The following is a 122,576-nucleotide window of genomic DNA, read 5'->3' on the forward strand; positions in this document are numbered from 1 at the left end:
GTCAAATAAGAAGAATGAATATATACATTGAATGTGGGAAAGACAGGCCAAACAAAGTGGTTGGAGATACAGAGTGAAAGGAGAAGGGAAAGCTAAGTCAAAGAAGGAAAATGAAGATATACATTGAAAGGAAGTGTGAAAGACAGGTCAAAAAAGGAAAGTGTGGATACAAAGTGAAATGAGTTAGGAATAATTATGAAGATGCAGAGTGAAAGGAGGTGGGAAAGATAGGTCAAACGTATAGGGTGGTGATACAGAATGAAAGGAGATGAGAAAGATATGCCAAAAAAGGAAGGTGGGGATACAAAGTGAAATGAGTTAGGAATGATTTGCTAATCAAGGAGGATTTAGATATTGAGTGAATGGAGGTAGGAAAGGTTGGTCAAATGAGGAGGGTTGAGATGTAGAGGGGGGAAAGATAGGTCAAACGAGGAGGGTGGTGATACAGAGTGAAATGAGTTAGGGGTTATATGTCAATCAAGGAGGATTTAGATATGAGTGAAAGGAGGTATGAAAGATGAGGGTAGTGATACAGAGTGAAAGGAGTTGAGAAAGGCAGGTCAAATGAGGAGGGTGGTTTGCCAGAGTGAAAGGACGTGGGACAGATAGTAAAAACAAGGAAGTTGCCGGTATAGAGAGAAATGAAATAGGACAGATAGGTGAAATGAGGTTAGAGGTACTGTTTAAAAGGAGGTAGGGAACATAGGTCGAGTCAAGGAGGATCCAATGTCGTTAGTGGTTTCACGTGTTTATATGAATGGTAAATGTCATATAATGGAGCTAATTGGTATCAAGGTAGATAAACCTGTATATATACACGTGTCCATTTTTTAATATACTTTGAAAATAGTATTTTATTAACATAACGGTTTTAGATTACAGCAAAATAAAATCAGTGAGTGAGATGCTTTTAGTATGTAGTTAACATACCTTAATGTTACTAATACTCCATTGTATACTAGTAAACCATAACTTTAGGAAAACAGTAAGGCGTTATATAAGTGCATACCTGTCTAACAGATATGTGGTGTAGTGTTATGATATGTGCATAAAACAAAAAGTAATCATTTTTAAGAAACAAAGAAATTGAGACATTCATTCTTTGTCAATACCGTATACGATTAAAACCATTTCAGTGGCTTAAACGTGAATTCTGATAGTGTTAACTCTTTCAAAACCTAACGTTAACGCGCACTTTTCTGGAAAGGCCTTTATTGGTGTATACAACGTACCCGTACTGATACAGATACATATAGCAGGATATAGATCAGGATACGGACAATTACGTCAAATAGGCCACATCCATTCTCGTTCACCAGAATGCAGATGCTATGTGTATCACAAATTTACCAATATCAAACCTCTGATGAATAAGAATGGGCCACATCAGGAAATATCTAAAAACAGATGCTACATAATCGTTAGTTAATTCTCTCATCACGTCACGACTAAATTATTGCAATGCGCTCTTGCATGATGCTTCAAAAATCAAGTTGAATATACTTCAAAGTCTTCAGAACACTTCAGTTCGCATCATAACGAGAACATCGCGTTATGATCATATTACACCGGTCTTAAAAGAATTGCATTTGATACCTTGTTCTCTAATACATAGCATTACATGGCGAATCAGCGATTTATGTCAAAATTAGCTAGAGCTCTATCCGCCAGTAAGACAATCGAGATTCAAGAACTTGAACTCAAACAGTTTTTCATCAGTTGCACCGGTGTGCTCAGGTTATGGAATGCCCTGCCGGTTACCATAAGAGACGCTAAAAGTTAGGATGAGTTAAAAAAAACAACGCACTTTTTGATTAAATCTATGGAAACTAACTTTGCAGTTGAAAGCAAGCTGTTGTAAGACCATGGACCTATAAAATTTAGTATGTTAATATTGGTGGTCATAATTATTCCTAAATGACCATTGTTCCACTTTGATGGGTTTAAATGCTTGTTTATGTTTTAAAATAATTAACCCTGGGGAAGGGACAACAGTCGTCATCGTCAGTTTTATCAAATAGTAGTATGTAACCTTTTTGTACAGTACGGTAGAATACATCATGGCCGACGGAGAAAAACAAGCCCAGGTAACAAACACAAACAAACGAAGAGAAGAACAATGTGAGATAACAGAAGGCTAAAAGTTACCATTAATAGAAGTGTTACGTTTTTCTTCGACATATATTTCCAAAATGATAATCATTCTTCGCCATGTTGTTGTTGTTTTCGAAAATATTTATATTTTGTCATCTTAGTCACAGAAGAATTATGTTCATTACAAAATGTTGTATGAAAAATACACAACATTTAATTGAAGTGTGTTGCTTCTTTGTTTTTCAAATATGCTTATTGCCATAAGGAAAATAGTTCATTTAATGGAGGCCCACACCTAAGTTGATACTTGTGATTTTCTGTGAAACTGAGGTCTGTCCTCTTTAAAAAGTTCGCTAAAAAAGATATGATCTTGTACTTTTTTCAGAAACAACTCCCCAGCGGTCCATCTCTAGATTACGGTGACGAAGTGAGTGAAGGGACTCGTCTTATGTACGAAAAAAACGCCAACACAATGGATGAAAGTGAGTAGAAACAACAACAGCTTTGTGTTCTCTTATAATTCTATAGTACAAGTGTTATATCTCCATAGTTATATAGTTTGAATTTGAAGTTTTTAGCTTTTTACCATTCAAGATATTTATAAGCATGAAATGTGGGATATATGTTAATAAAATCTCCTTACAATGATATTAGGAACATCACTAGCAAGTCTAACTACTTTCTTACATTTCTTGAGCTGTTTTCCATGACCAGCTGAGGGAAATGGAAAATTAGGAATCCGCATTTGCTTTTCGATTCTGTATAAATTTCAATATTGTTTGACACCATTGCCATTGTATTTTTATTGCATAAATCTTCATTATTATTTCGAGCCAGTTTTAATTTCTGATTATCAAATACTAACATGTATCACATACCTATTCAGAGGACTTGGTTTGTCTTCGCTAAACTTTAAGGCCAACATAAACTAGTGTTTTAGCATACATGTGATAATTTCTTGGGTCGATTTCGGGACACTCGTCGTAATGTCAACACACACTAGGGGGGTTTGGGGGCGGATTTTTTTAAATGGGGAACGTCTGTGGTGCATTCTAGAACATATATGGGGCTATTTTAGTTGTTTTTAACGTCGGGAAATGTACTATTTTGACTGCCAAGACTTATTTTTTACTTGACATGGTTTGTTTTTTTCTGCATTTTCTTGAAAAATAAAACCACCAGATATTTTCCCAGGCTTTAAATGAAGTGCCTACAGGAGGATATGCAGTCTACTTTCGGTTTCATCAAAACAGGAAATAAACAACTATACGGGCACCTGTTTTCCTGCACTTTTGAGAACATGCGTTACGAAATATTTATTTTTTTATCACATTTAAAACGTTTGCAATTTATGACACACAATATTTTCCAGACGATCAAGAAGATTTTCCAGTCGATGAGCTTTTTTCTGTTTGGAGATGCATATAATTTTGATAGAGACCTGTCAACAATCGGCTGTATAAAGCGATCACGTGACTTACCATGGTCACGTGATTAAAGCACTCTATATAAACACCTGTAAACCCCATATCGTCGATTTTTCGGCGTAAAAATACACAACGATAGTTCGAGATAAAGTTCAAAACACTAAAATTCCTTATGGACGAGTAAGTTGTTAAAAGTTGTTTAAAGTATAACGACGTATCGACTTTGAAATTTGAATGGAATATGGGATGTTTTCCATGTTTTAATTTTGTTTTTTTACTCATTTTGTCACTTTCTTTGAACTTACCTTCATGTTCTTTTGTCGGTAAAATATCAATTCATCAATTAAAAGCTATCATTCATAAGACCAAACAAATCCATATGAAAACAATGAATTTGTATACAAGAACCCTCCCCGACTCGTTAAGCACAACAATAGGCCAATAGATCGATTATCGGGTGATTGATGATGACCTCGACCACACACGTACCAAGTAACGGATAAGTGTCAACATGTCCTGTGTTTTACGACCAGTGTCCCGGACAGGCAAAATAGCTGACTTACATTGGTAAAATTAAGATAATCGATTCCGAGATTATTTTTTTTCAATTTTTTTATGACTTTAGGACAAACATGCACCCTCCATGACTCCGTGACAGAGATACGATTTCCGGGACAATCCCGGACGTCTGGGACGTTATCACGTGTATGGTTTAAGCCAGGAATTAAAAAGGGCAGAGTGGGCCAAAAAAGGGGCATGGTGCTTTCTTAAATGGGAAAACAATGCGCACAATATTAGCTAAATGTATTGTTGTAAAAACGACCATGTATCAAAGTACATGCATGTTCATGCACACATTGTAGTAATATCCCTACAGAATACTATTAATTTTTCTTTCTTCTTTACCCTCTCGGGTTGTTGTCACCATGGCTCTCACAAGGTATTTTTTGGGGGAGAAGTCACTTCTCCCACCAGTCAAATTAGGGAGAAGTGGGGAGACTTTAAGGAGAAGAGATACTTATTGTAAATCCTGAGTGCCATGCCATAAAACTTTATATTCACATTTACTTTGATTGCTTTTACTAGAGGGAATGTTAAAAAAAAGTGTGTGTTTATTGCCTATCAAATGTGTACTTGTTTAGAGTCTCCTTTTTGCAATGTATAGTTTACTCCAAAAAGCGTCTAAAATAAAAACAAAGACATTTAAAAAAAATACCATTTGAAACAATCAGAATGACCTTATATATCATTAAATTCCCAGACTTCGTCCATTTGTATCATCAAAGCGACATTGACTTCGCCGAAAATTTTAGCACATGTATTGTTAATCTATCAATCAGCGAGTATTTGGCCACTGTCCCATTAGTCAAAACATCGCAATTAGCCAATCATAAAATTTGGTTATCTCCTAATCCGATAATTGGGCCGTGTCATCCAATTACCAAAACATCGTCGGTATGCGGAGCTATTGAACGTTAACCAATCAGAATGTACATTGAGAAGACCCTGATCAAATGATATACGTTCGTTAAAATGAGATATAAAAGGCGACATAATTATGAAAAAATCGTGTCAAGCATTAATGAAGTTAAAAAGTAATTGATATATGTATTGAACAAACAATGCGAGACGTTTTAAACATTGTTGCTTTTGAAGCAGACGGTCATATTCATCTCGGGCCATCGGCAAGGTGGCGCTAAGAAAATCAATAACATGACGTATCACCAAATATTTGATTGGTTTTAGTGAAATGTTCATGATAAAAAAATTGATTTGTAAACACCAAAAAATATTATTTTCTTTGCTTTATGTAGAGTTTTAATACTTACAGTATTTTTCTCCTGTTTACGATGTCAAAAAAATCCTGTTAACGATGTCAAAAAAATCGGCGAGATCACCATTTTGTCAGAACAATTTTCCGAGTTAATTTATTAACCTCCCATTATGTATTGGTAAAGTTTTCATCAGTTAGGACTGTGATTTAAATGTCATTTGGTTCTTAAATTTCAGCATATTTTAAATTATTTAGCCAGAGACGGTAAATAACAGCATAGCTGAATGTGACATTCGTATCCTATCCCGAACGTACCAAAATAACTTAATTAATCAAGTTAGATAACTCTAGTTTGCATTTAATGCAAAATAATTGCCCTTTATTTTTCGACTTAGTTTAATTCTGGTTAAGGTTTTGCATGTAACAGCATTTAAGTCAATATCTCAGCAAATATATCATGTATTGCATTGAAACTTTACATATGTATTCCCAACTATATAACCTACTAAATTAATGAAGTTAGGTAACACTTTTTTTGAATATAATGCAAATTATGGGCCTTTATTATTTGACTTAGAAATTCTGGTTAAGGTTTGTAAGCACACACAGGTTAATATCTCAGCAACTACTGGATGTATTGCATTGAGACTTTATAAAATGGTACTCAACCATCCAATCTACTTAAATAACCAAGTAAGATAACTCTTGTTTGCATTACATTCAAATAATGGCCCCTTTTTTATTCGACATAGAAATTCTGGTTAAGGTTTTGCATGTAACCACTTTTAAGTCAATCCTTACACTGAAAAGCGGCAGAATAGTCGAGCACGCTGTCTCTGTGGCAGCTCTTGTTAAACTGTTTAATGCTTGACAACATTTTTCATCATTTCTTCGCTTTTTCTATCGCAATTTAACAATTTTTTTATCATTTGACCAGTGTCTTCTCTGATTGGTTAACATGGGACGTTACGATAATTGGATGAGAGTCGTCTCTTGAAACTATGTGATTAGGATATTACCAATTATAAATGGGTAAATTAATTTAATTTGTAACAACATCGGCATCAAAGATCGACATTTAGAGGTACAACTTCGATGTCTCAGACAAGGAATAATGTGTCAAAATGAACATCAGTTAGCACCCTGATTATAAGCGTGAATTACCGTTAATCAGACCCGCGGTGATGACGGTCGTGTGCCTAAGCATGCACTGATCTGTGACAGATTAGGAAATGGTGACATTGACCAATGAAATACTTTTAGGGCGTAACTTTGTGATAAACAACGATCTGAATGGTCAGAAGGGCGCAAGGGGTGGGGAAAATATGACAGGGCATGTAAAAAGGGGCAACGGAGCGGGGTCAAAAAAGGGCAGGGCGGGCCGCCCTTCCATTCCGCTTTAGCTAAAACACTATAAACTGTGTCTTGTATCTTTCTTACTTGACTATTTTTAACTTTTCGTTAACTTTCATCAACAGTGGAATTATTTATTTATACAAAGATTTATTGTTGTTTGATTAAGGATTATTTAGTATTTGTTGTTTTTTTATTTATCTGTAGTATGGCCTTGATATGTGCTCTTGGCTTTCAAATACTGACAGCATCTGTTGAAGTATAAGTTATGATCAATGCTAAAACTAACTTAGTACTAATTTCTAAGTTGAATCTATACCTGGTGATAGCCTTTTAGCTTGATTATGATGAAAACTGAGAATAGCTTATAGATTAGAATCACTCTTGAATCCATTTTCTGGGTAGAAACCTGTACTGGTGTCCTTTTTTCGAGACCATGAGAAAGTACTTTGGCTGATCGTACCCACAACCACTTGGATGAGGGTTGGACTCTTAAACTCAAAAATAATTAGCTAAATTGCTAATATACCAAAATAAATCACATACAGACTATGAGGTCGTTGAAGGATAAAGATTATATTGAAAACAGGCACTTGATTGTAAATTATGACTGTAATGTTGTGCCATTATTTTGTAAATTTTTAAAAATGGCTGTTAACATTGTATCATTTTCTACCAAAATGCTAGCCAATCATGACATAGAGCATGATAAAAAGGAAAAGAAGAGAAAAGGTATTATGTGTATTGTCATAGTACAAAAACATCTGTGTATCTTTTTTAGAGAAAAAATATTGTCAATGAATTGTTAATCTGTTTTTCTGTGAATTTTTTCATTATCTATGATTTTTTTATAACCTGGTCTGTTTTCGGACAGAAAAAGTTGAGGTATTGTCATACTACAGCCTTGCAAAAACTTTCTCTTTGGCCATAACACAAAATATGATATTCAATGAAACTTGGTACACATGTTGCCTAAGACAATATGCACTTGTAATGCAAGTTTCATAGCTCTGGCTTTAATCACAATTACACCTCAATGTTCTACCGAAAAAAACCCAGAAGGTTTGCTGTTAGCTCCGCATTGCTCTTGTTTTAAATTTGAGTAATATTTAGATTATCTGCCAATAGGCAATCATTGACTTGCTTTTAGGATTGGTTTAAAAGTAATATACACAATAAATAGTATAGAATTGTTTATGAATAAAATAAACCACACAAACACGTAAAGTTTATTATCTTAAACGTTTCGGGTTTTTTATAGAATTGTTTCAAATTTGTTTGAAGTAAACCTTTCAGCTTTTAAACGTGAAAGAATATTGTTAGCACAATGAGCTACATGTATATCCATGATCTGGTATGAAATCAGAATATTTATTTTGCCCCAGTTCCACATCATATCACCCTCTCTAAATGATTTGCTTGGTTTTTCCAGTGGAATTTGATGGTAAGTGTAAATATGTTCATTATGGTGTTACATTTACTAACATGTGTGTGAATTGTTGTGCGTTAATAACTCCTGTTTGATAATGTTAAAGATGGTTGAAGAAATATGTCCAAGTTGTCTATTGATTGATTGCTTGTTTCAAAGTTATAACTTGTGTATACACTGAAAGGCAAGATTTTTTTGTTACTCAGACCCACGGACAATTTTGTTTGCTATTTTTGTGAAAACAAGTCAACCTTGAAAATGAATTGCCATCCCTTCATGTTTAATAACACTGCAAACCAATGATGATTTTTCATTCGAACATCTGTTTTCGATCAGCAGGTCTTGATCTCTTTCCAATAAGATTTTTAAAAATATACTGGTATTTTTTTTTAATTTGACAAAACTAAATTATAGAATGATGACTGCTTTCCCTTTGATAATAAAATATTTAAAAAATCACTTTAATTTTGATTGATAAAAAGGAAACTGACAAAATTTTGTTTTCTTATTGATTTTTCCCCTTTATCCTGCTGATAATATTTGAAAAGTCAGAGTAAAAGAAATCAGGAAAAAAACTTGCCTAATCTTTATTCTCACTAGCACTGATGGTAAAATAACCTTTTTGACCACCATCAAGGTCCAATGACCTTAATCACTAAAAGTTGTCTGCTTGCTGTGACCTTGTACAGGAAGTATTACCCAGGGTTCTTGAGTTTATTGTAGAGCTAAGGACAAATGACCAAGAAATTTGCTAAGAGATGTCAATGACACTGCTTATAAAGCAGGCAACTGCTTCATCAAGGATCTAGGATGCAACTTGTACCTAGGATGGATTCTATACAGTGCAAAACTACCGTTGAAAATCTCTCCAAAAATATGAAACCAAGCGTTGAAGCTTGCTGGCTCTTAGGTTTTTCTGTCATTTATAGTAAAAGAAGTCATGTTCTTTAAAAAGTTGAAAATAAAAAAATAAAAAATAAGTGACTGTTATTGACAAATTTTGCAGCTTTTCTATGGGAAATTGTCCTTTGCTCTATAAATCCCCCTTACATGTCTACACAAGACAGCAAAATATTTTTACCTATAAATCTTTTGACTATGCTCAAACTTTGTATACATATTTCTCGGAATTGAGAATTTTATTGAAATAAATATTAAACAAACTTGGTATTTTCCCTAAAAATAGCACAAAGTAAAAAAGAAAAAGAAAACATTTGGCATATTTATAAAAAAAACAACAACTCTTTTACACCAAGAATATGTATTTGATAATTGGCTAATATTGAATTTATGATCGACATAATGATCATGTTCATCTTTAGCTTAACGATGGCCTGCAGGTAGAGAAAAGTGACAGAAATAAAAATTTGGACAGTTTTAGCGCATACAAGGACACCAATTCAAACTTTCAATGATGATTACCTCAGAATTTTCATGCTATATTTCACATGAAATATATTATTAAGATGTCTATATTTTTCTTCATTTCCTATGGGGTGTATATGAAAAATGTCCCATGTAAACAATGGTTACTCTGAGGATTGTTCTGATCTTAAAAGTTTACAAAGAGGTTTGTTTTAATGTAAATTATATAATTTCACCATTTATTATCATATGTAAGACTTTCATCTTAAGACTGAGCTTACAGAATGCCATTGTTTTCAGTGTTGTAAATCTGAATAAATTATTTTGATCAAACATGATACATATAATTATCTTATATATAAATATACCGAAATATATCCATTACTTTATGCATTAAATTTCACTAAATAAATTCTGTATTATGCATCATAGTGACACAGTACTAAATTTAAACATGAACAAATACAAGAATATAGCTTTTTAAGTAGATCAAGCGGTTGATGAAAATAAAATTGGATAAAGAAATTTGATGTATATATTAAGCACTGAAAGCACTCTTGAAGTTGAATTTTGAAAATGATTTGGTTTATCTTAAGTCTTTTTATTGCCAAATAAATTGATGTACAAGATTTTAACTTTAGTTGCAATAAAGAAATTACTTGTACATGTAATTTAGAAATTCAAAGCTGCATTCTTACAGATTGACATTTTTGTTATTTTTTGTCTCAATGCCTTCAATCATGTCTTATACTTGATAACTCACAAAACAATAGATTGAAAAACATTTTTTTCTAAAACTGTTAGAAATGCTTTTAGCCATCATTCATCAATTATTGAATGTAAATATGAAAACCTGCGATCAGATATTTTGACAGTATTCTTACAACACTGGTTTCCGCACTTTTACACAAAAAATGGCTCATTCCAAGACAAAAAATAAAAATGTTGTCAATATTGTAGATCTGTGAGAGTGCAGCTTTAAAAATGTAACAAAACTTAAGATGTTTTGTTAATTTTATTTTTCCACAATTCAGCCACAATGGACGTGTGCATATTCATGCGGAATCGCACAGGGATCCACGTGCAGTTGGAGGAAGGTCAGAACGCGGAGGCAGAAGATTTATTTGACATCGTTCTCCAAGACCAGAGTCTTCCGTCTGAGTGCGAGGATGTGTTCGCACTGTGGCTCGTGTCGCCACTATTGGGTGAGGCGTAGTTTTTGTTTGTTTGTTTTTTTATACCCTCAATGAACTTGTTCACACTGTGGCTATTGTCACCATTGTTGAGTGAGGCGTAATTAAAGCTTATTCTCATGGCCGTGAAGAACATGTTTGCACTGTGGCTCATGTCACCACAGTTTATTTTTCACAGAATTATTTTTGCAGTGTGAAACATGTAACACAACAAGACATTGCTGTTGGATTTTCAATTTGTCTTTGATTAATTCAAGTTTTAAGTTCTAAACATAATTGATACAAAATTTAGTTAACTTTATAATGAGTTTATCATTCATAAACATGGCTCCCAAATTGAGTCTTGTTTGTTATTTTTTAGCTCGTCTTGTTTGTTTTTATGAAGAGTCAAGTTGTTGTCATGGCGATTCATAAAAATCATTTGAGATATTTACATAAAACCTAGTACATGATACCAGCTTTGGCGTCCGCATGCAGAGCTTCTTATTAATGGAAGTTATCATATGTTTCCAGAGTTACGACTAAAGAAGAAACACAAGCCGTTCTTCATGGTTAAACAGTGGGACGAGCTCTGCTCTCTCTACACAGACGCCAAAGCCACGGAGATCCAGGAAGGTTGGAAGAACTTACATTTGTATAATAAACAGTTTACCATTTATTTAAATGATACATTGAATGTACCTTTGGCATATTAAGTAGACATTTCATTCATTGAACATAAACATTTTTCATGGAAGAACAAATCAATTCTTGCTTTAAATTTCAATATAAGACATAAATTATTGCATACATTTCATTATATTATACCTTACATAAATGTGTCCCTTCTTTGTATATATAAAGTTGATCGGTCCGTATATCACTTTATTTTGTTATATATTCCAAAATGTAATATGGAACGCTGACGTCATACAACTGGTAAGTGTGGCTTGCTTTTTTCACAGCGGCAAAAATTGTCGCTAATAAACATTATAAACATATATACAACATAATATACACCTTCTGGGGCTTACTGGCGGGTCCTTATAATGTCATATGACCCTCAGTGGTGTGTAATATTTCTTAAATAACACACAGCATTTTGCATTATATTTCAATACCACATATTTATTATTGCATATAGTTTATGTTACAAATTTATGGTTGTCTTAGTTTAGGTGTCTGCCTCTAATCAAACAGGTTGTGGGTTAAGGCCCAATCAGAGGTACTTTCTTAAGGGCCCTCAAGATCAAATACAGGAATGGTTTCTAGCTAGAAAATGGACTTGAGCAAGATTCATCCGTGCGGAATTTAATTTCTAATGTCAAATTGGCAAATTTGGTGAAGCTATAAGACCGGGGATATTTAACTTCATTTTATGTTTTTTATTTTCAGATGAACCAGTGCTTATGTTCCAAAGAAATGTATTCTTTCCCAAAGAACAAGAGTATAATGTAAGTTTTTTTGCATCAACTGATAAGCATGGCCGACTAAAGGGATAACTTTGTCCAGCGGCAGCCATAACGTCAAAGTCACACCTTTATTTCTGATCAATATTTTCTTTTAATGATTTGGTGCTGAGTTTTCAAACTTGGTATGCACATTGTTCATTGTCAGTAGATGACACCTTAAAAATTTGGTGTCAATCTGTCACAGATCATGGTCATTGTGATCTTGACTGGTAAAATGATGGACAATAGGAAGCACATCTGATTTGTGGATTTCATGTTAAATCTATAGAATAAAATGGCCATTTCGTTCAATCAGCTTATTCATCTATATTTCAAATAGGTAAGGGATTTAGCGAGAGGGTTATGGGAGGTTGCTGCACCCTGTCTTTTTTTTGGAAGCACCCTTCTGCCTTCATGGAGACCAGACTGTGCACCCTACTGCATTCAAGAATTAAATACTTAAGATAAAATTTCAAATCGGTTTTCAATTTGTCAGAACTACACACACATGTTTACACATCATTCTTTGTTTTCAGATAACCCATGAGCAGATCCTGTGTTATCTATACCATGAAGCGAAGTTTAACGTATTGGAAGGTCGGTACATTCTAGCGCGAGACGAATACCACACACTGGCGGGAATACAGGCGCTTCTATCCATCGGGAAATACAACCAGCGTGACCACATCCTAGAAACTTACAGGTATGATATTTAATAGTATCTTCAACCACCACCTAAGTATAATTGAAATTATACACAAGCATTGTGCATGATTTCCATCACAATGGTAGTGGGTTATATAACTTTTTTTCTCCTTCTTCTTACCATTCCGATATGGGAGTTTATGTATAGACGAAAACCAAGAAAACATTTTCTAATATGAAACAAGTGCAGGTTAGTTTATACTAATTTATTTTTGTACGATTGTGACAAAAGCTGATAGCTTATAGAATAATTATCGAGTCTGTTTCCTGGGCAGAAACGAGTATGGGTGTCCATTTTGAGAATCCGTGACCCAAGTAATCCTGTTGGGGATCAAAGCTACAACCTTTGGGTGAGAGGGGGACACCTTTACCACTTGACCACTAGGGCAGGTTAAATTATTGATAAAACCTTGGCCGATATCAATGATTCATAAATGTTACCAGGTTTTCCTTAATGCTATATAATGGTAGGATGATGGATAGTGGGTTCTTAAATCATGTTTTGTGAAAGAGTAAGTGTGACAACGCTTAACAACAAGACTGCAACATGTTTTGAATATATTGATCATATCCAGCATGTCCAATGATAGCCTTTTTGATTGATAAAAAGAGTTCACAAGGTCTATGGGACTGAGCAGACAACAATCTCCCCAAACACTTTCACTCTGGTGCTGTGTGAACTGCTATAATACTATGTGTTTCTAATATTCTATATCCTTCAAACAATTTAATACAAAAGTAGAATCTACATGTCAATTTCACACAAATAAACCTGTTCTTCTGCAGTCAAAAGGAGCTTACATAATTTGATCATGTGACAGCCAAAACATTACATTTAAAGTATTAGTTATTTATGAATATGATATAGGGGAGGCAACTACTAAAACAACTTATTATACAGTTAAGACTCAAAGAGAATTATGATCTCCCTTGTACTATATAATTTATAGGATAAAATCTGCTGGGATTGCATAAATATATATATATATATATATATATAGATGTATCATTCAACTTTAAGACAATATTCATAAGTTATTGAATAATATGTAGCACTTTGGTGTGAAATTGGCCGTCACTTGATACATTTCCTAATTACATATCAAAAAAATGGAAAATGCCACCATTATTTTAGCTATATTTAGAATCAGTCTTGCCAGAAATGTCACCATATGTTTTTCCTATATTCAGAACCAGTCTGACCCAGAAATGTCACCATTTGTTTTTGCTATATTTCAGAACCAGTCTCACCACGAAATGTCATCATTTGTTTTTGCTATATTTCAGAACCAGTCTCACCAAGGAATGCCATCATTTGTTTTTGCTATATTTCAGAACCAGTCTCACCACGAAATGTCATCATTTGTTTTTGCTATATTTCAGAACCAGTCTCACCCAGAAATGTAATCATTTGTTTTTGCTATATTTCAGAACCAGTCTCACCAAGGAATGCCATCATTTGTTTTTGCTATATTTCAGAACCAGTCTCACCCCAGAAATGTCACCATTTGTTTTTGCTATATTTCAGAAAAAGACTCACCTAGGAATGCCATCATTTGTTTTTGCTATTTTCAGAACCAGTCTTACCCAGAAATGTCACCATTTGTTTTTGCTATATTTCAGAACCAGTCTCACCAAGAAATGTCATCATTTGTTTTTGCTACATTTCAGAACCAGTCTCACCAAGAAATGTCATCATTTGTTTTTGCTATATTTCAGAACCAGTCTCACCCAGAAATGTCATCATTTGTTCTTGCTACATTTCAGAACCAGTCTCACCAAGAAATTCATCATTTGTTTTTGCTACATTTCAGAACCAGTCTCACCAAGAAATGTCATCATTTGTTCTTGCTATATTTCAGAACCAGTCTCACCAAGTAATGTCATCATTTGTTTTTGATATATTTAGAACCAGTCTGACCATGAAAAGTCACCTTTATTGCTATATTTAGAACCAGTGTGACCCAGTTCTATCCCGAGCACATCTACCGCAAACCACAGACGGGATTCTTCAAGAAAAGGACTAACGAGCAACGAGATAACATTGATGCTTTCTGGCTGGATGCTCATCGCCAGATCTCGCAGGAGTTCGAACACGAAGATATAGACCGAGTGAAGGGAGATCTATATCGACGATATCTCGACATATGTCGACCATACCCCTTCTATGGGTGAGTCAACTATGATTGAAATACATGTAATACTAAATTTAGAATTAAATGCAAAGATGGTTTTCCCCATATGGTTTATAGCCTCTTCTTAACTGTCTGTCCCCATTGTCTTGATCAATTTGAAGTTCCTTATTACAAAATCAAGCTAAGCATCCTATTTTTGTTGGGTATAATTTATGTTGTATTCTCTTGTTAAAGAGATTTGAGATGTTGAAGAGATTTGAGACTTTCAAAGAAAATTATTGTTCAAGACATTTCCGTCTAAAATCAGTAATTTGTGATATTGGGAACTGTTCATCCTTTAAGCCATCATATTAATCATTTTCGGCCATCATATTAATCAATTTAAGCCATCATGTTAATCAGTTTAGGCCATCATAGTTATCAACTTGGACCATCATGTTAATCAATTTTGGCCATCATGTTAAATAATTTGGCCCAAACATGGGGGCTACAATGTTAATCATTTGAGCCCTCATGTTTATCAATTTGGGCCATGTTATTCATTGAATTCATTATTAGAAATGTCTACGAGTTTAAAACCATCTTATTACAAAGTCATAAATGTATCTGGATGTTAACATCTTGGTTTTTCATTCTGTCATGCTTTTCTTTCACAGGGCTGCGTTCTTCGACAGTTTCATTAACAAACCGTTAGGAAAATTGGGTTTCTTGAAGCGGAACCATAACATTGAAACATGGACAGCAATAAACACCAACGGAGTTACCGTTATCGACAGGGAAAAAGATGTAAGAAGGGTTTAGATCTTGAAAGGAATATTTTATATCTTAATTTTCACAAATAAGTAGTGGAGATATTGTCAATTTGGCACTGCCAATATCTGCCAAGTATCAGCATTAATTATGAATTAGGGCCTTCCCCATGCCCTTTTAGCACTCTTGTACCGGCGTGTCTGTTTTTAAAATCTGTATCACGGGAGCGCTTGATAATCATGTTCCTATCATTTTGGTATTGAAAAAAAGTTGCAGGGGGAGGGGGGGGGGGCATGGCCATAGGGTGGATCCTGTCAACGTTACTGCCGCCAGTAATTCGGATGGGGAATATTCATTCATTGCATGTGCCATTTTGCAGTGGAAATGTAAAGAAAATTGACGTGTGGAAGGGGGTTACCCCTCTCCAGCACCAACCCCCTCCAAAAGTTGTGCCTAAATTATTTTCTTGGAAACACCCTATTTATACACCTGTGGACTGCGTGAGAGTGGCTAGTGGTTAACGTGTCTGCCTCTCAGTCAAGAGGTCATGGTTTTGTAGTCATAATGAAACCCTTAACGTCATCAAAAAACCATAATACATAACTCATACTTCGGTATAAAACTTGCTACAATGGTGATGCACATACAAAGGGAAGGAAGTCTGGCATCTCTGGCTTATACTGGTATTTATTTAGAGTTACCCCCCCTTGATCAATGTTAAATAAACGGATGAGCACTGACTATTTTATTTATTCGTAAGATTATTTATGCAATGCCAGCCTATGCTAGTTGCATATGGGTGGTTTTCAAAATAATGAGGCAAAAGTGTGACATAGGGGTTGAAAATTCAAACCCAGTTTTCATGATTGTCACCTATTTTACATGAAAGAAAATACTTCAAATTACACAGAAACAACTTTGGGAAAGTATCAGGAAATACAAATAAAAAAATTTGACCTTAAATCCAAATATTGCGAACATTTTTTACAATATGGTTGATTTATAAAAGTGTCTTATGACAAGAACCTTGCATAAATCATGCTTTTTCTGAATTATATAATCAGTAATTGGTACCTGTGTGTAGTCATGTGCATAATATTTCAGTTGTTTAAGAAAAATAAAAAAAATCAACACATTTTGTCTAAATTTGAAACCAAAAATAAATTGTTACCTCACAAAGTTTTTGCTGTTATTAAAACAAGAATCAAATAAGGGAAAAATCTACATTAACCTCACCTTATGCATCTTTATAGACCATATACCAAATTTCAAGAATGTATTGTAACTTACAATTGCCAAATTTTTCATTTCAAAATTGAACTATTTTTCGGTGCACAGGGGACGCATATTAAAGGCCAATATAATATGCATTATTATTCACTTTCATGTTAATAAAATAATGATTTGTGATCGACTTAAGACATTTCTGTGTATATGATAGAGTGTATTCCTTAAAATTTCTTCAGTATCACATTTTTCACAACAATTTCCTCAAAATTCAACAGCATGTAATGATGCAAATGGAAAATAGTGGCTAAGAGAACAACTTACAGCAAACAATCACATATATAACATTTATTACTTCATATTGAGTCTAAAAATAAGAAAATATCATCAATGGTAATATAAAGTACTAGAATTCATACATGTTTAATACTTTGTTTAATAATGGAAAGGGTGCACAGAGGACAAACCATAATGCAAGTAATATTTTTTAATTATGTTATTATTTTTGTAACTTAACTTTTCCTGGTAAACATTTTTACAATAATTTCAGTAAAGCTTGAAACAATACTTGTGAATGTTTGAAAGATGACATTAGAGCCTACAAAACTAAATATCTAAACAATGGAATAAAATATGTCCACAGAATGGAATAAAGATTTTGGTCTCAATGCACCATTAAACACTTATGTGAACATGTCTAAATTTAATTCACATGTCTAAATTTAAAAGATGTCTCTTTACCTTTGGCATCCTACTCAATAGAATAGTATCTATTTTATTAGGCATTATTCAAGAATTAAATTCAAGAAAAATCTCAACTTTTGGTTTCCACAAGGATTTAAATTCACCTGGCTTTGACATGGTTTTACTTTGGTCCATTTTTAGGCACTCAAATTGTGAAAGACTTTTCCTGCAACTCCACATATTCTTAGCATTGCTTGTGTATACTAGCTGCCTTTTTATTTTTTCCTGATTTAGTTGGTTTGCCTACTTTTCTTATGACTATGACTGACAGACATCACCAATTGTGTAATTTTCTACAACATGACTTATTTTAAGACCTTCACTTTGGTGTGGCATTCTTTACCAGGCGGTTAATTGTGGAGGCCCATGCCATGGAATCCCTCAAAGGGGTTGTTTTACATGTTGTGCTTTTTCTAAGCTGATGCTGCTTCAACTGTGTGTATTCATACCTTCTCATTTTAACCTTTCTCCTTTTATTCTGTCTGTCATTTTCTGGACTTTTGTTGTTCCTCATTTCGCTTCATTTTATTTCTTCTCTGCCTCTACTTCTTTAGTTTCTCCTTTTTTAGCTCACCTGTCACATAGTGACAAGGTGAGCTTTTGTGATCACAATTTGTCCGGCGTCCGTCCATCGTCCGTCCGTCCGTCCGTCCGTCCGTAAACTTTTACTTTAAACGACATCTCCTCATAAACCGCTTAGCCAATTTCATCCAAACTTCACAGGAATGTTCCTTGGGTGGTCCCCTTTGAAAATTGTTCAAAGAATTGAAATCCATGCAGAACTCTGGTTGCCATGGCAATGGAAAGGAAAAACTTTAAAAATCTTCTTCTCCCAAACCACAAGGCTTAGGCCGTTGATATATGGTAGGTAGGATCACCAAATGGTCCTCTACCAAGATTGTTCAAATTATGGCCCTTGGGTCAAAATTGGCCCCGCCCCGGGGGGTCATGGGTTTTCTCTAAAAAAACTTAAAAAATCTTCTCCTCTGAACTTACTTGGCCTAGAGCTTAGATATTTGTCATGATTCATCGTCTAGTGGACCTCTACAAAGTTTGTTCAAATTATGGCCCTGGGGTCAAAATTGGCCCCGCCCCGGGGGGTCATGGGTATGCTCTATATGCTTATAGTTAAAACTTCAAAAATCTTCTCCTCTGAACTTACTTGGACTAGAGCTTAGATATTTGGCATGATTCATTGTCTAGTGGACCTCTACAAAGATTGTTCAAATTATGGCCCTGGGGTCAAAATTGGCCCCGCCCCTGGGTGGTCATGGGTTTTCTCTATATGATTATATTAAAAAAAATCAAAAATCTCCTCTGAACTTACGTTGCTTAGAGCTTAGATATTTGGCTTGATTCATCGTCTAGTGGACCTCTACAAAGATTGTTCAAATTATGGCCTTGGGGTCAAAATTGGCCCCGCCCCGGGGGGTTAGGGTATTCTCTATATGTTTATAGTTAAAACTTCAAAAATCTTTTCCTCTGAACTTACTTGGACTAGAGCTTAGATATTTGTCATGATTCATCGTCTAGTGGACCTCTACAAAGATTGTTCAAATTATGGCCTTGGGGTCAAAATTGGCCCCGCCCCCTTGGGGGGTCATGGGTTTTCTCTATATGTTTATAGTTAAAACTTCAAAAATCATCTCCTCTGAACTTACGCGGCTTAGAGCTTAGATATTTGGCATGATTCATAGTCTAGTGGACCTCTACAAAGTTTGTTCAAATTATGGCCCTGGGGTCAAAATTGGCCACACCCCGGGGCCTTAGATATTTGGCATGATTCATCGTCTAGTGGACCTCTACAAAGTTTGTTCAAATTATGGCCCTGGGGTCAAAATTGGCCACACCCCGGGGCTGATGGGTTTTCTCTATATGTGTTATAGTGAAAACTTAAAAAATCTTCTCCGAACTCACAAAGACAAGTAACGTCTTAATTTAAACTGGATAACATATTTAGTACACATACCAATTTTCAATATGGGCCACATACAACAATTAATAACAAATATACATATATAGATACACACGTAAAATCAAGTAGTGACAAGAGCTTAGATATTTGGCATGATATATCTTCTAGTTGACTTGTACCAATATTGTTCAATCTTTGGCCCTGGGGTCAAAAAATGGCCCCACCCGGGTGGTCATGGGTTTCCTTACATATGTATATGATGAAAACTTATAAAATCTTCTTCTCCGAAACCAAAAGGCGAAGGCCTTAGATATTTGGTATGAAGCATTGTTTATCGGACCACTATTAAGATTGTTCAAACTTTAGCCCTGGGGTCAAAATTGGCCACGCCCCGTCTTAATAGGCTTAGGTTTTCAATATTTTTATATAGTCTTATATAATAAAACTTTAAAAATCCTCTTCTCCAAAATATAAGACCTAGAGCTTTCATATTTGGTATATAGTGTTACCTAGTGGACCTACACCAAAGGTATTCAAATTATTGTCCTGGGGTCAAATTGGCCTTGCTCAGGGGTCATTTGTTTTTACATTGTCTTGTCACTTAAACGTCTTTTCCTCTGAAAGTAAAGGTCAGAATGACTCCATACTTGATATGTAGCATCCTTACATGGTCCTCTCTCAACTTTGTTCAAATGGTTTTGTTTGGCCCATTTTAGGGGTCATTAGAGCAAAAAATAGAAAAACCTTTAAACAACTTGATCTTATTAACTGCTTGATGGATCTTCAAGTCTGAAGCATCCTAGCATGGGCCTCTGTCAGGTCTTTTCAAATAATTTTGTTTGGCCCCTTTTAAGGGCCACCAGAGCTAAAATAAGTAAAAAAAACTTAACATTTTCTTCGCATGAACCCCTTGATAGATCTTCAGCAAATTTGGTTTGAAGTGTCCTTGCATGGACCTCTCTTAAATTTGTTCACATAATTTTGTTTGGCCCGGTTGCCATGGCAACCTAAAGGAAAATGTCAACAATTGGTTATAATCATCTTCTTCTCCTAAACTGCTTTGACAATTTTGATGAAACTTCATAGGAATGATCCTTGGTTGGTGCTTTTTCAAAATTGTTCAAAGAAATTAATTCCATGTAGAACTCTGGTTGACATGGCAACCTAAAGGAAAAGTGTCAACAATTGGTTACAATCATCTTCTTCTCCCACACCGCTTGGACAATTTTGATGAAACTTCATAGGAATGATCCTTGGTTGGTGCTTTTTCAAAATTGTTCAAAAAAATTAATTCCATGCAGAACTCTGGTTGCCATGGCAACCTGAAGGAAAATATAGGCTGTCGTGTCCGCGCTGCGACTTTCTCTTATATGGACAGATTTTAAAATGACTTGCCATATGTTTTCGACATACCAAGACAACGTGTCGTGTGCAAGACCCAAGTCCCTACCTCTAAGGTGAAAGATACACTAAGTGTTTATTCACAATGGAATGCTGAATATGAGGACATAAAGAGTGTTGGCTGTCATTTAGTATGATTGGGTTTTTTCCTATGCTCAGAGGCAATTTAATATAACTTGCAATATGTATTTGACACATAAAGGCAAGATCAACTTTTTATGTACTTGTTCATAGATCAATGTCACATTGGGGGGCATTTGTCACATACTTTGACAGCTCTTGTTCAATATTCTTTGAGAAACAAGCTATATTAATAACAAAGGTTAAACTCTTTTACTCAGGTGAGCGATTTAGGGCCATCATGGCCCTCTTGTTTTATTTGTAAATCATATATAGGATCTATTTGTCCTCTTTCTTAGCGTTTGAGCAATACCTGACAAATTCTGCTCTTTTTCTCAGTATCTTGATCTCCGTCATACATTTTCTGCAACTTTTGATCTTTCCTAAGTCATTCTCTGCGCTTCCTAGACTTCAGTTTGTTAATGTTTTCAACAGTCTTTTCTTCATTTGTTTTCATATTTTCTATGTGATCTCTTTGGAAAAGGAAGCTTAACTACAAGCTTTTCAACTAGGGTACTTGTTTCCTGTACAAAATTATAATCTGGTATATTTGCTTTCCATATGAAAAAAAATGTCCCCTGTGCACCGAATTGAATCATATAATACCTTGCACATATAAAAGCATTACATGAATAATTTCAATTTCATTTGATGTCTTTTAATTGTCATGATAAAATCAAAATAGAATATTTAAACAAAATATGTTATCTTATGTGCCTCAATACTGAAACTGTATTTAAATTAATTTGATAAACCTTAAAAAGTAAAACATTTAATGGCTTTATAATCAAATAATAAAAAAAGTATTTATAACACACCATCAAGTTGCTAAACTATCAAGTGATGCCTAAATATAACATACACATTTCTCAGAATGTGGAAATAGCACCATATTTGTTAGTTTATGACATTTTATTGAAATCTGCTAAAACGGGATGCACAGGGGACATTGCTTTAAACCATGCAGATGCTTCAAATCTCTGTATGTGAGAGGCTGAAAACTGTTTTTGCATCTGTTGTAACTTTCTTTTCTGGGAAATACAGCAGAATATCATTTTATTGAAGAAATTATAGAAATCTGACAACTAACAACCGAAAAGGTGCACAGGGGACATTTTGGGGTAATAAGTCATGCATCTGAGTTATGGACAAAATAATGTATGAAATAATAAAACTATGTTATTTATATAAAGCTGGCAGGTTAAAGTTATTAAAATAACATAGTAATTTAATATAAATAGTGCTTAAATGGAATGGTAGTGTTCTCAAAGTGAATCGAATATTCTATCTTCTTTTTAAATGACAGGGGGTTCGTCATATGACATTAAAATTTGGTTAAGATAATACATATTTTTTTATTTGAAGTATGTTTTTTAAATGAGAAAGGGTTAAGTTACATAAAAAACAATAAAAACATACTATATCATTCAGTTTCAAAAAATAAAACACATTTGAATAAAGGTCTTCATGTAAAATGTCACACTTTTTTGGGTGCACAGGGGACAAATGTAGCAACATATTCTTACATAACTTTTTTGCTGATTGAGCCATCCATTTGAAACTCAACAATTTTCTTAACAAGATTGTTTGGCCCATAATGTGTCTGCAAACACTTTCCAAAAGTGAAAGGAATAAAAGTTAGGAGAGATAAAAGAAAAAGCCTCATTATTTTGAAAACCACCCATGTGGCTTACGGTAGATTAAAATACAGGGTAGGGTTTTAGCTAGATGGTTATAGGAGGGAGGTGCACCCTGTCCTTTTTGGAAAGCACCCTCCTGCCTTCAAAGAATTTAATGCTTAACATAATCAAACATGTCCTTTGTTTTGATTAATACTTATATGATAATGATTTCAAACACACTACGTATATGTAGTTGAAACCTAATGTAACTTCAAATAAGCACAATTTTTTACATTTTCTATGAAATTCATAATGCTTTAATTTTACTGTCTGATGCTATGTGCCCTTTTGTCCCGCAGCACCCTGTCCCTTTTTCTGTAACACTTGGTCGTTTTTTAAAACCTGGCTAAAACCCCAATACATGGATACATGTACATGTACAATTATAATGAACTTTAATTTTAAGATACATGAGAACTGAGAACCATACCATGTTGACATGTATTTCACTTCTGCTGACCAATAAACCATATCTTCCATAGGAGGTGTTGCTCGCTGTACCGTTCACAGAGTTGTGTTGGGAGTATGTGGAGCCACAGTTTGACGTTGATGATGACTCTTTCCCCGCACTGCTTCTGCAGTTCCTTGTCAACGAGAAAACTCCAGAGGGACAGACGCGCCAGGTCACAAAAGTGCTGCAAGTGTTCTCACGACAGGTTCGAGTTTTAATTGCATTACCGTAATTCTGATTGTTCATTTTTACATTAAAATTTATTGTATCAGCCTAGTTGCATGTGTTAAGTTCTACCATTTTAGGGTTTGTACATACAGACTGGCATAATGTTCAAAGAGTTATCAAGGAGATTTCAAGGACCTTTATTTCATTTTCAACTTGTGCCATGAGAGTCTTAAACCCGAACCATAACTGTACTATTACATGCATGCCAGCAGATTTGCAAAATATCAAAGAGTTCCTAGCTAACCATTCCGCCAAACTTTTTTGTAATAATCCACCTCTCATTTTTCAAAATTTAGTTCTGATCATCTTAATACCAGAAGGTAGTTCAAGGTATCAAGTGATATTAAAATATAGAAGGTTTTGATACTTTTCAGCATTAACTTCATGATATTATAAGTGCCGCGGAGCAAATGCCAAAGCTTATGTGGTGTTGTTGTTTTCTGTCAAGCAAGGGATATATCATGTGTACTGTCTCTGGTTAAAGAACAGTTTCGAGTTATAGCTAAGGTTAATGTGTTCCCAACTTTAGGATGTAGAAAAAGTATAACTTACCCAACATTTTGCTGTCACCCAAGGGTAGAGAGAACATTTTTAACTAAGTTTGTTAGTATAATATTTGAAGTTATAGTGTTAAATATGGACTTTTGAAAACGTTTTCAATTCCTGCTTTTAGGCACGTATGATGATTGCCCTGATTGAATCGGGTGTGGATAGAAAGAAGAAACAAGGTCGCCCGACAGACGCTGTAGATGGAAATACACCATCAGACTCAGGTACAAAATATCACATGGTCTTAGTATACGCCATGATATCAGAGAATTCAGGTTTTTGTAAAGGGAATGTTATCAAAGGAAACAGGTTTTAGTATATATAGGCCGTGTAACCAGTGAAAACATTAAGGCCAATTCCATTTCAACATATTAGCCTAGTTGGGTAGGCACTTCGAAATTATGCCAGCCCCATACAGAAGCAAATTCACCCTTTTAGGGTCCAAATTAACAAAAAATGTGAAAATTATTGCCTTCCCCAATGGGCAGCTGCCAATGGGGTATGTGTTTAACTGGAATAACCCTTAGTTATTTAACTAAAGCCTGTGTTCAAGTGAATATGTTTCTTGATTTGGTTGGTGGAAATTGTTTCAAGTTTTTACTTTAACAGTATTTATGACACTACCGGTATTTATCACTTTGAAATCATAAAATATTTCCCTCAGCACAGTAAGAAATTGCATCCAGTTGTTGAAATTTGTGTCCAGAAGTGATAAATCGAGGGTTCAGGAATAGTCAACCATAACTCCTTGTAAATATAGAAGTTGTTATGGCTGTCTAATGCTGCGCCTTCAAAATAGATTAACTAGAATACAACTTATTAATATAATCAATGAGTATGAAAATCACTATTATTTATACACAACTGTCTTCATGTTTTCAGATTTCCATGAACGATGCTCAAACAAACTGCAAAGATTGTGCCTGTCAACATTTTCCAAATCGGGTACTGATTAACAACTTACTCTGTTAATTTTGGTGTCAACTCAGTGAAATATATAACATTGAAACAAATTATCCTCTATATCCAGTTATACTGAACACCTAACATTAGCTTCTATTGTAGTATTTGTATTCAATGTATATAATTATAATGCTGATATAGTTGATATGACTTAAATCTGCTCACTACTAAATAATCATAATTGATAATTAATAGGCTATTAAAATTTTCGAGGCAAGCAAAATCCTTCACAAACTTTTTGTGTAATGTGCAATAGGTTATTGTCTAAACCCTGTGAAAAGTCATTACTGCAGACGTTTTAAATTATAGAATTTTAGTGTACCTTTGACCCGCATTAAATTTAAAAATAGATATAATCATTTTAACAACATTACGGTATTCAATATCTTGTTATTTATCATATAATCTGAATTTGTGCTTTTTTTACGCTTGTCTGTTGTTGCTTTTTGAAGAATAATGCTGAATAATTATAGATGTGCTGTCATGCAAAAACTAACTTTGGCAGGAATCTAATGATATTTATTAAAGATATTCACATAAAACTTAAAACTTACTACGAATGCCCGTATGCATATGTGAAGCAAGACCATTAAATTTGGCTTAAAAAAAAGTCTCATTATGCCTCCAGCCCAGCTGAGGAAAACAGACAAGCTTTTGTGTCCACTTGTTATGTTATTGGTTTCTGCTTTTCAAAGGGACTCTCACATTTCATATAGTCACACATAGAAACAAGTTATTTCATTTGAAACATGAATAAAATGCTTGTTACAAGCTGTTGAAGCTCTGTTTAATATAATTATTTAAAAATGTTTCTGAAAATGCTTCATTTTGCCCAAAGCCGTTAATAAGGCTAATGAAAATTTAATTATGTTACGGTTTGATTTACGAAATTCTAATCAAATTTGTCTCAGTTTGTTCATTCAAGAAAGTAGAATCATTTGAACAAAGTTTTACATATCAATAATCGTTGACAACATAACAATCTGTGAGCGAATCCCTTTCAGCATAACAACATGTGTATATGAATGAATTTCTCTTGCAGGTGAATGTCTTGATTAGCGGCATGCTGAATCCATAGACTACTGCAACATTTAGCCGCATAAACATGTTCTCCTTGTATCTGCATGACATCATCATGACATTCCAGATATTCAATCTCTGTGGCATTAAATCTTGTGTCACATTATATATTGAATGAACGTTCTTTCAGTATAGAATAATCTTACTACTTATAAGGCATGGAAGGGTAGAATTTTTACGACCCAGGAACATGATGGTCAATTTTCCGGTGTAACTGGGTACCGGGTACTTGAATACATATTTAACACCCCAGAATAACCATATCGCCTGGAACAAAAACAAGTACTATTTGTGAAGTGTCATATGAAAATGAAATGCAGTCTCAGTTCATTTGAGCTCAGTCAGAAATGTGGAGTCACTCTTATGAAAAAGGACATCGAAAAGGAACACCTTATTCATTCACCTCAACAAAGCAGCAGGCGACAAATGCCCGAAAAGCATAAAACATTAATTGGTATCGTTGTATTAGTCTAATATTGGGTACTTAAAATGTAACTTGGTACCCTCCAAACTGTACCCAGCTCGCGGGTACCCATCCATGTCCTTTCTACTTACATGTGTAGTGAAATGGTTCATAGTGATATTAGATAAAGAGGCAGATATAACATTCATCCATTCATGTAAACTGAACACATTTTAATTCTCTATTGCTCATATCTGTAATTAAGGTATCTGATGAACACATAATCTGGATTTTTTATTGAGCCATTGGTGATCATGATAGAATTTCTAAGCCTGGCTACCCTATACTTAAGGTATTATTAAAAAGGGTATTGCACCATACTGATGACATAGATGTATAATAAGTCTTCTAAAAAATATAAATAAAGTTACTTATAAGTTAGTATAAATTTTTTGTTCCTTGTAAGCAACAAATACCAGTTTTTCATTGAAAACCTGGTTTTGTCACATGGCGGCAATTCTTGTTTACTTTTTAATTCGACTTTTTTATTGCTTTTGACAGGCACATTGTATATCATCATTGTATTTATTTCTAAGACAAAGTGGCGTAGTACACTGCGCTGTCCTACAAAAGCTCTTGTTACATAATCGTTTTCTACTCATAGAACTTTTTCAATTTCAAATGATACCAAAATAAAATGAGGCCAAAAGGCATCCAAAAATCACATACCTTCAGCAAGAATTTTCTGGCAATATAGCTGCATAGCGTTGATCATGTTTGTAATTGCAAGATCTTACTGGCAATATAGCTGCATAGCGTTGATCATGTTTGTAATTGCAAGAACTTTCTGGCAATATAGCTGCATAGCGTTGATCATGTTTGTAATTGCAAGAACTTTCTGGCTATATAGCTGCATAGCACTGATCATGTTTGTAATTGCAATAACTTTCTGGCTATATAGCTGCATAGCGCTGATCATGTTTGTAATTGCAGGAACTTACTGGCAATATAGCAGTCTTCAATGCTATCTATTTATCTTTTAAATGCAATTCAACCCTTACTTTTTCTTGAATATTTATGAAATTTATTTCCAGACTAGATTTTTCTTAACCTACACGCATAGTGATGTTCCACATGTCATGATGTTAATTGTTGGGTAATAGATCTGAGTGTAATATCAGGCATCTTAAGAATGTGAATACAGTAGCTTAATTCATAATTATGCTATGATTTGCTCACCGCTTCATTCTTAATCATGAAGATTTTCATTATATGCATTTTATTTTAAATTTGTTGTTAATCATGAGAAGTTCAAAAATTCATTAACTCAATGAAAACAATCTCTGGGCCTATGATTAAAAACAGTCTCAAGTCCGAGTCTAGACTCACACTCAGAAAAACACCTCTATTAAATTACAAAGAATCATCTTTATCTATGTCTTTGGCCTTTACCATGTGCCATTAAACAGGGTTTATGTTTAAACTTTTGGCTACTGAGCTTGTTTCTGTAGTCTTTCACTCAAGTATTTATTCCATACATTTTACAAAAATAAATTTCAGTTGTAAATAGTAATAGTATTCAGCAAATTTCTTCAGTGATAGTCAACTAGAATGAAAATCTGAATGGAATGAATCTGAAATCAACTTTGAGACTGTTCAAAATCAAGACCAAGGGAATATTTAATATAAAAAAGAAATGTTTTATAAGGTAAGAATCATGTTGTAACTTGCCTGTTATTTATTTTTAGAAATGTTATTTTAGTTCAGGGTAACTAAGGTCCGTAACTCTGCAAGATTTCATATCCAGAACAATGAATTTAGGTGCATTTAGCTTCCTTGTTTTATCGTTTGTTGTTTAGTTATTTATTAGAATTTTATTTGAAGTAGAATTATTGTTTGTTCTCTGTCTGTATTGTTGGAATTTAATTTGTTGTTATTATTGATATATATATATATATATATATATATATATATATATATATATACATATGCTTGTATGCTGGCGGATAAAAGAAACTGTGCATTATGTCTGAAATTCTTTTGAAGTATTTGACATGTTGTTCCATCAATCATTTAACATGCCAATTTATTATATACTTGCTGGTGATTTATAGACATTTATCAGCGAAATAAAAATGATATAATGATTATTTCGAAAAGCCCGTTTTCACATTCAGATCAAAATCCTACCATGCACGGGTAGGGACACAAATACGATGTCATTTCGGAAATGACTACTTTTGCAGATATATTTGGTGCTGTCTTCTGAAAAACTACTTAAAAGTCAAATGTGACATAATTATTAGGCATGTAATAAAAATTAATTAAAATTCGTATTTTAGTGTAAGGTCGCAATACACCAGCTCATGAACATCACATGAAATACAGCTATTGGTGCTCTTTCAGTGAACTAGAGTGTGCTCTTACATTGAAACAAACAAGTATCCTCTATAACTCTGGCCCCAATTTCTCAAAACTTCATAAGCTTAACAGGCTTAAGTTGCTTATTTCAAATTGTCAAAATACATACTTAAATTGAATTTTGATAAACAAAAAATGATAATGGTAATTGTGATTATCATGAAGATAATTCCTATCTAAAGTATGAAAAATCATCAAAATATAATATTATGCAAACTATTGAAAACAATGATGAGCTAAGCCTAATCCTGTTATAAGAGACTTAAGAAGTTTCGAGAAATTGTGGCCTTATGCAGTGTTTTTTTTCTGGCAAGTTGTGACCTTTTCTCGGAGTTACATCATATATAAGGTGCTGTTTCTGGAGTAATCTAAGAACTGTTAATTTTTTTGCATGCACAGTTACTTTATTCTGCTAGTGTATTTTAAGAAAATAGAAACCATTTAACATAGAAACTATTAACAGTGTTCATTGATGCATAATAAAAATTGTACCAATATTGATACAAATAATCAACATTACTTATGTAAAATTCATTCTTATTATATTTTATTTTATTGCTGAACCCCTTAGGCCTGAGGAATTCATCATTTTGAGGACTTCGTGTAAAAAAGAAGCAACTCCATATAAAAATAGGAGCATCATCAATTGATATGCTGAGCCCTCGATTTGATGCAAACAATATGTTCATAAGCATCAAGATATTGTGGCCATCGTTACGAAGAGCGTACAATGAATCATCGAATGATCAAGAATTTAAATTGAATCTAAAAGGACCTAGGACACTATCTTTATTGATTTTATACTGATTATTAATTCAAATGCAAAACATATATATATTGCAAAATGCAGTCATTCAGTATGCCCTTGGACCTATAAACCACAGTATTATAGGTCCATGGAATAGCACTCCAGTGAAATACGGCCATAATCCACTCTTCTGATGTCACATCATAACAAGCTTTATTGCAGGATGTTAAAATGAAGTTATTCACAATAATGATGGGTATAATTATATAGATATTGTCCGAGGTCCTTTAAAGCATTTTTTTTTTGGTCACAAACTAACGGTAAATTGAAACATTTCATGAACTGACCAATATAGCTATAAGTTTTTAATTACTTGAGACATTCAAACTACTCAGATATATCATTTCAAATGTATGACTGTATTGATAAAATGGCCTAATTTTCTTTACCATTGTACCAGACATATATCTCAACATTTAAATAAAATCACTAACACTCAAATTTAGAATGGGTGTGGTTCATTTGTAGTTTCATTTTTAACTTACTTCTTTTATGTTATTAATTGAAATCAAAAGTTGTTTGCTTAGCTTTGGTTAGACTCTGTATTTACTCGTATTAAACTTCGTTCATTTCTTAATTTTCATTTTTTTATGACATGATGCCGAACCCTTCTGATAAAAATATAATTTTTATAATTGTTTAACCAATGGAGAGATTTAATCCCATGATAACCCCGTACAAACAAATTCTATAACTTGGATTAAATATATTCTTTTGTTATACAAAGTATTTAATAATCCAGAGAAGTCTTAATCAGATTTATCATCATGTTTGTTGTGTTTCCTGTGACCTGAGCAACCAACCAAAAACGTTGCCTTCCTTATAAGTAAAAACAATATTTTTTACGTTAAGGCTGTTCTCCCGTATATCAAGTCAGGCTGCTGTAAACAATTTTTTTTAGGATGATGTATTTTGATTTCGAATTGATTCTAGGACTCAAATTTTGATAAAATTATTGTACTAGTACTAGTTATTGTACTAGTATTATTTGTACAATTTGTTTGTCACTCATTTATTAGTTAATTTGTTACCCACTCCCACTGTGATCCGTTACTTTGTTTAATTTTGTATGTAAATATGATCTTTGTATGCTTGTTTTATAATAAATATACAACTTTAATTAAATATGTTGTCTTGTTTATTCTGCTATTTCCAAGTAATTATCTGCGATGTTCGCACCAAATTGATTCATACGTAGATATTGACTTCCTCTCCACGAAACACCAGGGCAGATTGAATATTGACCACTTTGCAACTAGATACCTGCAGTATAAACCTTCCTTTTCCCACATCCCCTGCGTAGATGGCGTCTGTACACCGGGGTATATATTGACCACCTCTCCACTGTACACCGGGGCATATATTGACCACCTCTCCACTGTACACCGGGGTATATATTGACCACCTCTCCACTGTACACCGGGGTATATATTGACCACCTCTCCACTGTACACCGGGGTATATATTGACCACCTCTCCACTGTACACCGGGGTATATATTGACCACCTCTCCACTGTACACCGGGGTATATATTGACCACCTCTCCACTGTACACCGGGGTATATATTGACCACCTCTCCACTGTACACCGGGGTATATATTGACCACCTCTCCACTGTACACCGGGGTATATATTGACCACCTCTCCACTATACACCGGAGTATATATTGACCACCTCTCACCGGGGTATATATTGACAACCTCTCCACTATACACCGGGGTATATATTGACCACCTCTCACCGGGGTATATATTGACTACCTCTCCACCAAACATCGAAGCAGATTAAATATTGACCATTTCCCCACTATACACCGGGGCAGATAAATATTGACCACCTCGCCACTATACACCAGAGCGGATTAAATATTGACCACCTCGCTACTATACACCGGGGCAGATTGAATAGTGACCACCTCGCCACTATACATCGGACTGATTAAATATTGACCACCTCGCCACTATACACCAGAGCGGAATAGTTATTGACCACTTCGCCACTATACACCAGAGCATATTAAATATTGACCATCTCGCTACTATACGCCGGGGCAGATTGAATAGTGACCACCTCGCCACTATACATCGAGACTGATTAAATATTGACCACCTCGCCACTATACAACAGAGCGGAATAGTTATTGACCACCTCGCCACTATACACTTGGACAGATTAAATATTGACCACCTCACCACTATACACTGGGGCAGATTGAGTATTGACCACCTCACCCCTACACACCAAGGCAGATTGAACATTGACCACCTCAACCCTTCACACCAGGGCAGATCAAATATTGACCACCTCGTCCTTACACCACGGCAGATTAAATATTGACCACCTCGCCACTATACACCGGGGCAGATAAAATATTGACCACCTCTCCACTATACACCGGGGCAGATAAAATATTGACCACCTTGCCACTATACACCGGGGCAGATCAAATATTGACCACCTCTCCACTATACACCGGGGCAGATAAAATATTGACCACCTCGCCACTATACACCCGAGCAGATAAAATATTGACCACCTCGCCACTATACACCCGAGCAGATTAAATATTTAACACCTCGCCACTACACCCGAGCAGATTAAATATTTACCAGCTCACCACTACACACCAGGGCAGATTAATTATTGACCAGCTCACCACTACACACCAGGGCAGATTAAATATTGACCACCAGGCCACTACATAACCAGAACAGATCAAATATTTACCTACTCGCCACTACACACCAGGGCAGATTGAATATTGACCACCTCGCCACTACACACCGGGGCAGATTAAATATTTACCATCTCCCCACCATACACTGGGGCAGATAAAATATTGACCAACTCGCCACTATACACTGGGGCAGATTAAATATTGACCACCTGGCCACTATACACTGGGGCAGATTAAATATTGACCACCTGGCCACTATACACCAGTGCAGATTAAATATTGACCACTTCACCACTATACACTGGGGCAAATTGAATATTGACCTCCTCGCCACCATACACCCGAACAGATTAAATATTGACCACCTCGCCACTATACACAGAGGCAGATTAATTATTGACCACCTCACCGCTATACACCAGAACAGATTAAATATGACCTCCTCGCTACTATACACGGAGGCAGATTAATTATTGACCACCTCACCACTATACACCAGAACAGATTAAATATTGACCACCTCACCACTATACACCAGAACAGATTAAATATTGACCTCCTCGCCACTATACACCGGGACAGATTGAATATTGACCTCCTCGCCACTATACAGCAGAACAGATTAAATATTAACCTCCTCACCACTATACACCAGAACAGATTAAATATTGACCTCCTCGCCACTATACACCGGGACAGATTAAATATTGACCTCCTCGCCACTTTACACCGGGACAGATTGAATATTGACCTCCTCGCCACTTTACACCAGGGCAGATTAAATATTGACCTCCTCGCCACTTTACACCAGGGCAGATTAAATATCGACCACCTCGCCACTTTACACCAGGGCAGATTAAATATTGACCTCCTCGCCACTTTACACCAGGGCAGATTAAATATCGACCACCTCGCCACTATACACCAGGGCAGATTAAATATTGATCTCCTCGCCACTTTACACTGGGACAGATTATTGACCTCCTTGCCACTTGACACCGGGACAGATTATTGACCATCTCGCCACTTTACACCGTGACAGATTAATTATTGACCACCTCACCACTATACACCAGGACAGATTATTGACCTCGCCACTTTACACCGGGGCATATTAAATATTGACCACCTCGCCACTTTACACCAGGACAGATTATTGACTTCCTCGTCACTTTACACCAGGACAGATAATTGACTTCCTCGCCACTTTACACCAGGACAGATTATTGACCACCTCGCCACTTTACACCAGGACAGATTATTGACCTCCTCGCCACTTTACAACAGGACAGATTATTGACCTTCTCGCCACTTTACACCGGGACAGATTAAATATTGACCTCCTTGCCACTATACACCGGGACTGATTGGATATTGACCTCCTTGCCACTATACACCAGGACAGATTGAATATTGACCTCCTCGCCACTATACACCAGGACAGATTATTGACCTCCTCGCCACTTTACACCAGGACAGATTATTGACCTCCTCGCCACTTTACACCGGGACAGATTAAATATTGACCTCGCCACTTTACACCGGGACAGATTAAATATTGACCTCGCCACTTTACACCAGGACAGATTAAATATTGACCTCGCCACTATACACCAGGACAGATTAAATATTGACCACCTCGCCACTATACACTTGGACAGATTAAATATTGACCACTTCGCCACTTTACACCAGGACAGATTGAATATTGACCACCTCACCTCTTTACTGGGACAGATTAAATATTGACCTTCTCGCCACTTTACACCAGGACAGATTATTGACCTCCTCGCCACTTTACACCGGACAGATTGCATATTGACCACCTCGCCACTTTACACCAGGACAGATTAAATATTGACCTCCTCGCCACTATACACCGGGACAGATTAAATATTGACCTCGCCACTATACACCGGGGCAGATTAAATATTGACCACCTCGCCACTATACACCGGGACAGATTGAATATTGACCACCTCCCCACTATACACCAGGGCAGATTAAATATTGACCTCCTAGCCACTGTACACCAGGACAGATTAAATATTGACCTCCTCGCCACTATACACCAGGACAGATTAAATATTGACCTCGCCACTATACACGGGACAGATTAAATATTGACCTCCTCGCCACTTTACACCAGGGCAAATTAAATATTGACCTCGCCACTTTACACCGGGACAGATTAAATATTGACCTCCTCGCCACTTTACACCGAGACAGATTAAATATTGACCTCCTCGCCACTTTACACCAGGACAGATTAAATATTGACCTCCTCACCACTATACACCAGGACAGATTAAATATTGACCTCGCCACTATACACCGGGGCAGATTAAATATTGACCTCTTCGCCACTATACACCAGGGCAGATTAAATATTGACCACCTCGCCACTATACACCAGATTGAATATTGACCTCCTTGCCACTATACACTGGGACAGATTAAATATTGACCTCGCCACTATACACCGGGACAGATTAAATATTGACCACCTCCCCACTATACACTGGGACAGATTAAATATTGACCACCTCGCCACTTTACACCAGGACAGATTAAATATTGACCTCCTCGCCACTATACACCAGGACAGATTAAATATTGACCTCCTCGCCACTTTACACCGGGACAGATTATTGACCTCCTTGCCACTTTACACCGGGACAGATTATTGACCACCTCGCCACTTTACACCGGGACAGATTAATTATTGACCACCTCACCACTATACACCAGGACAGATTATTGACCTCGCCACTTTACACCGGGGCATATTAAATATTGACCACCTCTCCACTTTACACCGGGACAGATTATTGACTTCCTCGTCACTTTACACCAGGACAGATTATTGACTTCCTCGTCACTTTACACCAGGACAGATAATTGACTTCCTCGCCACTTTACACCAGGACAGATTATTGACCACCTCGCCACTTTACACCAGGACAGATTATTGACCTCCTCGCCACTTTACAACAGGACAGATTATTGACCTCCTTGCCACTTTACACCGGGACAGATTAAATATTGACCTCCTTGCCACTATACACCGGGACTGATTGAATATTGACCTCCTTGCCACTATACACCAGGACAGATTGAATATTGACCTCCTCGCCACTATACACCAGGACAGATTATTGACCTCCTCGCCACTTTACACCAGGACAGATTATTGACCTCCTCGCCACTTTACACCGGGACAGATTAAATATTGACCTCGCCACTTTACACCGGGACAGATTGAATATTGACCTCCTCGCCACTTTACACCGGACAGATTGAATATTGACCACCTCGCCACTTTACACCAGGACAGATTAAATATTGACCTCCTCGCCACTATACACCGGGACAGATTAAATATTGACCTCGCCACTATACACCGGGGCAGATTAAATATTGACCACCTCGCCACTATACACCGGGACAGATTGAATATTGACCACCTCCCCACTATACACCAGGGCAGATTAAATATTGACCTCCTCGCCACTATACACCAGGACAGATTAAATATTGACCTCCTCGCCACTATACACCAGGACAGATTGAATATTGACCTCGCCACTAAACACGGGACAGATTAAATATTGACCTCCTCGCCACTTTACACCAGGGCAAATTAAATATTGACCTCGCCACTTTACACCGGGACAGATTAAATATTGACCTCCTCGCCACTTTACACCGGGACAGATTAAATATTGACCTCGCCACTTTACACCAGGACAGATTAAATATTGACCTCCTCGCCACTATACACCAGGACAGATTAAATATTGACCTCGCCACTATACACCGGGGCAGATTAAATATTGACCTCCTCGCCACTATACACCAGGGCAGATTAAATATTGACCACCTCACCACTATACACCAGATTGAATATTGACCTCCTCGCCACTTTACACCGGGACAGATTGAATATTGACCTCCTCGCCACTTTACACCAGGGCAGATTAAATATTGACCACCTTGCCACTATACACCGGGACAGATTGAATATTGACCACCTCCCCACTATACACCAGGGCAGATTAAATATTGACCTCCTTGCCACTATACACCAGAAAAGATTAAATATTGACCTCCTCGCCACTATACACCAGGACAGATTAAATATGGACCTCGCCACTATACACCAGGACAGATTAAATATTGACCACCTGGCCACTATACACTGGGGCAGATTAAATATTGACCACCTGGCCACTATACACCAGTGCAGATTAAATATTGACCACTTCACCACTATACACTGGGGCAAATTGAATATTGACCTCCTCGCCACCATACACCCGAACAGATTAAATATTGACCACCTTGCCACTATACACAGAGGCAGATTAATTATTGACCACCTCACCGCTATACACCAGAACAGATTAAATATGACCTCCTCGCTACTATACACGGAGGCAGATTAATTATTGACCACCTCACCACTATACACCAGAACAGATTAAATATTGACCACCTCACCACTATACACCAGAACAGATTAAATATTGACCTCCTCGCCACTATACACCGGGACAGATTGAATATTGACCTCCTCGCCACTATACATCAGAACAGATTAAATATTAACCTCCTCACCACTATACACCAGAACAGATTAAATATTGACCTCCTCGCCACTATACACCGGGACAGATTAAATATTGACCTCCTCGCCACTTTACACCGGGACAGATTGAATATTGACCTCCTCGCCACTTTACACCAGGGCAGATTAAATATTGACCTCCTCGCCACTATACACCAGGGCAGATTAAATATTGACCACCTCGCCACTATACACCAGGGCAGATTAAATATTGACCTCCTCGCCACTTTACACCGGGACAGATTATTGACCTCCTTGCCACTTGACACCGGGACAGATTATTGACCATCTCGCCACTTTACACCGTGACAGATTAATTATTGACCACCTCACCACTATACACCAGGACAGATTATTGACCTCGCCACTTTACACCGGGGCATATTAAATATTGACCACCTCGCCACTTTACACCTGGACAGATTATTGACTTCCTCGTCACTTTACACCAGGACAGATAATTGACTTCCTCGCCACTTTACACCAGGACAGATTATTGACCACCTCGCCACTTTACACCAGGACAGATTATTGACCTCCTCGCCACTTTACAACAGGACAGATTATTGACCTTCTCGCCACTTTACACCGGGACAGATTAAATATTGACCTCCTCGCCACTATACACCGGGACTGATTGAATATTGACCTCCTTGCCACTATACACCAGGACAGATTGAATATTGACCTCCTCGCCACTATACACCAGGACAGATTATTGACCTCCTCGCCACTTTACACCAGGACAGATTATTGACCTCCTCGCCACTTTACACCGGGACAGATTAAATATTGACCTCGCCACTTTACACCGGGACAGATTAAATATTGACCTCGCCACTTTACACCAGGACAGATTAAATATTGACCTCGCCACTATACACCAGGACAGATTAAATATTGACCACCTCCCCACTATACACTGGGACAGATTAAATATTGACCACTTCGCCACTTTACACCAGGACAGATTGAATATTGACCACCTCACCTCTTTACTGGGACAGATTAAATATTGACCTTCTCGCCACTTTACACCAGGACAGATTATTGACCTCCTCGCCACTTTACACCGGACAGATTGCATATTGACCACCTCGCCACTTTACACCAGGACAGATTAAATATTGACCTCCTCGCCACTATACACCGGGACAGATTAAATATTGACCTCGCCACTATACACCGGGGCAGATTAAATATTGACCACCTCGCCACTATACACCGGGACAGATTGAATATTGACCACCTCCCCACTATACACCAGGGCAGATTAAATATTGACCTCCTCGCCACTATACACCAGGACAGATTAAATATTGACCTCCTCGCCACTATACACCAGGACAGATTGAATATTGACCTCGCCACTATACACGGGACAGATTAAATATTGACCTCCTCGCCACTTTACACCAGGGCAAATTAAATATTGACCTCGCCACTTTACACCGGGACAGATTAAATATTGACCTCCTCGCCACTTTACACCGGGACAGATTAAATATTGACCTCCTCGCCACTATACACCGGGACTGATTGAATATTGACCTCCTTGCCACTATACACCAGGACAGATTGAATATTGATCTCCTCGCCACTATACACCAGGACAGATTATTGACCTCCTCGCCACTTTACACCAGGACAGATTATTGACCTCCTCGCCACTTTACCCCGGGACAGATTAAATATTGACCTCGCCACTTTACACCGGGACAGATTGAATATTGACCTCCTCGCCACTTTACACCGGACAGATTGAATATTGACCACCTCGCCACTTTACACCAGGACAGATTTAGTATTGACCTCCTCGCCACTATACACCGGGACAGATTAAATATTGACCTCGCCACTATACACCGGGGCAGATTAAATATTGACCACCTCGCCACTATACACCGGGACAGATTGAATATTGACCACCTCCCCACTATACACCAGGGCAGATTAAATATTGACCTCCTCGCCACTATACACCAGGACAGATTAAATATTGACCTCCTCGCCACTATACACCAGGACAGATTGAATATTGACCTCGCCACTAAACACGGGACAGATTAAATATTGACCTCCTCGCCACTTTACACCAGGGCAAATTAAATATTGACCTCGCCACTTTACACCGGGACAGATTAAATATTGACCTCCTCGCCACTTTACACCGGGACAGATTAAATATTGACCTCGCCACTTTACACCAGGACAGATTAAATATTGACCTCCTCGCCACTATACACCAGGACAGATTAAATATTGACCTCGCCACTATACACCGGGGCAGATTAAATATTGACCTCCTCGCCACTATACACCAGGGCAGATTAAATATTGACCACCTCACCACTATACACCAGATTGAATATTGACCTCCTCGCCACTTTACACCGGGACAGATTGAATATTGACCTCCTCGCCACTTTACACCAGGGCAGATTAAATATTGACCACCTTGCCACTATACACCGGGACAGATTGAATATTGACCACCTCCCCACTATACACCAGGGCAGATTAAATATTGACCTCCTTGCCACTATACACCAGAAAAGATTAAATATTGACCTCCTCGCCACTATACACCAGGACAGATTAAATATGGACCTCGCCACTATACACCAGGACAGATTAAATATTGACCTCCTCGCCACTTTACACCAGGGCAAATTAAATATTGACCTCGCCACTTTACACCGGGACAGATTAAATATTGACCTCGCCACTTTACATCAGGACAGACTAAATATTGACTTCCTCGCCACTATACACCAGGACAGATTAAATATTGACCTCGCCACTTGACACCGGGGCCGATTAAATATTGACCTCCTCGCCACTATACACCAGGACAGATTAAATATTGACCACCTCGACACTATACACCGGGGCAGATTGAATATTGACCTCCTCGCCACTATACACCAGGGCAGATTAAATATTGACCTCCTCACCACTTTACACCGGGACAGATTGAATATTGACCTCCTCGCCACTTTACACCAGGGCAGATTAAATATTGACCTCCTCGCCACTATACACCGGGACAGATTGAATATTGACCTCCTCGCCACTTTACACCAGGGCAGATTAAATATTGACCTCCTCGCCACTATACACCAGGGCAGATTAAATATTGACCTCCTCGCCACTTTACACCAGGGCAGATTAAATATTGACCACCTCGCCACTATACACCAGGGCAGATTAAATATTGACCTCCTCACCACTTTACACCGGGACAGATTATTGACCTCCTTGCCACCTTACACCTGGACAGATTATTGACCACCTCGCCACTTTACACCGGGGCAGATTAAATATTGACCACCTCGCCACTATACACCAGGACAGATTATTGACCTCCTCGCCACTTTACACCGTGACAGATTAAATATTGACCACCTCGCCACTTTACACTGTGAAAGATTAATTATTGACCACCTCACAACTATACACCAGGACAGATTATTGACCTCCTCGCCACTTTACACCGGGACATATTAAATATTGACCACCTCGCCACCTGACACCAGGACAGATTAATTATTGACCACCTCACCACTATACACCAGGACAGATTATTGACCACCTCGCCACTATACACCGAGGCAGATTACACATTAACAACCTGGTCACTATACACCAGGACAGACCAAATATTGATCATTGGTTCTCCACTAAACCGAGGCAGATAACATATTGACCTCCTCGTCACAATACACCGGGACTGATCAGATATTGAACACCTCTCCCCAAAACACCGAGGCAGATTGCATAATGACCCCCTTGCAACTATGCTATTGGACAGATTAAATATCGACCACTTCGCTATATACACCTGCACAGATTTAATATTGATCACTTCATCACTTTACACCTGGATGGACTAATAATTGACCACTGGCCATGGCACTGGCGCAAGTCTAATATTGACCATTTTACCACACCAATGGCGGTGAAATTGCAACTATTCTATATTCAACAATGGTACCCTAAACTTGAAACTACAGTAACAGGCTATCATGTAAAAGGATATCTTATCTTATAAAAGCTTAGAACTCCGCGAGTTGGATGTGTAGCCTGACGAATTATTTACTGTCGACATTATAGCTGTTAGATTGGCATTTTATTCATTTATAGACAATGATGTTGCCATTTAACTTTCAAGTATAGGTGGCCACATTTGAACCCTCAATCAGATATACCTATGGAATAAGTTTCAGGTTGAAACCTCCTATAGTTTACGAGATATGCCACAGACAAAACCTAAGCAAGAAAATTAACAAAGGGCAATAACTCTAAAAATATGGCAGCAAGAGTAACGGTTCTTGTGCACTGCACTTGCCCTCAATGAGATCTATCTAGCTATAAAGTTTCAAGTTGATACCTCTTATATTCTTCAAGATATGCCCCGGACAAAACTTTAAGCATGAAAATTAACAAAGGGCAATAACTTTAAAACTAAGAAAGCAAGAGTTACTGTTATTGTGCACTGCACTTGCCCTCAATGAGATATATCTAGCTATGAAGTTTCAAGTTGATACCTCTTGTATTCTTCAAGATATGCCCCGGACAAAACTAAGCATGAAAATTAACAAAGGGCAATAACCAACTAAGAAAGCAAGAGTTACTGTTATTGTGCACTGCACTTGCCCTCAATGAGATCTATCTAGCTATGAAGTTTCAAGTGGATACCTCTTATATTCTTCAAGGTATGCCCCGGACAAAACTTTAAGCATGAAAATTAACAAAGGGCAATAATTTTAAAACTAAGAAAGTAAGAGTTACTGTTATTGTGCACTGCACATGCCCTCCATGAGATCTATCTACATATGAAGTTTCAAGTTGATAACTCTTATATTCTACAAGATATGCCCCGGACAAAACTTTAAGCATGAAAAATAACAAAGGGCAATAACTATAAAAATATGGAAGCAAGAGTAACAGTTCTTGTGCACTGCACTTGCCCTCAATTAGATCTATCTACATATGAAGTTTCAAGTTGATACCACTATTAGTTTAGGATATATACCCCGGACAAGCGAAAATGGGACGCGGACGCCGCCGCCGCCGACAAAAGTAACCCCTATATGTCGTCTTTTCAGGCGACACAAAAACCAGTTCCATTCCAGTTGAAAAAAATACGAAAATTCACAAATTAAACAATTTATTCCATGAGATAATATACAAGATGATAAATAATGTTTGATTTCTAGCGACACATTAATGTGCATATTAGAAACATACAATATAACTGAAGTGAAATGTAAAAATATTCAATGTTAAAATCTAAATCTGGACCCTATCCTACCAGTAGATGGCAGTCTACGAACAATGAAAACATTTCAAAACAGAAATACACATTTTATATGTAGAACAAAACGTAAACTGTACAATTTTGTAAGAAGTCTAGCTTCAAAATCGTAAATTATATATTTCACATAGCTGGAGATATTTCTGTTATGAAGTATGAAGCCATTAGAGAATGCATGAATTATTTACATTAATTTTGAACACAGCAGGAAAGAATATGATACACACTCGTACTTCCCAACAATCCAAGGATAGTCTTATGGTTTAAAAATACAATGGCTTTTATAGCAAAGATGAACATTTTAAAATGTAATTAACACTACAACTGTCAACAGTGAATTCAATATCAAATCGGACAAAAAGAACACTTCAACACAATAAACCTGCAGTATAATGCTAGAGAGTGTTACTTGTCGGATACAACGTGTTGCAACATATGTTACAACAATGATTTCTTCAAGACACACAACACCTCTGCAAACAAAACCCTGAACCAATCTTGTAGTGTGACATCTATTCCGGCTTATTTTCTTCAGATTCAACCATCGCTTCCTCCTTCTCCGGTGATTTTGACTTTTCTCTTTCCTTTTCTGGACTCTTTGAGCGTGACTTGCTGCGCGATTTACTGCGCGATTTACTTCTTGATTTGCTGCGACTCTTAGACTTGCTCTTTGACAGACTTTTTGACCTGCTCCTGCTGCGCGACCTTGATCGTGAGTGTGACCTTGACCTCCTGGAGCGTGACCTTGACTTGGATTTGGAGCGCGATCTGGACTTAGATTTGGTGCGAGACCTTCGCCTGCGTGACCTGGAGCGGGATCGTGACCTATGTCGGCGGGAGCGTGAACGACTGCGACTTCGGGAACGGGATCTAGATCGTGTCGACCTGAAATGTTGAAATCTTACTTAAATCCTGTATTATACAGTATAAACAAACCAAAACAACACAGTTCTCAGTTCATCAACTTTTTGACATTATTTCTTTTTTTTTTACCTAGAAGTGGAAATGAAAAGCTTCATATTAAATTTTTGACCAAAGAATCATTCTCCCAAACCAAGAAGAGAAAGTATGAATTCACAGTGATACTATTGTTAGCTCAGAGAATCGGTTCTCATCAAGATCAGTCCCGTCTTGAAACAAGCATCATAGCTAACTTCAAAATCACTGTAGATCAACACAAAGAAAGTAAATGCTGTCAAAATAATTCAATGAAACTAAAATAAACACATGCTAACGAGGACATAATATTGTTTGGGCTGATTATATATACTGTTAGTGTCTATTATCCAAAATACAACATATTGATATTTAACCATTACACTTGACACCAGCCCGCGTCTCAGTATTGGTCTAAAACAGTATGCAAGGCAAGGAAATGGCAAGCTCAGTCAAGATATGTCTCATCAATATCAGTCCCGTCTTGAAACACATCATAGCTTACTACTGTACACGCCATATTAATGTGGCAAACTTAACAAGAAGTTGCAATGTATAAACATTGGTCAGTATTAATGACAACTCAATATCTGTACTGAACGGATGATACATGGAGGCTAATCCACTGTACAGGCCAAATAAATCAGGCAAATATGTCAAATAAATGAGAACTTCATTTCAGAAGACTGTACAGTCCAAACACAGAGACTGTACACAAATGTTGAACATAAAAGATTTAGGAGGGTTTCTGAGAGCTTTCTTATGTTCAGTGAGTTTTGTCAACAAGGACATTCTGACCCGAAAGATGGACATCATAACACAAGAAAGCCAGAACTAAACAATGCCTCTATTCCAAATACACAAGGTAAAGTATGAATTCACAGTGTTACTATTGTTAGCTCAGTGAATATCGGTTCTCATCAAGATCAGTCCCGTCTTGAAACAAGCATCATTGCTAACTTCAAAAGAATAAGAATTCAGGCTTGTTCATCCTAATATCTAATTTCGATGACTGATAACAAAGCATGGAAATCTATAGCAAGCTCAGTCAAGATATGTCTCATCAATATCAGTCCCGTCTTGAAACACATCATAGCTTATAACTGTACAAGTAAAATAAATAAGGCAGCCAAATCAAGATGTGCCCATGCAGACTAACAGTCAAAACATTTTAAGATTTAGGAGGATTTTGGAGAGCTTCCATATGTTCAGAGAGTTTTGTCAGCAAGGACATTCTGACCCGAAAGATGGGCATCATTACATGAGAAAGCTAGAACTAAACAATGCAACTATTCCAACTTCTACAAAGTTAGAACTAAACAATGCAACTATTCCAACTTCTACAAAGTTAGAACTAAACAATGCAACTATTCCAACTTCTACAAAGTTAGAACTAAACAATGCAACTATTCCAACTTCTACAAGGTGAAGTATAAGATCAGTCCCATCTTGAAACAAGCATCATTGCTAACTTCAAAAACAAGTTGTGTTCTGTAAAAAAACTGTGCCATGTAAAAGACTAAGTTCAATGAAATACTTTTTTTAAACAGCGCAGACAAAAACATGTCAGATATTGCCTGATGATTTTAATACTGTCCCACAGAATTGTCCCCCTTATTATGGTCCTGATAAAATATTAACAATTATATAATAGTGGTCGAAATTAACACAAGCCCTGCACTGATTAAATGTCTTCCAGGCTTGCTTAAATTCTGAATTTTATATAGCAGGAATTGTTAAAAAATTTGATGCCAAGCATAAGTGAAAGAATTCAGGCTTGTTCATCCAAAAGTCTAATTTTGATGACCGATTAGAAGGCATGAAATCTATAGCAAGCTCAGTCAAGATTTGTCTCATCAATATCAGTCCCGTCTTGAAACACATCATAGCTTACAACTGTCTGCCTCATAAATAAGGCAACCATATCATTATGTGCCCATGCAAACATTGGTTCAACTCAATATCTGTAGAATTAACAGTCAAAACACAGACTTCACAACAACCTTAAACATTGAAGATTTAGGAGGGTTTCTGAGAGCTTCCTTATGTTCAGTGAGTTTTGTCAACAAGGACATTCTGACCCGAAAGATGGACATCATTAAATAAGAAAGCCAAAACCATTATGATGACATTTCAAAATTTGGATGACTGTTATTTGATATCCATAGTGAATCAACATTCCAACTCTCAGTGTTTCAAGTCTGCAAGTAGGAAGGTTCATTCATTATTGATATTAAATACTAGTCATCAAAGTTTTACTTCTCAATGATCAAGCCCCAGATCTTCAAGCTGAACTCACATATTGACCATTTTGACAAAAGAAAAATAGTCTTGGAATGAGCCAATTTACATTTAATGTCTGGAAACTAGTGATATAAGACTGCAGACAAAAGATCACATTGCATATATATATATTCATTTTTACATTCCAGAATTGATGTTTTTTTTACTAAAAGTGTTACTAACGCTTGAAGAAAAATAAGATTTTCCAAACAAATGAGATCTGTTCTTTAGTGCGTTTTCTTATATGACTGAATTGTAGGCATAGATCGCAAACTCAGCTAAGACAAAAACTAGATAAAAATCTCAAAACTCTTGATCTGAGAAAGCTTTCCAACTTCTTGCTAAAGATAGCTACCTTCTTCGTCTGCGTGGCTTATCCTCAATCAGCTTAATACGTCGGCTATTTATTTCTGTCCCATCGAGCTTGTCAATCGCCCTCCTTAGATCATTGTAGGACATGAACTCCACAATCCTGGAAACAAATTCACAACTATAACTACTGCACAAGATAGGTCGGCGAAATATTTTCTATCAATTTAGCAAACAACCCAAGTTTCACTCTAAATGTAAATTTTAAGTCTGAATGTATCAAGAGTCTGCATATATTCAGAGATAGTTGATGGAAAATAAATCTTACTTGATAGTATATTTACGATAAGGATGGTTGATAAATTGATTTTCAGAGTTCACACAAATCATAGAAAATTAGATTACCGGACTTCCGTGACCAAATCCCAATTTCCCCTGACCAAACTATTGGTGTTTATAGGAGCTTAACTTGTCATCTATGAGCACAATTAAAAATATTGGCCTCCATCCTCCTCAATCAGCCAACTTGTACAGATCAGAAAAAAATGCAACAATTTTAATTTTTAAGTGTTGTGGCCAAAAAAGAGGAAATCAGCTAAAAGGGGAAAGTTGGCATCCCTGCTGACCTTGAAAAAAAAAACTTGTTTTTTTTTTTAAACTGTTTCCCTCAGATCTCAGAAACTAGTAAGAGTACTGATAAAAATTCTGGTTGTTCAGACAACTAGGCTACTGGAAGCCCTTTCAACACAAAACCTAGCAGCAGTGTTTTACCTAGAAGAGATTTAATACAGAGCAGTACAACTGTTGCAATATCTCTCCTAGTTACAAACTACTCCTCAATTCTCAATTAATGTCACCCTATTTCTTGAGCCAAAGGGGATTAGATATATATATAAATATATATAAGTAATGTAGACTCACTAAACTGGATTGTTTAAATGACGCTCAGTGAGATTTGTCAACACATTTTGTCTGACCCGAAAGATGGACATCATAGCATCACACAAGTTGTTTTCTGATAAAAAATGACTATGTTTTCTCACTTATATCAGCAGGATGCAGTATCCTTAATCAATTGAACATTGCAGATTTCCACCAGATTTTCAAACTTCTATATTAAGATGCTCAGTGAGATTTGTCAACACATTTAGTCTGACCCGAAAGATGGACATCATAGCATCAGAAAAAGAACCAAGTAAACAGGATGGTATTGCAAAAAGATACTCATTTTGAATCATCACTCTCTTAGTTCACAACACTTTCACTGTGTGATAATTAATAGAATAGAACATGGACAATGGGTTTAGGTTGATTATTGCCCCAGTGGAAAGAATAAAGACCCAAAATAATTTTTGCGGGAACAAATCTATAGCAAAATGTTACTACAGTACATATAGTGCCATGAGTATTATCAAGTGATAATTTTATTAAGTGACGTTCTGATGATCGATTATAATAAAAAATTGATTGGTTGGGCCTGAAATCGGCGATAATCAATTTTATTATGACAAAATCGATCATCATTAAGTCAACAAACTTATACATGTGTATTCCGTCTCTTTAAACAGGTGTAGCGTTTTGAATATCTTGATTGGTTTTGAAGGTTAAAGCTTGCATGATGTTGCTGCACTTATATTTTAGTGATAACCAAATTTCCTTAATCAACACATTATAGTCTGACCCGAAAGATGGACATCATGGCATCACTCTAATTCCCGTCATCTTTGAAATCCTTTATTTCAGAATGCTCAGTGAGTTCTGTCGACACATTAAAGTCTGACCCGAAAGATGGGCATCATGGCATCACACTAGTTCCCGATACTTTGATATTCTGTATAAAAAATTCAGAATGCTCAGTGAGTTTTGTCAACACATTAAAGTCTGACCCGAAAGATGGACATCATGGCATCACACAAGTTCCCGATACTTTGATATTCTGTATAAAAATTTCAGAATGCTCAGTGAGTTTTGTCAACACATTAAAGTCTGACCCGAAAGATGGGCATCATGGCATCACACAAGTTCCCGATACTTTGATTTTCTGTATTTCAGAATGCTCAGTGAGTTGTGTCAACACATTAAAGTCTGACCCGAAAGATGGACATCATGGCATCACACAAGTTCCCGATACTTTGATATTCTGTATAAAAATTTCAGAATGCTCAGTGAGTTCTGTCAACACATTAAAGTCTGACCCGAAAGATGGGCATCATGGCATCACACAAGTTCCCGATACTTTGATTTTCTGTATTTCAGAATGCTCAGTGAGTTTTGTCAACACATTAAAGTCTGACCCGAAAGATGGACATCATGGCATCACACAAGTTCCCGATACTTTTGATTTTCTGTATTTCAGAATGCTCAGTGAGTTTTGTCAACACATTAAAGTCTGACCCGAAAGATGGGCATCATAGCATCCTTTGAAATTTATAAGTTATTAATTTAATTAAAGTAATCAATTATTACAATTAACAGATAAGTGATAGTTTTCAGCATTTCACATATTGTGAAAATAGCAACAACATCTCTGAAATTGTGTATTTACCTTAGTATATTTTAAAGAAAAAAAGTTCCCTTTAAGATAAGGGATCTGCAGAATTTTAAGAGAATATGACTGCATTTAAACATATCTGTATTAGTATTACTTGTATTGATTTTTTTTTTAGTTAAGCTTAGTGAATTTAGAGTCTTAATATGATTAAAAAGTATACCTTAAAGCTTTTTCTAGTGGAGCCAAATTTTGACCACTTTTCAAATGGGATTACAGCATTGCACATAAGTGACCACTCTTATAACACAAGTCATTCTTTTAATTTGTAATGGTTGCAATTTGTACATGAAAAATGAAAATTGTACATGTATGACATGCAAATAAATTGATGCTCAGTGAGATTTGTCAACAGAAAAGTCTGACCCGAAAGATGGACATCATTGCATCACTCTTAAATACCATTCAACATATACAAGGGTTTTCCCTAAGAGCTTTCAGCTTTAGGTCCTACTAATCCAATGTTCATAGGTTTGTAATTTCATCAGGCCATTGGCGGTAATGATAAACTTTGTTTTGTTGCAGTTCACTCATTAATTCAACTGACATTATGTCAATTTGCAATTTATGCATTTTTTTCCTAGACCAAAAAAGCTTTTTGAATAGAATAAATGTAACGATCTTTTAAATTCAGACAGAGTTGCTCTCTCCTTCTCATAGGACCCTTTCAATTGATACTAAGTAATATGGGGTCACCAGAAATCCCTTCAATACATTATTGTTCATCAGATGGCTTAAATTGTTAAATAAATTATACTGTTTAAAACGCACCCCTCGTTTTTGCGATCCCGGTGAGCGTCAGCATATGTCACTTCCCCGGCTTGTCTCATGTAATCCTTCAGATCCTGAATTACACAAAACATGTCATCTTCACAAACATTCAACACATGTAAAAGATAAAAATCTTCGTCAATGTACCTAGCATCTACATACATGTACATGTCTTTCCAGCATCTAGATCTTTTAAGATTTTCATCCAAGAACTATTATTGATATACATGCTGTTCATGTTTCAAAATATGAAATGAGATCCATTCATATCATAAGCATCTTCAAGAGCTAGATATTCATGCAAACATTTCAGAAAAATAATTTCTTCAATAATCGTGAGAAGGCCAAAATATAAATAATAATTCAAAAGACAGTTTCTAAAAGTTTGCAGTGTAAATACTGAGATGCTGGAAAGACAAATCAAAGAACATCATTATATCAGGGACCCTGCACCAGTATTGCCATGCACTCCTGAACTTACCATTCAACTCGACCATCTCACTCAGATCTAAAACCTACACATCTTTGAAGATATAATAATTGATTTGTTTCGAACTTGGTTCCACATATTAACCCTTATAATTTGTGTCCAATCATTTGTCAAGGGTTACTGGAAAGATAGCTGCCATTTGTCCATGCTGCACAAGTTTGTAAAATTTTGCAGACCTAATTTAAAGAGGCATCATAATAAGTTACAATATTGGCCCCCTCCAGACATCAATCCTTTCACCTTTGTCACAAAACTCCACAAGCCCATAAGCTTTAGTTTTAGTTCATATTATGCAATAAAAAGTACATTGGCAAATGGCAGCTTAATATAAACCAGGCATGTTTTTTAACAGATTCAATAACACAAGAGCTTAATGTTCTGTATAAAAATTATGTTCTGTATGAAAAAATAATCTAGAAAATCAATATTTCAGCAGTATTTGAACACTCCCCCCCGCACGCATGAATTAATTACCTCACAAGCTACATGTTCATGTGTGTGTTCTTTAATAGCCAGGTTGTGGGTGATGGGGGTGCGTGTGGTTGAGGGTATGGTCCGCAGCATGTGACCTTGACCCTGGTCCCTGGGAAGCCGCCTAGTGAACCATGGAACACCAAAGCTTCAGGTGAGGGAAGGCCGGTCAAAGGTCATGTCACGTAACTACACATTTCTCAACGTCATGTCATGAAACTGTCAGATTCCCAGTCTCAGGTCGAACATTAACCACTGTACAGTGCATACGCAGTCACCAAAAAACCTAAAATTATGTTATGTCAAAAGTTTTGCCACTATATGTTAGTTTCTCATTTTTAGTCCAATGCATCTGTACAGGGCACCTTGCGTCCAAGCGTCAGTCAGAACATGTCGGTTTCAAATCTTTTTCATATTCCCATATCAATTCCCTTTCAGATGCAATCAAACAAATGAAAGGGTAGATGCAGCTTTCCGAAGCCCGTAGAGCTAGGCTGAGCCCAAAAGCACTCAACCACACTCTATAACAGGGCAGTGTCATTTAATCAAGAAGACTTTTTCTTTTCCCTTCGTGCGCATCTCATCTTAGTAATGTGGCTGAGCCTTGGTGGACTTCAAGGCATGGTAGCAATTGCCGAGTGGCTGCCTCAGTCTTGACCAGGCAGCTTGATATTTCAAAGCCTTGATTCAACACAGTGCAGTGGAGTGGCCCCTCTTATTGATGGCCCCTCTTATTGTTTGATTGACCCACTGTCTGGCCTCTCATTGAGCATGCCCTTATGGGGTAAAGAGCAAGGCTTTATATTAACAATTTACATATACCACCATAAATAAAACTGATGTCCACAGCTTTGACAACTCGACATTTCGTAAAACATTTTTTTCTTTTAAATCAAAAAGTTATTTCTATGCCATGACATCTAATATAAATTGATCTTCACCTAAAACTGTCAAGCCAATTTATTTATAGCAATTATGCCTAACCAAAGGAATAGTTTATTGCCTAACAATCTAAATTATAGATGCCACCAGATGCATAGCTCATTCCAAGCTCTCAAGTTTAGAAATTAGGAAATTCTCTGTTAATTATTTACCTATACAAGCCAACATACCTGCCAACTAACTCGGGATGACAGGTTCTCCACTATCAGCCTGTTGTCTGTACGAGTAGGTGGGCCGTATCTGTAGACAGAAAATGCTATCAATTCTAAGAGGCAATCTTGCGTTTCGAGGGAATTTAAGTCTATACAGAATGTACCCACAATAAAATAACATGCCTGTTTTTAATTTTCAATATTTAATCGTTTATGAAATACATGTTTATGTAAATTTTGTTTTTAATCTACAGCCAATATATATTTTAATATATGTAAACAACTGAACAGGACATTGAATAGCATAAAAAAATGCCATTATTGTTAAACTGTAGGTATCATACCTGTCTCTGCCACCACCACCACCCCGTCTTGGTGGAGGGAAGTCATTGTATCGGTCTGATCCCCGTGGAGTACCTCTAGCGTGCTCAATACTGATCCTGGGGAAAATAAAGATCAAGCACTTTGTTAATAGCCAATCATACTTATTCTCTGTTCTCTGCATGTCAGCATGTTTGCAACTAAACCCAGGGTTCTAACAGCTGATAATTGTTTAAAAGAGCAAGAGTGTGTATTCATGCCCAAAGACGGGACAAGGGGTTTTAAATAGTTTCCAAAAATTCTTTTCATTCATTTCAAGATATTCCTACTGTTTTCGATGCAAATGTCTACGCAAAAAAAAAAAAATTTACGACTGTAAATTTCGATGACTTTTTGAGAGAATAGGACAGCCTTTATAAGGCAGTATTAAAAGACTTAAATAATAGCAGTGTCCACAAACTGACCTTTCTCCACATAGTTCTTTTCCATTCAGCTCATACACAGCATCATCAGCATCTCTGTTGTCTTCAAATTCCTGTACAAACAAGGTACAATTAGGATAATTTATAGGTATGCAATCCATATTAAATAGTACCGATACAATATTTGACATCTTTCTTGACTTGAGCCCCTACAATTTCAAGACTGCCCATTCGAAATAGATCTCAATATAGGTTCTATGATAAGTTTCACTTATTACTTCTCCTAAGTCTCCACTTCTCCCTAATTTGACACAGTGTCCGAAAATTTCAGCCTAGTAAGAGCCCTGCCTACTATTCCACATTTCAAAATGTCAAATTTATAACAGATGATGACAAATGATGAGTTCTGATAACAATTTTTTTATCAATACTTACAACAAATCCATAGCCATTTTTCAGCATAACATCGCGTAGTTTGCCATACCCTTGAAAGAACCGTTCCACATCACGTTCTCTAACGTGATATGGTAAATGCCCAAGGTATACTCTTGTCCCCATTGTTCTAAAAATATATAAATAGAATATGAAAAGAATGACGAGTCTAAAACCAAAATTTACACAATGGAAGTGCTCTATGCTAATTGTACAAGTCGGCGATTTATTTTTTCTTAACAACCCAATAAATTCTTCCCATGAGTCTGCTTAATTTTTCATATCTTCTTTTATTTCTTAGCTTCTTTAGTTATTTGTTACATTAATTAAGTATTCAACTCCATGACAGAGTTTCCACTTATTATAGAAGGCCTACTTCTAGGTATGTCTGTGCCATTAGAAGTGCAAATTTATACAACCTTTAGATCAACACAAGTCATATTTACGATGACCAAATCTATTTAAAGGTGCACTCTTACTCCCAAAAAGAATTAACACATTTAATACAATTGTTTTAATATACCAAAAAGGATGAATAAAAGTTGAAACAACGATGCTTATGAAGGAAACCGAGTTAAATTTAAAAGAAATGTGCAGAAAACATGATATTACTACCTTATGTGACCATAGTAGATCGCAGTAAATATTTTAGCATTCACCAATCATTTGATATTTTTGCGTTTTCAGCTGTTAAATATATGGTTATAAAAATGTTCATAGTAATTGATATTTTCCTTAAATGCATTACTTAGCTAGTAGTTGAGGGTGTATCCCTCAAAATGTATGTTTATTTTACATGTGTATGTATTGGTTTTGAATAAGTGTGTCACTTTAAGGTGAATTTGTTCTTTATGGATCATTCAATTATCAAATCAATGGTATCAATGTTTAAAAATCAACTGATGTCATTTAATCTGTAAACGTAGTTGGAAGATGGACTTGTGCCATCACTTTGAAATTTCATAATTTGATTCCAACTAAACAGCTTAAAAATTAATTTATTAAAACAAACCACTTGAAATGCTGTCAGACTTGTTAAAAAATGTTTGCGTCTAATAGTCCAAACGAGTCCGTCATATCATGATCATGCGGTTCTGGGTAAATTCAGCTGTATGGGTTTACATGCAGTAGGATTAAGCAATAATCTTAACTAACGTCAGCCCTATGTTAGTAATTATCATTGCTGAAACACTTATTTTTGCAAAATTGCTGCTTTCAAGGAAATTGCCTTGCAGACTTTCATAAATTATCTTACGATAAGATAAGATTTATTGAATGTTTTCAAGGCAATTTCTTAAATGACCGCCTACATTCATAGACCAACTTTCCTCGCTTGCTCAGAGGGATAAGTCAATGGGTAAACTGTCACACTCACTTAAAGGAATGCCAGGATCGTAATTCTTTGATAAGACTTATTTGGTAACAAAAGCAGACTGCACTGCCTGCATCGTTCATGTTGTTAGCTCGGATGAGAGTTGGCATTATACAGACAAAGAAACATAGAGACAGATGACAAACTCATTTGTGTTGGGCGCTGAAGTAATAAAATCAAGGGAGGGAATTCGGAAACAAAACGTTGCTTGAACTTAATGAGTGTACTGCAATGAACAAGACAATTTTTTAAGAATGTGATGATTTCAATTATTTTATAAAGCTGTCTGCAAAACATAAAACATGAACCTCGTAAACCCCAAATTAGAAAAATTAGCATTGCCATGATTTGCTGCTGTGTTTTCTAGAACATCGTATTATTGATGAATAATTAAACTTCAGGAAATATTAGAACACAAGTGAACTAATTTATGGACAAAGTAGTCTTACAAAATGTAGACATGATTAACTAAATGCAGAAGCCCATATCATAAGACGAAAACTTCACACAAAGTATGAAATCTTTTTTAAGACATACTCTTTTAAATCACAGGAAAGTAAAATAGATCTCTACGCTTACCTTCTTTACGCGAACGAACGAACACCACAGCGAGGCGAACATAAATCTTTGAATTTAGACGCTTGCTGATAACGTTACTGTATTCAAGGAAGCGCCTAGCTAAGAAAAGGGGGTGAAAAATAACATTGCACGGCGTTTATTATTTTTTAAATGTTTGATATTTTTAAGTTTGAAAGTAAATGGAACAATTTAAAATAGCAAGCTTGTTAGTGAAAACTAAGTTATGTTGTCTAAATATTCCGAAAATAAAAAATATTTTTAAAAAGTATGACGTCATTAGAGGATTTTCTGTTCTATTAATAGAAAAAAATGAACTTTTAAATCTCTAAACCAAAGTAACATAATACATAATTTATTTTAATAACGGTACTTGACATAAAGTATTATGAAATACATCTTTTCTTTATGATAATTAAGTAAAATCAAATATAAATTATTCTGGAAGACTTGAACTGTGGTGTAAATATGAGAACTGTGTTTAGCTTAGAGATAATTATTTTCTAATGGCGGGGGTTACCCTGTGTAGTGAGAGGAAAGTCATGACTGAGGTTATATTTTCCGCGAGCGACTGCCATTACCAGCGACCGCATTACTTTATCCGCCATTTTGACAGTTGCTATGAGGAGACTTGTATGCTTGAAAATTATCAATGTTACGTACCAGAACACTTTTTAGAGGTAACAAATAGTTGATTTGTAGTTATAATGCTTTTATTATGGCTGTCCTATTTCGTGATTGGGGATTTTATTTTGGCACACGCCGCCAATAATGTTTAAACAGTTTTTTGCCTCGTCGCGTTCATTCAAGAACCGAATATCATTGAATATATGTTGTGTCATAGGGATGAAAACACGTTGTTAGTGTATTTCTTCTTCGCATTTCCACAAGTACAACACCTGTCTACTTTCGCTTTCACTTTCAAGAATGAAGTGTCGACTTCAAAAGTCAAATAAAAATTCTAAAGAACCCCATCTTAAGGATTGTTGCAACTGTCCACAAAAGAGCGTGATAGTAAAATGTACTATTGCAATGTACAATATGAAGCCAGAACTTGTATGACAGAAAAATAAATCTGTAAAAAGAAGTCTAGATGTGTAGGAGGTCCAGTCTTCAGAAAGTCATTGGTTGTTGGGCATTGCTTTGGTGGTACATGTGTGGCTTCAACAAAATCTAAAGGCTTTTTGACCAAAATCAATATGGCTTTGAGCAGCCTGATAATCTTTATTATTGCTAGTTGTAGTAAATATTGCAATATTTGTTTCGAATTTGTATACTGTCATTTTTATCATATCTATTTATCATAATGTTATTTTCCCTCAGACCCAACTATAATATAATTTCAGGGAAATAAGCTTGCTTCATTAGAATGGCGGCAGATTTTCTATTTGATCATGACTACGGTCAACAGTTAGCCAATCCACCACACATTCAGAAAGTGGAAAATGCCCTGAGACTTGACCCGCTCCTTAACTACATTGAAGGTAACGATTGATTGATTGATTAATTAATATTTATCCGGATTAGAAGACACTCAATATACACTTAGTAATACATAATACAGTAGATTTATTTGTAGTTTAAATATTTATCTATTTATGACGCCTATCCATTTCTTAGACTAATATATAATCAGTCCGCAAACTAGGCATCGAAAAATAAATGGTTGCTTTCCACTATATTCTAGTGCACTTCCCCCTATAATTCTTACGATACATATAATCCAAAGAGAAACATAAGCTCTGCAGTCATTTTAATCTGTTTCAATATATCATGTATATAGTATGACATACAAGGTTGCATTGTTTGATACATATGTTTAAGTAAATACTAACACATTTGGCTAATTGGGTCAGTATGTTTCTTTATTACATTTTAGCTGCTTTATCAGTTGTCAATCAACTTTGTCTAAATATATTAATTACATTACCAGTGACCATCCACTTTTCTGGGTGTTTTCACACCTGGAATTATGACATTTTATCTTTTAATTTAGAAACGAAAACATTCCAGCAGGAACTTGTCGAAATTACAAATTCTGCATGATTTTTAAAGGATTTTGCCATTAGGAATTGGTCATAAAATATTTCCTTTGGAAGCCGAGAAAAAGGCCCTTATCTTGAAAATACTTAAGTAATTGCTCAATATCTTACTTAACTCATTTTACTTCTTTACAGCCTAGCATGGTTCAAAAATATAAAAAAAAGTTTTTATTCAGTTAAAATCATATTACCCCCAAGACTATATTGATTTAGGTTTTTGTAAAAAAAAAATGTTGTTTTAGAACAAAAAATATAGTTATTACTCAAAAATATTTATTGCAGTATTATTTGCACATTAATAAGTTAATGCACAAAATATGGTTAAATAATAAGAAATAAAAACAAGAAACAAAATAAGAAGAACAAGAATTTGATTCCTTTCTATTTAAAGTATACAATGGATTTTAATTGACTTAGTGTTCTCTGTTGAGTGAGGAATGGAGAATATTTGAGAACCTGCGGCCTTAACACATATTATTCTACATCATATTTTATAAAGAATAAATTATATCAAAAATAAAATGTTTAAAATCACACATTAATGGGTTAATCAACATTTTGCTTAAGCAACCTGGGTTCAATATCCAGCCTCACCGTGGGCATGTAAGTTTGGTTTGTGGTAACCAAGCCTGACAAGTGAGTTTCCTCTGGGTACTCCAGTTTCCCCCCACAATACAAGACCACACTCTCGCGTGACATCGTACCAAGATGAGTGATTGATATAATGTTGTAATATCTTGTTTCACAATTAATCACTAAAATAAATCAGTTTAAATTAAATTAATACTATATTAATAATATTTATCTGTATTGAAAGGATTGGTTCATGAGAATGCTGGGTTAGATCGGGAGGTAGAGGAGGAGATATTGCGACCGTGCAAGAAAGATGCTGAGGGAAATAAGATTCTCAATGGCATCACCATCACTAAAGCGGGTAAGATTTATTGCAACACGTTGTTATAGCAGTTGGAATTAGTACTAGCCCAAAGGTAAAACCTTGTTAAACTGATGACAGGTCTGTAGAATTTATCGGAATTAATTTAAGATAAAGTTAATATTTACTTATCATTTACTTTAGAATATTACAATTAAGATAGCACATAAAAGCTGGTAAGATCTAATGTAATGCAATTTTTTAGTGAATGAAATAAACAATAGCCTGAAGGTAAATATCTTGTAAAATTGATTTTGAGCTAAGAATTATCTTTGTAAAACTGAACATTTTTCTTGTTTTTTTAGAAAAGCGTTGTTTACTTTGCTTGGGAGATACAAAAACAGAATTAACGACAAAGCATTAAAACAAACAGAAAATTATTTCAAGGTTGTACGGCTTAGGGCGTTAAACAGAAAAATGTCTTTCAGTGTACGCAATTCAGATTGGAATCCACTAGCCCATTCGGGCTACCAGATAGGAAATTTTACTAGCCCGAACCCAATTTCACTAGCCCAAACTTAAAACACTATAAAGTATTAAACGTTCGAAATAATTTTTGAAGGTTTGAATACAATTCCGCAATGGTTCTGATCATCTAATTAAGCACGCTCATACAGTTTCAATAAACGTTCCCCAATCTGAACAATGCGTCAATAATAAATTATAGTCATAACGTATAATAGTAGTCATCAAAAGGTTAGTAACTAAAGTTTTCAAAAAGGTAATCAAAATAGAGAAATATTTTCTGAACATATCATTTATTTAAAGGAAAGAATTATGCATGTACTATAAGTTGTGTTATTCAATGCATCCTTGTCAAGTCCGATATCCACCAGCGATTGTGCAATGACATGTTTCCCTTTTCAACTTTCAGTTTCACTTTCAAGTTTCGGAAGTTACAACAAAATGTTCCCATGTTTATTTGGCCAATATTCCTACAATTGTTCTTTAAAATAAATGATAAAGCAACTCAAGTTGTAAAATAGAACCTTACTGCACTGTACACTGACAACGAGTTAACTTTGTCCAACAGTTCTCCGTTCACTTTGATAAATAAAATATCAATGCTCATATTGCTCCTTAGCATTGTTGATTTTCATAGCCAACATAGTTGTCGAAAAATAATAAGGCTTTGCGTATAAAAACACGATGCGTTACGCGTTGTGTAATTGACATGTTCACATATGGAAAAAACGGTAGCCCGGTCGGGCTAGTTTCTATGGAAAATCGGTAGCCCCAGCTGAAATTTGGTAGCCTTGGGCTATCGGGCTACCGCGAATTTCGAACACTGGTCTTTGTATTATAAATTGGAATTCAATTTCAAGAGAACTGAGATTAACTAAATGAATGCAGTGAAATCAATGATTATTGATAATAGGAAGAAAATAATGTTTTCTGCAGAAAATATGCTACAAATGTCCTTCGTAACTTGGTGTGACATAAATAAACATTTTTGTTTTTTTTTAATAATTGTGTTTTCTGTTTTATGGTATATAATGTTAATGGTATTAGCAAATTAAATCTGGCCACATACCTCAGATTGTTTTTGTCTCTTTTGTTATAGAAAGGAAGGCAGACAAGAACCGACTGTACAATTTCAGTAAGGTCAAGAAAGGAAGAAAATGGCTCAAGGTTGGTACATGTACACATATAAGGAACACTTCTGGTTTGTTATAGATGATGAAACGGTTGTGAAAATCATCTTTAATAATCTCACTGTTTGGCTTACTTTAAAGCTGCACTCTCTCGGACTGAACGTTTTGACAACCTATTTATTTTTTGTCTTGGAACGAGCCAATTTATACCAAAATTAGATCGCAGATTTTTATATGTTCAAAAATTTGTGTTCTATGCATTTTTCTTAAGTAACACTTTTAATCATAAAACAATTATTTTTTTAAAACAATCTGCAATCTGATTTTTTCGTCAGCAGTCTTTCATGAATGTTTACGCAAAAATTTGCTCATTCCAAGACAAAAAATAAAAATGTTGTATAAACAGTAAATCTGTGAGAGTGCAGCTTTAAGCTTGTTAGTTTTTTGTGATTGGATGTACAAAACAATAGGTGAGCGTGAGTGCTCTCTCTGTGGCGCTCTTGTTTTATTTTGGAGAAAAATATAGTTGACCATTAGTTATGGTCTTGTCAGCAGATATGATGTTATGTGAAAACTGGTGTGCTGACCTTTAAGGCTTATATCAAGCTTAGAAAACATGATATAAACTTCAACAGGAATCTAGTTTTGTAGTCGTCAAATTAGATCTTTGTACTAATAAGCCTGCTGAACCTTACATTATTGCTAGAGTTATGATATATGCTCGACTGTATAGAATATAAAATTCGAGCATGCCTTGCAAACACTTTACCAGTTCAGGGCTTTCAGGATTGTGTTAAATTAGGTGAATGGCTTTGATGAGAGTTCCAGAGGTCGAAATTAACACAAGCCCATAATATATATGCAAAAAGCTACAGAAACATGCTCAGTAGCAAAAAGTTTAAACATAAACCCGGTTTAGTGGCAATGGGCAAACGCCAAAGACACAAAATCACAAACAAGAAACATAGAACAGCACACAACTCTACAAACAGCACAGTGCATAAATACTACTGTGAAATCATTTATATTCGTTGGAATGAAATTTCGTGGTTTGCCGAAAAATTACAATTTCGTGGGTACTTAAATTCGTGGTTTTTCGTTTTTGAAATAAAAAATAATCAAAATTGCGATCGTCCTAGATCGACTGCATTCCACGCGCTGGCCCGTGATTTCCGTTGTGTACGTCACTCGGTTTATGACACTCGCTAAAGTGGTACGACATGCCAATTAGTGCATATATCCATGTCAATTATCGATTTAATTGGAAATTAAGGTCATAAAAGAAGATGTACCCTGTTCCTAATACAGATAGACGAAGCCATTGAATGCCAATTAAGAATTTTGCAAACCCTGAAAACACCGAGAAGGTCCGTATATTTGAGTAAACAATCCCTAAAGATAGCTGATGTTTACAAATTCAATTACTTTTGAATATCATCTCATTTCAATATTTATTCACACGTTTTTGTTTAATAAGTATATTGAACGCTTTGTTTTGTACATTGTCACATTGGGTGCTCAGTAACCTCTAATGTAGTCGATTAATTATTTCATTAAAGAAATAAAATCGAGAACCGACACTCATCACTCACAGTTTGTACACCTGGAGATTTTAATGAACAGCACATTTTAAGGCACGTGCTTCTGTCATTTGTTTCATATAAACACATTAAAATGATTTGGTTTATTATTTGTTAAAGGCTGATATAATATATTACAGACAACGCGAAAACTTTTCTTTCTTCACAGGACATTGCGACAGGTAAACACTGAAAGTTTACCTGTCGCACCAAATTTTTACCTGTCGCAATGTTACAAACAGTATTCAGTAACATCAGCCTAAACCTTGATTTAATAAGCCTCTTTTTATGCCCCCTTTTGAAAAAAGTGGGGTATATTGTTTTGCACATGTCGGTCGGTCGGTCGGTCGGTCTGTCTGTCTGTCGGTCGGTCGGTCGGAATACCAAATGGTTTCCGATCAATAACTTGAGAACGCTTTGACCGAGGGACCTCATACTTGGTATGTGTATTGGTCATCACCAGCAGATGAACCCTATTGATTTTGAGGTCAGTGGGTCAAAGGTCAAGGTCAGTGTGACCTTTACATGAAAAACGGTTTCCGATCAATAACTTGAGAACGCTTTGACCCAGGAACCTCATACTTGGTAGGTGTATTGGTCATGACCAGCAGATGAACCCTATTGATTTTGAGGTCAGTGGGTCAAAGGTCAAGGTCAGTGTGACCTTAACATGAAAAACGGTTTCCGATCAATAACTTGAGAACGCTTTGACCCAGGGACCTCATACTAGGTAGGCTTATTGGTCATGACCAGCAGATGAACCCTATTGATTTTGAGGTCAGTGGGTCAAAGGTCAAGGTCAGTGTGACCTTTACATGAAAAACGGTTTCCGATCAATAACTTGAGAACGCTTTGACCCAGGAACCTCATACTTGGTAGGTGTATTGGTCATGACCAGCAGATGAACCCTATTGATTTTGAGGTCAAAGGTCAAGGTCAGTGTGACCTTAACATGAAAAACGGTTTCCGATCAATAACTTGAGAACGCTTTGACCCAGGGACCTCATACTAGGTAGGCTTATTGGTCATGACCAGCAGATGAACCCTATTGATTTTGAGGTCAGTGGGTCAAAGGTCAAGGTCAGTGTGACTGTAAGCTGAAAAAAGGTTTTCTGATTGTCCATATTTTATTTTCTTATATAGTAGACAGTAGAAATTTATATGTCACTAAATGCATGAGTTGAAGTATCAGTTTTCAGTGAACATCTAGTTTAATTATGCCCCCCTTCGAAGCAGAGGGGTTATATAATTGCTTTGCACATGTCGGTCGGTCTGTTGGAAGACCAAAGCTTGTCCGAGTGATAACTCAACAATTCCCGGACCTATGGTCATCAAACTTGACATGAAGATTAGGTATGACCAGTAGATGACCTGCCTCATATGCATCCAATGACAAATCAGCTGTCATTTCAGTCCATGCATATTTCATTCAATTGTCCAAATATTTCTGGCAACTTGGCGCTCAGGGGGCATAATGTTTGACAAACATCTCTTGTTTAAATAAGTTTTGTAATTCCCCATTATAACAGGTTTAGATCTTTTTGGTTAGATTTGTCCTACAGTACTATAATAAATTACAAAAAAAAGCCAAACATAATGTAAAAAAAATCTTATAAATGTCATAATTTTTTTCTTCCCTTGCCTCCCCCAAAAAAACTCATATCTGGTTCGTCTACCCATGAAACAGCTAGATCTTACTCTTTTAATTCATCTTTAAATTAAAGATACAATAGGGTTATAAAATGTTACGAATTGTACTACAAGTCAAACTCAGGCACAACATTCATGCAAAAACGAAAGTAGAGTTCTTGTTATTGGCAATGTTAAACAGAGCGGAAAGAAAGTCAGCTCGGTATATTAATCATCATATTTAAATTAACACGATTGCCGGGAACCACTACATAACGGAATTTTGTAATTTCCGAACATTTCCGTAAAATAAAAGTATTAGAGTACCAGCTGAAATCGGAACCTTACGCGTTTTATCGGCTTTTACGGAAACATGTCGAAACGGGGTTTACAAATAGTGAAACACGGATTAACACGCTGAATAATCATGATATAAAAATAACTCTGAACATTTATTTAGAAACTGAAAGTAAATTTTCCGAAAATTAAACGGTGCTGACTTTAATTTTTCACCGGACATTGTGACCGACCAACACAAAAGTTTCGTCGGTCAAAATTGAAATATACCGGACATGTCCGACTGTCCGACGGACATTCGCATTGTCTGATATTAACATAACAATGATAGTAATATATACAGTTAGACGGATATTTACGATGTGTACTGTGGCCTCCGTAACGATTCAACTAGAGTATGTACATAACATGGCAATTGAAAAAGGGAATAAAGGGTCAATATTTCGTGGGATCTTGAATTCGTGGATCACTCAATCCACGAAAACCACGAACATTAATGCCCCACGAACATTAATGATTTCACAGTATATATATATATATAAATAATTGGTATGTTTATCAAGAATTGTTAGGTACCGCCTTGGAACGGTCAGTAAAATGTAAATTTACTGGGGGTTACTGTGCACAAACCTCACTCTTATCCCAACAATTCTAAATAGAGATAAAACACAAAAGGTAAATCTTATCAAAGTATGCATTAACGTGAGGAAACTTATCAATAAAACAAATAATAATAAAAAACGAAGAGGTAAACCCCAAGTACTTCAATGATTAGAGATCCCAACTCTATCTGCAGTCGGAAGGAAAACAATTCAGAGCACCTAATGCAAATACTTTTCAAAGATACATGCACTGGTAAAATGTCTTCGAGGCTTGCTCAAATTTTGAATCATATATAATATAGCAGGGTTTGTTTAAGAATTTGATACCATGCAAATGTATTAAGTATTCAGGCTTTGTCATCCAAAAGTCTTATTTCAATGACTGGAGTACTGTCATAACCTTTGTGTCATTGATAAAAAAAACCCAACTTAGTCTTGGCTGCAGAGCTTTCAAAATATTAAACTGAAACTTGGACAGACACAATATGCACATGTACAGTAAGGCCCATAACTGTCTCGAGCTTTAGTATTTGTCTTGTTATGCCCCTTGTTCGAATGAAACACAAATAGAAGAGCATTGGCTATCCCTGACGTTGCTCTTGTTAATAGCATGTATTTAAAATGTTGCGATATGTTCTTTTCAGGCCATTTTGTTGAGTGACAGTTCATCAGAGGAGGAGGAGGATGAGGAGGAGGCGGAGATTTCTGAGGCGGAGCTTCAGAACATGCTCCGCCTACACAAATACCAACGCAAACATCAGATGACCTACTATCAAGACCCAGAGGTACCTATTGTAGTGTCTTGTTGTTGTTTTTTAACCAATTGCTAAAACATTTGTTCTCAAAGGTGAAAATAAAATTACTCATTTCTGTTTTAAAAAATAAAGTAATTTTAAACTTTTTCATTAAATTTGTTGAACTCCAAACATGTGATAATATTTTATTTTACCAATTGTTTTTTATTCCGATGATTGATAATAATAAAAAATCAATGAAAAGAATAGATAAAAAAGGCCAGAATCAGCCACTATCGATGGTGATTTTGTCATTATGGATTAGTGAAGAAATCATTTTGGACTGTATTTCCATGACTTGAGACCAATTTGGCAGCGAAGAATGGAACCTGGCAGTATCTTGTCTGTACATCTTAGTATATTACCAATATTTTTAAGTTTGCCTAGTTATTAAAAAAAATACATAGTTAGGAGTGTGCTCCAACATGTGTTATGTGGTAATGGTTTTGCTTTTTGTTTGTTAAGAATATTTTCAGAACTTGTTTATTCAAAGCATCATAAACATTCATTCTCGAAAGAGTTTTGTGCACTCTATCAACTAGTAGAGTTATGTTTAAATATCTTAATATGCTTCAAAAACCATGAGGTTTAAAAGCAAAATTTCAGCTCCAAAAAAACTTTGCCACGTGACCTCCACCGTGATGTTGCCCTGGACCCGCCAATGGGCCCAACTTGTCTCCCTGGACCCCAGTCTTTGTTCAGACGCTCTCAATCCTCTCTGATGTTTTGTTTTAGATGCGACAGTATCAATATTACTCAGTCGGACTGTTATCAAACGTCGACCACTTCCCCGAACATCAGAAAAATGTTCTTGGACCCAGGAAGAAAACTAACAAAGACCAACGAAAAATGGAGAAAAAAATCAAAGGTTCAAGTCATATTCATGATTGTAAACCTTTATACTTTTGTGTATTTAGTTGTTTTAGTTCAGTCATTGAATAAGACTTATGGATGAATACGCGATATTTCTTATTCTTTTGCTTGGCTGTTAAATATTTTAATAAACCCTGCTATATAAAACCTGAAGATTGAGCCCGAAAAGTATTTTACCAGTGAAGGGCTTGTAGGCATGTACTCATTTCAACCACTGTGGGTTTCACACATTTTCTCTAAAACATCTTTGGAAAATAAAAAAAAGCTGGTAAAAAGATTTGTTTTTTACATTTTCAAATAAGAACTCAACAGTAACTAGTAATACTAAATAAAAAATTTGACAGAAAATGTTTCATTTTGCTGCAAGCATTTTTGTGATGCTTTTTGAAACTAAATGATTTTTCGGCTTGGATTTGCACAATTATATTCAAATGGTTATCTACCAGTTATTGTTTGGTGTTAGTTTATTAAAGTAAGTAAAAAAAAAAACAAAAAAACTCAATTTGAACAAAGTTAAAAATGTCGAAAACGACATGAAATCATGTCTGCTCTAAAGCTAGGGACTATAAGCTAAAGCTATATTTTGATAACTTCCATAAACATATTGGTAACATTTGAATCATGATTTTGAATTCTCTCTTGCAGCCAAACTGAAGAAGTTGAAAAAGGACAAGGTGCTAGAAAATGGCGATGATCTCGATGTATGTTTTTTATATGATATAATAGGAATAAACATGTATTGACTTTTTAATGCACGATGTTCTGTATTAGAGCTGGACTTGAAAGATCTTGTTTATTTTTCAAGAAATACATTGGTTTTTATATTGAATTAGTAAACTGTTGGAATTTTTGGTAAAAATGGACTTTTTCGTAAGAAGAAACAACCTTAAGAAGGCAGTAAAATGCACAGAATTTTTACTGGCCTCATACACAAAAGGTTATGTATGTGTTCCAGTTCCACCAGGGGTAAGATCTCTTTACTTCACAAAAAAGTTTTTCAAAACACAGATATTTCATCTTTCTTACATTTGAACAATTTGTTACGGTATAGAATAAAGTACTCTTTGACTGACTGTCTGATTTATTTCAGGTTTCTGAAGACATGGACCCAGTGCTATTACAGGCCATATTATCACATCGTCAGAGTCAGCGTGATAAGGCGGCAGGAAAGAAACTCACTCCGGAACAGGCAGAGGTGAAACGAAGACGGCTGTGGGTGGCCATTGCTAAGAAAGAGATTCCAAAGGTGAGTTGGATGTTCCATTTTAGTTGGATGTAGTTTGTTATATGTGAGGAATAATGTGCCTTAACTTTGTTCCTGCATTAAGGTGTCTGGATATTGCTTGGGTTAAATAGTCATAATTTTCAATTTCTAGTTGAGGCATCTGGTCTTTGGCTTTAATATAGAGCTGCTGCAAGTTTCGAAACTTAAACATGTAATATTATTGAAGGATAATACTTAATGTTAAAGTAAAAATATGAATTGATATCATCTTTAAAACTGCTATAATATTACAAACTATTAATACCATTTTATGTTGACAGAACTAAGTAGTTATCATTTGTATACATATACATGTATAATAGAATAATCCATATTATCACCTTTGTAATTGCTGTTTTGTACATGTATTTATGTTTTGCTCTCCAATTAGGTGGATTATAAAATATCTTTCTATATGTGCAAGTAATAATAGGTTAATATCTGTTACTATCAAACATTCATATTTTATTTATGTTCATTTTTGATTTTTTTGTCAGGCTCAGAAACAGAAGGCGTCTGCAAGAAAAGAAGTTATGCAGCAGTTGAAGAAGGTACGGACTACAACTAGGTTATATTTTGAGCTGTCACAGAAACTCAAACTTTGCCTTTCTTCCATTTATATTAAAAAGGGTCTAACACAAAAAAAACCTTTGGCAAAATTAAGAATAATAATAAAGACATGTAAACTATTCATTTCACTGGGAGTATCTATATATGCCAACTGAAAAAACAAATCTGAATATATATAAATATGAAAGCAAGCTTTGAGCAAACTAAAATGTATCTGATTAAAGATGATTCAGGGCTCTTTCAGCATAAATTGAGGAAGAGGCCTAGCCTTTCTTTGTAGGAAAATTATGAATAACAAGATTGGGAAAACAAGTGAGAAAAATAGTGATTTTAAATGAATAATTTCCAAAGAAGAAAAAAGGTTTCTTTTTGTCAAACTCTCATAATAAAACATATAATTTAGACCTCTTAGGAATAAAAATTCCTCATTTTGGAAATTTGGTCATTTTTGAGCATGGGAAGTAGCTTTACTTTGTACAATGCTAAATTCGGTGAAAAAGACCTGCGATTGTAATGCTATAAATAGCTAAAAGCTTTAGTAATAAATCTGTTCATCAACGCTATATATAGATCTCAATGGGTGCCATGCGAGAGGTGCGAAGAGCAGCCATCCAATCACAGAAGCAGATGAAGGACACGCCCTCGAAGGCTCGTAGACTCACAAGGGAGATGATGGTTTACTGGAAACGCTTCGAGAAAGTGGAAAAGGATCACAGGAAACGTGTGGAGAAAGAAGCCCTCGAGAAACGGAAGACGGACCTGGAAATGGCTGAGGTGAGTAAGAGAGGAGGTATCAGTGCTGTTTTATGATTGATTGTGAGGCGCTGTTTGTCTAGATTCCCAGGAGTGAATTTATACCTAGTAAGGTAAATGGTAGAACTTGCCTTGTTCACTAACGTCTAAAGGCGAATTTTGTGACTCAGACTCAAAAAGAACAAAACCTTTATTTTGTTGTTAATATCCTATTATAGAAGCAATAATGCTTAAAATATATTTACCTCTTTACAAATAATCTGTTCTGCAATATAAAGAAAACCCAATCATCTTCATCTCATAAAGACTTGTTATATTATAGATATTTTGAAACAATTAAGAATTCAGTTTTCTAAGCCTGAGTCTCATATAGACTCAAGATGATTGTAAATACAGACCCAATACTGGTACAAAAATGCTCCTGGGGTTCATGATGAAACGGCCCCCTGATCTTTTGAAAAAAGATGGTGAGTTATTAAAGGTATTGCAAAGCACTACTCGTGCAGGTACGTGTACATGTGGGCTACTTTTTGTGCACTGCTTCGTGCAGGTACGTGTACATGTGGGCTACTTTTTGTGCACTGCTTCGTGCAGGTACGTGTACATGTGGGCTACTTTTTGTGCACTGCTTCGTGCAGGTACGTGTACATGTGGGCTACTTTTTGTGCACTGCTTCGTGCAGGTACGTGTACATGTGGGCTACTTCTTGTGCACTGCTTCGTCCAGGTATGTGTAAATTGTAGAAGTGTTGAATGATATGTATGATAGCATAGTCTTGCATCTATTTCTCAAAATATCCCAAGAGTAACAGGGTGTCATGTTTTATTTAACCTACAAGAGAACACAATTTATACCAAAAAAAAAGCATTATTGAGCTAAGCTTGATTCTGTAATAAGAGACTTAACTTTATTTGAGAAATTTGGGTCTGGCAAACATTTTACTCAACTTGTCAAAAAGTTTATAAAATTGAAGAAAGCAGTTGCTGATATACTTGATTCCATCATTAGGCAAGAAGACAGCAGCGTAAGTTCAACTTCCTGATCACGCAGACAGAGTTGTACGCCCATTTCATGGCTCGTAAGATCACTGGGGAAGGAGAGGGTACACGCGACAAGATCCTGCAGAAACTGGAAGAGCCCAAACAGGAACGCCCCTCACAGACAGGATTTCTTGTTGATACTGCTATTGATGACTATGGTACAAATACCTTTTTTTTCATATAAAGCAAAAAGAACAAAGCATTGTTAAATTTAGAAAAAAAAGGATGCTTTCATTTACACCTAGAATTATGTTAGATCATAGATAAATATAATAAAACTGAGTTTGGAGAAAGTGTAGGTGTCTGAATTTTGGCATGTTGTTTCCGGGGCAGGGCTGTCTCTGTGCTGATTTTAGGGAAGAAATCTGCCCAACTTCCCACCTTTAAAGAATATATAAGAAATTGCATTTATATGAAATTCCCTTTCATCAACAAAATTCTCATGTGGAAGGCCCCATTCACAAAATAGCAGAAAGACACCATGGCACTTTCTGATTGAATCTAAAGGAGGCCCAACAGAGGGATTGTTTTTGGTCAGTCTATTTTATCAAACATAATTTATAATCCAATGGACTACTTCGATCACCTCTGACAAACATGGTATAGTGGTCACCAAGCTGGACAAGTCGGTTTTCTCCATGTACTCCAGATCCCCCTACAACACAAAGACACACTCTCAATATCATGCCAATGAGAGTGACTTAGTACAAGTAATCATAAATTTCTTCATAATCTTTGTAAAATGTATAATGTTTAAAAATGTAAAACAAGAAGTCCTAACTTTTTATTCTCCTTTTTTGCAGACTCAAATGTAGCGAAGGAGAAAGCCATGAAAACTGCCAACTCGGCATTCCAGGCCCACAGAGCAAAGGTATAGGCATATTAAACGTGCAGGGTCATTGTTAGTGACGTTTCCGATGATCGATTATATTCGAAAATATTGATTGGCTGGGCTTGAAATCAGCGACAATTGATTTAATTTGGTCATAATCGATCAGCGATTTCTCCAGCGAGTGGGTTTTCTTCTTCCTTTCGATATTTGTGTTCGGTTAATTTCCACCAATTTTCTCCTTTTTCAAAAAAAACAATTGAACTATCGATAATCGGTTACTTAAGTGGAACCGATTACCGATAGTCAAACTGGAGCCGATTCCAAACACTAGTCATTGTAGGAATTTCAGCTTGGAGTTCTGGGTCAATAAAGATTGTAAGGCTCAAAATCGCAAATTACCTTGTTGACGATGTAAACTGCATTTCAGTATTTACCATTTTTACAACTTTTTTATTTTTTGTCTTGGAGCAAGCCAATTTTTGTGTAAATATCTGCAAACCAATGATTTAAGACTGCTGACAAAAGATCAGATCGCATATTTTCATATTTCCGTTGGAAAATTCATGTTTTATGGCTTAAATTGTACTAACAGTTTAAGAAAAATGCATCTGCGATCTAATCTTTTGTCAGTAGACTTATATAACTGGTTTTCATGGATTTTCGCAAAAATTGGCTCGCTCCAGGACAAAAAAAAATAAAAAGTTGTCTAAACATTCAATCTGTGAGAGTGCAGCTTTAATATCATAAAGACATTTATCACATAGATTTTGTCCGTAACTTTACAAGTGTACCTGAGCACTCTTAAGCGTATGGTTAACAACTGAAATATTTTATTAAAATAGGGCCAAACTTTAACATGGCTCTAATCGCCCTTATCCTGTTTAGGGACTGAATCCCTTATACTTTAACAAAATGTTTCAGAATATGGATTTTTGGTCTGGAATCTTCCCTGATAATTAAAATATCCTCATTTTCCTACATATGTTCCACTTCGTATTGCTAAATACAGTCTGTTAGAACTGTTATTATAGTATTATCAAATCATGAATGCATTTTTGTGTTCAAGCCAAATCAAGTCTGTTAAAATTTTGCTATGAATGAAGTTTATACATTATTGTATTGTGATGGTTTATCTTTCTTGTAATTTCTCATTGACAAATGTTTTCATTTCAGACAAAGCAGTTTGACTCTAGTTCAAGTAAGTGGAAGTAGCAATTAGCATTTAAAGATAGTGAACATTTCAAGATGATATTTTATTTCAAAAACTTCAAGACAGTGAGTCTTTCAAGAGCATCTTTTCTGCCAAAGGTTTAATATGTGACATTTTCAGCGAAAATAAGTCCTGTTCAGGGAGGTTATCGAAAAAAAAAAAATCGGTATGCAATTACGATGCTTACAATTCAAATAAAAAAAATCCAAATGTTGAGGAACACAATATTTAAATATAAGCATGAACTTCCGTTATATTTCTATTGGTAGTTTTCTTCAAAAATATGAAAGTTTATGCTTCGGGCACTTTGAGAATTTTCCACAATTGTCCAACTAGATACTTTAAATGTTAAATTATTTGTAACTTATAACTTGCAAATTTCCCAAAATTGTATTTAAAGAATTCATTTCACTTCAAGGCTTGATGAAAATGAGACCATAAAGTAATGTTGACACCAAGTTTTGATATTCTGAACTTCCAAGCCTGCACTGTTGAAGGTTTTCTCCAAAATAGTGTATGTTTTTGTACCTCCAAGAACTTGATTTTGGAAGTTTTGGCTCGTTTTTAGGGAGTAATATACTTCCAAACTTCCTGTAACGGAAGCCTTGAGCACAAGTCATTTTATGACGTTAAACTACTTAATCAAATCAATATTGTACATGGTGATCTTAACACTGTATTTTCTCTTGCACAGATGTAAATTCGCTGGCCAATGCAACATTTGTGGGAGAAGAGAGACCACAGCCGTCCATGTTTGAGGGGAAACTGAAGGGTTATCAGCTTAAGGTAGGAATGTGTATTTAACGGGTATATCACGTTGGTGGTTTGCTGGGTGAGCTTACGTACGCATTGTGTTTGCACTGTAACTTGGCCATATGTGGATTTTGAAATAACTTCTTTATAGTGTGAAGTGAACATTTTATTAAGTATATTCTTAAGTCTGCTAGATTTATGGGGAAATAAACAAAGTAAAAAAAAAGGTGGAAAATTACATGCCTTTGTCATTACCAAATTATCATTGTCATCGTGTCATTTTATATTTTGTGTTCTTGCACTTTTGGGATGACTTTGTCAGGAACATCGACTGCATTGTCCTTACACACATTTCTGATCAGTTACCTTTGAACAAATTGTTGCAGTATCCTTCAAACTTGGTATGCACCTTGGTCATGGTTTGTATAATTATGACCACAATTGATTTTTGGGGTCAGTAGACAGAAGATTAACATCATGCTGACCTGTACTAGAAAAATGATGGCCACTCTGGATAGGTGACATACTTTGGGGGAATTTTTGTTGAAAAAATGAATCACATCTAACCCTTTCAAACATAAATATATCTTTTCTCACACAAGCACGTATATCAGAGGTTTCTCTAGTCCAACTCCTTGTACTTTTATATAGGCTCACATATTGTGCAGAATTGTCCTTACTTTTTCAAGTGAAATCAAATCTGATTCCAACTGGACACTGGAGTGTGGGGGGGGGGGGGGATGGGATCAGTTTTTTACACGTCAAGGCTTTGGGAATTTTACCCAGTCAGAAAAAAAAAATCCATTCGGTCCTAGGAATTTTACAAGGTCATACTCATATTATGTTGTATATACTTCTCCTCAGGGAATGAACTGGTTGGCAAGTCTGTACGACCAGGGCATTAACGGGATTCTGGCTGACGAGATGGGTCTGGGTAAGACTGTACAAAGTCTCTCCTGTCTTGCCCACGTCGCGGAACAGAATGGAATCTGGGGGCCATTCCTGATAGTAGCACCAGCATCCACACTTCATAACTGGCAGCAGGAGTGCTCTCGATTTGTACCCAAGTTTAAGGTAATTGATAGAAGTTGCCTTTCGTACATGAAACTTAATATTGTGTTGGATGTATGGACATGTTGTTTTTAAAAGGAGAAATATCTTTTGTTTAGATTTTATACAACCAGTTTATTAAAAGCTGTATGCCATATATATGTCTTTGCAATGTTTACTTTGTTAATAGCCAGATGCATTTAATGCCAAATTTGCCATTGAACGTTGAAACATGAAAATAACTTTATGGGTGAGTGTATGTATTTGTAAATAATATGGGGTCTTTGTAATGAAGGATCCTGAAGAAGATCTTTACCAAGGAGAGATTTAATCTAAATAAGCCTAGAGTTGTATTTCCAGCTAAACTTTCTGTTTAAAAAATTATCACATTACAACCATTAATAAAATATTGGAAAATGAGATCATACGATATGATCGTTGATAAGATGGCCCAGTTGTCCATCTAATTTTATATATATGAATTCAATAAGCCCTATGCATTAACTCAATAGTCCCTATACTATAACCCCTATGCAATAACCCCAATGTAATAACCTCTATACAATAATCATTTATCCTTATGCAATAACACCTATGCAATAACACCTGTGCAATAACCCCTATACAATAACACCTGTGCAATAACCCATATGCAATAACCCCAATGTAATAACCTCTATACAATAATCATTTATCCTTATGCAATAACACCTATGCAATAACACCTATGCAATAACCCCTATACAATAACCCCTATGCAATAACCCCTATACAATAACCCCTATGCAATAACACCTATGCAATAACACCTATGCAATAACCCCTATACAATAACCCCTATGCAATAACACCTATGCAATAACACCTATGCAATAACCCCTATACTATAACCCCTATGCAATAACCCCAATGTAATAACCTCTATACAATAATCATTTATCCTTATGCAATAACACCTATGCAATAACACCTATGCAATAACCCCTATGCAATAACCCCTATGCAATAACCCCAATGTAATAACCTCTATACAATAATCATTTATCCTTATGCAATAACACCTATGCAATAACCCCTATGCAATAACCCCTATACAATAACACCTGTGCAATAACCCCTATGCAATAACACCTATATAATAACACCTATGCAATAACCCCTATACAATAACACCTACGCAATAACACAGGTGCAATAATACCTATACAATAACACCTATATAATAACCCCTATGCAATAACACCTATGCAATAACCCCTATACAATAACACCTATACAATAACCCCTGTGCAATAACACCTATACAATAACCCCTATACAATAACCCCTGTGCAATAACACCTATGCAATAACCCCTGTGCAATAACCCCTGTACAATAACACCTACGCAATAACACCTATACCAGTGTACGAAATTCGGATTTGAATCTACTAGCCCATTCGGGCTACCAGATAGGAAATTTTACTAGCCCGAAACCAATTTCACTAGCCCAAACTTAAACACTATAAAGTATCACTCGATCGGAATAATTTTTGGAAGTTTGAATATGATTCCACAATGATTCTGATCATTTAATCAAGCACGTTCATACAGTTTCAATAAATGTTCCCCAATCTGAACAATGCGTCAATAATAAATTATAGTCATACATATAATAGTGTAGTCATCAAAAGTTCAGTAATGCTACGTTTACACTATGTTCCCGGTGGCCACGGCAGCCCCGTTTCAGACAACCGTGGAGAAAACGGGATAAACATGAGACAGCGCGGGGGAACGGGATATGCAAACGTGACAGACCGTTATTGCCGTGCATGCCGGGCCAGAATTTTAAACTGTCAAAAAAATGGCCACGGCAGTAAGGTGTGGATGAGAAACGTAGTAGGTCGTAGTAAAACGGGGTAAACGCAATGACACGTGACAGTACGTAATAGACCGTTACACAACTTATAAATCGTCCGTAGGGGGGGCGGGAATCATATGTAATCCCCGGCATCTGAAGTTCCTTTCTAGTTTTGTTACGTCGTGCTTCGTTTTGTCACGGTTTTCACGGCAAGCTAAGGTGGACGATAGCTGTTTCGTTACGTTTCATTTGCGGTGAAAACACAAAATCGTCTTCATCTTGGGAATTCATGATGACTTGTCGAAGTATTCTGATACAGTAATTGCTGTTGCCTGGGGGATTTTCTTTATACCCTGGACACAAACGTAATCCAAAGCTCTGCGGTGTTCGCGTTCGATGCATAGGAGGCCTTGACAAAACGTGGAAAAAGCATCAGACCTTGATCAAGACGTGAACAATGTGAGGGATCCTATCAGAACGTATCAGACCGGGACGCAACGTACATGCATCCCTGGTAGACCGCGCCCGGACCTAAGTGCGCCTTGGACGAACCACTTTTTCGCCCCTACAGCTTGTCACGGTTACCACGATAAAACGTGAGGAAACTTAGCACAACCTAACAAAACTTGTTTATGGAGACAAAAATGGCCAAAATCCCACGGCGCAATACGTTTCGGGCAAACGGGGCTGCCGTGGCCACCGGAAACATAGTGTCAACGTAGCATAACTAATGCACCAGTCAATTGTAACCACGGCCCCCCAAGGTACGGGATTATACCGGGGATAGCCGGGGAAATGGGCCGTGTTTTTAACTTCCCGGTGGCCCCGCAGTGCCGGGTGAATGCGATGGTTTCGTGTTCGCGCCAAATATAGCGGGGAATGTGCCTTACTTAGGGTCTCTGGGGTGCGGGGGCATTTGGCGGGGATTTTACTTATCAGTTCGGGGGGTTTACCTGGGCTTGGCTGGACCGAAAGTCAAAGTCCCTGCTATTCCCCGGACCTGGAGGGGCCGTGGTTACAATTGACTGATGCATAATAAAGTTTTCAAAAAGGTAATAAAAAGAGAAACATGTTTTCTCATTTATTTAATGGAAAGAATTATGCATGTACTTTAAGTTCTGTTATCCAATGCATCCTTGTCAAATCCGATATGCCCCAGCGATTGTGCAATGACATTTTTCTCTTTTCAACTTTCAGTTTCACTTTCAAGTTTCGGAAGAAACAACAAAAATATATCGATGTTTATATTGCCAATATTACTATAATTGTTCTTTAAAATAAATGGCAAAGCAATTCAAAGGTATAAAATAGAACCTTACTGTACTGTACACTGACAACGATTTAACTATTTCCGACAGTTCTCCTTTCACTTTGATTAAATTTGTCAGGAAGTAAACGGGCACCTGTTTCCTGCGCATTTACTTAAGACGATGCTTGTAGAATGATTATTTTCTGTTCGCATTACAAACTTTTAAAATATTTTTCTTTTTATTTTAGCTAATAAATAAAATATATTTAAATGAAATAAATAAAATATCAATGTTGCTATTTCTATTTTGGCATTGTTGATTTTCATAGCCATCGCAGTTGTCGAAAACTGCCGATGTCATCCGTTAATTTACATAATGGGCGGAGTTATTGACGTCATAGAGTTTGACTGCTGCTAACAGACACAGTTACTGGTTAAAAACTGATCGATAATCACTTGTCACTTCGGGCATTATTAATTTTTACATGTGTTTATATTCATTGATTAAATAAACAAACATTCAGCACATGGCTTGAGCCCTGAATCGCAGAGCATTTAGCTTTTTGATCATCATAAATTCCGGCGAATCCGACTTCGCCGTTGTCAAGGCGACTTAGTCGCTCCAGTCGCCTTAAAGGACGCATTCTTAGATAATAAGGCATGGCGAAAAAAAAACAATGTGTTACGCATTTAATTGGCATGGTCTTTTTTAACTCACGTAAGGAAAAAACGATAGCCCGGTCGGGCTAGTTTCTGTGGAAAATCGGTAGCCCCAGCTGAAATTTGGTAGCCTCGGACTATCGCGAATTTCGAACACTGCTATACATTAACACCTATACAATAACACCTATACATTAACACCTATCCAATAACACCTATGCAATAACACCTATTTTATTACACCTATGCAATAACACCTATGCAATAACACCTATGCAATAACACCTATACAATAACACCTTTACAATAACAACTATGCAATAACACCTATGCAATAACACCTACGCAATAACACCTATTCAATAACACCTATAAAATAACCCCTATGCATATTGTTGTCCCCTAGGTTGTGCCATACTGGGGAAACACCCAGGACCGTCGTGTGTTACGAAAGTTCTGGGACTCCAAATGTATTAACACAGAGGAGGCCTCGTTTCACGTGGTGATAACGTCATACCAGCTTGTGATTCAGGATGTGCGCTACTTCCAGCGAATTAAGTGGCAATACATGATCTTAGATGAGGCTCAAGCCCTCAAAAGCAGTGCTAGGTAAGGTATTTCTTAGTTCCTGAGTTTTATTGAAAAATTAATGGTGGAATATATCCTGAAAATTCACCTTTTGAAACAGTGATTTTATTAATGTATAATTTCACTGTTTCTCTCATTTAAGCCTGTTTCTTTGAAAGAAAATGACTATAACTGCACACATTGCTGGGAAAAAAAGAACATTGATGTGACTTTTAAAAGAAGAATTGTTTGTTTCAGTGAAATACTTTCTTACACTGAATAAAACAACTATCTAAGCAAGATACACATTAAATTTATGAGAACTCGTTTTTTCAGTGCTCGTTGGAAGATACTGCTGACGTTTAACTGCAGAAACCGCCTTCTACTGACTGGAACTCCGATACAGAACAGCATGGCCGAGGTACGTGTTTAGATTTCTACTAAGTTTGAGCTTATATGTCTGGTATTCTGCAAAAATACTATTTCATAGTGAAAATGAAAGATAATTTAAGGTTTTTTCCAATACTAGGCATTAGCCTAGAATCACATAATTGCCACTAGACTAATGCCTAGTATAGAAAAAAAATATCTTTCATTTTCACTTTGAAATAGTATTTTTTATTATTTTTTTTTCAATACTAGGCATTAGTCTAGAATCACATAATTGCTAGTCTGCCCGGTTAGCTCCATCAGTAGAGCGTTGGACTGTGATTCGGACAACCCTAGTTTGATTACCGGGCGGAGCAGTTCATGTCTGTTGTGATTGGTTATGAAATCCTTTATACGACCATTGCACTGTACCACTGCCCCTGGCATGTACAGAAGTTGTCAGTTCCTTGGAGAGGTGAAGGCACCTAGAACCCCCTAGAATGTTTATAGCGGTTCTAACAAATCACCCAAATATCCTTTATAACCCAGGGGCTGTTATAAGAATTTTATTTCATGAAATTTAACACCTTTTTTAAAAACTCGTTTCCATGATTAATTACAGAATGTCATCTAATATCTGTGGAATAAAAAGCCCAATTTTAACTTCTAAGATGGTTCTGTTATGCTTCCCCTGGTAATAAAAGATTTCTGCTATGTACTGGTCAGTGGCATTTTGAATTGTTTTGTCTTTTGAATGATGACCATTATCTCCACTATTTTGCGAACATGAAAATGATGAGTTCACGTATGTATGTGTTCTTTTCAGCTGTGGGCGTTGTTGCATTTCATCATGCCCACTCTATTCGACTCTCATGATGAATTTAACGAGTGGTTCTCCAAAGATATAGAAAATCATGCTGAGAAGCAGTCTGGAATTGATGAAAGTAAGCAGTTGTGTTCTTACAGTGTGTGTAAACCTAGTGATGAATTGTGTCATAAATGCTATGTCAGAAGGCAATATTTTACTTTGAATGAAGACTTTAAACAAAGATAACTTGTACCGAAGTCTATACCGCTTACAGAGCCCCACCTTCTGTCTTTTACCAGAGTTTGATAAAGAGTTTAGTTTCCTCAAACACTTTGACAAACTTCACAAAACCGCCGCCTGTTGGAGCACTATCAAAATATTAGTTTGGAAACAGGTCAAAGTGTTCATTTTAAGCAAAATGTTGCCTTCCGATGTAGCTTATTTGATGTAATTTATCACGTGGTATACACACACTGGTTAAAAGCTAAGCTTGTTTTGTATTCAAAGAAAAACATTGAGTTTATTGTCAAAACCTTGATGATGTTACCAATGTTGTTTTCAGGCAAAAACCTAACCATGACTTTAACTGGTAAACTTTACTGGGTGAGTACCTAAATCAGAACAGTACCTAAATATGGAACACCCATTGTAAAAGTGTTTTTCCGATCGAAATCAGTTTATTTACGATTTTAATCAATAAAGACATTTGTCTTAGATACAAATTCCAAAGTACATGATTCTCAGGTAAGTATTTCAAATACTGCTAACATATGAAGTTTTTGATGTTCAAATGTCAATTCATGGCACGCGGGGAAAGACTTCATGCTTGCCACAATCACAGCATACTGGTACAGCCTGTATTTTACTGAAATCATATAATTTTACTGACAAAAATTACATAAAAAAAACACAAGCTGGTAATAACATGAATTATAAATTTACTTAAACAAATCATGGAGCAATAATTTTAAAAGAATACATAAAAATAAATAACGAATTAAAACTGTCCCATATTTAGGTACTCCGAGGACGAAAATGGCAGTCCTTAATTGTGCGGTTAATAAGTACATTTCATGCAGATTGGTAGTATCTTAAAAAATGCCATTTATATCAACCAATTGGTCTTGAATCCTAGTATGCTGATGGAAAATTTTGTAGTTGTGGTGCAAGTCTAACTAAAAATATTTCAAAAATAGTGCCGAAAGTGTTTCGATTTAGGTACTCACCCAGTACAACACATTCAGAAAACTTGGTACACATGTTGCAAGAGACAATACATGTATACTAAGGCACATAACTCTGGCTTAAATTTTTGTTGAGTTTTGCCCCTTGTTTAAATTTGGGAAAAGCAAACAAGCGCTTGCATTAGCTTTACACTACTCTTGTTAAGACATGTAACCATCTTCTTTGGAAGCAATAGTTGTATAGTACAGTGGCATTCAAAATCAGTCTGAATAGCTGAATGATAATGTGCACTCTAAAGAACAACGTTGTTGGAATCATGTTTTTCATCTATTTCCACAGACCAGTTGTCACGGTTACACATGATTCTGAAGCCGTTCATGTTGCGGAGGGTGAAGAAAGACGTCGAAAATGAACTCGGTGATAAGGTAAGTCCTGGTTACTGTTGTTCTGTGCATTAGATTTGTGGTAACTTTTAAACAATATTAGGGCCTATTTAGACTTGAAATCACCTTCAATTCTCCTGAAAAGATTATGGCAGATTTTGGCGCTGAGTATTGAAAATCCATTGACGTCATGTTACCATATTTCCCCGACTATAAGGCGATCCGCTTATAAGACGACCCCCTAACTTTGCCAATGAAATCTGGTGTTTTTGTCTCGACTTGTTTATAAGACGGGGTCGATTTTTAAAGCAAATCCAGCACTTGAAATTCTCCAAGTCTGTGAAAATGTTCAAGCTAAACAGTCAATTATCAACTAAATTTGTTAATAATTTGTTTGCCTAGGATTATTGATTTTTATTTTCCGATCGTATGGTATGTTTGAACCAGACTAGATGCAGTTTTGGGAGTTAAGTGGGTTCATACGGTATTTGATTGGCCTATTTAAATACAAACCATTGCAGTGCATCTTTGATCTTAACACAGCTTGTTCTGTGACGTCACAAATTGTACTGTTTGATCTGCAGCTGACAAACAGGACACATTCCATTACATGTGTTAATAAGTTAAATTTTCGCAGGTGTTTGGATTGCAGTTGATGGGACTTAAATTTGAGAAATATTGATGATTGCGGATAAATTAATGTATCAATTAATGAAATGTGTATTGAAATCTGCCAGTTACATGTATGTGCATGAAAAAGGAAAAAGCAAGTTTTATTTACAAAATAGAAAAAATAACAAATCATTTTTTAAAATATTTTTTGTTCAAAATATTTTTATTTTAAAGGTAGGAAAATATGTCTCCTGTGAAAAACAAAGTGTTTGGACCGATAACAAGTGTTATATCGAGTGTTCATCGTAGCGAAACAAAGCAGATGGTCTTCTTAATCCAATGGGTGTGGTCGTGTCACTTTTATTGGGGTGTCATCAACAGACAATAAATCAATCAGTCGAATACCTTATGTTGAATATTCCTGATTCTGACTCTATTCTTTATGAATTTCTTATAGACTCGCCTATAAGACGGCCCCCCTACTTTAAGGTTAAAAATCGGGACCAAATTTCCCCGTGTTATAGTCGAGGAAATACGGTAGTCCTGTGTGTTTTTCCACTTTTAAGGTAATGGTGACGGGGCCTTTGATAGTGGATAAATATCTTCGTTTTGGCAAAAAGGGGAAAAATACTAACATGTTTCATATTAAGTTAAATTTGTTCTCAAACCTTTATATATTTTACTAAAAAGTCATCAGATCACAGAAATATGACTGTTTCTCTCCTCACAGATTGAAATATTGGTATACTGCCCGCTGACATCACGTCAGAGGCTGCTATACCAGGGCATAAAGAATAAGATATCGATCGAGGACCTGCTGAACACGGCCATGTCCAACTCATCCCAGGCACAATCAACTGCTAACTCCCTCATGAATCTTGTCATGCAGTTTCGCAAGGTTGGTAGATATATTAGAAATATTTGTTCAGTCGTAGGTTGACTCAGGAATTTCCATGGCACAATCCATCACTTAATCAAGCATGTAACTCGTCAAGCAGTTTCATAAGGTATGAAGAGTTGTAAGAAATCTTTGTTAAATTGTAGCTTACATCATGTAGGTTTTTCTTTTCTCAATCCTCCACAAACTTGTTCACAAACTTTGTCATTCAGTTTTGCCAGGTATGCAGATATATAAAAAATTCTTTGCAAAACTGTAGCTAAGCTTGGGATTTCCATGGCCCACCAGTTTACTAACAACTGTCCTATGAGCCTTATTAAAAGTATTTGTTAAGTCAAATCTTACAACAACTTTTCTCTGTGGTTAAATGACTGGTCATGCAGTTATGGAATGTGAATAATTTGTTATAATTAGTTCTGTCCTGGTTTATGTTATGTATGCTCCCAAGATCAATCCAGTACAAACTCTGACATTGACTTGGTCATGCAGTTCAGCATTGGTGTTTTATAGGAAGTTTAATATGAAGCTTCACCTTAATCCAAACATGTTCCAGCCTCCCTTACAAGAGACCTGGCTTACTTATATAACCTAAATCATGCAGTTTTTAAACACAATTATGAAATACCATGCCCTGTTCTGGAAATCCCTTAAACTTTTCATTAAAAGAAACATTCATTTATAACTCTAAAATCTTATGAATTGTGTATGTACTGGACATTGGCAACAGTGACTAAAACTTTTATGAAACTGGATAAGGAATTTGCAAGCCACTTTTGGGCAGATTGTTCAGAAATTTGTTAACGTTAACAACGTGATAAATGACATCATTGTTAACTTTAAACAAGAAATATTTGATGATATGCTCACATATTTTGATATAAACAAGTACAGCTTAAACAGTTGTCTTAAATACAGCAGATAACAGCTGCATGTGTATCCATTATACATCGAGAGCAGTAACGATTTGAAAGTTAACAAGGATGAGGTTAACAACATTGTTAACTTTTACGAAGTTTTGAGCAAACAGCCCAATAAGAAGCAAAGCAGCTCCGCCATTTAATGATTTAGTATGAATGTTTGCATATTGCTGTATCTCCACACAGGTCTGCAACCACCCTGAACTGTTTGAAAGGCAGGAGATCCGGTCGGGGTTTTTCCTTGCTCAGCCGGCATATCGCGTGCCAAAGCTGGTGTACAGAGACGGTATACTAGATCTAAGTTTACCGAGCCGAGGGCGTCTGCTGAACAACACGTTCTGTATATACAACACACATCATATCCATAATTCACTCTTCCATGAAGGTGTGTATTGTTTAACATAGTTTTTTGGCTTCACACTTTTGATAACATGAGCCTTAAATGTTATAATTGACATATTTTTGGAGTATGTATTAGAATTGTTGATTGGATTGTTCTTACAATACTACTAATTTTTCTCTTTTTGGAGAAAATCATTCCCATCAGTTCAATCCTCATGAAAAATAACCTTTTGATAAATTGTTAGTTTGTAAGGTATTTGAGTAAAACAAGTAAATAAATAGTCTTTTGCCATCTGCCATAACTCAAAAACCGTTGTCAAGTATTCAAATGATGTTTATACACATTATTACACAATTCCCAGATATTTGGCAAGGCCCATAACTCTTGTGTGATTAATTGTCCAGTTATTCCCCTTGTTTGAATGGAGAAACAATAACAGTCATCTCCTGGTCCTCATACCACTGTGCTCCTATATATAATATGATGCTGATATATTATATTGCAGGTTCCAGTGTAGATAGTTGTTTCTCATTCCTGCGATTCATCGACATGTCGCCAGCCGAGCTTAACGCTCACATGCTTCGCGGGCTGCTAGTCAGGTTTGCTACTTTCCTTCTACCTTCCATTACCATAAGTTTGTTTTCCTTATCCTTGAACAGGGCTGTGTAATAGTGGTAGGGGAATGGGGCAAGGGCCTTCCTAAAAGCTATTCTAAAATAAACATGAATAATAATAATATGTATATTCTAAAAGATATCTCAAGTGAAGATGTATTGTTGCACAATTTAAGATTCAGCTCAATTTTTTGTTTTCTGTCTATTTCTTAAAACATTCTTGTTTATTTTGTTGAAAAAAAAATGGAATTCCAAATTTTATTCAAAATTACATGACCTACATGTATTCTCAAAATGGTGAGAGAGAAAATGTTGAAAAACTCTGAAGTAAAATTTATACAGCTAATATTTGGCTTCATGTTCACCTTTTGAGCCTGGCTGTTTCTGGAAGAAAAAAGATTGAAGTATTGTGATAGGCGTGGCATTGGACAGAGCCATGTTGTCGGTGTGCAAAATTTCATCCTTGGCTATAACTTGAAAAGCATTCAAGATATTCAATGAAACTTTGTATATAACAAAGATAGCACTTAAATGCTAAGTACTTGCTTAGACCTGCATGGGAAATTGGGAAGAGATCATTCTTAATTTGTTTGCCATAATCTGTGTGTTCTCACTTCCAGGTGGCTGGCAATATTCATATGGTACAAGTCAGCATTTTCAATACATCATCGAAACTTCTGGCAGCAAACATCCAACAAAAAGTGAGTCTTGTAATCATTTATATTGTGAAAGTTTTTTGTGCCCCCAACGGGTGAAATATAGTAATCGGATCATCCCCATGGCTTCAAATCAATAGCTTGTGAACTCTTAAGCCCAGGAATCTCAAACTTGGTAGGCAGGGATCCAATAAAAATTGAGTCCTTTTGTCTTGGTTTACATTACATGTATTTTTTACCTGTTTTAGATAGCTGCATTTTCCAATTATTCGGTTTACTTCAAAACTATTAAAAAATGTGAGGTGAACATCATAGCTCATATGGCCTCATATCTTGAGTCCAAGTTTGATCTTTAATTTTTCTTGTTTTTGACAATGAAGTTTTGTGTATTTATTTTTTATACAGGTTTGTTGACAAATATATAGCCATTTAGACATGTGATTGTTCGTGTAATAAGAGCAATGTTATGATGAAATTTGGAAGATTGACATTACAGTGAAAAGGGGCCCTTAGCATTTTAAGAAATATGAAAATTGTAGGTATTTTGACATCTGTTTAGATGATGATGTTGATAATATTGTCCTGAAAAGTATTTTATCTTAAGTTTTTGGTAGTTTTATAAAAAAAGATTTTCAAATTACACAATATTTTTTTTATTATTTATATATATCCCTTTTTTCAGGACACCTGTTCATCTGGACAACAAGGCCTTCCTGTTGGAACCGATACAGACCACATATTTTACCAATGTCCAGTCCAGCCCGGTATTATCCCCCCTTGTGTTCACAAATTTTAACGCAACCGTGTATACACATCAAGATCACACAGTGCGTTACATTCACGAGACTGAGTGGCATCGCCAGGTGCGTCAGAGACACAGAGATTTGGCGTATATTACGAAAAAAATGAAAACAAAAAGCCCACCGTCTTCTCCATCGAAATCTCCCAAGATGCCCGGGCTTCTGGATTTAACACCGTTACCTGGTCATGTTCACCAGGAAAGACAACCGAAGGTGTTTCACTGCCAGCCCACAGAGTTCCCTCCCTTCTTATACTATACAATTCCTAAGGTAAGCTTGTCAAGATATAGGGCCATTTTGATATTTTAGTTTTACAGACCAGATTAAATTTATTGACATATCTGAGTCCTTGCTCTACTTTGGGGAAATGGTACGGCTCAATTTAATTGACAGGGGAATTTTGTGCAAGCTATTTTCTTTAAAATCATGAATGTATCATTATATTGAGTTACAGGTCACAGAGAAAGGGTTTTTATCATGAAGGGAATTATCTTCCTCTCATGGGGAATGAAATATAGTTTTTCATTTGTGGAATGGGGCTGAATTTTGGCCTCAAAAAGGGGAGATAAAGGGCCATCTATATTAATGAATGTTCTGTGAAAAGGGACACTTCAATGATAGTTATGTACATTTGTAATTATTTAATTGTTAATTGGTCCTTACTTTTTCTCCTTTCATTATTCTTGTAATTAATTTAAATTTAAGATCACTGTGTTAATCATTAATTATCTTAGAAGTTTGCCACTATCAAGACTGCTAGTGAAACCTTTAAAACCTTCAATTTATTTTGAAAAACCAGTAATTCACTCTGCAAACCTTGTGTTTTTTCCAGTATGTTTGCCACATCTTTTAGGATGAGAATTACATTTGTTCATAGAGAAATAACACTGGTAGTATTTTGAATTACAGAATAAACTGCTGAATTAACTGGCAATAGTCAAGAAGAAACAAATGATAGCTTGCTTGAAACTACCAGGATATGTTTTCACGTGACCTATTGGGCTTTCATTCATATCGTAGAAATATCTATGGTCATTTGCAGTCTGAAGTTTTGAGCTGGGACCAGATGGTCAAATATTTGCTCTGAGTATTTTAAGACATCACCCTAAAATTACTTTAATTTCCTAAACTGCAAGATATGAAATTATTTAAAAAAATCTGTAATTTGGCCCAAGCTCTATGTTTGCTTACATTAGATATTTCTGGCATGACTCGCTTTTCTGCTTAGCTATTGACTTTGGTACAGAAGTGGTAAGTCTGTTGGGCTATCATATTATACTTTTAAAATAATTCACATGTTTTAGGTAAAAGTGACGTTACGATCGTTGTATGCTGCTGATCGAAGTGCACAGTGGGAGCAAATGGCTAAAGAGCTGGCTGGTACCCAGGAGGCACGTGTGTCGCTATTGTATGGGGAACCAGCTCGGTATGAAGAGGTGCGGTGGTGGACACGATGGAGATTCTTCCCCGAACAACCTGCCGGACTTCTGGGTCTGTCACCTCGACATGGCTACTCTGGCGTTTATGTGCCTGGTAAGTGCTATTGTCTCATGGTCATCTTGTGCTATATATAAATGGTGTAGGTATAGTGATGCAATAAAGTTTGTTTGTTTAAGAATAAACCAACTATTCCACAAAAGTGGTCTGTGGGGTCCAATTGTTGTACTACTCCTTAACATGCAGTGTCCATATAGTAGTGTTTAAAAAAATGAAGTAAAAAAGATGATAAAATTGGGAGTTTTATTTCGACATTTTGGGAAAGAAGTATATGTTTTAACATTGGAAATTTTGATGAATTTCAGCCCAAAAATGGTTTTTAAAATCACTGGCTTGCAATAGGATCTTTAGCTGGGAATCCCTAATTACCCTCGTAATTGCCAAAATTTGGAGTTTCGGGTAATTGAATAGGGTCCCAATATAACTTTTATACAAAAAAGTATTTTGGAGAGCTCAGGAATGAACAGTTAGTTGGAAATAAAGATTGCTCGGAAGAAAATTGAGTGAGGAATGCAGGTTTTCCCCATCAGGGATGCATGGGTTGTTTCCCTTTGACTATTGCTATACTGCAAAAACCTTGGAAAAATGTTCTTTTTGGCTCATTGCCAATTTTCCAGTTCGACAAGTGTGTTTGCGTAAATGCTGTAGTAGAAAACAGGTTGACCCATTGATTCTGAAAAGAACTTAATTCCTCTAAATTAATTTGTATTTGTTGAGCGCTGACAAAGGCATTTCCCACGGGAGTACTTGCAGGATCTAAATGGAATTGATTTGTCCGCTTATTTCTAAAATGCCTCTTAATTAACCCGCTTTACTCTGTGTTTAATTAGCTCAGCCTTAATCAAAGGCATGCCTATGATGACAATTTCGACGTTTTAATGCCTCCAAGTTGGCAGTTTCTTTACAAATGAACCTGGGAAATTACTCAATAATTTATATGGAATCGCTTTAAAAAATTTATTTCCGTCTATTGATTCCTCGTTTACTCTTAATTCTCGTTAATTGTTGAATGGAACAGTGAAAAATACATTTGTATGGGTATACCTCACTGCTTAAGGAGAATGAGTTTTTTAAAGGCTATTTTAACAGCTGTTTATAGCTTGAATAGCATAAAATAAACAATAAGGTGACCTTGGACCATGATTACAAACAATTTCCAAGTACGAATTCAGACTTAATTGGTAAAACTACAAATATTCATTTCATCGTAACTTTCCTTCTAGTTGAGTTTTTATGTTGAAATTTGCTGAATTTTATTATTATTTGAAATTGTGCAATTATTATCATTTCTTTTTTGTAAAACAAATAGGAAAAAAGATGATTCTTAGTAATTTAATAAAAGAGCTTTTCTGAGTCTCGAGTCGACATCTGACTTGAGACTGTTTGTAGTCATGGGCTAGGATTCTTGTAAAAATTAATTTGGGATGGGCACGTCATATGCGTGTACAAGTTTCAAAGAAATTTATGTTTCAAATGATAATGAAAAATAAAAATCTCGAACATTATCATGAGTTTTCCTTATGATTACGTGGTTTGATGAATTATATGTTGATAAGAAATTAGTTCCAAATATCAGGCATTATTCTGTCAAAAAGTCTTAAACAAATCATGTTTTAGTGTCTAATTGCATTGAGCCAAATTATTTAAACTTTATTTTACGAAATAAAAAAAAGTTCATCATGATTCGCGTAGAGATAATTTCCTTTAAAACTCTCAAAACTCTTTAAAATGAGGATATTACAGAAATAATACGGCAACAAAAACTATTGTGCTTAGATTGATCCTGTTATAAGCGACTTAAAATTGTTCGAGAACTTTCATCATCTAACAATATGTGATGAATAAGGCCTTCCAAAAGGATATGGTTTGATTATAGGTAGGGTTTTGTATTTTTAATGTTTAATAACTTTAAAAGGACATTTTTCGACCTCATGATGGAACAAAGAACTACCGCACTGTTTGGTGCTGAAAGAAAATCTAGTTGTGAAATAAGCATATGCTACTTAAATTTTGGATACCACAATTGCAAATAAATACAGTTGGTCGGGTAGCCAGAAACACTCCTTAAATTTTCTTAGGCCTATAAATGTGGCTTTAAGTACAATATGTCATTATTTGCGTGTCTGGAATGCTCATTAGCTCACATGCCGTTATGCCTTAAAAACAGGAAATCTTGTCAATGTTATCTTGACATGTTGTTCCATGGGACGTTACATCATTCTGTGCAAAATCAATCGTCCGTAATTACAACTGCAGTAATAAAATCGTTCGAATACCTTTTACGTAATTCATAGGATGGTTTTATATTTTTTCGACAAAGAGGCTTGCCATGAAAGTTTTAAATTACAGTCACGGAAGAGACTGATAAAGCAAAATTAGTAAAAAATGAAATCCAAAATTATAACATTGACATTAAGGGTATTTTTCGAAGAAACCAAGCAATATGGATTTTGAGTATCATAAGAATCTCTTAAAACATAGAAATAAAAAAGGTAAAAAATATAGAATATATTAATTAAATGTTGTTGAATTTCGGTGTTCGCACGAAATTTGTTTTACATGGTGATAATAGAACAGAATGCAATATTATTTATTATTTCAAAATATTATTTTCTGTGATCATGAGTGTAATAAATTTGATTTTATTCTGAAATTCAACACATTTTCTGTTTCTTTGAGCTAAGATTGATGAAGAAAGTGAATTGATTCAGCGTTATTAGGAAAATCACTATATATCAGTAACGTTGTCACACCATCTTAGTGACATCATTTTAAACATGTTTAACCCGACACAGGGAATGCCAAGGGTTTTTTTGTTTGACAAATCAGAAACCAACATCTTTAAAAGCAGTCACAGCAGTGAATATATTTCATGGAAAATCATAAAAATATATTGATATTTTTTGACAAATGGCCAAAGGGTGTTTTATTCCCCATACAAATCATCTTGTTTTGTGTGACACTAATTTCATGAATTATTTATAAACCTTTAATAGAGCCAGAATGTTTGCTTCTAGTAATAAAATCTTTTTATCTTTCATGTAAAAGCCCATGTATGCAGGTATGGATTTTTTCCATAATAAAGGACATTTATTATATGGCTTTTAAAATGACGTTTATTGCCAGGAATTCATTGTCATGCCAGCTTGTTAAAAAAACGACGTATTTTGCAAATAATTGTCAATTTGTTATCCTAGAAGTTTGAGTTGTATTCATATCCTGGTTCTTGTTTTTGGCAACAGAAATGTGGAAAAAGTTAGTTTAATCTTATTTGTTTTTACAACGATTGTGAAACAAGTTTTTGCAATATTATATCAATCATTCTCGTTTGTACGATGTTACACGTGATTGTGTACAGTATTGTGTTGTTGGAGAAATCGGTGTACCCTGAGGAAACCCGCATGACCGCCTTGGTGACCACAAACCAAACTCACAAATTGAAATAACAAAGATATTGATGAAATTTGGTATACATAATCATTTGGACAATACACACATGCTTAGAAAGTCTTATTTACATGTGTAGGAAGTCCTTCAATTCCAGCTGAAATATTTTTAAAAGTTATGCACCTAGATTACTTTAAAAAGACGGACAATAACTTGTTCTTTTGTGTGATTAAAAGGCTGTTCCAAAACAATGAAAACTGCTTCAGTAACATATGCAAAACAAATTAACATCATTTTTCAATTATAAAATATTATAACGGATCTAATGGCTCCAGAGAGAAAACAATTTTATTTAAAAACAGTTTTCTTTGGTCGATACTGTGTTTGTTGCTTGTATTGACACTCCATTTGTCTTCAAACTTGAGATCAGGAGGGCCCTCTAAAGGGCTTCTAAACAGCTGGTTTTGCTTTTTCAGCAGGGTTTGCTTCACCCGTTTTGACTCCCATTAGGGGCATTAAGCGCCCTCAAACCCATTTGCTGGAATGGTTTAAGCCCTTGACATCCTTTAACTCAATGAAAGGGGCAACAACTGTTACATGTGGCAAACCTAGAGCCCACTGATTGCAAGATATGTGTACGTTTGTTGCACGGAAATACAATTCAATGGAAAATACATTCTATCATCGAAAAAATATCCTTCGCTAGTATTATTTTATGTCTTCATTGTATGACAATTCAAACAAAAGCATAACACTCAACCCTATCTTTTAAAATAATGAAAAATTATTTTAAAAAATAAATGAAGTCAATAATTTTTACCTGGAAATATTATTGAGTTATCACAAAGTGGCAATGTTTGATCGACTATAAGGAGTTTTTGAGAGTGGCAATATTTAGCAAAATAATGACCTTGAACATTGGAAATATAGTGATTGTCAGTCACAATGGAAGTACTTTTTTCTTTGCTTTGATTTAATGTCTTATAATGAGTTTGTTATTAGCTTTAATGGCCATGTAATTACTCTGATTACAAGTTTTTTTTCAGAAACATCTCTTCACAATTCACAGAACTGTCCTTGATGATGGCTCAATGTTTATTTAGAGCTTTTGAATTGACTTTTGATGTTATTATACATATTCAATAGAGCAATTAACAACAATTAGCTCAGCTTTGAAGTAATATTTATTTCATTTGTTTCTATTTGTATTGACAGAATTTAATGGGGAATTGTGTGTAAATAGTGTTCTTGTACAGTTTGTTTAAAACTGGCGCCTTTCATGTTTCTGTCCATAGTGTTTTTTTCTCTCAATAAATTGGCACTTCGGTTTGATTTTCAAACAGAATGTACTTTTATTTTTCCTCTTATTTGTCAATGAAATACAAGAAAAAATACCTTGACATTTCCCACTGCTAGCTCAAATAAAATTGGTTCCGTTAGGGTTACATCCTTTTCAAAAAAAGATGGGGAAGGTAGGCTTTTTTATTTTAATATCATTTTTTTATAAGGCTTTATGTAAGAACATTATTATCATCACTGGAGAATGGTGTTAAAGTAATCTTCTGTATAAAGCTTTAAAGGTTTTTAACTACATATGAAAACATCCATTTGAAAATGTATTTTTTTATTTATTTTTTTAACGATTCACTATAAACACGGTAAGGTTGGCTCCTATTTTTTAGGTAGGTTCGGGTAACCGGAACTAAATGTCACCCAAAATGACAAAAAAGAAGCCTTGTATGCAGTATTTCCAGTCCAGTAAGCTAAAAATAAAATGTCACCCCCATTTAAGAAAAAATTGGGTGATTTTTTTTATATTTTTTTTTGGCCTTAATTGACAGCATGTCATTAAACATCTAATGTTCTTTATATTGTTTTGTATTTTATTACAAAAGTTCATTCACTATTAAATGTAAGAACAGATCCAGAAATGTCTCCAATACTGTCTCGGTCTCTAAGAGAATAGTTGACCGCTGGTCAGTTATATTGACCTCTGGTCATCGTGACAAGGTCAAGTATTGCTCACAGACATAATTGACCATCCCTGTAATGCTATTGTTGTTATTAATTGTCATTGATTTTCCAGAGTTCACTGGGGAATTTCAACATGGGGGGTATCATGCCTAGAGTTTTAAGGCACTTTAGTTGTTTTATACGGAATGCGGAATGCCTGATAGCTCTTGGACAGTGGCGATAGCTCAGTGGTACAGGGAAATTCGGAGTACTCTGTACTGGTTAAAACCCAAGAAAGTTGTCCCTTGTGTAACTGTGCTTTACGCAGGCATGTTAAAACCAAGGTTGTTTTTTTTTTTTTGAAAAAAGTCTGACTGAAAATATTGCGGTCACTTTAATCTCATGTCATTTATTTTAAGTAGTATTGACGCTAAGCAGGGTCAATTTAGGTCATTATGCAGCCAAGATGTGAGGGCATACCTTGATAAACTCTAAAAACAAACAAACAATTTTACATAACATATGACTTTAATTGATGAGAGTTGTTTTATAACATATTGAAAGAAATTTAAAACATTTATTCTAACAATGTTTCGGCCATTTTGGCCTTAATCAGGTTGTAATACAGGAAATGACATCATGAACAGGAAATGACCTGAATAGTAATAATGTCCAAAGTGTAGCATACATTTTAGTGCTAAATAGTGTTATAATAATACATCTATTAAGATTTAATAAAACAGGCAATATGAAATTTAAATGCAAGATCAGCAATAAATCTGTTATGAACTATACAACGTTCATGCCGTATAAAATAATAAATTAAATTTTATGCGAATTGACACAATACTAATGCTTGGTCAACTGTTTATAGCCTCAGTTCATTATTTTGCCCTAAAGATTTTGGTTAAATATGAAAACCATATTGACACATAATTGATCAGTAATAAAATTTATTGCAAATCAAATTAATGTCATTAAAACGCCACGAATGGATTAACTATGAACAGAATGGTATAAATCTATAGTGACATTTTTATGTTATGGTCAAGGGACCATACACACTGTTAAGGTAAAGTGGAACCCTTTTAATACTGAATTAGGGGCTCCTAAACTGACACATGGGAAGGTTTAGGAGCCAGACAGGCTCCCATTGGTGACTTATAGGGCTCTGATTATAACAGGGACCATTGCATTTCCTGTAGGGGTAGTGATTATACCGTAGTTTATCGATGTCCATATTGGTCACTTAACAATGACATTAACATCCCAACAGGTGTCTGCTATACTAGAGCGTGGTGGCGGTTCTTGAACCCTAGGCTAAACACCATATGTCACCAGCCTATTAAGGTTAATTGCTTTTTTCTAAAAGGTATAATAGCCTCACTTGCGGATCGGAGTTATGAAGTGGTTTCCCCTAGGTTAGAACTTGAACATGTGATATGTCCTAGAATTTGCTCTCTGATGTTATTTTTTTGAAACCGCGGGCTGATTGTTCAGAACTTTGTTAAAGTTAACAACTTTATTAACATCATCATTGTTAACTTTAACATATTTAATTCTCAGGAAGTTTTCATGGCCGTATTTGTTATCTGAAGTATTTTAGACAAGTGGTTCAGATGTATTTGTTTTATTTTTAATATATAAGCACATCATTAAACGTTTTACCTTTAAAAGTTAACAACGACACTGTAAATGACGTTGTTAACTTAAACGTAGTTCTGAACAATCGTATTAAAATTGCTTTGTAAATAAACCTTTGATTCAAGTTATTGTAAAAATAGGAGTTTTTTAATGTTTGAATATTTACTAAACCAGACAAAGCCCATGTATAATTTTGTCTAAAGACACTCACGTCTAGCACCAAAAGACAAACACTTTAATTTCACTGAAGCCCAACGATGCTGGAGTTGTGCGTCTAGCTGGAGTGTTTAAAATCTGACCTAAACTGGTAATGATCAGTAACTGTTTAGTTTTCATTTTCATTATCATTCAGAAAGAAAAAACAACAACACTAGTATGATTACATTGCATGCTAGCAAGTTGTGAAACATACTTTATTATCATATAGGTTTTAATTAAATTGCAATTTACTGTCGCTGAAATGTAAAATGAAAACCTGTTTAGAACAGATATTGAATGTGAGGTATGAAGCTTAGTGTCTGGAGGCGCCAGCTTGCAGCGAATAAGCAATGTGATTGTAATGGATGCAAGTTATATTTTATCTACCATTGACCTATTAACATAAAATTTTGTCAATATCTTATTTAAAATGCCAAACCATAAAAATAATTGTATGATTGTAAAACAAGCTTGGTTGCAATTTGTTCGATATTTGGTGACCTGGAATTGTGTGATGAATACGTCACTTCAGAAAATGTTATAGGTAACAAAGAATATCTATTAACTTATTTCTTAGAAATGCTTTATAACATTTCTAAGAAATGCTTGATACCAGAGCAATAAAGATGATCTTATTTTTTATTTATGGCAACATATTGCGAAAAGGGCTTTTAAAAACCGACAATTTTCCAGTCTGGACTGATTTTGACCACACTGGTTTCAGTAACAAAAATTGGCTAAAATTTGGTCTGAAATTTCAGTAAAAAATGTAGAAATTATAAAGTTCTGAAACCTTGTTTGTCATTCACACATCCCCATATACCCCTTATAAAAGTGTCAAGATTATAAACCATCAGACCAATGTGACCAGCTGCTTTATTCCACTTTGATGATAACTTGATATCTGTTCATTGGCAGAAGCTTGTAATCGGTACTACCCAGTAAACTTTGGAAAATTTGTTTACTAATATGGTAGAACGTTATGGAGGCAAATGAATGATTTTTTTATTGATTTTTATAGGGGGTTGGGGTGGTTTTTTTGGGGTTCAACAGGCCTAGACCGATTGAGATTTCAAAATTTTAAAAACCCTGATTGGGAGATCTATTACTTGTTAAATGTTAAAAAAGTGGAAGTGATTATTAGAGAGGTGTTGAGAATTCTTATAGCATCTCAAAACTTACAAAAAGGCAATAGTGACGCTAAGAGGCCCATGGTCAGACCTCTGTATGGGTACATTCTAAGAGCAGTAGTCAAAATTAGCACCAGACAGCAAGTCCTGCACTTGTCAAATTATTTGTCTGGTTTTTCCGAATTCTGATTTTTATAAAGCAGGGCCTTTTAAAAAAAATCGATACCAAGCAATGGTGTAATAAGGGCTGGTTAATTCAAAAGTCTTGTTTAAATGAGTGTCGAGGCCTCTCAAAATGTTCTAAAAATTGCAGGAGCACCCATTTCAACTTCTTGGGGTTCTTATAGTTATCTCCCTTAGACTAAAATTATTAATTGAATGATCAATAATATATGATACTTGCTTGAAATATCATCTGCCAATTAAATCATTGTTAGGATCTGATTGTGTTACATGAGCAGCAGCCAGCTTTTTAATTCATTCTACAAATATTTATATTCCCTCTTAATGATACTTCTAATCAGTACTGTTCAGCATTGTACAAAATGAGAAATGTGTTACCAATTGTACATAAATCAGTCTGATATGATCTTGATAAATTGCTGCGTTTGTTTTCATACATAATGTGGTGATTAAGTGTTTTACAACTGATACTATTGGGTACTTGATGACTCGTCAATCAATCGATGTCGCTGTTCATGTGGCTGTTGACAATGTTGACAACAAGCCGGTGAAATGTTTACTGAGCAATTAATGCTGGAGAATATTTTTAGGATACTGCAGCAATAAAAGATTGAACATAAATATTAGGTGATAAGTTTGGTTTTGCAAGGGAGCGTTATGGCCGGCAAATGCATATGCAACGTGGCATTATTGCCAGGAACTGCAACATTGCATCCTGGCTCGCAAATGCAACATGACATTCTGGTCAGCAAATGCAACATGACATTCTGGCTCACAAATGCAACATGGCATTCTGGCCAGCAATTGCAACATGGCATTCTGGCCCGCAAATGCAACATGGCATTCTATCCAGCAAATGCAACATGGCATTCTGGTCAGCAAATGCAACATGGCATTCTGGTCAGCAAATGCAACATGGCATTCTGACTCGCAAATGCAAAATGGCATTCTGGCTCGCAAATGCAACATGACATTTTGGTCAGCAAATGCAGCATGGCATTCTATCCAGCAAATGCAACATGACATTCTGGCTCGCAAATGCAACATGACATTCTGGTCAGCAAATGCAGCATGGCATTCTGGTCAGCAAATGCAACATGGCATTCTGGCTCGCAAATGCAACATGGCATTCTGGCCTGCAATTGCAACATGGCATTCTGGCCCACAAATGCAGCATGGCATTCTAGCCAGCAATTGCATCATGGCATTCTGGCCAGCAATTGAAACATGGCATTCTGGTCAGCAATTGCAACATGGCATTCTGGCTAGCAGTTTCAACATGGCATTCTGTAAGCAAATGCAACATGGCATTCTGGCCAGTAATTGCAACATGGTATTCTGGCCAGCAAATGCAGGCATGCATTCTTTCTGACAAGTGTAGCAGTGCATTCTGGCTGGAAAATGCATTTAACAGTGCATTCTGTCTGCTCGCTGACTGCCAAATGCAAAAGTACATTCTTTCTGGCAAGCAAATGCAACAGGGCAATCTTGCTTGCCTGCAAATGCAACAGGGCATTCTTGCCAGCAATTGCAACAGGGCAATCCGGCTGGCCTGCAAATGCAACAGGGCAATCTGGCTAACCAGCAAATGCAACAGGGCAATCTGGCTAGCAAGCAAATGCAACAGGGCAATCTCGCGAACCAGCAAATGCAACAGGGCATTCTGGCCAGCAAATATAACATTGCAATCAATTTATGCATCTGGTCTATCTTAAGTAACCAAATTAAGTTATTTCAGAGTTCATGTATCTATATTTGTATGAAATTACCACAAATCTAAAAGTTTTTCGGTTTTGTTTGCAGGTAAGGAGAAGATTATCACTGACGCGGGGAAGCTGTACGTCCTGGACATCCTATTGAAGAGACTCAAGGTCGAGGGTCACCGCGTGCTCATCTACTCTCAGATGACAAAAATGATCGACCTGCTTGAGGTTTGTGCAATATTTCTGTTGTAACATTAGGTTATGTCTGGTTTGATCTAACCAAGTGGAAAAGTGGCTGGCTTTGCAATACAATGCAGTGTTTACAAAACATTAAAAAATATTCATTTTATAACTGGCTGTAAAGGGGGTGTCATTCGTACACTATTTAAGATGCATCTTGCTTCTAGGGTTAGAAGGGTAGAGGTTGACTTTGCAGGGTTTTTTTTTAGAAAAATGGTTCCCCTCAATAAGTTTAATTAGGATTACCTAGCAGTGGTGAAACTGATTGTGAAGTGTTATCTCATACAAATACAGCATCTACTGTCTAAGTCATGTTGATTATCGTTTATTAGTCCTAGTAAAAGTCCATTTCGCCCTGATTTTCTTTGATATCCAACTTGCATCAAACTTTTATTTAATGTGACATGCAACCTGGTAGCTGATTGTCAGACTTTGGGAACAAGACAGTGATGCTTTTAACTTTAAGGCAATGATTTTGTTGTTATAAGGGTAAGTGGTATTTCAGTAATCACTGATAAAAGTTTGAGGCCCTCATAGACGTATTATCCAGATATTTGGATAATTAACGCCCTCCCCCCCCCCCCCCCCCCCCCCCCCTTTATGAAAATTGACTCTGTCAAAACAAAAGGGCACAGCAGGGTGTAGTCAAAAGGCAGCAGGGTCTGGAAACAGGCAGCATCATGCTGGAAAAGGGCAGCGGAGTGTCCCACCCTGCTATTTAGGCCTACCTGGAGCACTGAAATTTGTGTATAATGTTTTCATTAGATATAGAAGACAACCCAATGTAAGGGATCTTTGCTTTAAATGTTATCATCAATTTTAAAAGAGATGATACCTGAGGCTGAGGTCATAGTTCATTGATGCTTGTGGTTTTCTTTAAACTTTCCGCACTAAATTTAACCAAAAAAAAAAACACAGTGAGATGTAAATGAAGAAATCGTTTTAGTATAAAAACACTCCCAGTTAGAAAATGGATACATTTGAAATCTGCAAATCTCCATTTATCCGATCTGTTTCCGTGGCTTAAGATCTATAGCCCATTATCATGCATTGAAATGCAAATTTCTATGAAAAAGATGCGGGTGTGAAAGAGCTACTGGTGTCGAATTCTACATTATCTTGGGTGTTAAGGGTATCTAGGTCCATATAAGGGCTTCCTGTTTTTTTGAATGAATGGGACCCCTGAAAAATAAGGGCTGCATGATATATGGGTAGTGCTTGACATTTGGCTCACAACCAGGTGTTAGGGTAATCCAGAAGAGCCCGGGGTAAGGTAGCGGGCTTATACTGACACAAATTCGGGCTTCCTATGGGCTTTTATGCTTATGAAAGGGGGGAAAAGATGCAGATATGGAATTAAGAAGCTTGGAGGCTTTAAAATGAATGAATTGTAAAATATGGTGTTAAATGTGTCACTTCTGATTATACTTGCGAGGCAACAAGTTTGTCTCATTTAAAATGCATCAAAATCTATTAACTTGGTTTCAAAACATTGCAAAAGCCAACTGCCCATACAGTATTGCCATCTGCTCGTGTTTACATTGCAACAGTTGTGAAGCTGTAAGGGCCGGCCTAGTTTGTTGTGATTGTGTATTCAAGCCTGATTTTCATTTTCTTTTCAAATAAAACATTGTTAAACTTGCATCTCGGGTATAAGGGTATAATCTCGTATTAGGGCTCCAAGATCCGTAGGGGTCAGTTTCAGTGAAAAGGGTTGCCCCTTTGCATGTTGTGTGACAAACAGTGGGTGGGGAAATGTTTTGACAGGGATTTTGTACTGATGCATGCTTGATTAACTAGAGCTTTTCCAAAGAAAAAACTTGACTTGTAGTTGATTTGGGTCAAATTCACACTGCTTAAAGATTGTTTAGATTAAATTGTGGGGTTTGTCTTTGAATTGAGGCCTTGTTAGTTGATGCCTGTTCATTTTATATTGATTATGATGCAAGAAGATAGCTTTTACATGCTTTCATGCCTCTTCTTTTCCCTACTGTTAGGTTAAGCTCTTTTCCCCTTCTTGTGAAAATAGTCAAAGAAATTGAAAATTCATAGGGAAACTATCGATTGTGTCGGAAATGCCCATAAAATGGCTGAGGATTTGGGAAATGAAGAGCTGAATTTCAAAGATTTTTGCCCTAATGTTAATGATAACTACTAAACACTTCTGAATATATAGATGAACTCAAAGGAGAAGATTTACACAAATGAAGAGAATGCAAATAACAAGAGGAAAAACATAAAACAACTCACCAGTTGAATCAATGATCGATTGTTACCAAATTAAATCGATTGTCACCAATTTACAACTCAAACAATCAATTTTCCATAATAATCGATCAACAGAACATCATTACTTGAAAAAAACTGGTATTGGTTGTCAGAGAGAGAGAGAGAGAGAGAGAGAAAATGTCCCTGATTTTGGCTCAACGCACCTTATGAATTGGCTAGCCCCAATTTCAGGAAACTTCTTAAGTCCCTTAATACAGGATTAAGCTAAGCTCACTATTTTTGTTTTTCAATTATTTGTTTAATATTTACTTCCTTAAGAGTTTTTAAACTTTAGATAGGAATTATCTTTATGATAATGACAATAAACCATTTTTCATTTATCAGAATTCAATTTAAGTATGTATTTTGGCTAATTAAAATAAGCTACTTAAGCCTGTTAAGTTTAAGAAGTTTTGAGAAATTGGGGCCAGGGGTAGAAAGATTATAACACTGGACCAATCTTGGTGCCCATTCTTGTTTGCCATTAAACTCATTTTGAAATGTCTGAACATTAAACGATCAAAGTTTTGTAGATTTATTGTAATGATTGCAAATATTATGCATTATACTTATCTTTATGTTTTATGATAACATAGGAGTCAGGTATGTGCAAGATGGTGCACAAGTTTTACTGCTTCGGTGAAAATAACTGTAAAATGAGGTTTACGATAGTTGAATTTCACCTGTCGACTGGAGTGCTTAATGGCTGTATTGAGTCTTAAAAGATTTGAACTCTTTGCTGAAAGCCCGCTAAAAGTTAAACAGTCTTTATCTGGTATGAAAAGAAATCGGCTTATAAAAATCATTGTGGAAAAGGGGAATAAATTAAGATATCAAGATTGGAAATGACATCAAGTACAATATTTGTCTTGCGTAATAACAATGAAGTCTCCTGATGAGGATGTTTTATGGGGGTCGTATTGCAGGGAGCCATCTGCTTTGTTTTGGGGGTGGGGCTTAAAAATCACCTGTTAATCAATATGTGAATCTCAGACACTCAGAATTTCAATGCGAAAATAATGGCGATATTAAGTGCAGTCTTTAATCTTATTTCAGTTTTATTTATTACATAATTGAGTGATGAAAGGCAGTTGATAATAAAACAATTAAAAACTGATTTTCACTGCATTTTGAAAAGATTTAAAGTGCCTACGATATGATCATAAGTGGCTTGCAGTTTTCACAACAACAAAAATAGGCCTTGCATTTATCCTGCACACGAAAAAAACCTGCAACATCTTTTTGATTTTTGCATTGAATTGGAATAATTGGTTATTCGTTATTATGCTTAAAAAGGGGAAAAATAACCACCTATATGCATCCATCTGCTGGGACCTTGCACCTGAATGCAACTATTATTCTGTTCTGCAGTTTTTATGTGGGTTGCCAATTGTTCCAAACTTTGGGCTTCCTGCTATTTGTTTAGGTAAAAAATCCAATTTTCTCTTTTGTAATATTTTGTTTGTTTTTTCTCTTAATTATATGTTATTTATGAGTTTTTAGCATGCTGCGATTTCCTGACCTGTCAGATATTCCAGTAGTTTAAATGAAGAAAATAATGATGGATCCGATCATTTCAACCACTGAATTAATTTGCAGATGATAATTTTAACTGTATTATTAAAAAATCAACCTTTTGTTATTAAAGCTGCACTCTCACAGATTGACTGTTTTGATGACTTTTTTATTTTTTGTAATGGAATGAGCCAATATTATGTCTGGAAACATGTGATATAAGACTGCTGACAAAAGATCAGATCGCAGTTTTTCAGGTTTATGTTTAGTAGCTATAACGGTTTAAAAAAAAGTTTTATCCTGCAGTTTTCTAAACTATGGAGATCTGTTCTATTGTGTACTGTCTTATATGACTGAATTGAAGGCATTTATACCAAAACTACATTCTGAAACAAAAAATAAAAACATGTCAAAACTGTCAATCTGTGGGAGTGCAGCATTAAGGATTAACCGTTGAATATTGATCGACTCAACATTAATTTGACTTATGGCGATTTCATCTGGTATTAATATTGCTTTTTAGAGAGAAAAAAAGAGGTATTGTCAAAGATGCACATGTGTCAATCTTGGGGATGTCCAATCTCTAATTTCTTCAGTAGGCAGATGTTCCAAGCTAGAAACAAAAAATACTTGGACGCAAGCATCAAACATCGTTGCCAGCAAGCTGGTTATTTAGCAGACAGATTAAGAAGTTAGAATCTAAGGCCACAACAAATTGATCATTTGATCTACGGATTTTGCCAAAAAAAAGTAGGAGCGAGCGAGCGAAAAAAAAAAAAAAATACTTTTTTTAAAATTTAAGGCAATTCAGAGGCGAGCGCAAGGCGAAAAATAAAATAAAAATTAAAAAGTTTATTTCATACTAAATTTATCATGCAATATGTCAAGAAATGCTTTTTAATTGCAAACATAGTTTCTTAGTTTAAATAAGTTTCTTAGTTTAAATATAACTGAAAAGGTTTTGATTGTAGCACATGAAAATCTGCCTCAATATAACAAATGGCAATAAGATCCAGTGCTTTGCTATTACTTAAGACACTGCCGATTAAATTGCGGGACAACACAATTGAAACAGTATTAAACAAATCTGCAAATGTGGCACCGGTAATTATATTAGAGCTGGTGGTGGAATAAAGATGTTTCCCTTTCAAGACCTCTCCTTTACCACGAACCAATGGTTTATAGGTCCGTGCCTTGAAAAACAAAATCATGACACCCTCCATAGCTTCAATGCCCGTAAGAAACAGGCCACTTTAATAACAGGCCACTTTACTACAAATCGATCAAAGAAAACAAGTGGATAAGAACAAAGAATTGAGAAAATTAAAACTGTCATTTTACTTATAAAAGGTTTTATTTTCTGATTTTACTGATGTTATTTTTATACTGTACATGTATGTGTAATGCACTAGTCAATTGTAACCACGACACCCAAGGTCCGGGGAATAGCGGGGACTTTGACTTTCGGTCCAGCCAATCCCGGGTAAAACCAACGGCACTGCAGGGCCACCTGGAAGGTGAAAACACGGCCCATTTCACCGGCTATCTCCGGTATACCCCCGGTCCTGGGGGGTGGGGGGGGTGGGGCATGGTTACAATTGAATGGTGCATAAATACAGACTGTTTCTGAAACATTTACAAGTCCTTCTATTTTTCTCAATTATATAAAACTGAGAAATGCATTTTAGAATTTAAAAAGTAACTCACGAAACATGTTCATTTGTTGTAAGTCGAGTGTCCGTGTATTTTAATAGAAGTTTTGAAGTCAAAATCTGATTTAGTTATTATTTATAACACTAAATTTTGAGTACAAAACAATGAATTACTTAAAACACACATAACAAATTATTGCCTTCGACGCTGTGAAACTGTTGTTGTTTACTGAAGACTATAATCCATTGACTATGACACTGATTTTCAATTAAAAATGTGTATTTTACATTAACGAAAACTGAAAGTATCCTGCAAATTAATACCGGAAATAGATAACAACGGTGCGTCCTGCAAAATATTCCCGACAAAAAAGACTGTCAACAAATATCGGCTGTTATGCGGTTACCCGGACCTGAATTTGTCCTGACACGAGGAAAGTTTGCTCGCGGAGAATGTAAAGCATGGAAATACCTTCAAAAAAAGGCGAAGTCGACGTTGCAGGTTCAAATTTTAAGTAAAAACACTTCAGAAAATAGAGGAAATTCAGAAGTAAAAAAAATAAATAATATGCGCGGCCAAATAGTAAGTGCGGGCGCAAAAAAAAAGTTTTTTTATTTTTTTTTCGTTTTTCGAATTTTAGGTGCGGCAAATCCGACGAACAAATGATCAATTTGTTGTGGCCTAATGTTAATTAAAAATGCGTCCAATTAGAAAGAAAGCATTTCTACTTAATTTGTTCCAAACACATTTTTAAGTGATAGTTCCTTCTAGATTGTAAGGATCATTTTTTGCACACATGGCTCAGCATATTGATTAGTATAATAATTAATCATGCCGGATTTACTGTACTTTGACCAAGCAACCCCAAGTAATTGTAAAAGATTGTTAGCTTTGTACTTTGTAGCATAATTTTGTGTAAGTCCATACTAACAATCTTTAGGTTTTTTAGTGCTTTACATTATATTGTGTAAACTACCCACTTACTGGGCCAGCCACTGTTTATATGTACTGCTTCACCTGATTAAAATAATAACGTCTGATTAACTGAAATACTTCCTTCTCATTGGACAAAATATAATGTTGACCACCAAGATTGTAATTACTTTTGTACTGGTGGAACTAAAACCCTCCCTGGTCCAGAGGGATAACAGAATCTTTAGAAATCAGATCGGCCTTCATACTGCTAGCCTGTTAATAATAATTTCATATCTTGTTAGATGATAAGGGCTTATTTAGGGGGCTTTATCACGACCATCAACACTTGCACTTTATAATTATTGGTCATTAGTTAAAGGCTCAGCTTTTTATGGACGGTAATTCCATATTAAAATTGAAGGAGTTGCATCCGTTATGTGTGGAGCTCTCGAATTCTTGCGATTTCCTTGTAACCTTGACAAAGGGTGGCTTTTTTTTTCTCATTATAATTGTTCTAGATGCCCATATTTGTTGTCTCTAGTCAGGTGTGCTGGGAGATTAGATCTGAAAGTGATATCACATGATTTAATGTAGTTCTTTTCGTTTGCCCTTCTTTCAATACAGCTGTAAATCTTAAGATTATGCCAAAATTAATAAATAGTGGATTTGGTGTTCCGCAACCGTATCCCGATAGTTTTTTAGTCTCTCCAGTGGTCAAATTTTACTTTTTAAATTACGGAACTTACTAACGGGGTTATAATGTAAATAACAAAGACCTAGGCCAAAAGGTTTACATCCTTTTTAAAGGTAGAGTAGATCTATGGGTTTTTGAAAAAAAAAAATATTTGGCTTTATGTAAGAAGGTTATTGTTATTATTGGAGAAGTGTGGTTAACGAATCTTCTGTATAAAGTTTTAAAGGTTTTTAACTAAATATTGAAGCACACACTTAAAAGGAATATTTATTTTTTTCATGTTTTTTTTTTACCACTTGCATATAAAAATGGTAGCTTCTATTTCGTAGGAAGGGTTTGGTTACCCGAACCAAATGTATTTCATTTTTTTAGGCCCTTCCTACCTACCCTCTCTTACAGATGTTGGTAGGAACACGTCAAACAAACAATTTAACTACATGTGGCCTTATCGCCTGATTTGTTTTGATGAAATATTGCTTAGAATTAGTTTTATGGATCTTTCTGCATTAAAGGTGAAGTTTTTAAACATTGAATTATGATCCATTAGGGAATAATAAACAGTTGCAGTCTGATTGTAATTCATTGTTTTCACTGTTTTAGAGAATCGTGCTTGCAATACAAGCATTAATGTGAAAATAAAATGGAAGATTGCAGAAAAGTATTGATTAGGACATAAAGTTTTCAGCTTTTATGGCTAATTGGAGAATATTATAGCTGGTTGCCACGAAAACTGCCTGCACAATTCTGTTACATGCAACTTTTCATATTTATTAGAACAAAAACAGAGTTTAAGGATAGGTTTTATAGTGATGACACATAATTCGATCTTTAATTAAATTTTCACCTGACAAATCTTTTCAAAATTTTGCACCTTCATCAACTTTGATAAATTCAACATTTTATCATGTGACTAGCAGTTATGTTGACTGTTTTGTAGAAAAAGGAAGAATTTCACAAATCTATGAATAGGAAAAATTTCACAAGCCTATGAAAAGAAAGAACTTCACAAACTGTTTCTATTACAATTCTTCATATTTGATTTGGAGTGGAGCATTGTACGGCTCCTGTTATTACACAGACACCGCCCTTTCAAAGGACTCACTGATCCTTCATAATAAAAGGGCTATCAGTTTCAAGGTAAACTTGACCGCTTTGTAATATGAATCCAACCAGTGGTCTGTCTGACTCCTGTTTTTGTACAGGGTGTTTCAACATCACTGGGGTGTGCTAATGGGTTGAAACTGTGACCTCTCTACTTACATTTAAGTATTTTCAGATGTTTTTCTGGGATCTTGAGATTTTCTGCTGCATTGGCTACCTGTGATTATAGGCGAACCCAATAAGTTTGAAGTGCTTTATATGGCTTTAATGATAACCAGAGGGCAGGACGTGGAAACTGATCCTATGTAATAAGATGGGCTATGTGATCTTGATTCCATGTAATTTGGATGTTTGTCACTAAAGAAGCTTGTTCAGAAGTGTGATCATACTTTTTTTTGAAAAATCTGTCGTTGGGGTGGGGGGGGGGGTATCTTGGAAGTTCTTTTTGATGTGGGGTGAGATATTCATAAGATTTTGCTATAACGTCAATGACATACTGTCATTTCCATGCTATTAAAACATCTTTTTTTACCTTGACCCTTAAAGCCTGGGGCCAATAATAACCAGTAACATTTCCCTTCTCCCAACTGATATTACTTTTAGATGTTGGTGAGACATTCATATGATTTTGTTATAACATCAATCACTTATCATTTTTCAATGTATGCTGGAAAAAATATCTAGACAGTTTGTCAATGGCCGGTAACAACCAGTAACCTTTCCCCTCCCCCCAATTAATATTATATTGAATACATAGTAAAAATCATATTGTTTGTTTATATCTACTGATGAAGACGTTACGCGGAAATGTTTAAAATAATAAACTTTACGTGTTTGTGTGGTTTATTTTATTCATATTGAATACATAGGGCAGTCTTTCAAATGAGTTAGGGGCTGAAAATCAGTCTGATTCCCTATTTTAAAAAGTCTATATTTTCCTCCAAGTTTGTGTATCAAATCCCATTCAGGTTATCCTATTTATGAAAATCGGTCAAAAAATAGCCAAGATATATGTATTTTGATTACCTGCAACATGCTGTCTATAGAAACCAGTTATTACTCACGCTAATGTGTTTGTCTATAGGACACAACAATTCACTTACATTAGGTTTTATATTGATATTATTTTTTAGAATAAGAATGACTTGAGTTAACTAATTAAAAATTCCATTTTTCTGGTAAAATGATCCCTTTGAAAGGACCCACACACCCTTTCCATGTAGCTGAGAGAGGCTCTTAAAAGATATATCAGGTTGATTATTTATAGAGCAAGATTAGCACATGAAAAGCTATACTCAAAACAATGTATTGATTGCCTTATATACAACTATAGGGTGTAGCTAGAGTTATGAAGGGTCACTGCACCTTGTTCTTTTTGGTAGCACCATTCTGCCCTCTTCCAGATCATCATGTGCACCCTGCTTCCTTCATTGAATCAAATGTAAATAAAAACAGACTTTACATTTTCTGAATTTGAAATCTAATATTACATCTATTTAGCACAATTCCTAACGTTTTCTGTGAAATTTAACTATCACAATGCGCCAGTCTCTCCCTTAGCGCCTAATCCCTGTTTTGCAACACCTGTCTGTTTTAAAGACGGGTAATAACCCTTAACAGAGCCCATCACAGGAAAGAAATGTCTCTATCAGTGAATGTCTTTGCTGTCTAGGAATACATGTGGCACCGGAAACATACCTACAAGCGACTGGATGGCTCGTCCAAGATTTCAGAGCGTCGAGACATGGTGGCTGACTTCCAGGCACGGTCCGATATCTTCGTTTTTCTGCTGAGTACCCGTGCTGGAGGGTTGGGCATCAACCTTACTGCCGCTGACACGGTCAGTTACAAAATCATATGTGAAGTTGGAACAATGACTATACTTTGTCTTTTAATAATTTTGTCACTTTTAACAGTGTAAAAATTCAAGGTTATTATTAACTTCTTTGAATCTAAGTTCTTTCATCAGTATTTGGTTGAAAAAAGTCTAAGTATTCAATAACACATCATGGACAAGCTTGGTGCGAATGGGAGCTTAGCTCCACCTGGTCGCTTGTTGGAGGTTGTTTAACACTCGAGGTCAAATTAATTAATTGGATTTTATGACCATGTGTTAATATTCATAGAAGAAATATAATCCCTTTATTTGACAATTGAAAGAAAACAGGCGTTGTGTTAATTGTTCATGGTATCAATTTGTTTTAAAATCAAAGGCAGAAGTTACAGGTCAAAAATATAATAGAAACTTTCATATATCTTAATATTTCTTATTGTTGTATTACAGGTGATATTTTATGACAGTGACTGGAACCCGACCGTGGACCAACAGGCCATGGACCGGGCCCATCGTCTCGGCCAGACGAAGCAGGTGACCGTGTATCGGCTCATCTGTAAGGGAACCATCGAGGAAAGGATCCTGCAGAGGGCTAAAGAAAAAAGCGAGGTACATGGTCATGTTGTCATTTTTAGCTCGACTATTCGAAGAATATGGAGAGCTATACTACTCACCCAAGCGTCGGCGTCACACCTTGGTTAAGGTTTTGCATGCAAGCACACATAGGTTAATATCTCAACAACTACTTGAGGTATTGCATTGAGACTTTATACAATGGTACTCAACCATCCAACCTACTTAATTAACCAAGTTAGATAACTCTTAGTTGCATTTAATGCAAAAAATAGGCCTTTATTATTAGACTTAGAAATTCTGGTTAAGGTTTTGCATGCAATCACACATAGGTTAATATCTCAACAACTACTTGAGGTATTGCATTGAGACTTTATACAATGGTACTCAACCATCCAACCTACTTATGTAACCAAGTTAGATAACTTTTTGTTGCATTTAATGCAAATAATGGGCCTTTATTATTTGACTTAGAAATTCTGGTTAAGGTTTTGCGTGTAAGCACACATAGGTTAATATCTCAGCAACTACTTGAGGTATTGCATTGAGACTAACTACAATGGTACTCAACCATCCAACCTACTTAATTAACCAAGTTATATAACTCTAGTTTGCATTAAATTCAAAAAATGGCCCCTTTTTTATTCAATATAGAAATTCTGGTTAAGGTTTTGTATGTAACCACTTTTAAGTCAATACCTCAGCGAATACATCATGTATTGCATTGAAACATTACACACAGGCTCCCAACCATTTAACCTTCTTTTTTAATCAAGTAAGATTACTCTATCTTTTATATTATATAAGTGTTGCCCCTTTATAATGAGACTTAAAAATTCTGGTTAAGGTCTTGCATGTTAGCACACATAGGATAATATCTCAGCAACTACTAGATGTATTGCATTGAGACTTTATACATTGATATCAACCACCCAACGTAATTGAATAACCAAGTTAGATAACTGTATTTTGCAAATAATGGCCCTTTATTATTAGACTTAAAAATTCTGGTTAAAATTTTGCATGTAACCACATTTATGTTAATATCTCAGCACACCATGTATTGCATTGAAATCTAATCTAACAGTGATCCATGCATGTTTCGCCAAAACTTTTCAATCCTTACACTGAAAAGCGTCAGAATAGTCAAGCGCGCTGTCTCTGTGACAGCTCTTGTTAAAAGATAAAGTAACGGCAAAGGTTTTGTTGATAACTTTGATTTTATAGTTATATTTTTGATAATATTCATGATGTGAATTAAAATCTGTGCTGTGAAATAATATATGAAATGCCTACCTAGTGTACAGAAGTGATGTGTATTAACAGTGCTGCGAAAGATTAAAGAGAGATAATTTTTAGCTGGTCTGGTTTTTGAAGAAAAGGGTGGAGAGGAATTGTCATTGCTTTGATGTCGTTGTTGGTGTTGTGCAAAAACTCAAAAAAACGTTCAAGATATTCAAATGAAACTTGGTACACAATTGAAAGTGATTATACACTATGTATAACCAGGCCTATTATTCTAAATTTAACTAATGTTGCATTATACTCTGTGTGCAATTAAAAAACAAATTGAGGAGTGTTGGTGTTCACTTCACAGTGCTCGTGTCTAATTATCTTAAGGACAAAGAAAAATCTCAAATTTAAAGCTTACTTTTGTTTGTGTCACAGATCCAGCGTATGGTAATCAGTGGTGGAAGCTTCAAGCCCGACACGCTGAAACCCAAGGAAGTGGTCTCGCTGCTCATCGATGAGGACGAACTCAAGAATAAATGTAGGTCACATGATCCATGAACTTCCCTGCTTTGATCAATATTTCATACAGTGTAAATAAGCATCAAAGGTCTTTTAATTTTTTATCTGGATATTTCTAAATCAATTATTTTTAAAGTGTCTGAACAGGGGCATTTATTTTAGAAACCTAAATCCAAATGTTGCAAGATTTGCACAAGGAAATATGTAGACTTTAAAAGTTTTGTTTGATTGTCCAAATAAATTTGGCCGCATTTAATAACAAGTATGATTGGCGTTTCTCAAATGACTCGGCAAATAATGATATCAGTGACCAGAAAAATGTAGATTTGAGAAAGGTTAAACAATGTTTTAAATTTGGCCTAAATATGGGTTTTTTTTACAGTTCAATACCGGTCACGGGAAAAGCAAGAAAAGGCTGACCAGTACAAGGAAAAGGACAGGAAGAGAAAACGGGAACAGTATGTCAAGGTACGGGATGTAAATATGGCCGCCAGGGGGCATGGGTCATTTTAATGACAAAATAGTATGAATTTGGTTTTCAAGTATTACAAGTTGTCGTTAAAAAAATGATCTTCAATAAAAGAAATCGTAAAATTGTACTCAATGTTCAAAACATGTTTTATGTCTACATTGTTTTTTGGCAGAAGCGGGATGGGAAGAAAGCTCGTACAGAGGAGAATAACTTGACCATCCCAGCATCACTGGATACAGATTCGCGTGCCAGTTTTGACTCGTCCCGGCCTGTCAGTCCACAGAGTGAGGTATGGCAGATTACTTTCCCTTGTAGATGACACTTCACTGACCCGTAGTTCAATACTTACACCTCAACTTCCATTCCTTAAATGAACAGCCTTTCGGCAACTGGGATTATCATCCGATGAACGCAACATGTTTGGATATGCTCAGATCGCGTATAAACGTACATTGAAAATTTTATCTTGTTGTTGTTTTAATTGTGTCAGCAGGCCAAGAAAAACTTAAATTGACATGTTGTAAAGTGTTAATTTATAATTCGCTATAATATTGTTGTCACTAGCATTTCAATTTTACGTTAAAAATAAACTATGAAGTTGTTTAAATTTTCTCATGTTGTTATGACGTCATATGACAATTTGTTTACCGTTAGAATCGTGTTGTTCTATTCCTATCCCTCTACGATTAATTTTCTTTGTATATTGATCAATGATGTTTATCAACATTGAACAAAAGCAATACACTCACAAAGAGTAGATTATTTATCATTTTTAATCATCATTTTTAAGTAAACCATGCTGTTGTGTGGACACATGAGTTGAGATTGAGTATTTATATTGTATCGGGTCCTGTTCTGTATTTCATTCTCTTTCTACCTTTACAGTGGAGTGAACTTATTATATTTTTGTGATCCAGTGATATAACGACCAAATTCTATTGTTTATTGATTTGTTTTGCAGTTATCGGTTGGAAGCGAGAATCAGCACACCTTGGGAAGCCTTGTGATAGACGAGAGCAGCAACGAGGGGCTGGTGATCGTGGACGACAACTCCGCCACGTCCTCCCCCATCCCTACCCCCAACAAGCCTCGGGGACGGGGTAGACCCAAGGGGTCAGGCACGGGTAGGGGGCGGCCACGTGGGAGGGGTGGAACAAAAAGGGCGCTCAGTGCGGCAGAGATCGCTGGAGCTCAGGCCGGGATGACGGCAGCATATGCTGCTTATGGATACAACTATACAGGTTGGTTTATGTGCAATAGTAATGTAGTATAATATTGTTGTACTTCATGATCATAAATTAATTTTTTCATTTTCATATGAACCGGTAATTAATATTCATGCCAATTTGTGAGTTTTGATAGATATATAAAAAAAATTAAGGACAAGTGTTCACGCATGTTGACTGACATTTGTCTTTATAAACAGAATGGAATCTTTTGTGAAGTGAAAGCTACATGTATGTCTAGTTTAAATGTGGTCGTGATAAATAATTGGAATAAATACATATTAATAACTGGTCACTTTATACAAGCGTTCATTTGATACTCACATACATTTTAATAACTGGTCACTTTATACAAGCGTACATTTGATACATACATTTTAATAACTGGTCACTTTATACAAGCGTACATTTGATACTCACATACATTTTAATAACTGGTCACTTTATACAAGCATACATTTGATACATACATTTTAATAACTGGTCACTTTATACAAGCGTACATTTGATACATACATTTTAATAACTGGTCACTTTATACAAGCATACATTTGATACATACATTTTAATAACTGGTCACTTTATACAAGCGTACATTTGATACATACATTTTAATAACTGGTCACTTTATACAAGCATACATTTGATACATACATTTTAATAACTGGTCACTTTATACAAGCATACATTTGATACATACATTTTAATAACTGGTCACTTTATACAAGCGTACATTTGATATTCACATACATTTTAATAACTGGTCACTTTATACAAGCATACATTTGATACATACATTTTAATAACTGGTCACTTTATACAAGCGTACATTTGATACTCACATACATTTTAATAAGTGGTCACTTTATACAAGCGTACATTTGATACACATACATATTAATAAGTGGTCACTGTATTCTAGCAGTCATTTGATACACACATCATTTTAATTAGTGGTTACTTTATACAAGCGTACATTTTATTCTGTCTTCAGGAGGCATGGGAAGTAGGTCATCATCACTTTCATCCGTGACAGACGCTGTGAAACAGGAAAATAAAAATAAATGATCCAGAAACACTTGAAAATAAGAGCAACATGTGATGGCGCAGTGTTTCCCAGACGTGGTCAGGATATTACAAGCACTGAGAGAGGGATTACCAGGTGTGTTCAGTTGTGTTTTCCATTGTATACAAAAAGATGGAGAAACATTATGAGGGAAAATGCGGAAGTGTTTAGGAAGGACGTTTCATGTGAATTTGGGAGATAAGATGGATATTGCCACGTGAAAGCAGATATTATGATGGTTACTGATATGTCATTTATTCATAATGATAAACATTATCATGTGACACTATAATGCCACTTTTGTGTTTATGCAAAAAAAACTGAGAGCATTGTGGTTTTGTATCTGATAATCTTGGCTGAGCTGGCGTGCATGAAACACCTCAAGTCATTTCCTATTTGATGTCAGTTTCTGAATTTAAGTATCTCACTTAATTTTTTTCATGAATCGAAATTCATGCTTTCATGTAAAAACACTTTTTAATATCTTTGAATTTGACAATGAACATTTCAGGATATCGACTTAAGTTAGGAAATGACTTAAAAAGTTTTATATTTTAATATCAACACAAGCCCTGTTTCTTACAAAAGCGACTTAGAAGTCTGAAGCTCAGAAAAAAATCAGCGAAGACTTGAGTAAATAGATGACACCATTTCACGCGTCCATTGTTGTGTACCAAAAGGCAATGTTTCCTGTGGAAGCTGTCAACCTGATGCATTTAGACGCTTGTCTGAGTGACGTTATAATACATGTATATAGAACATGTATACATGTACAGCATTGCAGAGTATATGCAGAAATTTTATAATTAGTAATAGAAGACTGTAATTATGATCTCAAGGGTGCTGTGTCCTACATGTTTGAAGAAATACTTAATAGATCGTCTGATTTTTGGACAGAGAAAAAGGCGAGCGATTGTGATAGCTTTTGTGTCTTCGCAGGGGTAGTGTCGGTGGTTGGCGGAAATTTCAAACTGGGCCATAACTTAAAAACTGTTCAATGTATTCAAATGAAATTTTGTGCAGATGATGCTAGTTATGGACTCATCGTTTAGTTCTGCCCTTTTTATCGAAATTAAATCAACAGACAAGTGTTTGGAGCTCCCTCAGGGGAACTCTTGTAAGTTTGATGATAATCTGTCATATTAACATGTGTGTTACATTATTGCTGACCATCAAAATGAAATTTGGTGCAGATAATGCCAGTGGCTTATTGTCCAGTTCTGCCCCTTTTGTGAAAATTAAATAACAGAACATTTGGAGGGGGACTATCATTAAGTTTGATGATAATCCGTCTTATAAACATGTGTGTTACATTATTATTGACCTTGGTGCAGAGTTGCTTACTGTCGCTTTATATTCAGATTTCCTAGGTATATTGATGATATAAAACCATTGAACAAAACTCATCCCCACAGATGAGCAATTCAGGGCCTTCATGGTACTCTTGTTAATGATGAGGATGATGTTTAAATGGCTTTATTAAATAAACCATGTCGGGAAGAATGGTCTTGCAGTACATATAATGTAAGCGGTGATATGATATCGTAGTTTGACGTGAATGCAAACAGAATAATAATGTCTGTTGGGTGACTTGTTTTAAAGCTGCACTCTCACAGTTTGAAAAAAGTTTTCAAAACAGTCAATCTCTGAGAGTGCAGCTTTAAAGGTCAAATATACTTATAAGGTGAGTTATTGTTCTTATCATGTAAAATATATTTGTCATGAACCTGGAAATCTCTGATATGACACTTTTTTGCTTGGCACAGTACAACTACAGATTTAACCTTGGCCTGTAAAGACAAAAAGTGAAATAGAAATGTCATTAATCAAGCCATTAATGGAGGTTTGCTAATTGATGTTGCATGAAAAGTTTACTTGATTGCTATTATGTGTGAAACAAACTTGATCAATTATTTATTTTTTTAAATCTGCACCATTTGCATGTAAATTGCACAAAATGAATTTAGAATGAATTTGCAATGGTTTTATGACATTCTTTTTCCTTGTTTTAGATTTCTCTCGTCTTTTATCTGTTTTGATACTTATTCGCTCATCCGTTTTCGTCGATAAAAGTTGTGGTATTGTCATAGCTTTGGTGTCGTCTTTGTCCTTGTGCTAAAAAAGCTAAGCTTGTTCATACAGCAAATGTTTAAGATATTAAATTGAAACTTGGTTAACATGTTACCACAGATCATATGCAGAAATACAGCCAGAACATTAACTCAGTCTCTAGTGATTCTCAAGTTGTGTCCCATGTTTAAATAACTGAAATCAGACAGGCGTTAGATAGAAGTATCATTATTTAAAGTTGGATATTTGTTAACATGGAACTTAGCTCGTTGAGCTATTTTCTGACATTTTGGGCTTCACTCTGCAACCCTCTTGTTTTACATCCATTTTTCATATATTTATAAGCATTTTGAAATTTTCTACTGTAATAGTCATCCTTGACCTTATTCTTTTCCCAAGGTCAAAAACCTCCAAAAAAAATGAAATCTGTCTTAAAATGTTTTTTCCTATTTTGAGAGTATTGTTATTTGTAAACCAGTGCTATTTTATGTTTAAATGGCAAAAAAACTCAGTTAATAATGTTAAGAAGAATGATGGTTGTGTTTATTGGGGGTAATTTTGAATGAGTGAATGACCAAAGAATGTTTGTGTATTACAATTTCTACAATTTTGACTGTGGTTTTGGACCGAAATTATTAAAAAATGAGAAAATTTCGGACTGATTTTTTCGACACTTTTAAACTGAAATCGGTCTGACTCCATACTGGCAAATTATCGGTTTTTAGAAGCCGTGGTTGTGTATATGAGCAGCATCTGGCCTTATTTCACGAGATATGTTAAGCATAATGAAATTATGTCGCTTATTTTAGTCAGCCAAGCTACATATTTAAACTTGATTTTTCAAAATTGTTTATTGTGGTTATCGTAAAGATAATTTTATCCTTAAGACTCATTTTTTTTTATAAGACTCATTTTTTTATAAAAAAAATATTACAAAGATTTATAAATATATAAAAGCAAAAACATCGGGCTTAGCTTGATCCTGACATAGACCTTGAAAAGTGTAAAAGTTTGACATTGATTTTATTTATGCCTTTCGATATTGAAAATTGCTTGAAAGTATTGTACCTTGGAACATTAAAAAAATGTTTGAAAATGTAAAATGATGTGTAAATTTGTAATGCTACTTGTAGAAATGCTACTTGTACAGAATTTAAAACAACGATAATGTACTAGCTTACATGTAACATAGTATTCATGGAATTTATTTTCTTGTTATTGGCTTGTTAATGGAAGGTGTTTGTTTGTAAATATTGATACGGCTACAATTCATAAACAGTTTCTTTGATGTTTCCCTACCGAATCCAAAAAATACCCACAACTCAATTTTTTTTAGCCCCTCTGGCAGTATTCTTTTCATTAAAAAAAAGGGGTGTGGAATTTGGAAAAAAAACTGCTTAAGTACACACAACTAAAAAGGTGGGTCGGGAAACATCAAAGAAATATTGATTATTTGTGGCCTAGTACTCAAAATTCTAATCATGTTGATTTGTTTTGCTTAACACTCATGTACATACATGTGTATACTTACAGGTATATACTTACATGTACATACTTACATGTATATTGACATGTATATTAAAATGTTTATGATGACATGTTGGAATAATAAATAGACTGTGTAAACCTTTATATTGTTTAGTTCATACTATTTTAATTTAGTTTGAGTGTAAGACAGCTGTAAAAAAGAAGATATTAATCACTCGAGTCTGTTACATGGGTAGAAACTAGTCCATATAAACAGCCGCTTCAGAATCTTTGACGATTTTTTATTTGGCTACTCTACGCATTTAGGGAACAAAATGAATATCCAAATGTTAAAAAAGTTCCCTATTGCATTATTGTGGCTAGATAGAAACCAGCACCGCTGTTCTGTTTAATACCATGTTGACACCATATGAATGTCATTAACATCTATCTTGTCTGAAAAGGACTGTAGTACAATATAGCCTGTTTCACAAAAATAATGTCATAGTCGTCTGTTTTAAAACTTAAAGATGCACTCTTACTCCAAAATAAGATTTTTCCCAATTAATACAATTGTTTTAATTTACCAAAAATTATGAATAAATGTCAAAAATAACGGTTCTTATGAAGGATACCGAGTTTAATTTGAAAGAAAGGTGCAGAAAACACGATATATACCTACCTTATTAGTAGATCACAGTAAATCTTTTAGCACTCACCAATCATTTAATATTTTTGCGTTTTCAGCTATTAAATCCACTGTTACAATCTTTTAATCAGTAATTAATATTTTCCATAAATGCATGATTTAAATGGTTTATCACTCTAAATGTATGGTTGTTGTACATGTGCAAAAATTGATTTTGAATAAGAGTGTCACTTTAAATAAAATGTGTCATTTTACTGTGTACATGAAGTGGACGTGGTTTACACAAGATGCCTAGCAACTACAGATGACCTTTCTTGGAGTTTCTACTGTAAACTCTAGTAGATACATGTATAATAGTATGCATAATTTAAAGCATGAAAACCTTAACAAATATTGACCTGCCTTTTCAAATGTGGTTTGATAAGACTAATAAGTTATAAGGCCTGGCACCAACATGTGCTAAATATTTGAACTAATTTGTGTTTTGGTTACAAACATTGTCCCATGGTTGCTTATTTCTGCCATTTGTCATTTGTAACAACGAAAATAATACGCAATGTTGCTGGGCAAAAGTATGAAATAATAATTTGTTGTATTTTAGCCCAGCCTTACAGTGTATATAAGGTTTTTTGCCTCGTCATTTTGGGTATGTTGGTATTTTCACCTTCCCTTTCGCATGAACAAAACTATACCTGCTGCATTTCAGACATGTCTTCATGTATATTATCAAAGTGAAGCGTGCAGAATATGAATTGAGAGAAAAAAATATACATTGTTGTATTGAATTAAATGACTGCATTCAAGGAAAGTTTTAACCCACGATTGGATTTACATATCATATGACTGTATCAGTATGTTCATGGTTTTCAGTTATCCAGTCAATTGTTAAATTTCTCTGAACTGTAGATTTTAATACGCACCTTACTGTTTGCATTGTCACATTTGCCTTTAAGTGCAAAACTTTAAATCAAATATTTAAATAGCTCCATTAATGATTATTATTTTGTACTTATGCCCTGCCGTTACATATTTCACCCGGCCACATGGCATGTCAGATTACTTTCACCCTGCCATTCGGCATACTTTCATAAATTGTATTTTTCGCTTCGCCACTGGCTTTACATTTTAAATGGCAGAAATCAGCCACCATAGTTGTGCACTGTAATTCACTGTTCACTGTAATGCACTTTTAAAAGTCAATACCTCTGATTAGTTTGTATTTAAAATGAAAAGACTCATTTTTCAGCTTTATTTATCATGTAAACTTATGCAGTTTAACATAATGTACTGTGAAAGGCATTATAATTGTATTGTTATAATACATGAACATGTGTAAAATAATGTTATTAAGATAAAAAATACATTGCAAATTCAACCCAACCATGGTACATTATTAATCATTCCACACAAATTCATGTCACATTTTATATACATGTACACAGTACATAATAGAATATTCATAACAAATGATTATTTATTGTATATACATTGTATAACAATAATAATAATAATAATATGAATAATAAAACAATATTAATAATAATAATAACAATAATAATATAATAAAATAATATTAATGATAAATAATAATAATAATAAAAATCATATAATACTGATATGCACATATTATGAGATATCACTTGCATAGAGATCAAATCTATAAATATTTTCTTACAAAGAATAATTCACTGCCACAATGTATTATAGGTTGGTCTACATGTTAAAGGAACTCAACCTCATGTTTAATAGGGACATTGAACCTTTTATTTGCATGCCAAATGTGAACAAAGAGCTTGTTTTCACTAATAAAATGTCATCAAAAACTCAAATTAGAGCTCTTACATGTAAGATAATGATTACTGAAAACTGCGCTCTAACAATTTGACAGCTTTTACCCTTTTTTATTATAAAGAAATTGTCTCAGAATCAGCTCATTTTGGCATCAGTGCCTTTATTTCAGTCATAAGATTGCACACAATAGAACAGATTTCAATAGTATGGTTTACTGCCGAAAATTTCATTTTTCTATGAAAGGAAATCGATTTTCAAACGTAAAACATGAAATCTGCGAGCTACTCTTTTGTCAGCAGTCTTATATCACTGGTCTAAAGAGATTGACACAAAAATTGACTCATTCCAAGACAAAGAATAAAAAAAAGTAAATTTGTGAGTGCAGCTTCAATGAAAATGGAAAACATTTGCTTCCAACATACTTACACATATGAGTGGGTCCCTTTAAGATAAAGCCATGATAATACAACCGCGGACATACATGTATAAATCGTCATGTGTATGTCCATGATACCATTAATAATAGTCACTTTTCACTCACAACAATAGTTCACCGGGACACTGAAATGCTCCCAGCATCTGAACCAGATAGAACAGGAATCACTTGTAAGCATATTCCGATGGCTTAGTGCAAGTCAGTTATAACTCGGTATAGAAATATAAGTCGTTAAAACAATATTGCGTTAAGCCCTCAAAATTCTTTGTAACAAAATTATCACGGTCAGGTCACCCTATTTTGTATATACATGTACATGGCTGTCATGAAGTTGAAACATGTATACATGCATGATGTTACAAAAACAAATACACACTTGTAAGTTACTGTACAATGATAGCTAGAAAATTGATATCTGTTCCTTTGCAAAGGCCATTTATTTATTAGACACACACAGCCATTCAAATTCATGTATATAAAATGCATAAAGAATCCGTACTGCAATAAATACACCTCATTACATTAACATTGGGAATAATTGACAGGAAGACGATTTGGCGGTGCTGCAGCCAATCACATCACAGTGGTCATGAGTTACGTCACATGGTTATTCCACATCGTCATCCATGGGCATATTTTCATAGAATTCTTCAATGCCGTCTGTTACATTCGTGCAAATCGTCTGTTGAGCGAGATCACGAACACGACGGTCTAAATCAAACAGGTGCTTGTCGTCATCTTCCGGAATATATTTCCGTATATACTCGGCTGTTTTCGTAACATATTCTGTATTCGAACCAGCAAAGCCCCTGGCAACATGGACTTGCATTGCCATGGTGTCCATACTGGCTTTTCCCAGGTAAAGCCTGTTTTTCCGGGTTGCTACAAACACAGTTACATTACATGGCTCAGAATCGGCATTTCGCGGGTAAAATACAGTGTTGATGACGTCATATCCGCCCAGTTTAACTTCTCGTTTGGTCAACCCACCGTATGCTTTCCGCTGTTCGTCAGGATCGGATACCTTGAAAACCACGCCCCAAACTCTGTTACACTGAAAGAGATAACACACACATATCCGTAATGTAGTTTTTTGGCTCAAACACGCTTAAATGTACACATTGAGTTATTAGATTAACTTTGCTGGACAAACACCAAACAGCAACTGGCAGAAACTCGTTTGGAAATGTTTTTTTTTTTTGATAAATCAAAGACTTTAGCCATTCAATTGTTAATATCATTTCTAACGTTTTTCAGTTTTCTATCATTTTTTTTTTTCTTATATTGATAAAAAAATCTCACCCATTAAACGAGATTGAGTCCCTTTAATTAAGCGATATCCTAAAAACACGAGACGTGTAGAGTGTGCATTTGAAAAGTAAGACACTGCTTGTCTCATTTCAAAATTGTTAGGCATTGAATGAATATTAATAGTGCTCTACTTTTAATATATTGAATTGAAACCCCAGCAAAGAAGTGTATTCTATATAGGAAGTATTGACGCCTCAATAGTTGTATCTGATCACACCAGCGACGCGTGCTAGCGTTAACTTCACTGCCAACCCATAGCCGATATATAGCGTATAGAACAGTATTATTCTGATGATGCAATAACATTGCTTTCGCTAGTGGCGTTGCTCTATATGCGTGAGTTGTATACATGTAATTCACTCCGTGCGATGATGTAATTAATATCTATTGGTTGTTTTAAACGCGGAAATATTGGTGGTTTATGTATCATGAAACACAGACTTGTTTACAAACACGGCACTCCCAAATCACTCTCAAGCGAAAACTATTACCTTTTGTGTTGGTATCAGCGTAGCAACTCTTCCGTTCTGCAAAACAAATAACGAGTAAACTTTAAGATAACATTTTAAAATATATTTGTTCACCAGCATAAACGAACTTTTATTTTCCCTTTGTTAACTTATAGTAACCTTATATCGCTAATAAATACAGACTATACAAGTTAAATTAATCCCAAAAAGTTCACGGTTCAAATGAAAATATATCATTACGTTCTAAAAATGGTAATTTTTAAGTGAATTGGCATGCTTCTAGCGTTCAAAATGAAAACTGCTCTTCACAATGCGCAACGCCATTATAACTTGATCTTTTATGATTGCATATTAATTAGATAAATAACAATAACTTGGTTAGATCTGCAAAATGTAAAACATTACAATATCTCTGTAATTTTTAAAATTCTTAACGCATTCTTAATTTGAAAAATAAATGTAACCAACCTGATCTTTGGTTCCTCGATGGGAATCACTCCCCTGCCAGAATCTTCTCTTAAACCCCTCGATGTACCCAACCTCGCTTTCAACGTACGCGAAATCCGGTTTCCATAGCAACGATCCGTATCCGAATATTCGGATAATGCATTCAGTGTTGGTGTGATGCGGCGTCTCCATATCGTTAAATCCCGTTCCTCTTCCTGTTTTTTGCGTATATGACTTACTTTTGCTGCACTATTTACGTTATTGTGACCGTGTTATTTTCTTTCACGAGTACTCTGCAACCACAGTCACATGTAGGATAATATGGTATATAGTTATGATCTACGCCGTGGAAAAGTTTCACCCATGCGTATGGTACAGCCGTTAACACTTTTTGGCAGTTACTGGCTATTTCAATAAAGTCAAGCTGTCCTTAATAACTTAAATATAAAAGTTAGAAAGTTTTCGATAGTTGTCCAATGTCTGTACTATGTGAATACTATTGTAGCGATCGTTGCGAGTAAGCCATCAATCTGTTACCAGCCGTTATATAGCGTACAGTGTGATGCAACATTGCGGCGACCCAAGCTTGTCGTTTTAAGATTAGCTGTTTCTGCGTTTAAAGTTTAGAAAAAAATAATTTGGGGAGTTTTTCCGTTGTAATAGTTCATGGAATATTATCTCAGACATTTTTTTCTAAAAATAAATAAGCATAAGAAGCTATACTACAAACATATTCATGAATCACAGATCTATACCTTTACTTAAAACTCAACTTAAGGTGCTATAGACATATTATACTGTAAACTCTTTAAAATGGTAAAATTACTTGTTGTGAAAATGTTATTTTCATCTATGGTACCGGTATAGGTAAATAGCAGTGTATCACACGTATCATTGCATTACACAGAAACAGATTATCACACCGAAGCAGTGTATCACACAGAAACAGATTATCACACCGAAGAAGTGTATAACACAGATACAGATTATAACACTGGAGCAGTGTATCACACAGAAATAGTTTATCACACCGAAGCAGTGTATCACATAAAAACTGATAATCACACCGAAAAGGTGTATCACATAGAAACAGATTATCACACCAAAGCAATGTATCACACAGAAACAGATTAGCACACAGAAATTGATTATCACACATAAAGAGAGTATATCACACAGAAACAGTGTATCACACAGAAACAGTATATCACACAAAAACAGTGTATCACACAGAAATAGTTTATCATACCGAAGCAGTGTATCACATAGAAACTGATAATCACACCGAAAAGGTGTATCACATAGAAACAGATTATCACACCAAAGCAATGTATCACACAGAAACAGATTAGCACACAGAAATTGATTTTCACACATAAAGAGAGTATATCACACAGAAACAGTGTATCACACAGAAACAGTATATCACACAAAAACAGTATATCACACAGAAGCAGTGTATCACACAGAAACAGATTATCACACCGAAGCAGTTTATCACATAGAAACAGATTATCACACCGAAAAAGCGTATCACATAGAAACAGATTATCACAACGAAGCAGTGTATCACATAGAAACAGATTATCACACCGAAGCAGTGTATCACATAGAAACAGATTATCACACTGAAGAGGTGTATCACATAGAAACAGATTATCACACCGAAGCAGTGTATCACATAGAAACAGATTATCACACCGAAGCAGTGTATCACATAGAAACAGATTATCACACCGAAGCAGTGTATCACATAGAAACAGATTATCACACCAAAGCAGTGTATCACATAGAAACAGATTATCACACCGAAGCAGTGTATCACATAGAAACAGATTATCACACCGAAGCAGTGTATCACATAGAAACAGATTATCACACCGAAGCAGTGTATCACATAGAAACAGATTATCACACCGAAGCAGTGTATCACATAGAAACAGATTATCACACCAAAGCAGTGTATCGCACAGAAACAGATTATCACACCGAAGCAGTGTATCACATAGAAACAGATTATCACACCAAAGCAGTGTATCACACAGAAACAGATTATCACACAGAAACAGATAATCACACAGAAACAAATTATCACACAAAAACAGTATATCACACAGAAACAGTGTATCACACAGAAACAGTATATCACACAGAAACAGTGTATCACACAGAAACAGATCATCACACTGAAGCAGTGTATCACATAGAAACAGATTATCACACCGAAGCAGTGTATCACACAGAAACAGTGTATCGCACAGAAACAGATTATCACACCGAAGCAGTGTATCACATAAAATAAGATTATCACACCGAAGCAGTGTATTACATAGAAACATATAAACACACAGAAATTGATTATCACACATAAACAGTTTATCACACAGAAACAGTGTATCACACAGAAGCAGTGTATCACACAGAATCAGTGTATCACACATAAACAGTGTATCGCACAGAAACAGTTTTTCACACAGAACAGTGTGTCACACTGAAACAGGGTATCACACAGGGACATTGTAAGAACTATTGTTTCTCACAGAATCAGTGTAACACACAGAAACAGTGTATAACACAGAACCAGTGTTTCTCACAGAACCAGTGTAACACACAGAAACAGTGTTGTTTATCATACAGGGATTCCATTGTAATTTTGTGCAGCTCTGCGACCGTGTATAAACTGCACACCATATTGTTGATACTGAAGACACCGTATGGTTTTTGATTTGTTAATAGTTTTACTCTGTGAGCAGGAATGTGCTTGTGCTGGTTTTAATCCTTATCGGGTTAATATAATCAGTTATGAATAGTGTGATAAGATTGTTGGGACCGCGCACTGGATAGCTATTTTACTCAATTTAAAGTCGTCAGTTATGAAATATCTTATAGAATAGAATCCTATCAGCCTT

At 35.5% G+C, this 122,576-nt stretch overlaps 4 protein-coding genes across 5 annotated transcripts; 2 read left to right on the forward strand and 2 right to left on the reverse strand.

Annotated features, from left to right (window-relative positions):
• Positions 1 to 2,038: 2,038 nt before the first annotated feature.
• LOC128208636 (FERM domain-containing protein 8-like) lies at positions 2,039 to 30,772 on the forward strand. Of its 2 annotated transcripts, none has more exons than XM_052912184.1 (12): positions 2,039 to 2,087; positions 2,480 to 2,576; positions 10,477 to 10,647; positions 11,149 to 11,250; positions 12,010 to 12,068; positions 12,602 to 12,768; positions 14,723 to 14,941; positions 15,562 to 15,691; positions 23,227 to 23,400; positions 24,097 to 24,196; positions 24,855 to 24,917; positions 25,978 to 30,772. In XM_052912184.1, exons 1-12 carry the CDS (start codon positions 2,061 to 2,063, stop codon positions 25,992 to 25,994), a joined length of 1,326 nt encoding a protein of 441 aa, XP_052768144.1. In that variant the 5' UTR covers positions 2,039 to 2,060; the 3' UTR covers positions 25,995 to 30,772. The 2 variants fall into 2 exon arrangements, with proteins under 2 accessions (XP_052768144.1, XP_052768145.1); XM_052912185.1 differs by having other exon boundaries at positions 2,049 to 2,121.
• Positions 30,773 to 42,113: 11,341 nt separating this feature from the next.
• LOC128208204 (serine-arginine protein 55-like) lies at positions 42,114 to 54,462 on the reverse strand. Its single transcript, XM_052911654.1, has 8 exons — positions 54,306 to 54,462; positions 52,358 to 52,484; positions 51,965 to 52,035; positions 51,524 to 51,619; positions 51,198 to 51,267; positions 49,125 to 49,198; positions 45,852 to 45,968; positions 42,114 to 43,162 (listed from the first exon to the last, which is right to left on the reverse strand). Exons 2-8 carry the CDS (start codon positions 52,478 to 52,480, stop codon positions 42,790 to 42,792), a joined length of 924 nt encoding a protein of 307 aa, XP_052767614.1. The 5' UTR covers positions 52,481 to 52,484; positions 54,306 to 54,462; the 3' UTR covers positions 42,114 to 42,789.
• A 361-nt stretch (positions 54,463 to 54,823) lies between these two features.
• Positions 54,824 to 114,726, forward strand: LOC128208247 (chromatin-remodeling ATPase INO80-like). Its single transcript, XM_052911731.1, has 33 exons — positions 54,824 to 54,982; positions 55,649 to 55,786; positions 57,162 to 57,278; positions 58,843 to 58,910; positions 63,626 to 63,766; positions 64,511 to 64,643; positions 65,294 to 65,349; positions 65,739 to 65,894; positions 66,410 to 66,463; positions 67,053 to 67,256; positions 68,244 to 68,433; positions 69,079 to 69,146; positions 70,281 to 70,305; positions 71,012 to 71,103; positions 71,935 to 72,144; positions 76,277 to 76,479; positions 76,774 to 76,858; positions 77,633 to 77,750; positions 79,139 to 79,224; positions 80,525 to 80,692; positions 81,796 to 81,994; positions 82,458 to 82,551; positions 83,187 to 83,267; positions 83,905 to 84,292; positions 85,327 to 85,555; positions 95,818 to 95,945; positions 105,776 to 105,943; positions 106,388 to 106,546; positions 108,179 to 108,281; positions 108,645 to 108,730; positions 108,907 to 109,023; positions 109,696 to 109,975; positions 110,955 to 114,726. Exons 2-33 carry the CDS (start codon positions 55,672 to 55,674, stop codon positions 111,026 to 111,028), a joined length of 4,395 nt encoding a protein of 1,464 aa, XP_052767691.1. The 5' UTR covers positions 54,824 to 54,982; positions 55,649 to 55,671; the 3' UTR covers positions 111,029 to 114,726.
• Positions 114,727 to 116,416: 1,690 nt separating this feature from the next.
• LOC128207415 (putative glutathione-specific gamma-glutamylcyclotransferase 2) lies at positions 116,417 to 120,213 on the reverse strand. The gene is made up of 3 exons (XM_052910307.1): positions 119,689 to 120,213; positions 119,242 to 119,277; positions 116,417 to 118,493 (listed from the first exon to the last, which is right to left on the reverse strand). Exons 1-3 carry the CDS (start codon positions 119,857 to 119,859, stop codon positions 118,047 to 118,049), a joined length of 654 nt encoding a protein of 217 aa, XP_052766267.1. The 5' UTR covers positions 119,860 to 120,213; the 3' UTR covers positions 116,417 to 118,046.
• Between the last annotated feature and the right edge of the window lie 2,363 nt (positions 120,214 to 122,576).

The sequence above is a fragment of the Mya arenaria genome, chromosome 11 (genome assembly GCF_026914265.1).
Source record: "Mya arenaria isolate MELC-2E11 chromosome 11, ASM2691426v1".
In the NCBI taxonomy this organism is placed as follows: domain Eukaryota; kingdom Metazoa; phylum Mollusca; class Bivalvia; order Myida; family Myidae; genus Mya; species Mya arenaria.

What these genes read in the sequence shown, in the direction of transcription:
- LOC128208636 (XM_052912184.1), top strand. Translation starts at nt 2,061, where the DNA reads ATGGCCGACGGAGAAAAACAAGCCCAG. An exon ending in GCTCGTGTCGCCACTATTGG is followed by an intron (nt 10,648 to 11,148) that starts GTGAGGCGTAGT and finishes ATATGTTTCCAG; the next exon opens with AGTTACGACTAAAGAAGAAA. An exon ending in CACATCCTAGAAACTTACAG is followed by an intron (nt 12,769 to 14,722) that starts GTATGATATTTA and finishes TGCTATATTTAG; the next exon opens with AACCAGTGTGACCCAGTTCT.
- LOC128208204 (XM_052911654.1), bottom strand. Translation starts at nt 52,480, where the DNA reads ATGGGGACAAGAGTATACCTTGGGCATTTACCATATCACGTTAGAGAA. An exon ending in AAAGAACTATGTGGAGAAAG is followed by an intron (nt 51,620 to 51,964) that starts GTCAGTTTGTGG and finishes TATTTTCCCCAG; the next exon opens with GATCAGTATTGAGCACGCTA. An exon ending in GGTGGTGGTGGCAGAGACAG is followed by an intron (nt 51,268 to 51,523) that starts GTATGATACCTA and finishes TTCTGTCTACAG; the next exon opens with ATACGGCCCACCTACTCGTA.
- LOC128208247 (XM_052911731.1), top strand. Translation starts at nt 55,672, where the DNA reads ATGGCGGCAGATTTTCTATTTGATCATGACTACGGTCAACAGTTAGCC. An exon ending in TCCAGGCCCACAGAGCAAAG is followed by an intron (nt 69,147 to 70,280) that starts GTATAGGCATAT and finishes TTTTCATTTCAG; the next exon opens with ACAAAGCAGTTTGACTCTAG. An exon ending in GCCCTCAAAAGCAGTGCTAG is followed by an intron (nt 76,480 to 76,773) that starts GTAAGGTATTTC and finishes TCGTTTTTTCAG; the next exon opens with TGCTCGTTGGAAGATACTGC.
- LOC128207415 (XM_052910307.1), bottom strand. Translation starts at nt 119,859, where the DNA reads ATGGAGACGCCGCATCACACCAACACTGAATGCATTATCCGAATATTC. An exon ending in ATCGAGGAACCAAAGATCAG is followed by an intron (nt 119,278 to 119,688) that starts GTTGGTTACATT and finishes TTTGTTTTGCAG; the next exon opens with AACGGAAGAGTTGCTACGCT. An exon ending in CGCTGATACCAACACAAAAG is followed by an intron (nt 118,494 to 119,241) that starts GTAATAGTTTTC and finishes TATCTCTTTCAG; the next exon opens with TGTAACAGAGTTTGGGGCGT.